This window comes from Chelonia mydas, chromosome 6 (assembly GCF_015237465.2).
Source record: "Chelonia mydas isolate rCheMyd1 chromosome 6, rCheMyd1.pri.v2, whole genome shotgun sequence".
NCBI lineage: Eukaryota > Metazoa > Chordata > Testudines > Cheloniidae > Chelonia > Chelonia mydas.
In genome coordinates, this window is record NC_051246.2 from 13,648,028 (window position 1) to 13,782,398 (window position 134,371).

Consider the following 134,371-nt stretch of genomic DNA (forward strand, 5'->3'; position numbering starts at 1 on the left):
TCAGGAGGTCAAGGATCCCCTGTGGCTGTCTCCCATAAAGTAGCTTGAAAGGTGAGAAGGCTGTGGAGGCTGGGGACCTCCCGTACGGCAAACAATAAGGTTGGTAGTAGCTTGTCCCAGTGTCACGGGTCGTCATCTATGAACTTCCTTAGCATGGATTTCAGTGTCCTGTTAAACCTTTCCACCAAGCCATCTGCCTGTGGATGGTGTACGGAGGTCTTAAGTGCTCAGATATTCAACAACCAGCACAACTCCGACATCAGTTTGGACGAGACGTTGGTTCCTTGGTTGGTCAGAATCTCCCTGGGTATCCCCATGTGGGAGAAGATTTTTAGAAGCTCAGCTGCTGTGGTAGGGGCTGAGCCATTCCATAACAGGACAGCTTCAGGATACCTAGTGTCATGGAGTCCCCGGGCGATGCTCTGGAACTGCTCCCTACGAAGCCAGGCAGGACTCTGGTGAAGTCTCCTGTCTGTGAGCAGACTGTCTGCAGGGCAAAAAGCTCATACAGCTTCCACCTTCCTGGGTCTGACCTCGGAGCATTCAGCATCCTCTGCCCCTCCATGCGCTTCCCACAGCGAGTCCGCCCAGGCGGGGTCCTGGGGAAGCCAGAGGGTCCTGCACCCCAACTTCACAGTCAGATGTGACTCTTAGCCAGCCAGTAAAACAGAGTTATATTAGATGACACAAACATGGTCTAAAACAGAGCTTGTAGGTACAGAGAACAGGACCCCTCAGCCAGGTCCATGGGGGGGTGGGGAGGAGTGAGCCAGACAACCACGTCTGCACTTCACTCCTCGTCCCCAGCCAGTCCCAAACTGAAACTCTCTCCAGCCCCTCCTCCTCTGGGCTTTGTCCCTTTCCCGGGCCAGGAGGTCACCTGATCTCTTTGTCTTCAACCCTTTAGTTATCACCTTGCAGGGGGGAAGGGCCAGGCCACCAGTTGCCAGGAAACAGGGTGTCGGCCATTCTCTGTGTCCAGACCCCTGCACACACCTGCCCTCTTGCGCTGCAACGATCATACACCCTTATCCCACCACCTAGATACTTAAGAACTGCATAGGGGAAACTGAGGCACCCCCACAATATTCAGAGAAAACATTAAGAACAGTCCCACTTCGTCACACCTAGTCATGTAATCCACCACCACCAGTATATACTGACACCCGGAACCACTTTTTCCCAAGTGTCCTACGAGATCTAGACCAATTTGTTCAAATGGCACCCCAACCACAGGGAGTGCTATCAAGGGGGCCTTCGGTACCCTTTTTGGCCTGGTGCATTGACACTCCAGGCAGACCTCGCCACAGTTCCGTACCTCGTGGTGATGCCGGGCCAGACGAACCACTGTGCCACCCGCTGTAGGGTCTTCTCCCTGCCTAGGTGCCCTGCCCAGGGCACTGAGTGGGCTAATCGTAGCAGGCCTCTCCTGTACTTCCAAGGAACCAGCAACTGCCACAGCTCTTCTTGGCTCTGAGGCTCCCTGACCACGCAGTACAGGCCGTCCTCACATACCTCAAACCTGTGGCCTTTGTTGTTCGGCCTCACTGTCTGGGTCAGGTGCCATCACTCGTTCCCAGATGCAGCTTAGGGTCTGGTCCTCTTGCTGCTCCCTCATAAAATCCCCTTCTGTGTCTAGCCAGTTGGGGTCAGTCAGTACTAAGTGTAGAAGATCTTTTTATACACACAAAGCATGAAAAAATACCTCCCCCCACCCCACTCTCCTGCTGGTAATAGCTTATCTAAAGTGATCACTCTCCTTACAATGTGTATGATAATCAAGGTGGGCCATTTCCAGCACAAATCCAGGGTTTAACAAGAACGTCTGGGGGGGTGGGGGGGGTAGGAAAAAACAAGGGGAAATAGGCTACCTTGCATAATGACTTAGCCACTCCCAGTCTCTATTCAAGCCTAAGTTAATTGTATCCAATTTGCAAATGAATTCCAATTCAGCAGTCTCTCGCTGGAGTCTGGATTTGAAGTTTTTCTGTTGTAATATCGCAACTTTCATGTCTGTAATCGCGTGACCAGAGAGATTGAAGTGTTCTCCGACTGGTTTATGAATGTTATAATTCTTGACATCTGATTTGTGTCCATTTATTCTTTTATGTAGAGACTGTCCAGTTTGACCAATGTAAATGGCAGAGGGGCATTGCTGGCACATGATGGCATATATCACATTGGTGGATGTGCAGGTGAACGAGCCTCTGATAGTGTGGCTGATGTTATTAGGCCCTGTGATGGTGTCCCCTGAATAGATATGTGGGCACAGTTGGCAACGGGCTTTGTTGCGAGAATAGGTTCCTGGGTTAGTGGTTCTGTTGTGTGGTATGTGGTTGCTGGTGAGTATTCGCTTCAGGTTGGGGGGCTGTCTGTAGGCAAGGACTGGCCTGTCTCCCAAGATTTGTGAGAGTGTTGGGTCATCCTTCAGGATAGGTTGTAGATCCTTAATAATGTGTTGGAGGGGTTTTAGTTGGGGGCTGAAGGTGACGGCTAGTGGCGTTCTGTTATTTTCTTTGTTAGGCCTGTCCTGTAGTAGGTGACTTCTGGGAACTCTTCTGGCTCTATCAATCTGTTTCTTCACTTCCGCAGGTGGGTATTGTAGTTGTAAGAATGCTTGATAGAGATCTTGTAGGTGTTTGTCTCTGTCTGAGGGGTTGGAGCAAATGTGGTTGTATCACAGAGCTTGGCTGTAGACGATGGATCGTGTGGTGTGGTCAGGGTGAAAGCTGGAGGCATGTAGGTAGGAATAGCGATCAGTAGGTTTCCGGTATAGGGTGGTGTTTATGTGACGATCATTTATTAGCACTGTAGTGTCCAGGAAGTGGATCTCTTGTGTGGACTGGACCAAGCTGAGGTTGATGGTGGGATGGAAATTGTTGAAATCATGGTGGAATTCCTCAAGGGCTTCTTTTCCATGGGTCCAGATGATGAAGATGTCATCAATATAGCGCAAGTAGAGTAGGGGCGTTAGGGGACGAGAGCTGAGGAAGCATTGTTCTAAGTCAGCCATAAAAATGTTGGCATACTATAGGGCCATGTGGGTACCCATAGCAGTGCCACTGATCTGAAGGTATACATTGTCCCCAAATGTAAATAGTCAAGGGTAAGGACAAAGTCACAAAGTTCAGCCACCAGGTTAGCCGTGACATTATCGGGGATAGTGTTCTTGATGGCTTGTAGTCCATCTTTGTGTGGAATGTTGGTGTAGAGGGCTTCTACATCCATAGTGGCCAGGATGGTGTTATCAGGAAGATCACCGATGGATTGTAGTTTCCTCAGGAAGTCAGTGATGTCTCGAAGGTAGCTGGGAGTGCTGGTAGTGTAGGGCCTGAGGAGGGACTCTACATAGCCAGACAATCCTGCTGTCAGGGTGGCAATGCCTGAGATGATGGGGCGTCCAGGATTTCCAGGTTTATGGATCTTGGGTAGCAGACAGAATACCCCAGGTCGGGGTTCCAGGGGTGTGTCTGTGCGGATTTGATCTTGTGCTTTTTCAGGGAGTTTCTTGAGCAAATGCTGTAGTTTCTTTTGGTAACTCTCAGTGGGATCAGAGGGTAATGGCTTGTAGAAAGTGGTGTTGGAGAGCTGCCGAGCAGCCTCTTGTTCATATTCCGACCTATTCATGATGACAACAGCACCTCCTTTGTCAGCCTTTTTGATTATGATGTCGGAGTTGTTTCTGAGGCTGTGGATGGCATTGTGTTCTGCACGGCTGAGGTTATGGGGCAAGTGATGCTGCTTTTCCACAATTTCAGCCCGTGCACGTCGGCGGAAGCACTCTATGTAGAAGTCCAGTCTGCTGTCTCGACCTTCAGGAGGAGTCCACCTAGAATCCTTCTTTTTGTAGTGTTGGTAGGGAGTCTCTGTGGATTAGTATGTTGTTCAGAGATGTGTTGGAAATATTCCTTGAGTCAGAGACGTCGAAAATAGGATTCTAGGTCACCACAGAACTGTATCATGTTCGTGGGGGTGGAGGGGCAGAAGGAGAGGCCCCGAGATAGCCCAGCAGAAGCAGCTGTCCTAAGAGTATAGTTGGATAGGTTAACAATATTGCTGGGTGGGTTGAGGGAAGCATTGCCGTGGCCCCTTGTGGCATGTAGTAGTTTAGAAAGTTTAGTGTCCTTTTTCTTTTGTAGAGAAGCAAAGTGTGTGTTGTAAATGGCTTGTCTAGTTTTAGTAAAGTCCAGCCACGAGGAAGTTTGTGTGGAAGGTTGGTTTTTTATGAGAGTATCCAGTTTTGAGAGCTCATTCTTTATCTTCCCCTGTTTGCTGTAGAGGATGTTGATCAGGTGGTTCCGCAGTTTCTTTGAGAGCGTGTGGCACAAGCTGTCAGCATAGTCTGTGTGGTATGTAGATCGTAATGGATTTTTTAGTAACCTATTTCCCCTTGTTTTTTCCTACCCCCCCCCCCCTCAGACATTCTTGTTAAACCCTGGATTTGTGCTGGAAATGGCCCACCTTGATTATCATACACATTGTAAGGAGAGTGGTCACTTTAGATAAGCTGTTACCAGCAGGAGAGTGGGGTGGGGGGAGGTATTTTTTCATGCTTTGTGTGTATAAAAAGATCTTCTACACTTTCCACAGTATGTATCCGATGAAGTGAGCTGTAGCTCACGAAAGCTTATGCTCAAATAAATTGGTTAGTCTCTAAGGTGCCCCAAGTACTCCTTTTCTTTTCAATAAAATAAAAACCAGCAGGATCTTATTAAAGGGGAAAAGGCAAAATACCACATTTATTGTGAATACAGAATCATAATAAGCAGTTAGTTATAGCTGTAACATTCCATTCAATCTCATATTTATTCACACATTCATTCATACACACACACACACAGGTTCTGCAAGGTTGTTATCATAGTTACCAGCCTTAGAGTTGCTCATGCCAAGCCACTGGCCAGGTGGCCTGGACATGAGGAGGGAGCAGGGCCTAGTCAGATGCTCATCTGATGCTCCTGGAAGTTGGTTTGCAGAATCAGACCCCAAAGTTCTCACTTTCTAGAGTCCATTTTTATAGGAATTTCTTCCTATGCCAGTCTATGGGAATTGCTTCATCATGCTGTTGCTGAATCAATCAGCAGATGACACATTCCTGATGGCTCCGTGCTGCCAGATGTTATCTTGTTCTTTGGTTCTCCCATTCTTGAGGCTGTTGGGTGGATTCCAGTCTGCCCTCTGGGGGTCCTCTGGTTATTTCCACTTGACGCCTTCTTCAGCCGATGGACGCTGGATTCTTAGGCTGGCACCTCCCTGATCATTCAGTTATTATCCACACCAAGTATCCATCCACATACATCCTCTATCTCTATTTTAATCACAATTGTTAACAAAGCAAGATGAATACAACAAAAGGGCGGGGAGTCTCTGGGTGCTGTTTCTGTTGTTACAGAGTATTGCTTGGAGTCTCTCTCTGTGTGAGTAGTTGTTGTTACAAAGAATTGCTTTGAGAACAGACTCTCTTAGAATGTACTAACACAATTAGCAGCTTGCAAGTTTCACACATAGAGGGAGAGAAACAGTACCAAAAACCAAGAGACTTCTTAGTTTAAATTCCAGGGTATTACTAATTATGGGGAATCAAACTCATTTGTGATTTTAATACAGAACTTCTTTAATATGATCCAACATACAATGGCTTCTCCATTGTCATCTGCTTTTAACCTCCTTATCAGGAGGAACCTTGATGCGGGACTTTTGTGCATTCTAGGTAACATCAGTGACTCTTTCCACAGCCTTCCTGCCTGGGTTCTGTATTTTGCACCTTTCTACAGGGAGTAACACCAGCTCCAAGCCCCTTGCATCAAGTGATCGTTCACACATATTGTGACCACACCAGGCTATCTGAGCAGTTTGGCTCTTTGTGAGGATTTCCTGAACTATTCCCATCATAGTCTTTAAACCTTCCCCAAACTTTTGCACAAGTTCAGCCATCAGCTCCCACTCTGCCTCAGAGCCACCCTCCAGGGACTCTCCAGTAAGATCCAGGGGCCCTCTGACTTTTCCCCCATCCAGGAGATGAAATGGGGCACTCCATGTGGCCTCTAGGGGCACTCCAGGGTAAGCAAATAGACAAGGTAACATTACATCCCAGTCACTCACCCTCTTGTTTGCATATGTTCCTGTTGAACATGGATTTTAGAGTCCTGTTGAACCCCTCAACTAAACTGCTGATCTCTGCATGGTATGGGGCAAATTTCAATTGCTTTACCCTGCACATCTTCCAGAACTCACAAAATAGCTGCCCCTCTTCTCAGAGTTTGCCTCCGGGAATTCAGAGGCATCTTCCCTTTTCATACAGGTTGTCACAATATTTACAGTTTTGGGCAGTGATATCTTATTTCCCACCAACCCATCAGCTGAGAAATTCTTAAGAACTCCCACACTGAAAGTAGCCCGTAAACCTTCCCACTCTCATTCACTGTCAGCTAAAGCAGTGGTTTTCAAACTGTGGGTCGCAACCCACTACTGGGTCGCAGAATGTGAGGCAGTGGGTCGTGACGGCTCTGGACAGCTCCACCGACCGGGCCATTAAAAGTCCCGTCGGTGGTGCTGCCCGGCTAAGGCAGGCTAGTCCCTACCTGTTCTGACACCATGCTGTGCCCCAGAAGCGGCCAGCAGCTGGTTCAGCTCCTAGACGGGGGATCCACCGGGCTCCACACGCTGCCCCTGCCTCGAGCACCAGCTCTGCACTCCCATTGGCTGGCTCCTAGCTCATGGGAGCTGAGGCGCGGTGCCTGCGGGCACGAGCCGCGGGGAGCTGCTTGCACCTAGGAGCCGGACCTGCTGCTGGCCGCTTCTGGGGAGCCACCTGAGGTAAGCCTGTGCCCCAATTCCCTGCCCCAGCTTGAGCCCCCCCAAACCTAGAGCCCCTTCCTGTACCCCAAAGCCCTCATCCCCAGCCCCATCCTAGAGCCTGCACCCCCAGCCAAGAGCTCTGACCCCCTCCCACACCTCTGCTCCAGTCCAGAGCCCCCGCCCCCTCCCACATCCTGAACCCCTCATTCCTGGCCCCACCCTGCAGCTCTCACCCCTGCACCCCAGCCCTGTGCCCCTCCCACACCCCAAACCCCTCATCTCCAGCTCCGTTCGGTTGTGGGCATCAACAATTTTCTTCACCCAGGCCACCAGAAAAAAAGTTTGAAAACCACTGAGCTAAAGGCTCCATGGTTTTCAGCTGCCCCCAAACCTGCTTTACCTCCTCCCCTAGGAGATCACCCTCTTTAGTCACCTCTTTCCTGACTAGAGACATAGAATCATAGAATCATAGAATATCAGGGTTGGAAGGGACCTCAGGAGGTCATCTAGTCCAACCCCCTGCTCAAAGCAGGACCAATCCCCAATCAAATCATCCCAGCCAAGGCTTTGTCAAGCCTGACCTTAAAAACTTCCAAGGAAGGAGATTCTACCACCTCCCTAGGTAACGCAGTCCAGTGTTTCACCACCCTCTTAGTGAAAAAGTTTTTCCTAATATCCAACCTAAACCTCCCCCACTGCAACTTGAGACCATTACTCCTTGTCCTGTCCTCTTCTACCACTGAGAATAGTCTAGAACCATCCTCTCTGGAACCACCTCTCAGGTAGTTGAAAGCAGCTATCAAATCCCCCCTCATTCTTCTCTTCCGCAGACTAAACAATCCCAGTTCCCTCAGCCTCTCCTCATAAGTCATGTGTTCCAGACCCCTAATCATTTTTGTTGCCCTTCGCTGGACTCTCTCCAATTGATCCACGTCCGTCTTGTAGTGTGGGGCCCAAAACTGGACACAGTTCTCCAGATGAGGCCTCACCAATGTCGAATAGAGGGGAACGATCACATCCCTCGATCTGCTCGCTATGCCCCTACTTATACATCCCAAAATGCCATTGGCCTTCTTGGCAACAAGGGCACACTGCTGACTCACTATCCAGCTTCTCGTCCACTGTAACCCCTAGGTCCTTTTCCGCAGAACTGCTGCCTAGCCATTCGGTCCCTAGTCTGTAGCTGTGCATTGGGTTCTTCCGTCCTAAGTGCAGGACCCTGCACTTATCCTTATTGAACCGCATCAGGTTTCTTTTGGCCCAATCTTCCAATTTGTCTAGGTCCCTCTGTATCCTATCCCTGCCCTCCAGCGTATCTACCACTCCTCCCAGTTTAGTATCATCTGCAAATTTGCTGAGGGTGCAATCCACACCATCCTCCAGATCATTTATGAAGATATTGAACAAAACCGGCCCCAGGACCGACCCCTGGGGCACTCCACTTGACACCGGCTGCCAACTAGACATGGAGCCATTGATCACTACCCGTTGAGCCCGACAATCTAGCCAACTTTCTACCCACCTTATAGTGCATTCATCCAGCCCATACTTCTTTAACTTGCTGACAAGAATACTGTGGGAGACCGTGTCAAAAGCTTTGCTAAAGTCAAGAAACATCTGTGCTCCAAAAAGAAAAGGAGGACTTGTTGCACCTTAAAGACTAACACATTTATTTGAGCATAAGCTTTCATGAGCTACAGCTCACTTCAGTGTCTCCCCAGCCCTGACACGCTACCGTTGACCTCGGCCTTTTTAATAAACTCTTGGTCTGGGTCCAGGAGATCAGACCTGCCGAAATTAACTCGAGCTCGGGCTGCCACCACTGAAGTCTCTGCCTGGGGGGCAGCGGCTTTCACCTGGACAGCTCAGGGCGGGGATCTGGATCCCCCAGACATGGGGCATCACTTTGTCACGTAAGTGACACTTCCTTGGGCCCTCGGTGGGTTTCGTCCCCTCTGCCCCTTCCTCTTGCCCAGGAACAAGCCGCGGGCCCCCTTCTACTCCAGGCTCTCGCCCTTCCCCGTGGGCCCCGCACTCCAGGAGGGGCAGCACGGGCGGTCCCAGTGAACTCCCACCGCAGCTGCCCCTGCTGGGGACCTCTCCCCTGCCGCAGCCCGCGCCTTCTGCGAACCGCCCGCGAAGAGCCGCTCGTGATCGACCCACGAGGGATGAGTCCCAGCGCCCGGACTTGGGACCCCGGTTTGCAAGTATCCGCCACTTTATGCCCCTGTCCCGGGGCCCGGGCCAGGGCAGCGGCTTGTCTCCAGCAGCCTCGGGCCGGGCCTCGCCCCGTGTTCCCCCGCCCCGCGGCAGAGGCTCCCAGCCGGGCCGCACGTGGGGGGCGGGGCCGGAAGGTCCCTGCGCGGGGGCCTCCCCCGGCGGCTGGAGCGGGAGGCGCAGGCGTGGGAGCTGGGGGCGGGCAGCGCAGCAGGGCTGGAGCCGGCGCCTCCCGCAGCGCCCAGCGAGCGGAGCCTTCCCTGGCCGGCCCGTGCGCAGCCCCTGGTCGGGGAGCGGGCGCGGTGGAGACGCGGCGGGAGGTGGCCCCGGGGAGGGAGGCACCAGCCGCGGGGCGGGAAGTCGCTACCGGGGCGGAGGAAGCGGCCGGGGCCGTAGCCGAGCCCGGCGATGGCTGCAGCGGGGCCGGCGCAGGTAGGACGCGGGGTGGGGACTCCCCGGCCGGGCACTGGCTGGTCCCGGCTGGGGCCGAGGGGGGCCGGGACCGGGTCTCTCCCGCGCTAGTGACCCTGGGGCTGGGAGCGGCTCAGCGCGGCCAGGCAGGGTCCGGGGTCCCGCTTTGCACCAGCGCAGCCCGGGGGTCAGGGGCTGCAGCAGCTGGGGCCGGGGAGCGGCTTTGGGGCCCCGGGACCCGCCCACAAAGCCGGGCGGACATGCGGAGCCAGGCGCCATCCCTTTACCCCGAGTCCCTGGGGGGCTGTGCGAGGGGGTGGGGGGCCTGCCTGGGTCACAGCTGCAGCGGCCGGAGCGGTGGGTGAGAGAGGGCTTCACTTTTTCAACTGTTGAGTCTTTCACTCTTACACCACATGCGTCTAGCCAGTCAGCTGAGTTTCTTGCAGACAGGTGGGGAGCATTTGCTGGTCTTGTTCCAAACCAGTGTGCAACTTCGGGATGAACAAGTGACAATGCCCTGAACATTGGCCTCCAGTTTCTGTAGCGTCTGGTATCTCTTGCTTAAGTGGAAAGTAGGATGCCACAGCTGTGTTGGTTCACAGAAACTGAGTTGTGTCTCCAGCATTCTTAACAGCCGCATTCAGTTCTTCTAAAATTGGCTTTGACAGTGGCGGGCTGATAAGGCTTTTTGCATGTCCGTGCAGTCCAGAGGCCAGGTGTTTTGCAGCCTTTTCATATAGGTTGTCAGTATTGGCTTAGCTGATCAGTCTGGCAAACCCAGCTCCTCCACTTTTACTATATAAATCCATGGGACGCCCACATCTTGAACGCTGCGTGCAGTTCTGGTCATTCCCTCTGAAGCACCTGGAATAATTCCTGTTGGAAGACAGGATATTGGGATAGATGGACCATTGGTCTGACCCAATAATGTCCTTCTTACATAAAAATAATTATAATAGTAAAAGTTCAGTACAGAAATTCCCTGAGATAATGACCTCTTCAGATAGCGATGATGTGAGATAATGACCTTGGGAAATAATGCATGTTTAAAATATTGGCCTACTGTGAAACATATATTTATATAAGTTTCCCAGTCACAAATCTAGCATTCTGCAGCGAAGTCACTAAAACGTAGTCCAATGCCCTGGCTGCTGTTTGTCGTTCCACCGTTCACTCTACCGCTCCATCCCCAATGGCCCTGCACTGTCACCTTCTGCTGCCACTGTGACCTCTGTGAGTCTGTCTCTTGAGGTTCCACCCAGCTCTCAGTGATTTCAGCTCTCAGTGGGGGAACCTCACAGCTAGTGCAGGCTGGGCCGTCTCTTCCACAGAAACACTCCCACAGCAGGTTTAAGCGCTTAGACCTATTTATCAGTGTTTTTAGCTCTTGTGGTCACTTATGAAGCCTAATCGACTCTCTCTGTAAACAGGAGAAAGGGGCGGGTCAAATAATGCGTGTGACCTACACCACCAAGCAAAACACCTGTGCCCCACCCTTTCTCTCTGTGCACTAGGATATGGCATCCAAACCTCCTGCTTAGGGAGTGCAGTTCAGTTGAAGATGACCAGTGCTTAATTTGTAAGGAAAGAGGTGCTGGGGCTCAAGTAAGTTTGTTACTTTAATAACTGATGTGACAAGTCCAGAGGTCCCAAAGCTATGAACTGCCCAGCCTAGAGGTGCCGGGGCTCAGCCCTGGCACAAATTAAGCACTGAGGGAGACCTCCTCGTTCAGTCAGGCTAAGTACAGTTCTGTTGCCTTTTACTCATACAATACGGATAACAACATTTCATAACCTCCACAGTTAATACTTAAAAATAAAACGAGTACTTGTGGCACCTTAGAGACCAACAAATTTATTTGAGCATAAGCTTTCATAGAATCATAGAATATCAGGGTTGGAAGGGACCTCAGGAGGTCATCTAGTCCAACCCCCTGCTCAAAGCAGGACCAATCCCCAATTAAATCATCCCAGCCAGGGCTTTGTCAAGCCTGACCTTTCATGAGCTACAGCTGACTTCATCGGATGCATTCAGTGGAAAATACAGGGGAGAGATTTATATACGTAGAGAACATGAAACAATGGGTGTTATCATACACACTGTAAGGAGAGTGATCACTTAAGGTGAGCTATTACCAGCAGGAGAGTGGGGGGGGAAATACCTTTTGTAGTGATAATCAAGGTGGGTCATTTCCAGCAGTTGACAAAAAAGTCTGAGGAACAGTGGGGGGTGAGAGGGGGGAATAAACATGGGGAAATAGCTTTACTTTGTGTAATGACCCATCCACTCCCAGTCTTTATTCAAGCCTAAGTTAATTGTATCCAGTTTGCAAATGAATTCCAATTCAGCAGTCTCTCGTTGGAGTCTGTTTTTGAAGTTTTTTTGTTGAAGAATTGCAAGTTTTAGGTCTGTAATCAAGTGACCAAAGAGATTGAAGTGTTCTCTGACTGGTTTTTGAATGTTATAGTTCTTGACGTCTGATTTGTGTCCATTTATTCTTTTACGTAGAGACTGTCCAGTTTGACCAATGTACATGGCAGAGGGGCATTGCTGGCACATGATAGCATATATCACATTGGTAGATGTGCAGGTGAACGAGCCTCTGATAGCGTGGCTGATGTGATTAGGCCCTATGATGGTGTCCCCTGAATAGATATGTGGACACAGTTGGCAACGGGCTTTGTTGCAAGGATAGGTTCCAGGGTTAGTGGTTCTGTTGTGTGGTGGGTGGTTGCTGGTGAGTATTTGCTTCAGGTTGGGAGGCTGTGTGTAAGCAAGGTCTGGCCTGTCTCCCAAGATCTGTGAGAGTGAAGGACGACCCATCACTCTCCTGCTGGTAATAGCTCACCTTAAGTGATCACTCTCCTTACAGTGTGTATGGTAACACGCATTGTTTCATGTTCTCTATGTATATAAATCTCCCCACTGTATTTTCCACTGAATGCATCTGATGAAGTGAGCTGTAGCTCACGAAAGCTTATGCTCAAATAAATTGGTTAGTCTCTAAGGTGCCACAAGTCCTCCTTTTCTTTTTGCGAAGACAGACTAACACGGCTGCTACTCTGAAACCAGTTAATTCTTAAGTGATTTGTAACCAACACCTGCCAAAATTGATCCCTTGGGCAGCACAGCTCTGTTTGCTGGATACCTAGGCAGAGTAGGTGAGTTCATGTATATACAGTCTGGTCCTGAAGCTTTTCCACCCAACTGGGTCATCACTAGCTGTCAGGGGAGAGCTCATTCAGACCTTGCTTACAAACCATCATTTGAAATTATTAGGTTGGCCAATATAGCTGAAACAAATGTGCCAACATTGTCATAAATAACAACTGTGTGAGGAAGCTAGTCTTGGTTCATACTTTTCAAACCCATTATGCTTTCTCAGGTACAAGTATTTTCTCATACACTGTATATGCATTTAAAGTGTGTATTAATGTTTCAATTTCAATTCAGATTTCCAACCAACAACTAAACTGCCAACACTGCATGTAACTGGGGGGGGGGGGGTGTTGGGGAAATTCAGGGGGGGCTTAGGGAAATCCCTGCCCTGAGGTCCCTGGGGGAGCTGAGTGGGGTGGTAGAGTCTCCCTCGTTCACAGCTGGTGGGCTGGGTGTTATCCCTGTGAGTCGCTCCCCTAGAAACCGCGTCCCCTGCAGAGACTCCAGGCTTGGGGGGCTGGAGTGGAAGGTGCTGAGTGTGTAACGCTTCTGACAGCAGCTCCAGGTGGCGTTTGAGGACATCGCTCTGTATTTCACCCGGGAGGAGTGGGAGCTCTTATCCAAGCAAGAGAAGCAGCTGTACCGGGACCAGATGCTGAGGAATAACCAGGCCCTCGTTTCCCTGGGTAAGGACCTATTTATCTTTACTCGTAGCTGCGAAATGTGTGGGTTCCCTTGACACCTCAGCTGCCATGTGCCACCCAGCAGCCAAGTGGTGGCAAATGTCAGCAACTTTCAGAGCCTCAGGCTAATGTTAATGTAACCTGTTTACTTGCATTATGTACCTCAGTCCTGGCACAGAGGTGGTTGGAAACAGCCCATGAGCAACAACCTCTTCCAGGAATCCCAGCCCAGACACCAATGGCAGTAACTCTGCCTCAAGAACTGACTCTAGTTAGATAAATAAGGCAGGGAGAAAATCCTCCTGCAGCAGCTCCCCACCTCTCCAAAAAAGAATGAACATCGTAAGTTTAACAGCCACACAATTGAACAAATCTTGCACCCTAAGCAAAAGAACTGGTAGGTCTGTGTAACGGTGACACCTGCCATGACTCAGCCCCCACAGCAAATTGAGAAGGGTCATGGACGTTGCTGCTTCAGAGCGTGAACTGAACTTGCCTGGTGGTAGATGGGAAGAAATCTTTTCTAAGGAAGGCTTATTTCATTATTCTCCTGCTTGGGATCTCCTGCGCTTTCCTCTCAAGCAGTGTCTGATATTGGGGCCTTGTCGTTCCAGGAGCTGCGCAGACAAACACTGACCGAGGTCAGGGCCCTGTTGTGCTGGGCTGCACTGACATAAATGAGTCCCTACCCCCAAAACTTTAGTAATAAAATTGATTAATTCCCCCGCAACAGGCTATTCAGGTTCCACACCGGACTTAATCCACCGGATTGAGCTAGGGGAGGCAGAGCTCTGGATTCAGGATGTCGAGGACTCTAAAGAAAGCTCGGGATCTGAGAGCCCCTCCTCAGGTGAGTCCTAATAATCCGATCCCTTCTGATTTACACACCTGCTAGTGGAGGGCTCCTTAATGTAAAAGGCAAAGGCAGAAAGAGATCCACTGGCTGGGAGCAGAAGCAAGACAAATTGACGATGGGAATTAGGGGCCAGTGTTTATCTGGGAGAGGAATGATCCATTGGGAGAGCTTCCCTCTGGAGAGGGTGGATTCTCCATTACTGGGAGTCTGTCAGTGGAGATGGGGCATCTCTTTCTCCAAGCCCTGCTCTAACTCAGCCAGGAGTTACTGGGATGGAGTCAGGAATGGCTGGGGGAGATTCTCTGGCTCAGATAGGCAGGAAGCCAGGCTGGATGCTCTCAATGCGCCTGTCTGGCCTTGATATCAATGAATCACAGATATCATAGTAATGTAGGACTAGACGGGACCTCGGTAGGTCATCTAGTTCAGTCCCCTGCACTGAGGCACGACTAAGTATTATGAAGTCCATCCCTGACAGGTGTCTGTGTAAACTGTTCTTAGAAACCTCCAATGATGGAGATTCCACACCTCCCGAGGTAATTTTTTCCAGTGCTTAACTACCCTTTCAGTTTGGAAGTCTTTCCTAATGTCTAACCTAAATCTCCCTTCCTGCAATTTAAGCTTATTACTTCTTGTCCTGGCCTCAGTGGATAAGTAGAACAATTTATCTTTCTAACAACCTTTTAGGTACTTCAAGACTGTTATCAGGTGTCCACCAGCCCCCTCTTTGCCCCTTCTTCCCCCCCCCCCCCCCCCCCCCCCCACACACAGTCTTTTCTTCTCCAGGCTAAACAAATGCAATTTTTTCAATCTTTCCTTTGGGTCATGTTTTCTAGACCTTTAATCATTCTTGTTGCTCTTGTCTGACCCTCTCCAATTTGTCCACATCCTTTCTGAAGTATGGGGCCCAGAACTGGACACAATTCTCCGGTTGAGGCCTTACCAGTGCTGAGCAGAGTAGAAGAATTACTTCTCACATCTTGCTTGCAACACTCCTGCTAATACATCCCAGAATGATATTTGCTTTTTTTTTTTTTTCAACAGAATTCCATTGTTGACTCATATTTAGTTTGTGATCCACTATAACCCCAGATGGTTTTCTGCAGTACTCTTTCCTAGGCAGTCATTTCCCATTCTGTATTTGTGTGATTTATTATTCCAACTTAAGTGTAGTACTTTGCATATGGTCTTATTGAATTTCATCCTATTTAATTCCAACCATTTCTCCAGTTTGTCAAGATCCTTTTGAATTCTAATCCTGTCCTCTAAAGCACTTGCAACCCCTCCCAGCTTGGAATCGTCCATAAACTTTGAGTGTATTCTCTGTGCCACTGTCCAAATCATTTATGAAGATATGGAATAGGACAGATCCCAGTGGGATCCCACTCGATATGCCTTTCAGCTTGTTTTTGAGCCATAATAACTATTCTCTGAGTACAGTTTTCTAACCAGTTGTGCACCCACCTTATTTGCCTAGGCTGTGTTTCTCTAATTTGTTCACGAGAAGATCATGTAAGACAGTATCAGAAGTCTCACTAAAGTTGAGCTGTGACATGTACTGCTTCTCCCCTATCCACGAGTCTTATTACCTGTCAAAGAAGGATATTAGGTTGGTTTGACATAATTTGTTCCTGACAAATCCATGTTTTCTGTTACCTAGAAGGAAATAAACTAATAAGTGCTTACAAATAGAATGTTTGCTTATCCATTATCTTTCCAGGTACTGAAGTTAAGATGACTGGTCTGTAATTCCTTGGCTTGTCCTTATTCCCCTTTCTATAACTGGTTACTATATTTGCCCTTTTCCAGTCCTTGGGTCTCTCTACCATCCTCAGCGATTATCTCTAAGAACATGTGAATGGCTCAGAGATCATTTCAGCCAGTTCCTTAAGTATTCTAGGATGTAGTTCATCAGGCCGTGCCTACTTGAAGACCTCTAACTTGTCTAAGTAATTCATAACTATTTCTTTTCCTATTTTAGGCTCAGATCCTACCCCATTGACACTGATGTTCACTATGTTAGTCGACCAATCACAGCTAACTTTTTTGGTGAAAACTGAAACAAAAGAGGCATTTAACAGTTTGGCCATTGCTGCATTTTCTCTTATTGTCTTTCCCTCCTCGTTTAGTAATGGGCCTAGCCTGTCCTTGGTCTTCCCTTTCCTTCCCATGTATTTGTAAAATGCTTTCTTGTTGTCCTTTATATCCCTAGTTAGTTTAGTTTTGTTTTTTGCCTCGGCCTTTCTAATTTTGTCCCTACATGCTTGTGGGGTTTTTTTTTAATATTCATCCTTTATAATTTGACTTAGTTTCCACTTCTTGTATGACTCTTTTTTGAGTTTCAGGTCACTGGCAATCTCCTGGTTAAGGCGGGGAGTCCTCTTATCATACTTCCCATCTTTCCTACTCATTGGATATCTGTGACCTAGGATGGGACCTAAACATTATGGGGCCTCAAAGCTGTGAAAGAGAAATGGATCAGAGATGGGGAGATGATAAACTTGAAAGAGGGGTAGGATAGTGATATGGGATAATGTAGGGAGGGGGAAGATTTCAGGGGATGCTGAGGGAAAGAGAGAGGTTTCCGTGGTGGGGCCAGGGAGCATATGAGGGCTGCATTTACCTAGGGGGTAGGACAGTGCAGTAGGATTCAAAAGATCTTGATTCAGTTCTAGAAGCGAATCGCTACAGCTCCACCATGCCTCAGTTACCCCACCTGTGTAATGGAGAGGGCATTGAGGCTGTGAGGATAAAATCCATCTGTGTGTGTGTCAGTGGATCTGGCACTGGGGCTCAGACAAGCACCTGGCTGGAAAGACACGCCTGTCGTTCTATAGACTACATCACCTTCTTCAGGCTTCCCACACCTCAGAAAATCATACTAAGGCAGGGGTGCCCTAGAGATTTTTCAAATGGGCTTCATGCCTCTGCCCCTCCTGACTCAAGCTGTTGTACTGGTGTCGCATGGCCCTGGGATATCTGGATCCAGACATAGCTCAGCCAGAGGCAAAAACCTGCTCGCAGCCTGGGAGAGCATCCCTTGGATATCTGGGGTATCTGGCCCTTGGCAGAGAAGGTGCTGCCCTGTCAAGGTTCCCACCCCACCCTCTCTCTGCTACTTCACTTCACACATGAGCTCTCAGACTGGAGAAACCTGCCCCCAGTGAGCAAAGAGAAAGCTGGGAATGACGCAGGGCAGGATCAGTCACGTATGAAGAGCGCAGGTCATGCCAAGCGGAGGACGCCATTTTGTAGAGTAGGTCTCAGGAACTTGCAGCGTTTCACTGTAATGCCCTAAAACTGCCCCGTGTTCCAGGCAGCTGTTGCTGGGGGAGAATGAACACGTTTAGGTGCCCAGACAAAATCGTCCTGTGGGCCAGGATTTGGGAGTATCCTGGTGTATGGGCTGGGTGTGAGGGAGAGGGGGTGGAATGGTCTTTGTCACATCCCCTCTCCTCCTGCTTTCTCAGTGGCACAAAATCTTTGTCATGTACGTTGCTTCAGTGTCAATGCTTAGCACAGCCCTCAGCCTTAACATGGTCTGTGACTGTCTGTAGACCAAAGGTTGGGTGGCAGCCGTTCACCCCTTCCAGCTCAGCAGTGTCACTGATTGGGTTGTAAAACGAGACAAACATGTTTTTCAGGTTATATCACACAAACCCCGAGTGACTTGTCATCCCATCAAACCCCCACCCTCTTAAGGATTTTAGTTCAGTTTTAGTTTTGCACGAAGAATGAAACATGAGGCTGAAGCTAAATGACTTCTTTAGGAGGAATTCCTTGAAAAGGAATCACTCCCCCGCAGGAATAAGCTACATTGTTCTAAGTGGCTTTATACCGGTCTCACTGGGTCCACATGAGGGGATTGTAGCTGGTTTCAAACCAATATAGTTTAAACAGCGCAAATACTGGGGAACAGGCCTTATGCTATAAAACAGGAGACAGTGCAGAACCACCAACATGTAAATAAAAACCTCTGATGGAAATAAAACCAAAATCAGTGTGAAAACAAAACCCAGACCCTGTTTGTTAGCACTTTGAGGCCCTAGTTCTGGCTGAGGGCCTTGTTGTGCCAGGCGCTGCCTGTATCCTGGGCGAGCTACAATTTAAGCATAAAACGAGACCCAAGATGCATGGCACACATGGGAGCAGGCGGTGGCCGTTGCACAAACAACATAGAGTAGAACCACCCTGAGTCAGGCTGCAGATTTGTGTCAGCATTTCGTATCAGAAATTAGAGAGCAGTTACAGTAAATTTAGTAAAAGTCACAGGTCACTAAATTTACTGTGACAGCTCCATGATTTTTAACACAACCTGCCCTCCTCCTTGCCCTGCCCATGGAGCACCAACCGCCCAAGGAAGCACCTTCCCCCTAGTGCTGCAACCCTAACCCCGGCCTGGTGCAGAGGGGTTGGTGTGGGCTAGAGAAGATCTGGGTGGCAAGGCCATTCACTGAAGTTTGGCTCGCTTCCCCCACCTTTCTGACTGGGCGGGGGCAAATCTGAGTGGCACTGTAACCCCGCAGGCCAGGTCTCAATTCCCAGAGCGAGGTGTTGGGTCCAGCCCTGTGGGACAGGAGCCGCCATTGCAGGCAGAGGCACCCATCCAAAAAACAGTCACTGAGAAATGCGGAAATCGCTCCATCCGTGACATTTTCCCATCTTTGACAAACCAGTAGACTTTACTGTGCACTAACACCAGGATTGCCTCTGCTCTCTCCAGCAGGGCACGGGATCCCGGGAGGAACGAGGGCATGGGCTGAATGTGGGGAGAGCATGGCAGGAACACAGGATCCCACATCACACAGGGGGATCCATGCACAGGACTCAGTCCATCCCTGGGGTAAACTCAGCCAGAGACCGGATCTGGCTACACACCAGAGACTCTCCATCGGCCAGTGTCCTGACTGCCGCATCAATTGCGGCAAGAGGTTCAGCAACCCGTCCGCGCTGACCCAGCACCAGCGCTGGCATATCGGGGAGAGGCCGTACCACTGCGCTGACTGTGGCAGGAGCTTCAGGCAGTCCTCAATCCTGAGAATACACCGGCACACGCACACCAGGGAGCGGCCGCACCACTGCTCTGACTGCGGCAAGGTCTTTGCACACAGCTCAAGCCTGAGAAGACACCAGCGCGCACACACCGGGGAGCGGCCGCACCGCTGTCCTGACTGCGGCGAGGGCTTTGTACAGAGCTCAAGCCTGAGAAGACACCAGCGCACGCACACTGGGGAGCGGCCGCACCACTGTGTTGACTGTGGCAAGGGCTTTGCACGCAGCTCAAGCCTCAGCAGACACCAGCGCACACACACTGGGGAGCGGCCGCACCGCTGTGCTGACTGCAGCAAGGTCTTTGCACACAGCTCAATCCTGAAAAGACACCAGCTCACACACACCGGGGAGCGGCCGCACCGCTGTGCTGACTGCAGCAAGGGCTTTGTACAGATTTCAAACCTGAGAGTCCATCAGCGTACGCACACCGGCGAGCGGCCACATCGCTGTGCTGAGTGTGGCAAAGGCTTTGTACAGATTTCACACCTGAGAGTCCATCAACACACGCACGCCGTGGAGGGGCCGCACCGCTGTGCTGACTGTGGCAAGCGCTTTGCTAGGTTGGCCAATCTCATCCGGCACCAAATCACACACAGCAGTGCCCCTCTGCCAATGCCACAGCCGAAGGGGCTTCTGGCAGCCAGTGGGCCTGGCACAGCGCCAGCAGGTGTGAACCAGGGCGTGGTCCTGTTCCCATGATGCCTGACAGAGAGACTGTGTGGGGCAGGGAAGGGGACTTGGCTGAGCAATGTGGGGAAGAGCAAACAGGTGGAGGGAATTTAGAGCAGATGGTCACAGCCTACTCTATTTGGGAGCATCCCCACCCCCACCCCCTGTAGGTGGGATCCAGCCAGGCCTTTCTCTTTCTGTCCCACACTCATGCATCTCGCTGGGATGCAGCCAGGACACCCCCCACCCCCCTCTAGGTGGGACCCAGCCAGGAAATTCCCCACACACCTACCTCAGTTCCAGTCAGCGAGTGACTCTTGGGTGACATCTAGAGGTGGGATTTGCAGTCCTGTCTCAGCATGGATTGGGCTGAGAGCGAGACAGCCCGGTGCATGTGATTGAAAGATGACGCAGGAACTACTCATGCTATCTTTTTAAATACAAACGCGATGAAGAACTATGTACTTAATGTGTTACAAAGGTCTGTCTAACCAGGGTGGATTTGATTTAAATCACGAGTCAGGAAGATTCGATTTATGTAGAAATCCGTGATTAAAAGTGCATTCTTGTTGGTTGTTATAACCTTAATACATATTCTTCACAACTAAGAGGTAGATGTAGGTTTCATTTTTAAAAGGTTACACACTATACATTTTTAAGTGATTTATTTTGGAAACTTTTCAGATCAGTTTTACAGCTATATCAAAAAATGAATGATTGTTTGGTTATTTCATTTACCAAAGGTAATTGAAGCAGACATTTATGAAGTCATTGGGAGGTGAACTATCTCCAAATCAACAGGTTAATCGTTAATATTTGGAGGATTTTCTTGCCATGCTGTGTTAGGAGGAGAACATCACCAGACAGACATTTAAATAGTTTTATTTAACTAAAGCAACAACGTTATGTATTCTGGATTTTTTTTCTTCAACAGCAAATGTATAATATTTTTACAAAACAAGCATATGAATTTTTGAATTTAGTTAAACATTCAAGTTTTTTAAAATCAGGTTTGTTTTTGTTAAAATTTTTTTAACTAAAATAGTTAAATGAAATATTTTTAAAAAAAATTAAATCGACGATGTCCGCCAGGTTAACATGAGAAACTTAAAATATTGGCTTCTGGAGCTAACTCAGTCGCCTTCGCCTTCATTTTCTTGTTTGTTCATAATCTGGAAAAGAAAAACAAGCTTTCCTGCTTTTTCAGGTCCCAAATGATTTCTCAATTTGGAATGAATTATTCCAAAGGAAGAAAATATTCTTTCTACTCTGGCAGAAGAAGCTACTCCTCTTAAGTGAGATTATCACTTCAACAGTCTCTGAATCCAAGTGCTTAAGTGACTTCTACCAGTTCCATCAATGTGACTTTCTTTAAAACATCATCAGCGAGCACATATTTCTTGTATGGTTCTTATTCCCAAACTGGGTCTCTTATGGCCGGCTGCCATTTTAGGTTTTCCCTTCTAGAGATAGAATGGTATGGTAGATCTTAAATCAATGAAGGCTACACTCAGAAAGACCTCAAGCCTTCTGGAATATGTTGCTCAAACAGTTTCACTTTTGTTTCTACTGCCTGCCCCTCCTGTGATGGGTTCGGTCACAGAGACCCCCTTGGGACTGCCACCTGATGTGCTGAAACTACCTCTGAACCCATTTTCCCTGATGGCTTGGGACTCCAGAACCCTGCCTTGTTGAGCCAGACATGCAAGCCTGCTGCAACACAGACCCAGGATCTGAACCACGCCCCCAAAGCTGCAGGCTTTAACTGAAAACTACTCAGCAGGTAACCAGTTTCCAGCATCCAGACACCCAGCTCCCAATGGGATCCAAACCCCAAATAAATCTGTTTTCCTGTGTATAAAGCTTATACAGGGTAAACTCAAATTGTCCGCCCTCTATAACACTGATAGAGAGATATGCACAGCTGTTTGCTCCCCCAGGTATTAATCACTTTATGTTAATGAATAAACAAAAGTGATTTTATTAAGTATAAAAAGTAGGATTTAAGTGGTTCCAAGTAATAACAGACACAACAAAGTAAGTTACCAAGCAAAATATAACAAAACAGGCAAGTCTAAGCCTAATACATTAAGAAACTGAATACGGGTAAATGTAACCCTTAGAGATGTTCCAATAAGCTTCTTTCACAGACTAGACTCCTTCCTAGTCTGGGCCCAGGCCTTTCCCTTGTTACAGACCTTGTTAGTTCCAGCAGGCATCTTAGATGAAAAGCAGGGGATTCCACGAGTGGGGACCCCTTTGTTCTGTTCCATGCCCTTTTATATCTTTGGCACAAGGTGGGAATCCTTTTCTCTCTGGGTTCCCACCCCTTCTTCTAAATGGAAAAGCACCAGGTTTAAGATGGATTCCAGTATCATGTGACCAGGTCACATGTCCTGTGAGACCTCATTCTTCATTACCCATCTCATGTATACAGGAAGGCTTGCAGGTAAACAGAGCCACTTACAGCCAATTGTCCTAGTCAATGGGAGCCATCTAAACCACCATTAATAGCCCACGCTTTGCATAATTACAATAGGACCTCAGAGTTAACTTCATATTTCTAATTTTAGATACAAGAATGATACATACATACAAATAGGATGACCACACTCAGTAGATTATAAGCTTTGTAATGATACCTTACAAGAGACCTTTTGCATAAAGCATATTCCAGTTACATCATATTCACATTCATAAGCATTATTTCCATAAACAGATGAAGTGCAATGTCACACCTCCCTTCTCACATTTATCTCCAGACTTCTTCTCCTTGTCCAGATCTATTCCGCCCCCAACAATCTTCTATTTATTGAACTTTTTGAAACTTTGCACTTCTAGAGAGAGGTAAGGGATTGACTCTGTGTACACAAATTTGCAGAGGGACAATAGAGTTGAGGTCTGTTATTTCTCACGTCTATATATTATTTATTTAAAAACATTTTTGCTGTTAACAAGCATGTTATCTCTGGAGCCACAAATCCACAGTCTGAGAACTGCAAAACTAAGCATCTCTCATGGTATCTTCTAGACTGAGCACTGAGTCCCATTGGGTAGATACAAAGATTAACCTAAATAATCTATACAGAAGCCCCTGGAACCCCATAAGATTGGGTCCCTAATCCATGAACTATTGGAACTCATTTACAAAACTTTTCTTAAACATTACATGAATATATTGTCTCATACTATAGAATTAGAATTTATAATCCCTATTCCATTATGAGATATCTTTGAGCTATAATGGATCTTAATTAAAACTATCTCTAGATAGGTTTTTTCCTCAAAAAGCATTTTGTCAAAAAAATCAGATTTTTTTTTTTAAATCACTGATTTTTATCCACCCTGTGTCTAACTAGGTGTCTCTTTGCTATTAAAGAAGCTGATGCATTCGGATGGCATGTGGAAAAGCCAGTGTGAAGTGTAAATCTTTAAGGTGAACCAATCAGTGTGTTCTAAGGCCTAACTGACCATGAGGCCTGATGAACTGTGTGACTGGCAGGTGCACAGAGAGAGTTTCCCATTACTCCTGGGGGAATTCGGTGCGTAAAAATTCTGCGAACAATATTTTAAATTTGTGCATAGTTAATTTCTCAAAATAACATAATAATCACACTAGTTTCAATTATTTTGTTAATTTATTTCAAAATACCTGTCAGCAAGTATGTCTAACAATACAGACAACAAAAAAGATTCAAGAAGTGTTTTTTGACAAATAGATTCCTTATTAGGCATATTAATCCAGAATTTTGAGTAATAATTCATGTAAACTACCATTCAAAAACGTATTTCCCGCACCCCTCAGAAAGAGTGCAAAGGCTTGGGGGAGTCAGGGGTAACAGAGGAGCTGAGGGAGAGGGAAGTAATTGCTGGAAGTAGCCTGGGAGTGAAGCAGGAGGGCTGTTGGGTGCGGGTGGGAGAAGTATAGAAAGGATTTGCGGGGGAGGAGGAGTGGAGATTCCTAGAGCAGATCTTTTAACAAAACATCCCATCTTGAGAATCCACCATGACCCTTGGTAAATTGTTCCAAAATGGTTAATTACCTTTGCGATCAGAAATGTATGCTTTATTTCGAGGGCTGTTGATTAATTGCAGTAAACTCATGCGATTAACTCAAAAAAAATTAACTGAAATTTAATAAATTAATCGCACTGTTAAACAATAGAATACCAATTGAAATTTATTAAATATTTTGGATGTTTTTTTACATTTTCAAATATATTGATTTCTAGTACAACACAGACTACAAAGTGTACAGTTGCCCACTTATTTTTATTACAAATATTTGCACTGTAAAATTGATAAAAGAAATAGTACTTTTCAATACACCTCAGACAAGTACCATAGTGCAATCTCTTTATCGTGAAAGTGTAATGTACAGATGTAGATTTTTTTTTATTACATAACTGCACTCAAAAACAAAACAGTGTAAAACTTTAGAGCCTACAAGTCCATTTCACCCCAAGGAGCCAGCAGCTCTGCAGTGGGGATCTGTCCCCAAGAGCAGCATGTGCTGGAACTTGTGGCATGGAGCTACATCTGCTCCCCCCAGTTGGGCTCTGGGTGTCAATCTGAAGGCCCATCCAGAACATACCCCTCTGGGTGTCAAGCTGAAGGCCACCTTAGGGTGCACATGGAGCTGCATTAAGCCAGAGATGGGAGGTCCCAGACATGAGGCTGGGGAAGCAGGGGCATGAAATACGTGGGTGGAATAACGGGGGTGTAATACAGGGCATATGGACACAGGGTGGGGATGGGGTCGGGGTCAGGACACAAGGGACTGATGGGGTGGGGTTCGGAACGCAGTGGGAGAGAAATGGGATGAGGGGACGAGGACACTGTGGGCAAAGGGGATGGGCTAGGGAAACAGTAGGCAAAGAGCAGATGGTGAGTGGGGATAGAACATGGGGGGCAGGATGTTAGAGAAGGAGGCCCATGGTATGGGGGGGCAGGATACTGTGGGGCAGATTGCCATAGAATGGGGCTGGACAAGTGGGGCAGATAGGCTAGGACACGGGAGGTGGGGGAGATGTGGCTAGGAAGGCTAGGGCAGTGGTGTTAGGATATAGGGGACAGGAGCCCAGGGGACAAGCACAGACGGGGTGGGGCTGGGTAGGACACAGGGAGCGGAGAGGGGCAGGAGGACTAGAGCAGGTGGCAGATGGGAAGGAGGAGGAACCACTTACCTGGTTACACCCACCCTGGGGGCCCCTTGTCCTTCTGCTCAACCAGGGAGAGGCTGCCAGGGGCTGGGCTCTGGGTGTCAGTTCAGAGCAACTGCACCTGTATTTGCCCTCAGTGGGCCCCACTGTCAGGCTTCCAGCTCCCCAGTTGTTCCCTCTCTCAGCTGAAGACATTCACCCCTCTCCCTTCTGACCGGGGTATTTGCAGGTTGCATCGTTCCCTCCCTCACTGTGTTATCCCAGCACGGACAGGCTGCCCAAGGACACCTCCTGGCTTTCTCTTTAGAGGTGATTAATAGGTGCAGTGCTACAGGTATAAAATACCACCCAGCATTTCCTAGCAAGTCTGCTTTCTTCTTAAGGTACAAAGCATTACAGAGAAAACATCATAAAAACAATTAAAAACCTACACACATGCTATCAAGACCAGGATTATCCCAACCCTGCCATGGATTCTGGCAGAAGCAGTCCTTCCAACCCCTGCCCAGTTGGGTTCCTTGTGGTCACCAGCTCATCTGAGTTTCAGCTCAGAACTAGCACCCAGTCCTTCCAGCCCTCCCCTAAGGCCTGAGGTTCTGCGTGGGTCAGGGGTCCTGTCCATTTGATGGATCAGGATGAAGGCCCTGAGCCTGTTTGAAACCAGGCTATTTATCCACAAACCCCTTCTTTGTCCTTTGGTCCCTAGAGAATCCAGCTGCTTTCCCGATATCCACAGAGCCAGTTATCTCATCATAGAAGACAATCAGGTTGATCAGGCATGACTGCCCTTGGCGAATCCATGTTGACTGTTCCTGATCACATTCCTCTCCTCCAAGTGCTTCAGAATGGATTCCTTGAGTAACTGCTCCCTGATTCTGCTGGGGATTGAAGTGAGGCTGACCGGTCTGTAGTTCCCTGGGTTCTCTTTCTTCCCTTTTTTAAATATGGGTACTATATTTTCCTTTTTCCAATCGTCTGGGACCTTCCCCGATCGCCACAAATTTTCAAAGATAATGGCCAATGGCTCTGCAGTCACATCAACCAACTCCCTCAGCATCCTTGGATCCATTAGATCTGGACCCATGGACTTGTGCGTGTCCAGCTTTTCTAAATAGTCCTTCACCACTGAGGGCTGCTCACGTTCTCTCCATACTGTGTTGCCCAGTGCAACAGTCTGGGAGCTGAGCTTGTCTGTGAAGACCAAGGCAAAAAAAGCATTGAGTACTTCAGCTTTTTCCATATCATCTGTCACTAGGTTGCCTCCCCCATTCAGTAACGGTCTCACACTTTCCCTGACCTTCTTCTTGTTGCTAACATACCTGTAGAAACCCTTCTTGTTACCCTTCACATCCCTTGCTAGCTGAAACTTCAGTTGTGTTTTGGCCTTCCTGATTACACCCCTGCATGCTCGAGCAATATTTTTATACTCCTCCCTAGTCATCTGTCCAAATTTCCACTTCTTGGAAGCTTCCTTTTTGAGTTTAAGCTCAAGGAAGATTTCACTCTTAAGCCAAGCTGGTTGCCTGCCATATTTGCTATTCCTTCTGCACTTCGGGATGGTTTGTTCGTGCGCCCTCAATAAGGCTTCTTTAAAATACAGCCAGCTCTCCTGGACTCCTTGCACAGGCGCCGACTTCCCCTCTCGTCGGGGGGTGCTCGACCTCCCCTCCGCCCCAGGCTCTGCCCCAACTCCACCCATTCCTCCAAGCCCCTGCCCCTGCTCCGCCCCCTTCCCCACCTCCTCCCCCGAGTAGGCCCCATCCCTGCTTCTCCCCCTCCCTCACGGAGCTTCCTATATGCTGCAGAACAGCTGTTCGCAGTGGGTAGGAAGTGCTGGGAGGGAGAGGGAGGAGTTGGTCAGTGGGGCCACAGGAAGGTGAGAGGCACTGGGGGACGGGGGGAGCTTGGCTGCCAGTGGGCGCTGACACCCGCTAATTTTTCTCAGTAGGTGCTCCAGCCCTGGAGCACCCATGGACTTGGCGCCTATGCATCTATGTGTCTGATGATTCTGTTTTTATTATAGTTTCAACCAGTTTGCCCAGTACTGAAGTCAGACTTACGGGCCTGTAATTGCCAGGATCACCTCTGGAGTCCTTTTTAAAAATTGGCATCACATTAACTATCCTCCGGTCATCTAATACAGAAGCTGATTTAAATGATAGGTTACACTACAGGTCATCAGGTACAGACTACAGGTCTACAGACTGGTACAGACTACAGGTAATCTGGTACAGAGTCGATTTAAATGATATGTTACAGACGACAGTTAGTGGTCCTGCAATTTCACATTTGACTTCCTTCAGAACTCTTGGGTGAATGGCATCTCGTCCTGGTCACTTATTACTATTTAGTTTATTAATTTGTTCCAAAACCTCCTCTAATGACCCCTCAATCGGGGACAGTTCCTCAGATTTGTCACCTAAAAAGAATGGCTCAGGCATGGGTATCTCCCTCACATCCTCAGCCATGAAGACTAATGCAAAGAATTCACTTAGTTTCTCCGCAATGGTCTTCTCATCCTGGAGTGCTCCTTTAGCATCTCAATCATCCAGTGGCCCCACTGGTTGTTTAGCAGGCTTCCTGCTGCTGAGGTAAAAAACGAAATTTGCTGTTACTTTTTGAGTCTTTGGCTCGCTGTTCTTCCAATTCTTTTTTGTCCGTCCTAATTATATTTTTACAATTCATTTGCCAGAGGTTATGCTCCTTTCTATTTTCCTCAATAGGATTTGACTTCCACTTTTTAAAGGATGCCTTTTTGCCTCTCACTGCTTCTTTTACTTTGTTGTTTAGCCACGGTGACACTTTTTCGGTTCTCTTACTATGTTTTTTAATTTGGGGTATATACTTAAGTTGAGCCTCTATTATGGTGTCTTTCAAAAGGTTCCATGCATCTGGCAGGGATTTCACTTTTGCCACTGTACCTTTTAATTTCTGTTTAACTAACTTCCTCACTTTTGTGTAGATCCCATTTCTGAAATTAAATGCTATGGTGTTGGGCTGCTGTGGTGTTTTCCCTGCCACAGGGATGTTAAATCTAATTATATTATGGTCACTATTACCAAGCAGTTCAGCTATAGTCACCTCTTGGACCAGATCCTGTGTTCCACTTAGAACTAAATCAAGAATTGCCTCTCTCCCCTTGTGGGTTCCAGGACTCCAAGAAGCAGCCATTTAAGGTGTCAAGAAGCTGTCTCTGTACCCCATCCTGAGGTGACATGTACCCAGTCAATATGGGGATAGTTGAAATCCCCCATTATTCATGAGTTTTTTAATTTTTATAGCCTCTCTAATCTCCCTGAGCATTTCACAGTCACTTATCACCATCCTGGTCAGGTGGTCACTTTGCTTCTCTACAAAAGAAAAAGGACACTAAACTTTCTAAACTACTACATGCCACAAGGGGCCACAGCAATGGTTCCCTCAACCCACCCAGCAATATTGTTAATCTATCCAACTATACTCTCAGCCCAGCAGAAGCAGCTGTCCTATCTCGGGGCCTCTCCTTCTGCCCCTCCACCCCCACGAACATGATACAGTTCTGTGGTGACCTAGAATCCTATTTTCGACGTCTCCGACTCAAGGAATATTTCCAAAATACCTCTGAACAACATACTAATCCACAGAGGCCTCCCTACCAACGTTATAAAAAGAAGGATTCTAGGTTGGCTCCTCCTGAAGGTCGAAACAAGTCGAAGGACTTCTACATAGAGTGCTTCCACCGACATGCACGGGCTGAAATTGTGGAAAAGCAGCATCACTTGCCCATAACCTCAGCCGTGCGGAACACAATGCCATCCACAGCCTCAGAAACAACTCTGACATCATAATCAAAAAGGCTGACAAAGGAGGTGCTGTTGTCATCATGAATAGGTTGGAATATGAACAAGAGGCTGCTCGGCAGCTCTCCAACACCACTTTCTACAAGCCATTACCCTCTGATCCCACTGAGAGTTACCAAAAGAAACTACAGCATTTGCTCAAGAAACTTCCTGAAAAAGCACAAGATCAAATCCGCACAGACACGCCCCTGGAACCCCGACCTGGGATATTCTATCTACTACCCAAGATCCATAAACCTGGAAATCCTGGATGCCCCATCATCTCAGGCATTGGCACCCTGACAGCAGGATTGTCTGGCTATGTAGAGTCCCTCCTCAGGCCCTACGCTACCAGCACTCCCAGCTACCTTCGAGACACCACTGACTTCCTGAGGAAACTACAATCCATCGGTGATCTTCCTGATAACACCATCCTGGCCACTATGGATGTAGAAGCCCTCTACACCAACATTCCACACAAAGATGGACTACAAGCCGTCAAGAACACTATCCCCGATAATGTCACGGCTAACCTGGTGGCTGAACTTTGTGACTTTGTCCTTACCTATAACTATTTTACATTTGGGGACAATGTATACCTTCAGATCAGCTGCACTGCTATGGGTACCCGCATGGCCCCACAGTATGCCAACATTTTTATGGCTGACTTAGAACAACGCTTCCTCAGCTCTCGTCCCCTAACGCCTCTACTCTACTTGCGCTATATTGATGACATCTTCATCATCTGGACCCATGGAAAAGAAGCCCTTGAGGAATTCCACCATGATTTCAACAATTTCCATCCCACCATCAACCTCAGCCTGGTCCAGTCCACACAAGAGATCCACTTCCTGGACACTACAGTGCTAATAAATGATGGTCACATAAACACCACCCTATACTGGAAACCTACTGACCGCTATTCCTACCTATATGCCTCCAGCTTTCACCCTGACCACACCACACGATCCATCGTCTACAGCCAAGCTCTGTGATACAACCGCATTTGCTCCAACCCCTCAGACAGAGACAAACACCTACAAGATCTCTATCAAGCATTCTTACAACTACAATACCCACCTGCGGAAGTGAAGAAACAGATTGATAGAGCCAGAAGAGTTCCCAGAAGTCACCTACTACAGGACAGGCCTAACAAAGAAAATAACAGAACGCCACTAGCCGTCACCTTCAGCCCCCAACTAAAACCCCTCCAACGCATTATTAAGGATCTACAACCGATCCTGAAGAATGACCCAACACTCTCACAAATCTTGGGAGACAGGCCAGTCCTTGCCTACAGACAGCCCCCCAACCTGAAGCAAATACTCACCAACAACCACATATCACACAACAGAACCACTAACCCAGGAACCTATCCTTGCAACAAAGCCCGTTGCCAACTGTGCCCACATATCTATTCAGGGGACACCATCACAGGGCCTAATAACATCAGCCACACTATCAGAGGCTCGTTCACCTGCACATCCACCAATGTGATATATGCCATCATGTGCCAGCAATGCCCCTCTGCCATGTACATTGGTCAAACTGGACAGTCTCTACGTAAAAGAATAAATGGACACAAATCAGATGTCAAGAATTATAACATTCATAAACCAGTCGGAGAACACTTCAATCTCTCTGGTCACGCAATCACAGACATGAAGGTCGCTATCTTACAACAAAAAAACTTCAAATCCAGACTCCAGCGAGAAACTGCTGAATTGGAATTCATTTGCAAATTGAATACTATTAATTTAGGCTTAAATAGAGACTGGGAGTGGCTAAGTCATTATGCAAGGTAGCCTATTTCCCCTTGTTTTTTCCTACCCCCCCCCCAGACGTTCTGGTTAAACTTGGATTTATGCTGGAAATGGCCCACCTTGATTGTCATGCACATTGTGGGGAGAGTGGTCAGTTTGGATGAGCTATTGCCAGCAGGAGAGTGAGTTTGTGTGTGTATGGGGGTGGGGGGGTGAGAAAACCTGGATTTGTGCTGGAAATGGCCCACCTTGATTATCATGCACATTGTAGGGAGAGTGGTCACTTTGGATAAGCTATTACCAGCAGGAGAGTGAGTTTGTGTGTGTGTGGTTTTTTTGGAAAAAAGGGGGGGGGGTGAGAAAACCTGTATTTGTGCTGGAAATAGCCCACCTTGATTTTCATGCACGTTGTAAGGAGAGTGGTCACTTTGGATAGGCTATTACCAGGAGGAGAGTGAGTTTGTGTGTGTGGTTTTTGGAGGGGGGTGAGGGGGTGAGAGAACCTGGATTTGTGCAGGAAATGGTCCACCTTAATTATCATACACATTGTGAAGAGAGTGGTCACTTTGGATGGGCTATTACCAGCAGGAGAGTGAGTTTGTGGGGGGGGCGGGGGCAGAGGGTGAGAAAACCTGGATTTGTGCTGGAAATGGCCCAACTTGATGACCACTTTAGATAAGCTATTACCAGCAGGAGAGTGGGGTGGGAGGAGGTATTGTTTCATGGTCTCTGTGCATATAATGTCTTCTGCAGTTTCCACAGTATGCATCCGATGAAGTGAGCTGTAGCTCACGAAAGCTCATGCTCAAATAAATTGGTTAGTCTCTAAGGTGCCACAAGTACTCCTTTTCTTTTTGCGAATATATCCCTACTGCTATCTTCTTATTATTCAAGCATGGAATTACTATCCATAGAGATTCTATGGTTCAGTTTGGTTCAGATGTGGATTGGCGTCTCCAAGTTCATTGTTAGCTTAAGTGTTTCTTGATTGGGCACTTACTGAAAATAGGCTTTTCTCAGGCAGCTGACCAACTGCTTCCCTGAGGCTACTTAAAATCGAACAAGTACACAGCCAATATTCATAACTTTGAACACAAACATGACTCATGCATACAAATAGGATGAATATAGTCAGTAGATCATACCCTTTACAGAGATATGTTACATGGCATATGTAGCATAAAACATATTCCAGTTATGTCATATATACATTCATAAGCAGATTCCCATAAAGCATTATGGGGTCCAACGTCACACCTATATCTAAATGTAAGTTGTGCAGATGCACTGCCAGAGCTCCCACTCAGACTATAGGTGGTTGAGAAGGATTGAGGGGGGGTTGATCGCATAGCGCTAGTTAATGGCCCCTGCCAGCACGAGACAGGGAGAGCACACGTGTGACCCCACCGGGCACTGCTGTTGAAATTCTCTGGCTAGAGGTGCAGGGGTGCACAATCACCTGGAGTGGAGCCCCCACAGGGACATCCCTGGAAGAAGAACCTGTAGTTATTAGATACTAGAGAATTGGCTACCAGCCCGATTTTGGGGTAAGATCTAATTTATATATTGACCTGGCTAAGTGGCTGGTCCCTTGGGATTGCAAGGACTTTATGTATGATGAATAGGGCCCTACCAAATTCACAGCCCTGAAGCCTGGTCTCCCCCACAATGATCTCTGGCTATTGTAGGGGGGTTTCGGTATCGCCACCCTCACCGCTGCGTGGCCGGGGAGCGGTAGCTGGCAGCTGGGAATCCAGCTTTGAAGGCAGCACCACCGCCGGCAGCAGCGCGGAAGTGAGGCTGGCATGGTCTGATATTGCCACCCTTCTGCGCTGCCACTGAGGAGCTGTTGGGGCAGCCACTAGCCGTTTACCCCAGCGAGATGAGTGACAACCCTGGAACCCAGGTACCCCCTGATTGGGAGTGTAGGAAGGAGCCCAGGGAAGCTGAATAGGGTTCGGCTGTGTGACTGACTGCAAGCCGGCCAGCATGCTGCAGCCAGATTTCCCCGCTGACCCAGTTGCAGACCACTCCACCACCGTTAGGGCCTTGGGCTGGGATGCAGTGGAGTGGGTGGGCCTGCGTTCCTCCTACCCCCTGCCACTCCATCCCTGGGGCTTGCAGCCTCCCCACTTTCAGGCCAAGAAGCCTGCATTGGTCTATCGCCCGCTCGAACTAGGACACCAGATGGTTTTGCTGACTGTTCTGCCAGGGAGCTGATCCTGCTACACTGTTGTATTGCTTTGCCTCACTGCAGACCAGGGCCATGAACTGTTTACTGTCCCGCCCTGATTCTCTGGGCCTATAGACCCTCTGCTGCTAGGTCTGCCAGCCAGCCAGAGTCATTAAGGCTATGTCCACACTACCAATTTGTGTTGACAAAAGTGATGTCAACACCCAAAAGTTGACGTAATAAAAATCGCAACTGCATGTTCACATTGCTCCCTCTGTTGGCAGATCACGTCCACAGTAGGGGCACCATCATTGACAGTGTGAGCAAAGCACTGTCAGTACCAGTCCAGCTCAACACCTTCTGTTACTAGGTGTTGTGGGACAACGGAGCAGATCACAGCACATCTTGGGACAGGGCTAAATGTCCTGTGATGCATTGCTTTCTGTCCCAGCACTCTATGGGCTTCCGGCTTTCTTTTGTGGCATTTTTGCAATGGCCCTTCTTTGCTGTGCACCCTGGCATCTTTGTGAGAAGGGATGGATCCTGCAGTGCTTTCCTATGTTGTTAACTGTCATGAAGACATCACGGATGGCAGTGCAGTTAATCGTGAAGTTCCTAACTGAGGAGGTCTTGCAGGTGCCCGACATTCTGTGTGATAGGGATAGGAGCAACTTTAGATTGCTTTTGGCATTCACAGAGCAGGTGTATAGGGTAGGCCGTCGCTTTTGGGCTCGGGAAACAAGCACTGAATGGTGGGATCGTATTGTCATGCAGGTGTGGGATGATGACCAGTGGGTACAGAAATTTCGGATGTGGAAAGCCACCTTCCTGGAACTGCGTGCGGAGCTCGCCCCAGCCCTGCAGCGCAAGGACACCAGAATGAGAACTGCCCTCTCAGTAGAGAAGCGTGTGACAATCAGTGTGTGGAAGCTGGTGACTCCAGATTGCTACCGGTCAGTCGTGAATCAATTCGGAGTGGGGAAGTCGACCGTTGGGGCTGCATTAATGAAAGTGTGCAGGGCAATAAATCGCAGCCTGCTATGAAGGACCGTGACTCTGGGAAATGTGCGTGAAATAGTGGACGGCTTTGCAAAAATGGGTTTCTCAAACTGTGGAGGGGCAATAGCACACATATTCCAATTTTGGCACCAGACCACCTTGCAACAGAGTACATCAATAGGAAGGGGTACTTCCCCATGCTGTTGCAGGTACTTGTGGATCACCGTGGGCGTTTCACTGACATCAACATGGGGTAGTCCGGGAAGATGCATGACGCACACATCTTCAGAACACCAGCCTATACAGAAAGTTGCAGGCAGGGACTTTCTTTCCTAACCAGAAGATCACAGTGGGGGATGTTGAAATGCCCACAGTGATCCCGGGGGACCCTGCCTACCCCTTACAGCCATGGTTCATGAAACCTTATACGGGACACCTGGACAGCAGTAAGGAGCGGTTCAACAACAGGCTCAGTAGGTGCCAGATGACAGTGGAATGTGCCTTTGGCAGATTAAAGGCACGCTGGCGATGCCTTTATAGCAGGTTAGAGCTCACTTAGGATAATATTCCCATGGTCATAGCCACATGCTGTATGTTGCACAATCTCTGAAGCGAAGGGTGAAAAGTTTGCTCAGGGGTGGAGTGCTGAGGCAGACCACTTGGCTGCTGATTTTGAGCAGCCAGATACCAGGGCTGTTAGAGGAGCCCAGAGGGGAGCTATTTGAATCAGGGAGGGTTTGAGACAGCACTTGGACAATGAGCACCAGTAACATATCTCTGTCAGAGGTACTCCAATGTTACATTACATGTAGTTTTCCTAGGGGGAAATGGTGACATTTGGGGCCTTATAATCCAGTAAGAAAGTGATTAAAATGCCTGTGCATGTATTGGCAGTGCCTGCAATCTCACCTTGTAGAAAGAAAAAATAAAGATGATTTACCATTATAAAGCTTGGCTTTTACTGCACAAGGAACAGCGCGCACACAAACACACAGATGCTTGGCAGGAAAGGAGGAACCAGGGAAAGGCAGACTTTCACAGCTGTGTGTAGGTCCAGTTGTCATTGTGAAAGTTGTCCGAGGGGGTGGAGTGAAGGGGAAACCGAGAAGTCCCGGAAAGTGGAAAGGAATTTGTGGGCGCAGTTTAAGGGGCAGGGGCATGGGAAAGAGTTCTGAATGTGCTGCAGTGACAGAGGAGCACTGATCTGCTCGGGGCTTGTCTACACTTCCCGGGGGATCCATGAATGGCGATCAATGCATCGGCGGTTAATTTAGTGGCTTGAGTGAAGACCTGCTAAATCGACCGCAGATCGCTCTCCCATCGACTCCTGTACTCCACCAGCTCGAGAAGAGTAGCAGGAATCGACAGGAGAGTGTCTCCCGTCAACATCACATAGTGTGGACCCCGTGGTAAGTAGATCTAAGCTATGTTGATTTGAGTTACGCTATTCACGTAACTCAAATTGTGTAGCTTAGATCGAATTTCCCCTCTAGCATAGGCAAGGCCTCAGTCTGCAGCATTATTAAGGACTTCAGCATCTGTGTTTGCTTCTCCATTACTTTAATCAGCCGCTCAGTTGTGTCCTTAACAAACGTGTGATTCTCTTTTCTGTCCTGCTATTCAGCTTCCCAGCACTCCTTGTGTTCCCTTTTTTTCTGCATTAGAGCACTGCCGGACCTCCCAGAACATGTCTTCTTTGCTGCATCTTGGGCGCTTTCTTATCTGGCGGAGATGCTTGGCCAGCATGCGTGAGGTGTTCCTGAAGGCCACATCTGGTGAAGCACAGGGGACAATGCACAGAAGCAGGATTGTTAAATTCATGCACAACGTTAAAACATTTCAATTAAATACACCTTTTGCAACATTGCCGTCACTTTCTCACCGACCCTAGCCAGGCACACATTTCTGTGAACACCTAAAGCATGGGGAGTGTTGGGAAGGGGGACTGACTCCACACTGAGAAAAGAGCACACACTCTTTGCAAGTGTCGTAGTGCAGCATTCTAGGGGACAAATTCTAAAATTCTCCCACACTTTTCTACAGGTGGGGGTCGTTCTAGTGGACATCTCACTGCTAAGGGTAAGCAGGGGAAAAGGGTACAGCTACTCCACGCTTGTGGTTTCTGCCCTGCTCCATATGCTGCTCGCCTGTGTGCCACTTTGGTCCCTGCACAAGTGATTGCCGAATGGCGCGGGAAAGTTTCCTACAATGGGGGAAGGAACAAAGCTGCTCTACCACAGAACCTTCAGCAGAGGATTGGCAAGTACCTCCAGGAAACTTTCCTGGAGATCTCCCTGCAGGATTTCTGTGAGATCTCGACGTGCATCAACACCCTACCACCGTACCAATTAGCTACACAGGGAATCTTCCAGCTCACAGAAACACAGCCAGCCTCCCACATTTCTATACCCTGAACCCACCTCCACACTACACAAGCCAGAGCCACTTACCAGGCATCTCATCTCCTGCTTCTTGCTCCCTGAAGAGCAACTGCTGAGTCTGGCTAGACAGCTCTGGAGTGGAGAACAGTTCCTGGCTGCCTGGCCTACTGGATGACCCTGCCAGGAGCTGCACATCCTCATCTAACTCCACCTCTTCATCAATAACTTCAGCCTCTGGGTTAGGTCCTCTTTCCGCTGCCTCTGTGCCCTCTGAAGTATCCATGCGGCTCTTGGCAGTGGAGGTGGGGTTTCCAGAGGATAGCATCCAGCTCCTTATAGAACCAGAAGGCCTTAGGTGAAGCACCTGAGCGACAGTCCGCCTCCCTCGCCTTATGGTCCGCCTGCCTCAGCTCCTTTACCTTCGCTCTGCACCGTGTCCCGATCACAGCCCTTTTCGCACAAGCCTTGAGAAATCTGCCCGTGGGTATCCCAATTCCTACAGCTCAAGCGCAGCTGGGACTGCACAGCCTCCTGACGCACGGGGAGAGAGCCACGGTTGCCTTACAGACAGTGAGGACTTAGAACATTTTCATTGGCTCACCTTAAAGATTTACACTGTTTACACTGGCTTCTCCACATGCCGTCTGAACCCATCAGCTTCTTTAATAGTAAAGAAACATCTGGTTAGACAGACCTTTGTTACACATTAGGGACGTAGTTCTTCTTCATCACATTTCTATTTAAAGTAGACGGCATGAGCAGGTCCTGAGTATTCTTTCAATTACATGGACCAGGCAGTTCTGCCCCGCCCCACAGGACTGCAAATCCCACCTCTAGATGTCACCCAAGAGTCACACCGGTTGGAACCGAGATAGATGTGGGGAGAAGTTCCTGGCGGGGTCCCATCAGGGGGGAGGTGGGGGGGAGGGGGTTGTCCTGGCTGCATCCCCTCTAGATGCATGAGTGTGTGTAGGACAGAGAGACGTAGTTGGATCCCACCTACATGGAGGGCAGGACCGAGTTCCCTAATGGAGTAGGCTGTGACCATCTTCTCTAAATTACTACCACCGGTCTGCTCTTCCCCACACTGCTCAACCAAGTTCCCTTCCCTGCCCCACACAATCACTGCTGGTCATCAGGGGGACAGGACCACTCACTGGTCTACATCTGCTGATGCCATGGCAGGCCCACTGGCTGCAAGAAGCCCCTCAGGCCCTGGCGATGGCAGAGGGGTGTTGGTGTGAGTGACCTGGTGCCGGTTGAGGTTGGCCAATCTACCAAACCGCTTGCCACAGTCAGCACAGCTGTACGGCCGCTCCCCGGTGTGTGTGCGCTGATGTCTTCTCAGGCTTGAGCTCTCTGCAAAGCTCTTGCTGCAGTCAGTGCATTGGAAAGGCCTCTCCCCTGTGTGTGTGCGCTGGTGCTTGGTCAGTGCATTGGTGTTGCTGAAGTTCTTGCCGCAAACATCACAGCAGTGCAGCAGCTCCCCGCTATGTGTGTGTTGGTGTGTTCTCAAGTTTGAGCTTTCTGCAAAACTCTTGCCGCAATCAGCACAGCTGTACGGCCGCTCCCCAGTGTGTGTGCGCTGGTGTCTTCTCAGGCTTGTACTCTGTGCAAAACCCTTGCCGCAGTCAGCACAGTGGTACGGCCGCTCCCCGGTGTGTGTGCGTCGGTGTCTTCTCAGGATTGAGCTCTGTGCAAAGCACTTGCCACAGTCAGCACAGTGGTAGGGCCGCTCCCCAGTGTGCGTGCGCTGGTGTCTTCTCAGGCTTGAGCTCTCTGCAAAGCCCTTTCCGCAGTCAGCACAGTGGTACGGCCGCTCCCCCGTGTGTGTGCGCTGGTGTATTCTCAGGTGTGACCTCTCTGCAAAGCCCTTGCTGCAGTCAGCACAGCAGTGCGGACGCTCCCCAGTGTGTGTGCGGTGGTGTGTTCTCAGGAGTGAGCTCTCTGCAAAGTCCTTGCTGCAGTCAGCACAGTGGTGTGGTCGCTCCCCAGTGCGTGTGCGCTGGTGTATTCTCACGTTTGAGCTCCGTGCAAAGCCCTTCCCGCAGTCAGCACAGTGGTACAGCTGCTCTCTGGTGTGCATATGCAGGTGTATTTTCAGGACTGAGGACTGGCTGAAGCTTCTCCTCGTTCCTCCCAGGATCTCGTGCCCTGGTGGAGAGAGCAGAGACAATCCCGGTGTTAGCTCATGGTTAAGGATAGAGGTTTGTCAAGGATGGAAAATGTCACGGGTGGAGCGATTTCCCCATTTCTCTGTCTGATTTTTTGGATGTGCGCCTCACTCTGCAATGGCAGCTCCTATCTGACAGGGCTGGACTGAACACCTCGCTCTGGACATTAAGACCTGGCCTGCGGGGTTACAGTGCCACTCAGATTTGCCCCCGCCCACAGTCATAATGGTGGGTGAGGCGGGCCAAATTTCAGTGAATGGCCTTGCCACCCATTTCGTCTCTAGCCTGCACCTATCCCTCTGCACCAGGCTGGGGTTAGGGTTGCAGTGCTGGGGGGGCGGGGGGAGTGCTTCTTTGGGCAGTTAGTGCCCCTTTGGCAGGGCGAGGTTGAGGGCACATTTTGTTAAACATCATGGAGCCATCACAGGAAGTTTAATGACCTGTGACTTTTACTAAATTTACTGTAACTGCTCTGTAATTTTTTATATGAAATGCCATGACAAATCTGCAGCCTGACTCAGGGTGCACCTTGGGAGAAGGGATAGCTCAGTGGTTTGAGCATTAGCCTGCTAAACCCAGGCTTGTGAGTTCAATCCTTGAGGGGGCCATTTAGGGATCTGGGGCAAAAATTGGGGATTGGCCCTGCTTTGAGCAGGGGGTTGGACTAGATGATCTCCTGAGGTCCCTTTCAACCCTGATATTCTATGATTCTACCCTATGTTATTTATGCAGTGCTTACTCCCACATATGCCATGCACCTATTGGGTCTCATTTTATGCTTAAATTGTAGCTTGCCCAGACAACAGGCAGCAGCTTGTACAAAGGGGCCCTGATCCAGAAGTAGGGGCTTTAAGTGCTAACAAACAGGGTCTGGGGTTTGTTTTCACACTGATTTTGGCTTTATTTAAGTCAGAGGTTTTTATTTATGTTGCTGGTTCTGCACTGTCTCCTGTTTTATGGCACAAGGCCTGTTCCCCAGTGTTTGTGCTGTTTAAACTATACTGGTTTGAAACGAGTTGAGGGGCTACAATCCCCTCATGTAGATGCAGTTAGACCGGTATAAAGCTGTGTAGCATAAGGTAACTTCCTGCAGGGGAGTCAGTCCCTTTCAACGAATTCCTTCTAAAGAAGTCATTCAGCCTTGGCCTGATGTTTCATTCTTTGCACAAAACTAAAACTAAACTAAAATCCTCGGGGTGAGGAGGGGCTGAGGAGATGACAAGTCACCTAGAGACACTGCTGACCTGGAAGGAATTAATGGTTGCCACACAGCAGGCCTTTGATCTACAGACAGTGTTAAGGCTGAGGGGTGTCTAAGCATGGACACTGAAGCAATTGTAAGTGACTAAGATTTTGTGCCACTGAGAGAGCAGGAGAGGAGATGTGACAAAGGCCACACATGAAAGGCCTCTCCCTCGCACCCAGCCCATACACCAGGATACTCCAAGTCATGGCCCACAGGAGCCTTTCATCTGGCCCCCAAACATGTCCGCTCCCCCAGCAGCAGCTGCCTGGAACGCGGGGCAGTTTTAGAGCATTACAATGAAACGCTGCAAGTGCCAGAGACCTGCTCTACAAAATGGCGTCCTCTGCGTGGCGTGACCTCGCACTCATGGTACATGACCCACTCGGGGGGGGGGGGGGGGGATTCTGTGTGACTGCACACACGCATGTTTAATGAGCCCCGCAGATTTCTAATTTTTCATGCAGAAAAAAGCTTCTGCCAAAATGTTGCTGTAGTTCCACCTTTTGCCCACCAAGGGGTGCTGTGGTGATAGAACAAAGTTGCAGCTCCCTGCAGTGAGGGAGTCAGGGGCTGTGGGGTGGCTGGCTGGGGTGGAGGGTTGGGTCAGACAGGGGCTCATAAGGGCTAGTGGGGGAGGACAGACTGGGGCAGGGGCTGAATGGGAGTGGAGGCACAGGGCCACGGGGGGGAGGGAGGTGCAGAGACACACAGTGATGAGGGAGGTTTGCAGAGCTACATAGGGAGAGGGGACTGGCTGGGTGGGGGCACAGATACACATGGTGATGGGGGCAGATGTGCCTAACTGAATGGGAGAGATTAAGGGTTGGTCAGGGTTTGCATGGGGGAAACTCCCTAACAATCTCTCCCTGCCCCCCCACCCCAAAAGCCTGTTCCATACTTTTCCCACCCATACACAACAACCCTCCAAGTTCACACCCAGGCTCCTTCTCAGCAATTACTTCCCACTCCCTCAGCTCCTCCGTTACCCCTGGCTCCCCCAAGCCTTTGCACTGCTTCTGAGGGGTGCGGGAAATACGATTCTGTATTGTAGTTTAAATGAATTATTACTCAGAGTTCTGTTTTAACACGCCTAGTAAGGAATCTATTTGTCAAAAAACATTTCTTGAATCTTTTTTGTTGTTATAGACATACTTGCTGACAGGTATTTTGAAATAAATGACCAAAAATAATTGAAACTGGTGTGATAATATTGTGTTATTTTGACAAATAAAATATGCAGAATTTTAAAATATTGTCCGCAGAACTTTGAATTTTTTGGCAGAAGTAATGACGGATCCTGTTCTGTCCTGAGTCATTCCCAGCTTTCTCCTTGCTTGCTGGGGGCAGGTTTCTCCAGTCTGAGAGGTCACGTGCGAAGTGAAGCGGCAGAGAGGGGGTGGGATGGGAACCTTGACAGGGCAGCACCTTCTCTGCCAAGGGCCAGTGACTCGGGGATGCTCTCCCAGGCTGCGAGCAGGTTTTTGCCCCTCTCTGAGCTATGTCTGGATCCAGGTGCCCCAGGGCCATAGGACACCAGCGCACAAAGCTTGAATCAGGTTTTTCAGGCAGGAAACCAATTTGAAAAATCTCTAGGGCACCCCTGCCTTGGTATGATTTTCTGAGGTGTGCAAAGCCTAGAAGAAGGTGTTGTGGTCTATGGACCAATAGCCGTGTCTTTCTACCCAGGTGCTTCTCTGACTCCCAAGTGCCAGTGTCTGATCCACTGACACACACAGATGAAGTTTATCCTCAGAGCCGCAATACCTTTTCCATTACACACTTGAGGAAGTTGAGGCATGGGGGAACTGTGGTGACTCGCTTCTAGAAATGAACCAAGATGTTTTCAAATCCTACTGCAATGTCCTACCCACTTGGTAAATGCAGCTCCCATATTCTCCTCCCACCACGGAGACCTCTCTCTTTCCCACAGCATCCCCTGAAATCTCCCACCTCCCCACATTGTCCTATATCACTATCCCACCCCTTTTCCAAGTTCATCACCTCCCCCTCTCCAATCCATTTCTCTTTCGCAGCTTTAGGGCCCTATCGTTTTTAGGTCCCATCGTAGGTCACAGATATCCAATGAGTAGGAAAGATAGGAAGTATGATAGTAAGACCCCCTGGCTTAACCAGATCTTCAATGACCTGAAACTCAGAAAACAGTCATACAAGAAGTGGAAACTAGGTCAAGTTACAAAGGATGAATATCAAAAAAACAAAACCCCACAAGCATGTTGGGACAAAATTAGAAAGGCCAAGGCAAAAAAACAAATTAAACTAGCTAGGGATATAAAAGGGAATAAGAAATCCTTTTACAAATATGTGGGAAGCAAGAGGAAGACCAAGGACAGGCAAGTCTTACTAAATGGAGGGAAAGACAATAAGAGAAAACGCAGCAGTGGCCGAACTACCATTAAATGCATCTTTTGTTTAAGTTTTCACCAAAAAAGTTAGCTGTGATCGGTCGACTAACATAGTGAACACCAGTGTCAGTGGGGTAGAATCTGAGCCTAAATAGGAAAAGAAATAGTTATGAATTACTTAGACAAGTTAGAGGTCTTCAAGTAGGCAGGGCCTGATGAAATACATCCTAGAGTACTTACGGAACTGGCTGAAATGATCTCTGAGCCATTCACATGTTCTTAGAGATAATCGCTGAGGATGGTAGAGAGACCCAAGGAGTGGAAGAGGGCAAATATAGTAACCAGTTATAGAAAGGGGAATAAGGACAACTCAGGGAATTATAGACCAGTCATCTTAACTTCAAAACCTGGAAAAATAATGGAGCAACACAATTTCTCCAGTTTATCAACAACCTTTTGAATTCTAATCTTGTCCTCTAAAGCACTTGCAACCACTCCCACCTTAGACTCGTCTGTAAACTTTATGAGTGTATTTTCTGTGCCACTGTCCAAATCATGTATGAAGATATGGAATAGAGCTGAACCCAGGACAGATCCCTGCCGGATCCCACTCGAGATGCCCTTTCAGTTTATTTGTGAACCATAATAACTACTCTCAGAGTGCGGTTTTCCAAGTGTTGCAAGCAAGATGCGAGAAGTAATTCTTCCACTCTACTCAGCACAGGTAAGACCTCAACTGGAGTACTGTGTCCAGTTCTAGGGCCCACACTTCAGAAAGGATGTGGACAAATTGGAAAGTATCAGACGAGATCAACAAGAAGGTCTAGAAAACATGACGACCAATGACAAAAGATTGAAAAAATTGGGTTTGTTTAGTCTGGAGAAGAGACGACTGTGGGGGACTTGATAAAAGTCTTCAAGTACATAAAAGATTGTTACAAAGAGGTGGGTGATAAATTGTTCTCCTTATTCACTGAGGCCAGGACAAGATGTAATGGCTTAAATTGCAGCAAGGGGATTTAGGTTAGACATTAGGAAAAACTTTGAAACGCTAAGGATAGTTAAGCACTGGAACAAAATTATCTAGTGAGGCTGTGGAATCTCCATCATTGGAGATTTTTAAGAACAGGTTAGAAACATGCCTGTCAGGGATGGTCTTGAAAATACTTAGTCCTGTCAGTGCAGGAGACTGGATGAGATGATCTACGGAGGTCCCGTCCAGTCCCACATTTTTATGATTTCTAGGATTCATAGATATCAAGGCCAGACAGGCTCATTGTACCCATCCAGCCTGGCTTCCTGCCTATCCCAGCCCGAGAATCTCCCCCAGCAATTCCTGCCTCCAGCCCAGTAACTCCTGGCTGAGTTAGAGCAGGGCTTTGAGAAAGAGATGCTCCATCTCCACTGACAGATTCCCAGTAATGGAGAATCCATCTTGTCCTGAGGGGAGCTCTCCCAATGGTTCCTTCCCCTCCCAGATAAACACTGACCCCTAATTCCCAGCCTCAATTTGTCTCCCTTCTGCTCCCCACTAGTCGATCTCACTCTGCCTTCTACATTAAGCATCCCTCCGCTAGCAGCTGGGTAAATCAGAAGGAATTGGATTATGATGACTCACCTGAGGAGGGGCTCTCAGGTCTTGAGTTTTCCCTGGAGTCCTCGGCATCCCGGATCCAGAGCTCTGCCTCCCCTAGCTCGATCCGGTGGATTAAGTCCGGTGTGGAACCTGAACAGCCTGTTTGGGGAGAAAGAATCAGTTCCGGGGACAGGGACTCATTTATATGTTTCAGAGTAGCAGCCGTGTTAGTCTGTATCCACAAAAAGAACAGGAGTACTTGTGGCACCTTAGAGACTCACAAATTTATTAGAGCATAAGCTTTCGTGGGCTACAGCTCACTTCATCGGATGCATAGAATGGAACATATAGTAAGATAGATCATAGAATCATAGAATATCAGGGTTGGAAGGGACCTCAGGAGGTCATCTAGTCCAACCCCCTGCTCAAAGCAGGACCAATCCCCAATTAAATCATCCCAGCCAGGGCTTTGTCAAGCCTGACCTTAAAAACTTCTAAGGAAGGAGATTCTACCACCTCCCTAGGTAACGTATTCCAGTGTTTCACCACCCTCCTAGTGAAAAAGTTTTTCCTAATATCCAACCTAAACCTCCCCCACTGCAACTTGAGACCATTACTCCTTGTCCTGTCCTCTTCTACCACTGAGAATAGTCTAGAACCATCCTCTTTGGAACCACCTCTCAGGTAGTTGAAAGCAGCTATCAAGTCCCCCCTCATTCTTCTCTTCTGCAGACTAAACAATCCCAGATCCCTCAGCCTCTCCTCATAAGTCATGTGTTCCAGACCCCTAATCATTTTTGTTGCCCTCTGCTGGACTCTCTCCAATTTATCACATCCTTCTTGTAGTGTGGGGCTCAAAACTGGACACAGTTCTCCAGATGAGGCCTCACCAATGTCGAATAGAGGGGAACGATCACGTCCCTCGATCTGCTGGCTATGCCCCTACTTATACAACCCAAAATGCCACTGGCTTTCTTGGCAACAAGGGCATGCTGCTGACTCATATCCAGCTTCTCATCCACTGTCACCCCTAGGTCCTTTTCCGCAGAACTGCTGCCTAGCCATTCGGTCCCTAGTCTGTAACGGTGCATTCGGTTCTTCCATCCTAAGTGCAGGACCCTGCACTTATCCTTGTTGAACCTCATCAGATTTCTTTTGGCCCAATCCTCCAATTTGTCTAGGTCCCTCTGTATCCTATCCCTGCCCTCCAGCGTATCTACCACTCCTCATACTTTAGTATCATCTGCAAATCTGCTGAGAGTGCAATCCACACCATCCTCCAGATCATTTATGAAGATATTGAACAAAACCGGCCCCAGGACCGACCCTTACATAGATACACATACAGATAAGTTGAAAGTTACCATACAAACTGTGAGAGGCTAATTAGTTATCAGCAGGAGAAAAAAACTTTTGTGGTGATAATCAAGATGGCCCATTTAGACAGTTGACAAGAAGGTGTGAGGATACTTAATTTAAGGAAATAGATTCAATATGTGTAATGACCCAGCCACTCCCAGTCTCTATTCAAACCCAAGTTAATGGTATCTAATTTGCATATTAATTCAAGCTCAGCAGTTTCTCATTGGAGTCTGTTTTTGAAGCTTTTCTGTTGCAAAATTGCCACCCTTAAATCTTTTACTGAGTGGCCAGAGAGGTTGAAGTGTTCTCCTATCGGTTTTTGAATGTTATGATTCCTGATGTCAGATTTGTGTCCATTTATTTTTTTGCGTAGATATATGATATGTGATATATGCCATCATGTGCCAGCAATGCCCCTCTGCCATGTACATTGGCCAAACCGGACAGTCTCTACGCAAAACTGTCCTCACACCTTCTTGTCAACTGTCTAAATGGACCATCTTGATTATCAATACAAAAGTTTTTTTCTCCTGCTGATTATAGCTCATCTTAACTAATTAGCCTCTCACAGTTTGTATGGTAACTTCCAACTTATCTGTACGTGTATATGTTCCACTCTATGCATCTGATGAAGTGGGCTGTAGCCCACGAAAGCTTATGCTCTAATAAATTTGTTAGTCTCTAAGGTGCCACAAGTACTCCTGTTCTATTTATATGTTTGTGAAGCCCAGCACAACAGAACCCTGATCTCGGTCAGGGTGCGTCTGCGCGGCAACTGGCACGATGAGGCCCTAGTCTTGGACGCTGCTTAAGAGGAAAGCGCAAGAAATCCCAAGCAGGAGAATAATGAAATAAACCTTCCTTAGAGATTTCTTCCCATCTCCCGCCAGGCAAGTTCAGTTCGTACTCTGAAGCAGCAATGTCTATGACCCGTCTCAATTTGCTTTGGGGGCTGAGTCACGGCAGGTGGCATCAGGTGGCACCATTACACAGACCTGCCAGTTGTTTTGCTTAGGATGTAGCATTGTTCAACTGTGCGGTTGTTAAATTTATGATGTTCCTTCTTTTTGGTGAGGTGGGGAGCTAAATTCCCACTAAGCTGTGCAGCCGTGCAGCAAACTATCAAGGGTTGCACAGGCGCACAGCCACAGGGGTCTGGACTGGAGAGGTGCCACAGCCAGGTAAAGACGCTTCTCCCCTGGCCCCAGCCCCAGAGTTGCCACAACCAGGGAGAGGCGCCTGTCCCTCAGCCCTGGGCTGCTACAGCAAGAGAGGGCTGGGGGGAGTCCTCTCTCTCCGCCACAGCCCTGGGCAGCCTGCACCCCAAACCCCTCATCCCCGGCCCCACTCCAGAGCCCTCACCCTCTGCACGCCAACCTGCTGTGCCAGCCCTGAAACCCCTCCTGCACCCTGAACCCCCTCATCCCCGGACCCACCCCAGAGCCCTCACCCCCAGCCAGAGTCCTAACCCCCCCCCACCCTTAGCCCCAGCCCTGAGCCACCTCCCACACTCCGAACCCCTCAGCCCCACCCCCACCACACATCACCTCCATAATGGTGCACAGAACAAAATTCATTCCACACATGGATGTAAAATCTGAGAGGGAACATTGGTGGGGAGCTGTTCCAAGCAGCAGGAGACTTTTCTCTCTGCCTTATTTGTCTAACTAGAGTCAGTTCTTGAGGTAGAGTTCCTGCGCTCCGTGTCTGGGCTGGGATTCCTGGAAGAGGTGGTTACAACCACCTCTGTGCCAGGACTGAGGTATAATGCAAGTAAACCAGTTACATTAACATTACCCTGAGGCTCTGTAGCCCTGATTTCTCCTTTAACAAGAAACCGACCTGAAAGGGGCTGACATTTGCCACCACTTGGCCACTCGGTGGCACATGGCAGCTGAGGCGTCGAGGGAGCCCATTGCAGTGAATAAATGAAGGGAAATTGGTCCTTACCCAAGGAAACGAGGGTCCGGTAATTCCTCAGCATCTGGTCCCGGTACAGCTGCTTCTCTGGCCGGGATAAGAGCTCCCACTCCTCCCGGGTGAAATACAGAGCCACGTCCTCAAACGCCACCCGCAGCTGCTGGCACAAGCGTTACACACTCAGCACCCTCCGCTCCAGCCCCAGCCCGGGCTCTCAGCAGGGGACGCGGGTTCTAGGGCAGCGGCTCCCGGGGAACCCCCAGCCCAGCAGCTGTGACCCAGGGAGACCCCCCCGCACAGCCCCCCGGGGACTCGGGCCCTGCTGGCCGGGGACAGGAGTCGCCCTCGGCTCCGCACGGGGCTCTGGGGCGGGGCGCTGGGAAGGGCCCGAATCCCAGGGCAGGGACCAGGCTCCTTCCCCGGCCGGAGTCCCCGCCTCCGCCCCAGGCCTGTGCTCGGCCCCGCTCCCGGCTCGGCCGCCTCGGGGCTCCTCGGCCCGGCTCCGCGTGTCCGCCCGGCCCGGGGCCCCAGCGCCGCTCCCCGGCCCCAGCGCTCCGGCTGCGGCAGCCCCCAGCCCCGGGGTCACTAGCGCGGGAGGGACCCGGCCCCGGCCCCCCTCGGCCCCAGCCGGGACCAGCCAGTGCCCGGCCGGGGAGTCCCCGCCCCGCGTCCTACCTGCGCCGGCCCCGCTGCAGCCATCGCCGGGCTCGGCTCCGGCCCCGGCCGCTTCCTCCACCCCTCGACTTCCTCGACTTCCTGCCCCGCGGCTGATGCCTCCCCGGGGCCGCCTCCCGCCCGCTCCCCGCCCGGCCCCGCGCCTGCGCCGCCAGCTCCAGCAGCCGGGGGAGGCCCCAACGCGGCGACCCTCCGGCCCAGCCCCCCGCCGGACGCCTGGGTCCCGAGTCCGGCCGCCGGGGGCGCTCGCGGCACCTGGTCCCCGGGCGGCAGGAGCCCGTTACAGGGCAGCCCCCTGGGGTGGGGGCTGGGATCCCGGACTCCTGGGTTCTCTCCCGGCTCTGGGAGGGGGGCGGGGACTAGTGAGTACAAGAGGGCTCAGGCCCCGCTGTGGAGTGTGTCAGTGTCACAGTAAGGGACGGGTCGGGCTGTGTTTGTTGCTCGGTTGTGTGATGTTGGTGTGTGTGTTACAGGAGATCACACCCCAGGCTGTGTATGGTGTGCAGGTATGGGTGCCGCAGGAAGACTGTGTGATGTGAGGGTTTTACAGATCACACCCTGGCTGTGTAGTGTGCATGTCTTATTGGAGTTCACCCCTGGCTGTAGTGTGTGTGTGTCAGTGTCAGGAGCGGTGTGTCTGTGTGTGTTACAGGAGCTCAGTCACACCTGGCTGTACTGTGTGCTACATGTAGGTTTCAGGAGGGTGGTGCAGTGTGTGTGTTACAGGATCCATCACCCATCTGTGTAATGTGTGTGTGTGTGTCTGTGTGGTGCTGAAGGAGCTGGTGCCCAGGCTGGCTGCCCCACCCGCCGCCCTGCACACCTCATGTACTGCTCCCGCTGGCCACAACAAATGGTCCAAGGTCAAACTTATCAAGGGCCCATGGGAAGCCCACCGCAGCTGGCTCTTCCAGAAGCTCGCCATGCCGCTGTGCTTGCTGTGAAAGGTATGGGGGGGACGGAAGGGATGGATCCTGTATGTGACACAGCTCCAGCCAGAGGCTGTGGCTACAGAGCCCGTGGCTACAGAGCCCTGCCAGCCCAGCCTTGACCAGTAGCACTGACCCTGGTGCCCCTAAGCCCAGCACCTCTGTTAGCCCAAGGCCTACATCCCCCCTGGCTGCTGGAGAAGAGGATGCTGGTCTGTGGGGAAGTGTCTCCCCTTCCCATCCTTCCTCCACTGGACCTTTCCTCTGTCCCACAACACCTCCCCTAAGGTGCCTGGGTCTTTGCCCCATTCTAGCAGCTGTTCTGCATAAGTGGTGGGAAGTCCAGTCCCTGTGTTCCAGGTGGCCTAAGGTAACAGCTAACGGTGGCTGAAAAGGGGAAGGGCATTGGGACAGGTGGTGTGGGGCAAGGAGGGTCACCAGGGGTCTCAGGACTCCTGGGTCCCATCCCCAGCTTTGCAAGGGGGATATTCAGAGTCAGGACGCTTGGGTTCTATCCAGGGCTCTGGGGGAGGAGTGGAGGCTGGTAGGTTAAAGTAGTCGGGGCTGGGAGCCTGGACTGCCTTCGAATGGGATCCCGGCCACGTCTCCCTTGTGACACTTCCTGCAGACCCAACCCTGATCTCAACCCTAAGGTGCCCAACATCATCGAGCAGTGCTAGAGCAAACGCATGCCCAAAGCAGCCATTGAGTCGGCTATCAAGGGAAGGGTACGGAGCCAGGTCCAGGAGCCCAGCTCACAGGGCAGAGCGGCTCATGAGCTGCAGCCTTACTGCATTCTCTGGGCCATGCTGAGGGGCATTGGGAGCCTTGAATGAGGAAGCGAGGCTGGGCTTGTGGCTACGGTGCTGGGCTGGGATACAGGACTCCTGGTGTCTATTCTTAGCTCTGCCACTTGCTGCCTCTGTGATCTTGGGAAAATCACTTAAGTCATAGGGAATTGCCAGATGGGATCAGAGCAGAGGTGTGTCCACTCCAGTGTCCTGTTTCCAGCACCAGAGGCTGCAGAGGTTGGTGTAAGAATCCCGCAGTAGCAGATGTGGGGATAATTTCATGTGCTCGTGTCACTCAGTGGGTCACACCGGAGAATACCCGATTCAGGACAAACTGCTGAGAAATAGGGCAGACACACGCCAAAATTGCTAGTTATTCTTCCAGAAGATATACCAAACCAGCAACAAAAGTAAACTCCTGTCTCACCACAGTGGCTAATAGTCAGAAATGCAGCCGCCTTAGGTATCCCAGGCCTTGTTTCATCACCCACACACTAGACTTAATGATGAGTGGTTATTGAAAACCAACTTCATCGAACAAGGAGTTCTTCTGATCCCAAAGGACCAGCCACATACCCACGTTAATATACAGCTCAGATCTTGCCCAATAATCGCTGTTGCCAATCCTTTGGTATCTAATATCTAAAAGTTTATGTATAAGCGAAAAGAAAGAGGTGAGGGTAAAAACGGTTAAAGGAATCAAATACATACACACATTGCAAAGTGCTTGTGTCCAGTTTGAAGCAGTGATGGAATAAACTGCTGGCTTGTTAAGTCTCTGATGGCATCCAAAAGAATGGAAGGTCCCGAGTCCATTGGTTAGAACGCTCCTTTTATTGTAAGTCCATAGTCCAGAGATCAGTGCAGGAAAGAGGCAAAATGCAGATGTTTCTAGGGCTTTTTAAAGCTTCTGCCAGGCCTAAGTGTTTCATGATTTTCTCATTTCTTTTTTAGTATTTTGCTAAATGTGCCAAATAAGTCAATAATCAGCTCTGCATTTTGTCTCATACATGGGTGTATTGTCCAACTTTACATTGTTAGATTTACCTGACATTAGGCTCTGTGTGTTTTGTATAAAATACTGCTGAAAACAAGTATGATGGTCTGTGAGACTTAACTGTCAATAAAACTAACTTGAACATATGCTTAAAGTAGTTTATCTATAAAATAATATGCAGTTTGGTTTGAGTGTATGCTTAATTGTTTTGAGAAAGAGGAGGTAAGGGAGGATGTTAAAGTGTTATGTGTCTGTATGTATGTAGAGAGGTCAGAAAACAACATTTATAGCTCTGGTAAAAAGTGCAATCAACTCTTAACATAAAATAGTTTAAACTAGCCCTACATTTTGTCTACGTGGGGTGTACTGAACAATTGAACACCGTTAGATTTCTTTTAAACTAAGCTGTGTGCGTATTCTATATAAAATAATGCTGAAAAACAAGTATGAATGTGTATGTGAGTGGGTGACATCTATAAAACTAGTTTGAATGTATGCTTATGGTGGTTTATAAGTTGGCTTGAATGAATGCTTATTCGTTTTGGGAAGTAGCGCTGGGAGGGGTTTGTGACTGGGGCTGTGTGTGCAGGCTTTTGGGGTTGGTCTTTTTTTTTTTTTCTTTTTCTTTTTAATTTCTCTATCTCTTCACCCACTGCCACAATATACACAGGAAAGAACAGGTCTACCTCATATAACTGAGCAGCATGAGCTCCAAAATGAACATTTACTACGGTTCTCCTGTCCCATGTCATGTGGGCCACAAACAGACCGCTGAGACCGGCTAGACCCCTCCGGAGTGGAGAATTCCTGACTCGCTGTGCCACCGGATGACCCTACCACCGACTCCACAACGTTCTCCAGCTTGACCTTTGTCCAGGACTTCGTTCTCGGGCTTGAGCCCCCTGTCCACCGCCTGCAGCCCCGCCAAAGTATCCACAGGGCTCTTGGCGGTGGAGGTGAGGTCACCACCAAGGGTGGCATCCAGCTCCTGATAGAAGGGGTAGGTCTTCAGCACAGGACCAGAGTGACAGTTTGCCTCCCTTGCCTTCTGGTACGCCTGCCTCAGCTCCTTTCTCTTCGCTCAGCACTGCTGCCTCCTCCCGCCCCGTAACCGGACTTTTGGTTCGGGCACCATTTAGGGTTGCCAGATCCCAAAAGCCAGACACCCAGAAACCCTAAACGGCACCCGGACACAAAAGCCAAAACCTGGACAGGTGGCAACCCTACCAGTCATACAATAAGTACACACTGTGGAACAGGCCTCTCCTTTCATCTCATTAAAAGCTGGGGCATTCCTGTGCGCTCAGACTTCTCCTTGCCCAGTGTGGCAGTGACATTGGGGAGGTTGTGGGGGGCTGTTACTCTTTCATGCTGTCCAAAGGGGTGTGTGAAGCCCAGCGTTTTCATTTAAAGGCACGGCAAGACATTACGCACGGAAGAGCTGGGGAAATTGTGCACCACTGCACAGGCACAGAATTCATGTCCCCAGCAGATTTTTTCTTCCTTGGCAGAAAATACATTTTGCCAGCGAGGCGCTGCAGTTACACCTTTCTCCCACCAGGAGCTGTTATGGCGCCAGAACAGAGGGCAGCCAGCTCAGAGCTGTAGCAGAAGTGGCATTCCTCACAGCAAACTGCCCAAAAGGGCCAGGTGAGGAAGCAGGCAATATGGGGGGGGGGGGGTGCCAGACAGAGCAGGGCACATAGGGCTGCTGCGGGGATCATATAGGCTGGGGTTCAGAAGGGCTGGTGGGTGGGAAGACTGGGGTGGGGGTCTGAGTGGGAGTGGGGGTGCAGGACCACACAGGGACAGGGGGGTGCATGGGAGCAGGGGTGGCTGAGTGGCAGTGCAGGGTCACACAGGGATGGGGGGAGGAGAGTGCAGAAACACACAGGGACAGGGCAGATGTGCCTAACTGAATGGGAGAGGCTAGGGAGTCCTCCAGAGAAGCATGTGGGAGGCTCCACAACGCTCTAACAATTCCCCCCCCCCCCCAAAAAAAAAAATCTGTTACATACTTCTCCAACCCACACCCAACAACCCTCCTGCTTCACTCCCAGGCTACTTCCAGCAATTACTTCCCTCTCCCTCAGCTCCTGTGTTACCCCTGACTCCCGCAAGCCTTTGTACTGCTCCTGAGGGGTACAGGAAATAGGTTTCTGTATTATAGTTTACATGAATTCTTATAAAAAGTTTTGTATTAATATGCCTAGTAAAGAATCTATTTGTCAAAATACACTTTCTGAATCTTCGTTGTCTGCATTGCTACAGACATACTTGCTGACAGGAATTTTGAAATAAATTACCAAAATAACTGAAACTAGTGTGATTATATTGTGTTATTCTGACAAATGAAATATGTAGAATTTTAAAATATTGTTTGCAGAATTTTTAGGCGCAGAATTCCCCCAAGAGTAATGGGAAACTCTCTCTGTGCACCTGCCAGTCACACAGTTCATCAGGCCTCATGGTCAGTTAGGCCCTAGAACACTTTGATTGGTTGCACTTCACATTGGCTTCTCCACCTGCCGTGTGAATGCATCAGCTTTTTTAATAGCAAAGAAACACCTGGTTAGACAGACCTTTGTTACACATTAGGGACGTAGTTCTTCTTCATCACATTTCTATTTAAAGTAGACGGCATGAGCAGTTCCTGAGTCGTCTTTCAATCTCACACACTGGGCTCTCCTACCCTGCCCCTCAGCCCAATTCATGCTGAGAGAGGACTGCAAATCCCACCTCTAGATGTCACCCAAGAGTCACCCCATCAGGCTTCCCTCCCCACTCTGAACTCTAGGGACTTGGAACAATGGAAAAATCAGTCATGTTCTTAAAAGAAAGATTTTATTAAAAAAAAAAAAGGAAAAATCATCTCTGTAAAATCAGGATGGAAAATACTTTACAGGGTATTGAGATTCAAAACACAGAGGATTCCCCTGTGGGCAAAACCTTAAAGTTACCGAAAACGGGAATAAACCTCCCTCTTAACAAAGGGAAAATTCACAAGCAAAACAAAAGATAAACTAATCCGCCTTGCCTGGTTTACCTATACTGGTTGCAATATTGGAGACTTGGATTAGGATGGGTTGGAGAAGATGGATTTCTGTCTGGCCCCTCTCAGTCCCAAGAGAGAACGGCCACAGAAACAAAGAACGAAAAACAAACCCTTCCCCCCCACACCCAGATTTGAAAGTATATTTTGTCCCCATTGGTTCCTTTGGTCAGGTGCCAACCAGGTTATTTGAGCTTCTTAACCCCTTACACGTAAGGAGGAATTTTAGGCTACCCTTATGGTTATGACACACCCGCTGGCTGGAACGGAGTTAGGTGTGGGGGGAAGTTCCTGGCTGGGTCCCGTCTAGATGGGAGGAGGGAGAAGGGGTTATCCTGGCTGCATTCCAGTGAAGTGAGTGAGTGTGGGACAGAAAGAGAGACATGTCTGGATCCCACCTACATGAGGGGGAGGGCTCCCTAATGCAGTAGGCTATGATCATCTGCTCTAAATTATTCTTGTCAGCAAGTTAAAGAAGTATGGGCTGGACGAATGCACTATAAGGTGGGTAGAAAGTTGGCTAGATTGTCGGGCTCAACGGGTAGTGATCAATGGCTCCATGTCAAGTTGGCAGCCGGTATCAAGTGGAGTGCCCCAAGGGTCGGTCCTGGGGCCGGTTTTGTTCAATATCTTCATAAATGATCTGGAGGATGGTGTGGATTGCACTCTCAGCAAATTTGTGGTAGATACAGTGGCAGGTAGGGTTAAGATACAGAGGGACCTAGACAAATTGGAGGATTGGGCCAAAAGAAATCTGATGAGGTTCAACAAGGACAAGTGCAGAGTCCTGCACTTAGGACGGAAGAATCCCATGCACCGCTACAGACTAGGGACCGAATGGCTAGGCAGCAGTTCTGCGGAAAAGGACCTAGGGGTTACAGTGGACGAGAAGTTGGATATGAGTCAGCAGTGTGCCCTTGTTGCCAAGAAGGCCAATAGCATTTTGGGATGTATAAGTAGGGGCATAGCGAGCAGATCGAGGGACGTGATTGGGAAGTAGGGCTGGGAGGGGTTTGTGACTGGGGCTGTGTGTGCAGGCTTTTGGGGTTGTTGTTTTTTTCTATCTCTTCACCCACTATACATAGGAAAGAACAGGTCTACCTCATATAACTGAGCAGCATGAGCTCCAAAATGAACATTTACTACGGTTCTCCTGTCCCATGTCATGTGGGCCACAGATTGCTGAAACCGGCTAGACCCCTCCGGAGTGGAGAATTCCTGACTCGCTGCGCCACCAGCAGATGCTACCACCAACTCCACAACGTTCTCCAACTTGACCTTTGTCCAGGACTTTGTTCTCGGGCATGAGCCCCCTGTCCACCGCCTGCAGCCCCGCCAAAGTATCCACAGGGCTCTTGGCGGTGGAGGTGAGGTCACCACCAAGGGTGGCATCCAGCTCCTGATAGAAGGGGTAGGTCTTTAGCGCAGGACCAGAGTGACGGTTTGCCTCCCTTGCCTTCTGGTACGCCTGCCTCAGCTCCTTTCTCTTCGCTCAGCACTGCTGCCTCCTCCCGCCCCGTAACCGGATTTTTGGTTCGGGCACCATTTAGGGTTGCCAGATCCCAAAAGCCAGACACCCAGAAACCCTAAATGGCACCCGGACACAAAAGCCAAAACCTGGACAGGTGGCAACCCTACCAGTCATACAATAAGTACACACTGTGGAACAGGCCCCTCCTTTCATCTCATTAAAAGCTGGGGCATTCCTGGGTGGTCAGATCACTCCTTGCCCAGTTTGGCAGTGTGAAGCCCAGTGTTTTCATTTAAAGGCACAGCAAGACATTACACACTGAAGAGCTGTTTTTAAAGGCAGTGTGGTTCAGTGGGCTGAGCTATGGGCCGGGATCCGGGAGACCAGAGTTCCATTCCCAGCTCTGCCACTGGCCTGTTGACTGAGGCTCTCTGTGCCTTAGTTTCCCCAGCTGAAAAATGGGGATTGAGGCACTAAGTGGCTTTGTAAAGCACTTTGAAATGTACAGCTGGCCCCTATCTTTAAGTATTTCAATAGAATAATATATTTCAAGTACAACCAAATCAAATATCCCTCCTACGCAAAGTGTTGTGAGGGATTTTTTCCTTCTCCAGCCCCAAAGCACAGGTCAGAGTGGGCTGTGTCAATCCAATCAAGGTGCTATTGTGTAAGCGGTGGGACGATCAAAGCATCAGACAGACTTTCATGGAAGGGAAAAAGCAGCCGGTGCCCTAGGGGGATGAAGCCCACACTGTGCAGCCGGCTACTGCTGCCTTCAGCCCACCTTTGCACATCTGGCGCAACGGCTGCTCCCCTGCAAGAGGCATTGTGCTGTTTGACTCTCCTCTGGGAACATCGACAACCATTTCGCCATGTGCATAAGCTTTTTTTACAACAGAGAATTCATCTCTTCACTGCACTGTGAGCTGTGGGTGTGTGGGTGTGGGTGTGTGTGTGTGTGGGCGGGAGAGATGGCAACTTAAAGCTCTCCTTTACAGGCACAAGTCCCCTTCCCTGTCCTCCAGAGTCTCTCTGCTGGGCATCATGGGGACAGAACCACTCCCTGGTCTGCATCTGCTGGCGCTGTGTCAGGCCCACGGGCTGCAGAAGCCCCTCAGGCCCTGGCGGTGGCAGAGGGGCACCGGTGTGCGTGACCTGGTACCGGGTGAGGTTGGCCAATCAAGCAAAGTGCTTGGCCCAGTCAGCACAGCTGTACTGCTGCTCTCGGCTGTGAATGAACCGATGTGATTGCAAGGAGGAGGCCTGTGCAAAGCTCTTGCTGCAGCCAGCGTGTCGGAATATCCTCCCCCCAGTGTGCGTGCACTGGTGCTGGGTGGGTGGATTGGTTTTTTTCACGTTCTTACCAGAATCATCACAGTGGTGCAGCTGCTCCCCGGTGCATGCGCTGGTGTGTTCTCAGCTCTGAGCGCCGTGCAAAGCCCTTGTCGCAGTCAGCACAGCGATGCTGCTACTCCTCAGTGCGTGCGCTGGTGCAGTGTCAGTGTGGAGGCACGGCAGAATCCCTTACCACAGTGGGCACAACGGTGCGGCTGCTCCCGGAGTGCGTGCGCTGGTGTGTTCTCAGGCTTGAGCCGTCTGCAAAGCCCTTGCCACAGTCAGCACAGCGGTGCGGTCGCTCCCCAGTGTGTGTGCGCTGGTGTCTTCTCATGGCTGAGCTCTGTGCAAAGCCCTTGCCGCAGTGAGCACAGCGGTACGGCCGCTCCCCAGTGTGCGTGGGCTGGTGTCTTCTCAGCTCTGAGCGCCATGCAAAGCCTTTCCCGCAGTCAGCACAGCGATGCGGCCACTCCCCAGTGTGCGTGCGTTGGTGCACTGTCAGTGTGGTGGCACTGCAGAATCCCTTACCACAGTGGGCACAACGGTGCAGCCGCTCCCCAGTGTGTGTGTGCTGGTGTATTTTCATGGCTGAGATCTGTGCAAAGCCCTTGTTGCAGTGGGCACAACGGTGCGGCCGCTCCCCGGTGTGCGTGCGCTGGTGCAGTGTCAGTGTGGAGGCACTGCAGAATCCCTTACCACAGTGGGCACAACGGTGCGGCCGCTCCCCAGAGTGCGTGCGCTGGTGTCTTCTCAGCTTTGAGCTCTCTGCAAAGGCTTTGCCGCAGTCAGCACAGCGATGCGGCCGCTCCCCAGTGTGTGCGCGCTGGTGTCTTCTCAGGTGTGAGCTCCGTGCAAAGGCCTTGCCGCAGTCAGAGCAGCGGTGCAGCCACTCCCTGGTGTGCGTGCACTGGTGCTGGTTCAGCGCGGAGGGGTTGCTGAACCTCTTGGCGCAGTCGATGCAGTGGTGGGGACGCTGGCCCATGGGGAGTCTCTGGTGTGTAGCAAGGTCTGGTCTCTGGCTGAGTTTACCCCGGGGATGGACTGTGTCCTGTGCATGGATCCCTCTGTGGGATGTGGAATCCTGCTTCCCTGCCGCGCTTTCCCCACATTCAGACTGTGTCCGCGTTCCCCCCAGGATTCCGAGCCCTGCTGGAGAGAGCTCACGGTTAAGGCTACAGGTTTGTCAAGGATGGAAAATGTCACAGATGGAGCGATTTCACCATTTGTCTGTGACTGTTTTTTGGATGGGTGCCTCACCCTGCAATGGTGGCTCCTGTCTCACAGAACGCCTCTCTCTGGGTACTGAGACCTGGTCTGCAGGGTTACAGCACCACTCAGATTTGCCCCCGCCCCCCAGTGATAATGGTACGGGAGGCAAGCCAAACTACAGTGAATGGCCTTGCCACCCAGATCCTCCCTAGCCCGCAGCAACCCCTCTACACCAAGCTGCGATCAGGCTTTCAGCACTGGGGGAAGTGCTGGGCGCGTGCCCCATGGCGAGGAGGGCAGGTTTTTTTAAAAATCAGGGTGCAGTCACAGGAAGTTTAGTGACCTGTGACTTTTACTAAATTTTCTGTAATTTTTTATACAAAATGCCATGACAAATCTGCAGCCTGACTCAGGGTGGTTCTACCCTATGTTGTTTGTGCAGAGCCTAGCACCTGCTCCCACTCCGACGTGCGCCATGCACCTCTTGGGTTTTCTTTGATGATTAAACTGTAGCTTGCCCAGGATACAGGCAGTGCCTGGCACAACAGGGCCTCTAAGTGCTAACAAATAGGGTCCGGGGTTTGTTTCAAATTGACTTTGGTTATATTTCAATCAGAGGTTTCTATTTACATGTGGCTGGTTCTTCACATTCTCCTGTTTTATACCATGAGGCCTGTTCCACAGTGTTTGCGCGCTTTTAATCATATTGGTTCGAAACTAGCTCATGTGGATGCAGTGAGACCGGTCTAAAGCTGCATACCGTAATTGTAGCTTTACCAAAGTTTTCTATTTTTCTCTGTGAGGTCCTACCTCCCAGAGGTCAGGGAGCTTAGGTACCAATCTCTTATAGAGCTCCAGGAGGTTGGTACCTAAGCTCCCTGACCTCCGGGAGGTAGGAGCTCTACAAGAGATTGGTACCTAAGCTCCCTGACCTCCGGGAGGTAGGAGCTCTATAAGAGATTGGTACCTCAGCTCCCTGACCTCCGGGAGGTAGGAGCTCTATAAGAGATTGGTACCTCAGCTCCCTGACCTCGGGGAGGTAGGAGCTCACAGAGAAAAATAGAAAACTTTGGTAAAGCTACAATTACGGTATCCAAGCCAAATTACTCGCTGAACGAGATCAGGAGTAATAAAGAGCCGAAAGGCCCGGCACTAACTCGCTGAACGATATCGGGGTAACAAAAAGGAAACAAAAGTAGGCTTGTAAAAATGTTTAAGGAAAGGCAGGGGAAGCCAATAACAGAGGGAGGAATGGAATTAACAGAAGCTCCAGCCACCCCCTTTGTAAAAGAAGTTACATCTTTTAAACAAATCCTTCAAAAATTTGGGCACAGTCCTTGGACTAAACAAGCCCTAGCTGATGTCTGCACTATTTCGGACCTAGAGGATAGATTGGCTCAGTATAGCCTCATATACAAACCTTCTAGTAGTGCCAAAAGAGATGCAGCAGCAATTTGGTTGTTGTGGGAGGAATGTAAGGATTCTTCCCTCCGCTTGTCTTCTCGTAAAGAGGAAAAGGCACAAACGGAAAAGGGAGCAGACAATTGGATACCCAAAGTCAGCTGAAAATAGTGAAAGAGGCACTCCAGGAATGCAAAAAGAGAGAAAGATTCCTGGCAGACCAAGCTAAAGCCTCTGAGAAAATTGAAAGAGAGAATCATGTGCTCCAAGGTATGGTAAAGAAATTAACCTTGAAGCAGGGCAGAGCACCTGCAAATCATAGTCGTTGTGAATCACTAATTAAGAGTTTGAGACAAAAACTGGGCTTTGCCTCTAAACAGGTAGCAGCCCTTACAGCAGGTGAAAGGGGGAGAAGGTCCTATGCACGGCACCCCCAGGCAGAATTACAAAGAGAAAAGAGAGTGAAAAGTTAACTCTGCAGAGGCTGGAGGGAATTAAGCAGCTAAACTTTGTGAAAATGTTAAAAAGAAAAAGTGTTAGAGAAAAATAATTCTTGGTGTCTTTGCAGCCATTCTGAAGGAAAAATGGGCCTTTTTCCAAAGGAATGTCTGTAAATTAGCCAGGCAAAAATAAACTATCGATTAAAATCATTTGACTGGACAATTTAGTCAAATTTGCTAAAAGAACATAAGGGGGTTCTATTGGAACTTAACTGCCTCAAATGTATAAAGGGAATGTAAGATGTAAAAAAAACAGAGCAGTGTGGAAGGGATGTTAAGAAAAGGAAAATGTGTATGTATCGATCTCTGTGTGTGTAAATATGTAAAGTTCTAAGGACCAATTGGTTTTGATTTTGTTTTAAATAATGCCACTAAAAATCCATTTGACTCTTTAATTCAAAGTTGCAAAACTGACAGTTGCAAAGTTGCAAAACTTTTTGCTAGACACAGGTGATTAGTGTTGTTTAGCTTTGGGATTTGGCATTTTACCCTTAAAAGGTAACTCAGTGCTTTACAAAATTTAAAATGTTTTTAAGTTGTGGCTGCAGCAGGGCAGTCAAAATCAGGAGAATAGAAAAAAAAATTCTGGATTATTTTTGGTTGGTTGATTTTTGTTTGTTTGTTTGCTTTTGTAACAAAATAGCAGATGAGAGCTGGGGGCGGGGAATAAATAAATAATAAGAAATTTAAAAAGACAGTGCCCCTCTGAAGCAACAGCAGGGGTGAGGTGCACAAAACAAAAAGAAGCAATGTTAGAAACACTGAGCCTTAAAATGGCTCTGAGTAATCAGACTGTCACTTTGATAAAGGTACATGAAAACTCTGTAAGCAAAAAAACAAGGAAATAGTTACACCTTATGTAAAAATGGATCTGGATAATGTTATAGAAGTTAAACTATGGAAGGAATGTGCATTTGCCCCAGAACATGTGCAGGGTATATTGTAGAAGGGGCAAAAGAAATGCAAACATACCATGCTACTTAATTAAAATGCTATTAGGGCTCCAAAGGGAGCCACCATAGGTTGGGTTTTCTTTTTCAGATTGCTGTGTGTTTTGGAAGTAGAAGTTAAAAGTAATCAAAACTCTGGTGAAAGTTGATTGTGTCCCTTTTAAGATAGAGTCTCTGAGCTGCTGAGGGCTTTAAATCGAAAAGCAGGAAGCGTCTGTGAAAATGCAAATTACCTAAATGATAAAGGAAGGAAAGAACTAGCAGCACAAAGGAGCTGCAGATAAAGGACACACCTGGTCAGCAAACAAATTGTCTAAATAAATAATCCAAGGTATAACAAGATAACTTTAATAAATCTAATGATAATAAGTACCCCTGTAACAATGTATAGTGTGTATGATTTTTGGAAAAATCCTTTAAGGTCGTATGGTAATGATGCTTCTCAGCTATTACCTGTAAATAAACTTAAAGCTTAACACAGCAGGAAAAACGTTATAAACTTGGTCTGCTGTATACAAAGGAAAACTGAGGTACCCCACCTAATGAATTTAATGACTAAACAGTGGGATAATTTCCCCACAAAGATAGAAGCCATTGAAACCTGGCCTGCCTATAGAACACAGGAAAATATGGGGGCAATTCCTCTGTTTTGCCTGCAATCAGCAAGGGTATTTGTAAAAGAAATATTTTAAGCAATAATCTGCCACCCCAAAAGGGGTAGAAACATGTTCTTTTTGTCTTTCAGAAAATCAGGAAAAGCTGATGCCAGCTGAAAAGCAATCCAATACCATGAATTTACTGTCACAATAGAAATTGTGTTTTGTGTTCTGTTTTGTCTTGTTGCTAGCACTATTGTGTGTTTAAAAAAAATATTTTTATTTATATATATATATATATATATATATATATACACACACACACACACACACACACACACGCACACACACACATACTGCAGACCTTCAGGTAATTAAGAATAAATTAAGCTCTCTGTCCCAACTACAAGATAGCCTAATTCAGAAACAAGTTCACGCAAACGTAGACCTGGTTCAAACAGGCATTGGCAATCTAAAAGCTAGATGGAATCTTTGGCAATGGCTTAATGCCACTACCTGGATGTTGCATAAACAACAATTACAGCTAGAGAACCGCACAGCCATAGCTATGGGGTGTACAGAGATGCAAATTATGGCACTCTCCACATTAGAACCGGAAACGTTCTGGGTTATATCGGGGAATACTAAGGTCTTGCGACACCTGCTAAAACAACGAAGAAGATCACTGTCTGACACATACCGGTACGAATGGGTGCAGTATGTGTCCAGTAATGTAAGACTAGAACTACTGCTTGGAGAAATTATTATTAAAATAGCACATCAACGAGGACAGGAGACTCGGATATGGAAAGTTAGCCCACTTCCTACAATGCATGTGGGATCATACTGGCTACCTCGGACCTCAAGCCAGTGGGCTGGGGAGGACGGAAAACTATTGGATATTAGAGGATGTACCGAATGGACACCTCAAAAGTGGGTGTGCTTATCCCTGCCTGAAGCCTCAGAACCTTGCAGTACGGATATGTCCACGGGATCCTGTGTATGGGATGAGTTAAGTAATGAAACCAGGGTACTGTATAATGGGCAATGCGTTTGTATTACCTCATGGGAAATTGTATAGTGGGAGGATGGGAGGACCAGCAATCCACCGGTCGATGAATGTAAATGTAATGTAAGCACTATTTTCACTAAAAATCATACTTACTATTTGCCACAGCCAAAAAGATCTCAATTTACAATGGAGGCAGGACGACCAGAGTTCTCCGTTCACCTCGATCTTGACTGGCAAGAGTTAGCACTAGAGTTAACTATTAGAACAAACAAGTGAGGCCGTAGGGAACAGAACTATCCACATTAATTGGGATGCGTGGAGTGCGTTGTTGGATAAAAAGAATGTACGTGAGGCTACAACCACAAGCCCAGCTCGCCTCTCAATATATGCTTTCTCCAAGATTATACAGAAAATGACACTATTGACTGGATTATTATAGTGTCAAAAGAGGAATAATGCTGGGTCGCCCTCAAAGTTATATAAGTAGGATAGAATTATAATTATGTAGCAGTAGAAATAACAATAGACAAAAGAGTATATAGGTGTGACGAAGTGGGACTGTTCTTGATGTTTCCTCTGGATAGTGTGGGGGTGCCTCAGTTTCCCCTATGCAGTTCTTAAGTATCTAGGTGGTGGGATAAGGGTGTATGATCGTTGCAGAGCCCTAGAGGGCAGGTGTGTGCAGGGGTCTGGACACAGAGAATGGCCGACACCCTGTTTCCTGGCACCTGGTGGCCTGGGCCCTTCCCCCCTGCAAGGTGAGAGCTAAAGGGTTGGAGAACAAAGGAATCAGGTGACCTCCTGGCCCAGGAAAGGGGAAAGTCAGGAGGAGGAGGGGCTGGAGAGAGTTTCAGTTTGGGGCTGGCTGGGACACGGAGTGAAGTGCAGACGTGGTTGTCTGGCTCACTGGCCCCAAAATGGACCCAGCTGAGGGGTCCAGTTCTCTGCACCTACAAGCTCTGTGTTAGACCATGTTCCTGTCGTCTAATAAACCTCTGTTTTACTGGCTGGCTGAGGGTCACGTCTGACTGCGAAGTTGGGGTGCAGGACCCTCGGGCTTCCCCAGGAGCCCCGCCTGAGCGGACTTGCTGTGGGAAGCACACGGAGGGGCAGAGGATGCTGAATCCTCCGAGGTCAGACCCAGGAAGGTGGAAGCTGTGTGAGCTTTGTGTCCTGAAGACAGGCTGCTCACAGAAAGGAGACTTCCCCAGAGTCCTGACTGGCTTCATGGGGAGCAGTTCCAGAGCATCGCCCAGGGACTCCGTGACAATAGGTATTGTAAAAAGGTATGAACATCAGTTCCATGCTGTTGAATTTCACTCTGTAACAAATGCAAGGCCAAAGTGCTAATTATTTCAGGACGGTACAGGACAAAGAGTCTGTGCTGGAAAGTGATAAGAACTTTGAGGAAACAATGCTGTTCCTTAAAACAACACCATGATGCTCTTCCCCCGCGGGGGGCCTATGTAAATCTTGGTATCCAAAGAGGGAAACAGATAGTGGGATAAAACTGGTTAAATGAATCAAGAGTCATCGATTGTGTTGTTAAGTAAAAGAATGAATGATGAGTGCATGGAATTGAGAGCCTGAAGCAGGGAAATAATTGGTTAGTAAATGGTGCCAGCCTAATCCTAAGAATTTCAACCTTGATATCGATGGGCCAAAGAATATGCAAAGTGGAGATAACCGGATGACCCCCGGAGGGCGAACCGGAATCCACCCAAAACGCATCAAGGAAGAACAAGAAAACACCTAGCCATCATGGAGCCGTCATGGATGTACCACCTGCTGCTGATTGAGGTGATCGATGGTCATCTCAATTGTAAATTCAGCATGATGAAGCAACTTCCATAGACTTGTACTGAACCAGAGACCTATTAAAAATTGGGTCCAGGGACTGTGTTCTTTGAGTCTGGTTCTACGACCACCCTCCAGGAGCATCGGATGCACATCTGACAACGACTCAGCTCCACTCTCATGTCCAGGCCACCTGGCCAGTGACTTGGCACGAGTAACATCTAGGCTGGTAACTATAACAACCTTTATATAGAACCTGTGTGTGAATGTCTGTGTGTGTGAAGAAAAGGAGGACTTGTGGCACCTTAGAGACTAACAAATTTATTTGAGCATAAGCTTTCGGGAGCTACAGCTCACTTCGTCGGATGCATTCAGTGGAAAATGGATCTATACATAAATTGCATAAAGGAATATTTTCTTGTATTTACAATAAACGTGGCAATTTGCCTTGTCCCTCTTACAAGATCCTGTTGGTATCATTTTTATTAGTATAACCCTACGCAGTTTATTCCTGCGGGGGAGTGAGTCCTTTTCAAAGAATTCCTTCTAAAGAAATCATTTACCCTCGGCCTGATGTTTCACTTTTTGTGCAAAACTAAAACTAAAACCCTCAAGAGGGTAGGAGGTTTTTTGGGGGTGGGAAGTGGGTTGAGGGGATGACAAGTCACTCAGGGTTTGTGTGATGCAATCAGAAAACCATGTCTTGTTTTACAACCCAATCAGTTACACTGCTGAGCTGGAAGGGGTAAATGGCTGCTACCCAGCAGGACTCTGATCTACAGACAGTCACAGACCGCGTTCGGGCTGAGGGCTGTGCTAAGCATTGACACTGAAGCAATGTAAGTGACAACAATTTCATGCCACTGAGAGAGCAGGAGGAGAGGGGATGTGACAAAGGCCATTCCACCCCCTCTCCCTCACACCCAGCCCATACACCAGGGTACTCCAAGCTGTGGCCCGAAGGACGATTTCGTCTGGCTCCCAAATATGTCCGCTCTCCCAGCAGCAGCTGCCTGGAACGTGGGGCAGTTTTTGAGCATTACAGTGAAGCGCTGGAAGTGCCGGAGACCTTTTCTACAAAATGGCATCCTCCGCGTGGTGTAACCTTGCACTCATCACTTATCATACGTGACTGATCCTGCCCTGCCCTGCGTCATTCCCAGCTTTCTCCTTGCTCGCCAGGGACAGGTTTCTCCAGTCTGAGATGTCATGTGCGAAATGAAGTGGCAGAGAGGGGGTGGGGTGGGAACCTTGAGAGGACAGCGCTTTCTCTGCCAAAGGCCAGTGACTCTGGGATGCTCTCTCAGGCTGCAAGCAGGTTTTTGTCCCTATGTGAACTATTTCTAGATCCAGGTGCCAAGGGCCATAGGACACCAGCTGTCATAAATATAAAGGGAAGGGTAAACCCCTTTAAAATCCCTCCTGGCCAGAGGAAAAATCCTCTCACCTGTAAAGGGTTAAGAAGCTAAAGGTAACCTCGCTGGCACCTGACCAAAATGACTAGTGAGGAGACAAGATACTTTCAAAAGCTGGGAGGAGCGAGAGAAACAAAGGGTCTGTGTCTGTCTGTAGGCTGCTTTTGCCAGGGACAGAACAGGAATGGAGTCTTAGAACTTTTAGTAAGTAATCTAGCTAGGTATTGTTAGATTATGATTTCTTTAAATGGCTGAGAAAAGAACTGTGCTGAATAGAATGACTATCCCTGTCTGTGTGTCTTTTTTGTAACTTAAGGTTTTGCCTAGAGGGATTCTCTATGTTTTGAATCTAATTACCCTGTAAGGTATCTACCATCCTGATTTTACAGAGGTGATTCCTTTACTTCTATTAAAAGTCTTCTTGTAAGAAAACTGAATGCTTTTTCATTGTTCTAAGATTCAAGGGTCTGGGTCTGTGGTCACCTATGCAAATTGGTGAGGATTTTTACCAAACCTTCCCCAGGAAATGGGGTGCAAGGGTTGGGAGGATTTTGTGGGGAAAGACGTGTCCAAACTACGTTTCCCAGTAAACCCAGTTAAAATTTGGTGGTGGCAGTGGAAATTCCAAGGGCAAAGGGTAAAATTAATTTGTACCTTGGGGAAGTTTTAACCTAAGCTGGTAAAAGTAAGCTTAGGAGGTTTTCATGGAGGTCCCCACATCTGTACCCTAGAGTTCAGAGTGGGGGAGGAACCTTGACACCAGCATACACAGCTTGAATCAGGAGGGCAGCGGCATGAAGCACACTTGAAAAATCTCTAGGGCACCCCGGCTTGGTATGATTTTCTGAGATATGGGAAGCCTAGAAGGTGGTGTTGTGGTCTATGGACCGGCAGGCGTGTCTTTCTAGCCAGGTGCTTGTCTGACCTCCCAGTGCCAGACCCACTGACACACAGAGATGGATTTTATCCTCACAGCCCCAGTGCCCTCTCCATTACACAGGTGGGGTTATTTAGGCATGGTGGAGCTGTAGTGACTCGCTTCTAGAACTGAACCAAGATCTTTTGAATCCTACTGCAATGTCCTACCCACTAGGTAAATGCAGCCTCCATATGCTCCCCCACCACAGAGACCTCTCTCTTTCCCTCAAATCTTCCCCGTCCCCACATTGTCCCATATCACTATCCCACCCCTCTTCCAACTTCATCACCTCCTGTCATAACCATAGGGGTAGCCTAAATTCCTCCTTACCTGTAAGGTGTTAAGAAGCTCAAGTAACCTGGTTAGCACCTGGCCAAAGGAACCAATGGGGACAAAAGATATTTTCAAATGGGGGGGAGAGGGGAGGGGAAGGTTTTGTTTTGGGTTCTTTGTTTGTGTGGCCATTCGCTCTTGGGACTAAGAGGGACCGGACATCCATCCATGTTCTCCAAATCTTTCTGAACAAGTCTCTCTTATTTCCAACTTGTAAGTAACAGCCAGGCAAGGCATATTACTTTATCTTTGTTTTCTCAATTTGTGAATTTTCCCTTTGATAGAGGGAGGTTTATCTCTGTTTTGCTGTAACTTTGAAACTAAGGCTAGAGGGGGTTCCTCTGTGCTCTTTGAATTTTCTGCTACTGTGTAAGGTTAACTACCAGCCTAAGTACAGAGGGGATTCTTTTACATTTTTCTCTTTAAATAAAATCCTTCTTTTTTAAGAACCTGACTGATTTTTTCCCATTGTTCTAAGACCCAGGGGTTTCGGTCTGTAGTCCCTTTGTAACCAATTGATGAGGATATATGCTCAAACCTTCCCCAGGAAAGGGGGTGTAGGCTTGGGGGAATAGGACTCCAAGTGGTCCTTTCCCTGATTATTTGTTAAATCACTTGGTGGTGGCAGCAATCCCAAGGCAAGAAAGGAATCTGTGTCTTGGGGAAGTTTTAACCTAAGCTGGTAAGAATAAGCGTAGGGGGTCTTTCATGCAGGTCCCCACATCTGTACCCCAGAGTTCAGAGTGGGGAAGGAACCCTGACACCTCCCCATCTCCGATCCATTTCTCTTTCACAGCTTTGAGGCCCCATCATTTTTAAGTCCCATCCTAGGTCACAGATATCCAATGAGTAGGAAAGAGAGGAAGTATGATAATAAGACTCCCTGGCATAACCAGGAGATCTTCAATGACCTGAAACGCAAAAAAGAGTCATACAAGTGGAAACTAAGTCAAGTTACAAAGGATGAATATTTAAAAAACACCCACAAGCATGTAGGGACAAAATCAGAAAGGCCAAGGCAAAAAACCAAAACTAAACTAGCTAGGGATATAAAGGAGAACAAGAAAGCATTTTATAAATACATGGGAAGCAAGAGGAAGACGAAGGACAGGATAAGCCCATAACTAAATGAAAAGGGAGAGACAATAAGAGAAAAAGCAGCAATGGCCGAACTGTTAAATGCCTCTTTTGTTTCAGTTTTCACTAAAAAAGTTAGCAGTAATCAGTCAACTAACATAGTGAACACCAGTGTCAGTGGGGTAGGATCTGAGCCTAAAATAGGAAAGGAAATAGTTATGAATTACTTAGACAAGTTAAAGGTCTTCAAGTTGATAGGGCCTGATGAAATACATCCTAGACTACTTAAGGAACTGAATGAAGAGATCTCTGAGAACTTATGGGGGATGGTAGAGAGAACCAAGGACTGGAAAAGGGCAAATATAGTACCTAGCTATAGAAAGGGGACACAGACGACTCAGGGAATTATAGACCAATCAGCTTAACTTCAGTACCCAGAAAGATAACGGAACAAGTAACCAAACATTGTATTTGTGAGCACCTAGAACAGAGTCTCAAACTCAGTTTACCTTAGGGCCAGTGCCAGTCCTCAAATCCTCCCAGCGGGCCAATAATGTCACTCATGCCGCCCAGAACCTGTCCCACAAAGGCTCTGGGAGAGAGTTTGGGTGGGGGAAGGAGGTCTGGGGTAGGGGATTGGGGTGCAGGCTCTGGGATGGAGTTTGGGTGCTGGGTGCAGGCTCTGGGCTGGGGCAGGGGGTGAGTGTACAGGAGGAGCGGGAGGGGTGCAGGCTCTGGGACAGAGGTCGGGGGAGGGATGCAGGCTCTGGGAGGGGCCATTGTAAGTCGCCTGGGGAAGCGGGGGGAAGCACCTGGGGGCGGCAGGTGGGGCTAAGGGAGAGACCTTGCCCCAAAACTGCTGGAGCCTCGCAGGACACATTGGGGAGGTTCACGGGCGCAGAGTTTGAGACCCCTGACAGTCAGCATGGATTTGTCAAGAACAAATTATATCTAACCAACCTAATATTCTTATGGACGATTCAAAGCTGGGTGGGGCTGCAAGCATGTTAGAGGACAGGATTAGAATTTAAAGTGATCTTGACAAACTGGAGAAATGGTCAGAATTGAAATGATAGCTTAGGAAGGAGTACTGCAGAAAATCATCTGGGGTTATAGTGGATCACAAATTAAATATGAGTCAATGTAATACTGTTGAAAAGAAAAAAAGTAAATATTCTGGGATGTATGAGCAGGAGTTTTGCAAGCAAGATGTGAGAAGTAATTCTTCTACTCCTCTCAGCACGGGTAAGGTCTCAACTGGACTACTGTGTCCAGTTCTGGGTCCCGCACTTCAGAAAGGATGTAGACAAACTGGACAGGGTCAGAGGAGAGCAATGAGAATTATTAAAGATCTAGAAAACATGACCTACGAGGAAAGATTGAAAAAATTGGATTTGTTTAGTCTGACGAAGGAAAGACTGAGGGGGGCTTAACAAGAGTCTTCAAGTACATAAAAGGCTGTTACAAAGTAGAGGGTGATAAATTGTTTTCCTTATCCACTGAGGCCAGGACAAGAAGTAATGGGCTTAAATTGCAGCAAGGTAGGTTTAGGGTAGATATTAGGAAAAACTTCCAAACTCTAAGTGTAGTTAAGCACTGGAACAAATTACCTATGATGATTGTGGAATCTCCATCATGGGAGGCTTTTAAGAACAGGTTAGACAAACACCTGTCAGTCATGGACTAGATAATACATAGCCTTGTCTCAGTAGAGGGGACTGGACTAGATGACCTACTGAGGTCCCTTCTAGTCCTACATTTCTATGATTTCTAGGATTCACGGATATTAAGGCCAGACAGGCTCATTGTGCCCATCCAGCCTGGCTTCCTGCCTATCCCAGCCAGGGAAACTCCCCCAGTGATTCCTGCCTCCAGCCCAGTAATTCCTTCCCCTCCAAAATAAATACTGGCCCCTAATTCCCAGCCTCCATTTGTCCCCTTCAGTTCTTCGGCAGTGGATTTCACTCTGCCTTTGCCTTCTAGATTAAGGAGCAATCCACTAGCAGGTGCGTAAATCAGAAGGGATTGGATTATTACGACTCACCTCGGAATGGGCTCTCTGGCCCAGAGTTTTCCCTGGAGTCCTCGACATCCTGAATCCAGAGCTCTGCCTCCCCTACCTCAATCCGGTGGATTAAGTCCGGTGTGGAACCTGAATAGCCTGTTTGGGGGGAATTAATCAGTTTTATTACTAAAGTTTTGGGGGTAGGGACTCATTTATATGTCGGTGCAGCCAAGCACAACAGGGCCCCAATCTCGGTCAGTGTTTGTCTGCACAGCACTGGTCGCGACGAGGTCTCAATCTCGGACACTGCTTGAAAGGAAAGCGCAGGAGATCCCAAGCAGGAGAATAAAGAAATAAAACTTCCATAGAGGAGATTTTGTCCTGTCTCCCACCAGGCAAGTTCAGTTCGTACTCTGAAGCAGTAACGTCTATGACCCTTCTCAATTTGCTCTGAGGCTGAATCATGGCAGGTGTCACTGTTATACAGACCTACCATTTTTTTGCTTAGCGTGCAAGAATTGTTCAAATGTACGGTTAAGATTATGATGTTCATTCTTTCTGGGGAGGTGGGGAGCTGTTTTCTTCCTGCCTTATTAGCTCATGTGCTGTTTGCAACCAGCCCTGTGCCAGGACTGAGGTAGGTAAACAAGATACACTAAGACTAGCCCCAGGCTCTGCAGCCTTGATTTCTTCTTCAACAGGAAGCCGAACTGAAAGAGGCTGACATTTGCAACTGCTTGGGCACATAGCAGGGGAGACGACAAGGGAGCCCAGACATTTCACAGCTTTGAGTAAAGATAAATTGGTCCTTACCCAAGGAAACAAGGGCCCGGTAATTCCTCAGCATCTGGTCCCGGTACAGCTGTTTCTCTGGCCGGGACAAGAGCTCCCACTCCTCCCGGCTGAAATACAGAGCCACGTCCTCAAACGCCACCCGCAGCTGCTGGCACAAGCGTTACACACTCAGCACCCTCCGCTCCAGCCCCAGCCCGGGCTCTCAGCAGGGGACGCGGGTTCTAGGGCAGCGGCTCCCGGGGAACCCCCAGCCCAGCAGCTGTGACCCAGGGAGACCCCCCCGCACAGCCCCCCGGGGACTCGGGCCCTGCTGGCCGGGGACAGGAGTCGCCCTCGGCTCCCCACGGGGCTCTGGGGCGGGGCGCTGGGAAGGGCCCGAATCCCAGGGCAGGGACCAGGCTCCTCCCCCGGCCGGAGTCCCCGCCTCCGCCCCAGGCCTGTGCTCGGCCCCGCTCCCGGCCCCGGCTCGGCCGCCTCGGGGCTCCTCGGCCCGGCTCCGCGTGTCCGCCCGGCCCGGGGCCCCCAGCGCCGCTCCCCGGCCCCAGCGCTCCGGCTGCGGCAGCCCCCAGCCCCGGGGTCACTAGCGCGGGAGGGACCCGGCCCCGGCCCCCCTCGGCCCCAGCCGGGACCAGCCAGTGCCCGGCCGGGGAGTCCCCGCCCCGCGTCCTACCTGCGCCGGCCCCGCTACAGCCATCGCCGGGCTCGGCTCCGGCCCCGGCCGCTTCCTCCGCCCGGGCAGCGACCTCCCGCCCCGCGGCTGGTGCCTCCCTCTCCGGGGCCGCAGCCCGCTGCAGTCCTGCTGCGCTCCCCGCCCGCCTCCCTGCGGCTGCAAGGATCCCGCGCCTGCTCCAGCAGCCGAGGGAGACCCCAGCGCAGGGACCTTCCGGTGTGGTGTGTCTATTACTGCTCCCCCTGGGAATGTGCGACTGGCGGCAGTTACTGACACGTAGCAGATTGTAAGAAACTGCTGTGGAATAAAACAGCTCCCTGATGCAGCAAATGCCTACAGGTAACAGCTTCTTGCACTGTCCTGTGTGACATTGCTACACGTAGAAATGTGCTATGTGTAGAAAGCTTATGCTCAAATAAATTGGTTAGTCTCTAAGGTGCCACAAGTCCTTATTTTCTATGTGTAGCAGTTATTGATAGGTGTAGGTTGTAAGAAACTGCTATTTGATGCAGCAACCTAAATCTCCCTTGGTGGAATTTAAGCCCATTACTTCTTGTCCTATCCTCAGAGGGTAAGGAGAACTATTCTTCTCCCTCTTCCTTGTCACAACCTTTTACGTACTTGAAAACTGTTCTCATGTTTCAGTCTTCCCTCATAGGTCATGTTTTCTAGACCTTTAATTTTTCCACAGTACTCCAGTTGAGGCCTGATCAGCACAGAGTAGAGCAGAAGAATTACATCTGGTGTCTTGCTCACAACACTCCGGCTAATACATCCCAGAAGGATGTTCAGTTTTTTTTGCAGCAGCGTTACACTGTTCACTCATATTCAGCTTGTGGTGCACTGTGACCCCTAGGTCCCTTTCCACAGTACTCCTCCCTCGGAAATCATTTCCTATTTTCAAAAAGAAAAGGAGGACTTGTGGCACCTTCGAGACTAACAAAGAAAGCTTATGCTCAAATAAATTGGTTAGTCTCTAAGGTGCCACAAGTACTCCTTTTCTTTTTGCGAATACAGACGAACACGGCTGCTACTCTGAAACATTTCCTATTTTGTATGTGTGCAGCTGATTGTCCCTTCCTAAGTGGAGTACTTTGCATTTGTCCTTTCTGAATTGTATCCTGTTTACTTCAGACTATTTCTCCAGTTTGTCCAGATCATTTTGAATTTTCATCCTATCCTCCCAAGTACTTGCAACTCCTCCCAGCTTGGTATCATCTGCAAACTTTATAAGTGTACTCTCTATGGCATTATCTAAATCATTGATTAAGATTTTGAATAGAAACATATCCAGAACTGGTCCCTGCAGAACCTCACTCGTTATGCCCTTTCAGCCTGACTGTGAACCACTGGTAACTACTCTCTGGGGACTGTTTTCCAATCAGTTTTGCACCCACCTTATTGTAGCTCCATCTAGGTTGTATTTCCCTAGTTTGTTTATGAGGTCATGGGAGACAGTATCAAAAACTTTACTAACAGCAAGATAGACCATGTTGACCACTTCCCCATGTCCACAAGGCTTGTTACCCTGTCAAAGAAAGCTAGCAGGTTGGTTTGACACTACGTGTTCTTGACAAATCCATGCTGACTGTTATTTATCACCTTATTATCTTCTAGATGTTTGCAAATTGATTACTTAATTATTTGCTCCATTATCTTTCCAGGTACACAAGTTAAGTTGACTGGTCTATAATTCCATAGGTTGTCCTTATTTCCCTTTTTATAGATGGGCACTATATTTGCCCTTTTCCAGTCTTCTGGAATCTCTCCCGTCTTCCTTGACTTTTCAAAGGTAATCGCTAATGGCTCAGATATCTCCTCAGTCAGCTCCTTGAGTATTCTAGGACACAGTTCATCAGGCCTTGGTGACTTGAAGACATCTGATTTGTCTAAGTAATTTTTAACTTGTTTTTCTCCTATTTTGCTTCTAGTCCTACCTCATTTTCACTGGCATTCACTATGTTAGGCGTCCAGTCGCCACCAACCTTCTTGGAGAAAACAGAAACAAAGAAGTCATTAAGCACCTCTGCCATTTCCACATTTTCTGTTATTGTTTATCCCCCCCATTGAGTAACGGGCTTACCCTGTCCTTGGTCTTCCTCTTGCTTCTAATGTATTTGCAGAATGTTTTCTTGTTACCCTTTATGTCTCTAGCTAGTTTGATCTCGTTTTGTGACTTGGCCTTTCTAATTTTGTCCCTACATACTTGTGTTATTTGTTTATATTAATCCTTTGGAATTTGACCTAATTTCCACTTTTTGTAGGACTCTTTTGATTTTTAGATCATTGAAGATCTCCTGGGTGGTCTCTTGCCATACTTTCTATCTTTCCCACACAGTGGTATACCTTGCTCTTGTGCCCTTATAATGTCTCTTTGAAAAACTGTCAATAGTCTTCAGTTGCTTTTCCCTTTAGACTTGCTTCCCATGGGATCTTATCTTCCAACTCCCTGAGTTTGCTAAAATCTTCCTTCTTGAAATCCATTGTCTTTATTGTGCTGTTCTCCCTCCTACCATTCCCTAGAATCATGAACTCTATCATTTCATGATCACCTTCACTCAAGCTGCCCTCCACTTTCAAATTCTCAACCAGTTCCTCCCTATTTGTCAAAATCAAATCTAGAACAGCCTGTCCCCTAGTAGCTTTCTCAACCTTCTGAAATAAAAAAATTGTCTCCAATACATTCCAAAAACTTGTTGGATAATCTGTGCCCTGCTGTGTTATTTTCCCAACAGATGTCTGGGTAGTTGAAGTCCCTCATCACCACCAAGAACATAAGGTTGTTCTTATTTGCTGACTTGTCCTAATTTGTTAAAAACTACTAATTACGGCAAAGAGCAGTTTCACACAGCCTACAGTGTAAGAAACTGCTCTCCGTAGGAATTTGCTACCTGAAGCAGCTACAGGTTCTGCTTTGCTAAAAACTGGCTGATGTAGCTAATTCCTATTATTTTTTTTTGGGGGGGGGTGTCATAGTTTGGATTGGATCACTGCTTGCAACTTCTGCCAAAAAACACTCCTCTTCATCCCTGTCTGTCACCTCCACCTTTATCACTTGGCTGTTGTGAGGCTTGTGAGATACATCACCTCCCATTTCGCCTATCTCTTCTGAGGTGACTTTTTTCATAGTGTCATTCACAGCAGTTTCCAGTTCCATGTTTTCCTGCAATCTGTTTTCAGCAGCTAATGTTGGAGGCTCTTTAAATAGTTTTCAGTGGGAGATACTGTACATAGATCCTAAAAGTTTTCCTGAGATGGTTTCTAATTTAACTCTTTTACACTCTACAGCAGTGGCTTTGTATGGTCCACAGTAGGAAGGTTGCAGTGGCCCTCCCTTTCTTGTTTTCCTTCTTGCATTCAGTAACATGACACTCTCCCCAAGTGCGAATGTTGTTTTCCCATGTTTATGAGTCTTAGTTTGGCGTACTGTATCTGTTGCTTTTAATGAGCTTTAGAAATATTAGTAAGAGCAAGTTGAATGTCAGCAGCACGTCTAGATTCCATATTTCTGGTGTACTCTTTGTAGAATTGTTCCTCAAGTTCCTCAAAATCTGTTGGCTTTGTAAACAAATGGAGAAGGAGTTGTGTGTGTAAAATGAACAATCACAGAATAACACATGCACCTGAAAGCTGTTGGTTCTTAAAGACACCGACCATGTAATTTTCTGAGACTTGGTCTGGGAATGTTGCTTCAAAGCCATACAGTAGTCGAAAGGGTGACATTTTGGTTGTTGTGTTTGGTTTTGATCGCAAAGAAAATAAAATGTCACCAAGAAATTTGTCCCAATTATTCCTAGTGTCATCAACCAACTTCCGCAATGCTCTATAACAAATGGTGATGGATTCTTTGGGCGGGGGAGGGGAGAGAAATTGTACGCAATTCAAAAGGCGTAAAGAGGCCATCCTAGTTTATTGGTACGATTACTTTTTCTTGAAATAAAAGATAAGTGGACTTGCAATGTACTAAAATTTTGAAGCAGTTTGTACCTTCTGTCATAGTGCATTCTCGTTGCTATTAATACTGTAATTTTCCCAGCTGTAAAATGACCTTTTGATGGATTTGTTTGTGTTTTCAGCCAATCCAGTGGTTCGTGGGTGGTATGGGCTGGTGAAACTACACTGTAGTCCCAATTTTTTGTAAATGTCTAGGTTAAACTGAAAGAAAAAAAGTTAGGCCATAAACTTTCCTTTGGACAGGTTTGGTGGGTAAAAAGAGACCAAAGAATAAAATGTTATAGCAACCCTGATGGGGTGACCAGCCGTAATCCTTACCAAAGTTGAGTGGGAGTTCATAGAAACTTGCCAGCAAAAATGCACATGAAGAAAAACTCACCAGGGCAATGAAGCCCATGTTCTCTCTGTGATCTGAAAGTGTGGTTGAAGACATAGTCAAAAACAACCTTAGAAAAAAGTATTTACCCCATCATTGAATTCTGGCCCATGACCTGTTAGTATACTGTCACAACCCAATGGCCCCCTCCCTCCGGGGGTCCCCGGGGGGAGGCTAATTAGCCTTGTATAGTGCTAACACTGTTGCAAGTATCGCAGAGTATTTTGGGAAGGGTCAAAGGTGTGAGTGGGGAATGGAAGACTTCTTTGCAGGCTGTGAGAGGCCAAAAGGGGAAGGAGGAAGAGAGCAGAGAACGGGTTACCTCAACACTTCAGCTAGCTCAGTCCGAAAATAAGATGCTGGCCCCAGTCCAAGGCCACGGCGTTCAGCGAGAAAAAGTCTACAACTGTGTGTTATCTCACCCAGCCCCAGCCAGCCATGAGATAAAGAAAAAGTGAACTGAACCAAGGCTGCAGAGATTAAAAACACAGGCGAGACAACAGGGGGAGAAAAGCGGAGCTTCGCGTATGTTCTGGAAACGTTAAGGAGGCCACAGTGAGAACGGAGGATCCAATTAAACAGACCTGTAGAGGCAGCCCAAAACAAGCAAAACAGCGAAGACCAACACGGAGAAAAACAAAGTCTAGCCGGTGTGTTTTGGGAAAGCAGAGGGGACCACAGAAAGCCAGTTTGGACTGGTACAAAAAGCACCAAAAGCAGAGGTCACGGAACAGAACAGCCCCAAAGAAACCCAGGACTTAAAAACCCTCCTGAGAGCTGAAGCAATTTGGAGATTTACAGCGAACCCTGGACGACCTGGGCCCAGGACAGCACTCCCGTCCACCCTTCCCCCCTTCTTCTTCTTAAATTACACCCAGGCTTGGCCAGCCTCAGGTAGTGCGTGTGTGAGTATGAAAGTGGGTTAGGGCTTGGGGCACTAATGCTTTCTTCCTTCCTCTGAGTAACGTAGGGTACCCCCTCCACTCTTCACTGTTATTTTATTATTTTATTAATAAAGCTTTAAAACTTAGACACTTGATATGTTCCGTCATCTCCTCCCTTAACGATCCTGTGGCCTCAGCCTAATCACCTGACGCGTCAGGCAGATTGGTAACTGAAATTTGTCACAATACGCTGTGGACATCCAAGTTGCTGTATAATTTCATACATTTTTTTTGGCACCTCAGATGCCAGTGTATTTTGAAGTGGAAATGCTTCAACCAATCTTGTAAGATAGTCTGTGGCTGTCAGGATATACCGGTATCCCTCCTTTGTTGCCAGTAATGGCCGTATTAAATCCATTCCCACCCATTCAAAGGGCCAACTGACCTGTATGCAAGGGAATTGGTTGGAGTCATACTCTGGATTTCTCTTATTTCATATTCTTAATAAGCCCAGGAAAAGTATGAGGGTAGACTAAGATTCATTCAGGTGTTTAGGCTCCAGCTTTGGTGGAACTGACCATACTGCACCCTAAAGGCTCAGGAACAAAGAGGTGCATAAGAACAAAATATCATTTATTTATTAAAATATCTTGACTTCAGGGTGTATAACTCGTGTTTTTAGAATTCTTGTGGTTGTCAAGGTATCCTGGGGTTGTAGATGTGTGTTCATTATGTTCTGAAGGCCAAAACTATGAATGGGGTCAACAAAGAATTAGATCAGTCCCTCAGGATAGGTGCATTAGCTATTAGCCAAAATAATCAGGGATGCAGCTCCATGCTCTGCGTGTCCCTAAACTGTCCTCTGATGGCCAGATGCTGGGAGTAGACAATGGGATGGTTCACTCAGTGATTGCCTGGTCTGTTTATTCCCTTAGAAGCACCTAGCACTGGCCGCTGTCAGAAGACAGGATACGGGACTAGACAGACTATTTGTCTGATCCACTATGGCAGTTCTAATGTTCAGCAAAAATTACAATAGATTTTTGCCTTTGAGAAAGATGTTACAGGAGATAGTAATCGGCCTTTATTGAATATTTGAGAATCCAGTTGTACACACAAGCAATGGCATGCGGAAGAACACTAAGGGCTGGATTGAGAAGCAAAATAACAGTTGCAAAATGCAATCACTGTTGGTAGATTGAATGAAAACAAAGTTTTGAGACCAGTCCATAAATTTAGTGAGCGGGAACTCAGATGACCCAACAGAATAAATCTTCTGCTCTAAAAATAAGGGGAAAAAAGTTAGAATTAAAAATTTCAAATTAGAAATCACAGTAAAAAACAGCAAGGGCAACACTAGAAACACAGCTCTCATTCCTAAAACTACTAGCATGAACTTACTTATATATATTTTCAATGAGTATTTGCTGTTAAAATATAAATTAAATAGCACAATGACATGCATCTGCACAATAACAAAGCTAAATGATGAAATCCTAAGAGTAATTCAGGGAATCCCAGCAGCAGATAAGACAAACTGGTGAACTGCTAGGAGACTCTATGCAGTCAGATACACTAATTAGGGATTCTTTGTTTCTGAGGGGGGTATATGTAAAATATTTCACTGAATTAAGTCTCCTGCAGCACCTCAGTCGGTTACATCAGACAAAGAGAGCTACTGTGAGGAGGCAGTGGGATGCCTGTGCCTTTAAGAACCCAGCCCTGGGAAACCCATGCTGAGAGGTGCTGTCTGTGAGAGAGGAAATAAAAAAGCCCCTCTGCCCCCTCCCCATTTTTGCAAACACTGGTGTCTCAGTCCACCAAGGTAACTGTTACCCCCTCTGCTCCTGCCTGTGCCGGGGTTTTGCCCTCTGGCATCCTCTGGCAGCGCCTCACCTCTGGGCTTAACCTTGGCTCCTTCTTCCCCTCCCCCAATTTTGCCCCTCAGTCCCTCTCCTAACCCTGCCTCCAGCTGCTTGACTCCCCAGACCAGCTGATTTTCGCCCCCTGCTCATACCCTGACCACCCGCCTCCTCCGATTTGCCCCCTTTCCCCTTTTTAACCCCTGTAAAAAGCAGTCAGCAGAATCTTACGTCTCGAAAGGGCAGGCTGAAGGGCAGTGGCTTCAGCAGATATTACTGAGCATGCTCAGTTCGTGTAACATGCAAAAAAAGCAGTCAGCAGAATCTTACGTCACCCCCCCTTGCATTCAGCCTCTCGCTCAGTGTCACCCTGCTAGCTCCTCTGACCCCACCAGCAGCCCTGGGTGCCCCATTCTGTCCATCCCCCTCCCCCATCCATTGCCTTCAGACCTCGGCCCACAGGCAGGGGGCTGTGAAGAAAGCAGCCCCTAACCCCCTCCCTCCCTGTGACTGGCTGCTCCAGCCGTAAGCCAGCAGCTCTCTGTTCTGGTGTCCCAGGAGCCCCTTGTGGGGAAAAGGTGCAATTACAGGGCTTCCCCATCAAAATAAATTATTCTGCAATGGAAAAAACCATGGGGTGCATGAATTCTGCGCTTGCGCAGCAGCACGGAATTTCTCCGTGAGTATTGCATATGAAGCGTCAGTACTGATATTATCATTGAAGCGTAGGGAATAATCAAGTCCTGGTACAGAGGTGTGTAGAGCTGTTAGTGTTCTTTCATTAACTGTTCTCCCCTGTTGGCCGCGGATAAGGTTGCTAACTTACATACCAACATACCAGCATTATAGTTGGTATGGCAACAACGATTTCTTCATGTTCTCTGTGTATAAATCTTCCTACTGTATTTTCCACTGCATGCATCCGATGAAGTGGGTTTTAGTCCACGAAAGCTTATGCCCAAATCAATTTGTTAGTCTCTAAGGTGCCATAAGTACTCCTCATTCTTTTTGCTGATACAGATTAACACGGCTACCACTCTGAAACCTGTTGCTAACTTTCTAATTTCTGAAAACAGGACAATACAGCAGGAGCATTGCAACCCTGCCCCACCTATTCCCCCTGAGGCCCTGCCCCCTGCTCTGCCTCTTCCCTTGATGCTCCGCCCCTTCTCCATCTCTTCCCACGGCCCCCCACTCACTCCTCTCCCCCCCCACTGCATTTCTTGTCGCTCAATCCTCTCGAACTTCCCCATCTCCCCAGCTGGGCCCCCTTTCCTTCGGGGATGGGAGCTACAGCCCCTGACGCAGAGACTGTCTGCCCATGAGTTGCAGATAGGAGCAGGGGCTGGCACAGATTGATGACCCTCTCCCACCTACCCCCACCCCCTCCCACAGTAATCAGACTTTTGGTATGTGTTCAGCACATCTGACAAGATGCTGTACTGGTCCCCTTTTGACTAGACTTTGCAGCTGAAATGGGACACCTGGCAACTGTAGCACGGACCACACAAATGAGTCAAACCACTGTATGTGACTGTGATGAACTATTATCCAAGGACAGGGCCATCCAGATGTGGGAAGAAACTTTCCATAGAGACTCTGTTCTAACTTCCAGATGGACATTTCTGCAGACAGCTGTGAGTGCTGATGGAAAGAGCGTGGAGTCATGCACAGCTGGACAGATGAGCACACAGCAGAGAGCTCATGGAAAGTAGCTTGTTGATGTAGATTACTAACCAGATCTGTGCCTTTAAATGTTCAGTGCATGACCCCACAGGTCTGACACCAGCTGGGACAGCACAAAATGTTTTACACAGGGATACTGGAGTTTTCCAAAGTTGTAAGAGGTCACTGTGATGGAATACACCACTATACACACCCTACCCACTACCATAATAATCTCTGTACAAAATGTGCCTCATAAGTTATAATTTCCAAACCAATATCTTGCTGGCCAGTATTGTCATGGTGAAACGTATGCAGCAACTTTGTATATACAATTATGAACATAAGCTGAAATCACGACTGAAGTGTGTTTACCGGACACACCTGAGGAGTGAGTAAAACTCTCAAAAACAAAGGAGAAGTGAAAAGAAAAGGAGGACTTGTGGCACCTTAGAGACTAACCAATTTATTAGAGCATAAGCTTTTGTGAGCTACAGCTCGCTTCATCGGATGCATAAAGTGGAAAATACAGTGAGGAGATGTATATACACACAGACCATGAAAAAATAGGTGTTTATCATACACATTGTAAGGAGAGTGATCACTTAAGATGAGCTATTACCAGCAGGAGAGTGGGGTGGGGGGAGAGAAAACCTTTTGAAGTGATAATCAAGGTGGGCCATTTCCAGCACATTTCCAGGAGTTAACAAGAACGTCTGAGGAACAGTGGGGAGGGGGGCGGGGGAGGAATAAACAAGGGGAAATAGTTTTACTTTGTATAATGATTCAACCACTCCCAGTCTCTATTCAAGCCTAAGTTAATTGTATCCAATTTGCAAATTAATTCCAATTCAGCAGTCTCTCGTTGGAGTCTGTTTTCTAAGTTTTTTTGGTGAAGAATAGTCACTTTTAGATCAGAAATCGAGTGACCAGAGAGACTGAAGTGTTCTCCGACTGGTTTATGAATGTTATAATTCTTGACATCTGATTTGTGTCCATTTATTCTTTTACGTAGAGACTGTCCAGTTTGACCAATGTACATGGCAGAGGGGCATTGCTGGCACATGATGGCATATATCACATTGGTAGATGTGCAGGTGAATGAGCCTCTGATAGTGTGGCTGATGTGATTTGGCCCTATGATGGTGTCCCCTGAATAGATATGTGGGCACAGTTGGCAACGGGCTTTGTTGCAAGGACAGGTTTATCCAATAGGTGTATCCAAATTGGATACAATTAACTTAGGCTTGAATAGAGACTGTGAGTGGTTGAGTCATTATACAAAGTAAAACTATTTCCCCTTGTTTATTCCTCCCCCCACCCCCACCCCACTGTTCCTCAGACGTTCTTGTTAACTCCTGGAAATGTGCTGGAAATGGCCCACCTTGATTATCACTTCAAAAGGTTTTCTCTCCCCCCACCCCACTCTCTTGCTGGTAATAGCTCATCTTAAGTGATCACTCTCCTTACAATATGTATGATAAACACCCATTTTTTCATGGTCTGTGTGTATATAAATCTCCTCACTGTATTTTCCACTTTATGCATCCGATGAAGCGAGCTGTAGCTCACGAAAGCTTATGCTCAAATAAATTGGTTAGTCTCGAAGGTGCCACAAGTACTCCTTTTCTTTTTGCGAATACAGACTAACACAGCTGCTGCTCTGAAAGGAGAAGTGAACGCCTCTCGCCAGGGTGCCATCAAAGCTGATGGGCCATCAATTGTCAAGTAGCCATTCTTTGGAAAGGAATTTGAGCAGGAACAAAAAGATCTGCATCTTAGCAAACAACAGCATGAAAACCCTTCTGGCCAAAGTTCATGTCTCCCCACTCAGCTGAGGAGAATTTTGTCAAGGAGTCACTCTGAAAAAAATCCATTTCACAGGTGATTGAACTATAAAAGAAAGGGCCCAAAACACACCTTTTTATCTCTCCCTGTCCATCTCTCTTTTTCACCTGAGAGAGAATGAAAGAAAAAAGACAAGAAAAGACAAGAAAAGAAAAGAAAACCAGCTCATGGACCTCAGGAAATGATCCTGAGCTGAAAACTTCGTTAACAATGGGCTTGTCTACACTAGCAATTTACAGCACTGAAACTTTCTGGCTCAGCGGTGTGAAAAAACACCCTCCCCCCAAGTGCAGCAAGTTTCAGCGGTGTAAAGCGCCAGTGTAGACAGTTCATCAGTGCTGGTAGCTCTGCCCCTCGCGGAAGTGGGCTTTTAGAGCACTGGGAGAGCTTTAGCGTTGTGTAGTTGCCAGTGTAGACTAGCCCGATGATACTGGAAACCTGTGGCAAGGGACTTCACTTTGCACCACGTCTAGTTTGTTCAGTTTAGTTTATATTTCTTTTTCTTGTAACCATTTCTCACTTTGATGACTCATCTCTTGTACTCACTTGAAATCTACCTTTGTGGTTAAATAAATTTGTTTTCTTCCTTAATTGAAACGAATCCAGTGTTATCACCTGTGTGGGTAACTCCATTTGGGGTGACAAAATGTTGCATATTGATCTCCTTGGAGGGGCAATGGTCTTATTGTATCAGGACTGTCCAGGAGAAGGCTGGACAATACAGGCCACACATTTTGGGGGGGAAATCTGAGACTGGGAGTGGGTTGGGATCACCCTGCAGTAATAACGAAGGCTGTGAAAGCCAGAGCGTGAGCTGAGCATGGCTGGCAGGCAGCAGCTACACACAGACACTTGGGGTACGACCGGAATGCTGGAGGCTGTTTGTGAGTGGGCCGGGTTGGGAGTGACAGCAGCAAAGCGTTACTGGGTCCCCCTGGTTACAGGGCAGCCGGTGACACTGCCCTGCACTGGTCTGGATTACGCTCTGGATTGTGATTGCCTCATTGGACAATGAGAGTGGAGACAACTCATATCCTGGTTGGATGTTCCAAGATTTTGCCATGACCACGGGTCATTTCCTCATTGGTCCACACCAGTTTTGCCCAGCAGAGTGACCAGGCTGCGCCACCCAGCACAAACACGAGGAAGATCAGATCTAGGTGCAGATTTCAACTGAACAGCTCATGTTTATTTTTATGATGGGCCCACTTCAGAACTCAAATCCAACACTCTTGTGAAGTGACTTGGGTTTGGAGCTGAAGTTTAGGAACTTGCATTTGGATCAAAGTTTCACAACTGACCCACTTGTGCTATTAACATTACAGAGTTTAATAGTGGGACTTCCAGTTCTTAGTTATTACTCATTATAATATATTCTGACGTTAAGGCCCCAATCCAGCAAAATCTAAAACTTATGCTCAATTATAAGCATGTGAGTGGTCCCACTGAAATCAATGGAACTGCTCAAGTGCTTAGATTTAAGACACTGAAGTACTCTGCCGGGTGAGGGCCTTAAGAAAAAATGAAATAAAATATTGTCAGTTTCAGGGGAACTGCACTTATATTCCCCTCACCTTCCCATTTCCACAGGCTCCCACTGCCTCCCCTGGCTCCTCACCCACCTCCCCATTGCCTTGGCCCCACTGCCTCCACACAGAGCCCAGCAATCTCCCCTTAGCCTTCTGCCCTCCCCAGGCTCCCCATGCACATCCCCATCATCCTGGTTCCCCGCTGCCTCCCCAAGTCTACCCAGCCATCCCCCCGATCCCTAATGACTCCCCCAGGCTTTCCAGCCATCCCCGCATTGCCCCTGGCCTGTCCAGCTTCCCGTGGGCTCCCCGAGTCCCTCTGTTAACCCCCTCTTCCTGAACTGCCCTGAGCTTCCTTCTGCAGTCCGCCAGCCACACCTTGCTTTTCTCTCCAGCCTGGATTATTGCAGAGTGACCCCAACATACTCCCAATCCCAGATTTTCCCTCAGAAATGTATGTTCTGTCATGTCCAACCCTCTCCCGGATAGTCCAGAAATACTAAATTAGTTATTCCTTTAAAGGGAATAATGTACACCAGCTCATTTCCATAAATTAAGTTACTCCAACACTTTTCTTAAATTTTCTTTCCACTAAAAATTCAGAAGTGTCAGAATTTCCCACAGGATGGACACTGTATTTCCCAATCATCTCTATTCATAACACAAGGCCTAGAGGATGTTCAGTGATGTATAAGGTGGGAAATTCAAAGCTGATGATAGGAAATACTTTTTCACACAATGGATGATTATCCAGTGGAACTCACTGACACAGGATGTTACAGAGGGCAAAAACTTAGCAAGATTCAAAGAAGGACTGGATATTTCTATGGACCACAAGAACTTCCAAAGCTGGAATAGTTAATGCATACAACCACTGGCAGGGATATTTAACCTCCTGCTCCAAGACTTGAGCTGACTGTAACTATTACAGACCAAGATCAGACCTAGCACAGGATGATTATCCCCAAATCTGTTACTGCAGGGTTCTTACACCTCCTCTGCAGCCTCTGATGCTGGAAACAGGGCACTGGAGTGGACAGGCTGCCGGTCTGATCCAGTGTCCCTACTTCCTATGACCGAAGTCAGAGGCTTTCAACCTTCCCAGACTACTGTACCCCTTTCAGAACTCTGATTTCTCTTGCGTATGCCCAAGTTTCACCTCACTTAAAAACGATATGCTTAGAAAATCAGACATAAAAATACAAAAATGTCCCAGCACACAAGTACTGAGAAAATACTTACTTCCTCATTTTTGTCATATAATTATAAACTAAATCAACTGCACTATAAATTGCACTTATATTTCAGTGTATAGCATATAGAGTGGTATAAACAAGTCATTGTCAGTATGAAAGTTTAGTTTATACTGACTTTGCAAGTGCTCTCTATGTAGCCTGTTGTAAAAGTAGGCCTCTATCTAGATGAGATGGTGTACCCCCTGGAAGACTTCTGCGTACCCCCCAGGATACTCCTGGTTGAGAACCACTGACCTAAGTGATTTGCCCAAGGTCACACAGGGAGCAAGTGGCAGAGCTAGCAATAGAAACCAGGAGTCCTGTAGCCCAGCCCAGCCCCGTAGCCACAAGCCCAGCCTCGCTCCCTCATTCAAGGCTCTGAAGCTCCTCCACATGGCCTGTCCTGGCCCAGAGAATGCAGCAAGGCTGCTGTCCATGAGCCCCCCTGTCCCCTGAGCTGACCCAGCTACGTACCCCTCCCTTGATGGCCATCACAGTGGATGCTTTGGGCATGCTCTTGCTCCAGCACTGCTCAATAATGCTGGCCTGGTTGGTGTTCAGATCAGGGTTGGGTACCTCCTTAGAAATAGCACAGAGAGGGGGAGACACGGCTGGGATCCCATTCCAGGGCAGTCCCGGCTCCCAGCCCCTACTGCTATAACCCACCAGCCTCCCCTGCCCTCTGAGAGACAGGGATAGAACCCAGGCATCCTGAGGCCCGTGGTGACCCTCCCTGCCCCAAGCCACCTGCTCCTCTTCGGCCACCGTTAGCTGTTACCTCCGGCCGTATGAACCACAGGGACTGGACTTCCTCCCTCTTATGTGAGGCAGTTGCTAGAGGGGGACAGAGACCCAGCCACCTTAGGGGAGGTGCTGTGGGACAGAGAAAATATCCAGTGGAGAAAGGATAAGAATGGGAGAGACACTACCCCACAGACCAGCATCCCCTTCTCCAGCAGCCAGGGATGGTGCTGGCCTTGGGCTCACAGAGGTTAGGGGGTGCTGGGGTTAGGGGCAACAGGGTCAGTGGTAGTGATCAAGGCTGGGCTCTGCGGCGCCTCCTCTGGCTGGGGCTGTGTCACACTGCAGCTGCCTTCCCCATGGTGCTGGGCAGGGACATGGGCGTGAGCTCCGGAAACACACACACTACAGCCATGTGAGAGCTCTTGGAACCACAGGGGCTAGAATTAGGGGTGCTATGACACCCCCTGGTTTGAAGTGGTTTCCAATACATACAGGGGTTACGGTTTGGCTCACTGGCTCTCAGCAGCCCCCCAATACAAACTGCTCCAGTCCCGCCCCTTGCCTGTATCGCGCATGGACACAGAGCGAGCGCTGCTCACACACCCACCACACACAGCCTGGGGTGTGAGCTCCTGTGACACACGCACCAACACCGCACAGCCGAGCAACACACACGACACAGCCCAACCCGTGTGTTACTGCGACACTCCCACCCTGCACAGCCTGGCCGAGGCCCTCTTGTACCCACTAGTCCCCGCCCCCCTCCCAAAGCCGGGAGAGGACCCAGGAGTCCGGGCTCCCAGTCCCCCGCAGCCAGCTCCCCACGGCACAGCGGGGCCCCACTCCCAGCTCCCCACGACCACGCTGGGGTCTCCCTCGGCTGCTGGAGCTGGGGGCGCAGGCGCTGGGCCCTTGCAGCCGGGGCGGGCGGGCAGCAAATCACAGCTGGAGACTGCGCGTCCCACAGCGCCCAGCGAGGGGGGCGGGGCCAACCGGGACACCTGGGTCCTAGCCGGGCCAGTGCGCAGGGCGGGTCACAGCTGCAGCCCCAGGTCGCTGGGGAGGGAGGCACCAGCCGCGGAGCGGGAAGTCGCTGCCCGGGCGGAGGAAGCGGCCGGGGCCGGAGCCGAGCCCGGCGATGGCTGCAGCGGGGCCGGCGCAGGTAGGACGCGGGGCGGGGACTCCCCGGCCGGGCACTGGCTGGTCCCGGCTGGGGCCGAGGGGGGCCGGGGCCGGGTCCCTCCCGCGCTAGTGACCCCGGGGCTGGGGGCTGCCGCAGCCGGAGCGCTGGGGCCGGGGAGCGGCGCTGGGGGCCCCGGGCCGGGCGGACACGCGGAGCCGGGCCGAGGAGCCCCGAGGCGGCCGAGCCGGGGCCGGGAGCGGGGCCGAGCACAGGCCGGGGGCGGAGGCGGGGACTCCGGCCGGGGGAGGAGCCTGGTCCCTGCCCTGGGATTCGGGCCCTTCCCAGCGCCCCGCCCCAGAGCCCCGTGGGGAGCCGAGGGCGACTCCTGTCCCCGGCCAGCAGGGCCCGAGTCCCCGGGGGGCTGTGCGGGGGGGTCTCCCTGGGTCACAGCTGCTGGGCTGGGGGTTCCCCGGGAGCCGCTGCCCTAGAACCCGCGTCCCCTGCTGAGAGCCCGGGCTGGGGCTGGAGCGGAGGGTGCTGAGTGTGTAACGCTTGTGCCAGCAGCTGCGGGTGGCGTTTGAGGACGTGGCTCTGTATTTCACGCGGGAGGAGTGGGAGCTCTTATCCCCGCCAGAGAAGCAGCTGTACCGGGACCAGATGCTGAGGAATTACCGGACCCTTGTTTTCCTTGGTAAGGACCAATTTTCCTTCTTTTAGGGTATGTCTACACTACGAAATTAGGTCGAATGTATAGAAGTCATTTTTTTAGAAATCGTTTTTATATAGTCGATTGTGTGTGTCCCCACACAAAATGCTCTAAGTGAATTAACTCGGCAGAGTGTTTCCACAGTACCGAGGCTAGCGTCGACTTCCGGAGCGTTGCACTGTGGGTAACTATCCCACAGTTCCCGCAGTCTCTGCTGCCCATTGGAATTCTGTGTTGAGATCCCAGTGCCTGATGGGACAAAAAACATTGTTGCAGGTGGTTCTGGGTACATGTCGTCAGGCCCTCCTTCTCTCTATGAAAGCAACGGCAGACAATCGTTTTGCACCTTTTTTCCTGAGTTACCTGTGCAGACGCCATACCACTGCAAGCATGGAGCCTGATCAGCTCACGGTCACCGTATGTCTCCTGGGTGCTGGCAGACGTGGTATTGCATTGCTACACAGCAGCAGCAACCCATTGCTTTGCGGCAGCAGACGGTGCAATAGGCCTGAAAACCATCCTCATCATGTCCGAGGTGCTCCTGGCCGCCTCGGTAAGGTCGGTTAGGAGCGCCTGGGTAGACATGGGTGCAGGGACTAAATTAGGAGTGACTCGACCAGGTCATTCTCTTTAGTCCTGCAGGCAGTCCTATTGCACCATCTTCTGCCGAGCAGCCAGGAGATGTGGATGGCTTGCAGTCCTACTGCACCATCTGCTGCCAGCCAAAGATGTAAAAGATAGACGGAGTGGATCAAACAAAACAAGAAATAGACCAGATTTGTTTTGTATTCATTTGCTCCCCTCTCCCTCCGCGAAATCAATGGCCAACAAACATTTTGGTGAGGGCTGTCAGGGGCACCTTGAAAACTTTAATGGAGATTCAGTCCTGCCTGAAATACCAGAGGGAGGGATAGCTTAGTGGGTTGAGCATTGGCCTGCTAAACCCAAGGTTTTTAGTTCAATCCTTGAGGGGGCCATTCTGTGTGACAGTTGTTTTTGTTTCTCCTTGATGTAAAGCCACCCCCTTGGTTGATTTTAATTCCCTGTAAGCCGTGTCGTCAGTCGCCCCTCCCTCCGTCAGAGCAACGGCAGACAATCGTTCCGCGTCTTTTTTCTGTGCAGACGCCAAACCACGGCAAGCATGGAGCCCACTCAGATCACTCTGGCAATTAGGAGCACATTAAACACCACACGCATTATCCAGCAGTATATGCAGCACCAGAACCTGGCAAAGCGAAACTGGGCGAGTAGGCGATGTCAGCACAGTGATGAGGACGTGGACACAGACTTCTCTCAAAGCACGGGCCCTGACAATGTGGGCATCATGGTGCTAATGGGGCAGGTTCATGCCGTGGAACGCCGATTCTGGGCCCAGGAAACAAGCACAGACTGGTGGGACCGCATAGTGTTGCAGGTCTGGGACGATTCCCAGTGGCTGCGAAACTTTCAGATGCGTAAGGGCACTTTCATGGAACTTTGTGACTTGCTTTCCCCTGGCCTGAGGCGCAAGAATACCAAGATGAGAGTAGCCCTCACAGTTGAGAAGTGAGTAGAAATAACCCTGTGGAAGCTTGCAACGCCAGACAGCTACCGGTCAGTTGGGAATCAATTTTGGAGTGGGCAAATCTACTGTGGGGGGCTGCTGTGATGCAAGTAGACAACACAATCAAAGATCTGCTGATATCGAGGGTAGTGATCCTGGGAAATGTGCAGGTCATAGTGGATGGCTTTGCTGCAATGGGATTCCCGAACTGTGGTGGGGCCATAGACGGAACCCATATCCCTATCTTGGCACCGGAGCACCAAGCCGGCGAGTATATAAACCGCAAGGGGTACTTTTCAATAGTGCTGCAAGCTCTGGTGGGTCACAAGGGACGTTTCACCAACATCAACGTGGGATGGCCGGGAAAGGTACATGACGCTCGCATCTTCAGGAACTCTGGTCTGTTTCAAAAGCTGCAGGAAGGGACTTTCTTCCCAGACCAGAAAATAACCGTTGGGGATGTTGAAATGCCTATAGTTATCCTTGGGGACTCAGCCTACCCCTTAATGCCATGGCTCATGAAGCCGTACACAGGCAGCCTGGACAGTAGTCAGGAGCTGTTCAACTACAGGCTGAGCAAGTGCCGAATGTGGATTTGGACATTTAAAAGCGCGCTGGTGCAGTTTACTGACTCGGTTAGACCTCAGCGAAACCAATATTCCCACTGTTATTACTGCTTGCTGTGCGCTCTACAATATCTGTGAGAGTAAGGGGGAGACGTTTATGGCGGGGTGGGAGGTTGAGGCAAATCGCCTGGCCGCTGGTTACACGCAGCCAGACACCAGGGTGGTTAGAAGAGCACAGGAGGGTGCGGTGTGCATCAGGGAAGCTTTGAAAACCAGTTTCATGACTGGCCAGGCTAAGGTGTGAAAGTTCTGTTTGTTTCTCCTTGATGAAACCCCCCACCCCTTGATTCACTCTACTTCCCTGTAAGCTAACCACCCTCCCCTACTCCCCTCGATCACCGCTTGCAGAGGCAATAAAGTCATTGTTGCTTCACATTCATGCATTCTTTATTAATATCTGCCAAGGTAGCCCGGGAGGGGTGGTGGAGGAGAGAAGCACCGGGAGGGGTGGTGGAGGTGGGAAGGACAAGGCCACACAGCACTTTAAAAGTTTAAAACTTATTGAATGCCAGTCTTCTGTTGCTTGGGCAATCCTCTGGCGTGGAGTGGCTGGAGGCCCCCACACCGCATTCTTGGGCGTCTGGGTGAGTAGGCTATGGAACTTGGGGAAGAGGGTGGTTGGTTACACAGGGGCTGTAGCAGCGGTCTGTGCTCCAGCTGCCTTTCCTGCAGCTCAACCATATGCTGGAGCATATTAGTTTGATCCTCCAGCAGCCTCAGCATTGAATCCTGCCTCCTCTTATCACGCTGCCGCCACCTTTCAGCTTCAGCCCTCTCTTCAGCCCGCCACCTCTCCTCCCAGTCATTTTGTGCTTTCCTGCACTCTGACATCGTCTGCCTCCATGCATTCGTTTGTGCCTTGTCAGTGTAGGAGGACAGCATGAGCTCAGGGAACATTTCATCGCGAGTGCGGTTTTTTTCACCTTCTAATCTTCACTAGCCTCTGGGAAGGAGAAGATCCTGTGATCCTTGAAACACATGCAGCTGGTGGAGGGGGAAAAAAAAGGGACAGTGGTATTTAAAAAGGCACATTTTATAGAACAATGGGTACGCTCTTTCATGGTAAACCTTGCTGTTAACATTACACACATAGTACATGTGCTTTCGTTCCAAGGTCGCATTTTGCCTCCCCCGACCACGTGGCTAGCCCCTCCCCATGGCTAAGAGCAGGGAACATTTCTGTTCAGCCAAAGGCAAACAGCCCAGCAGGAACGGGCACCTCTGAATGTCCCCTTAAGAAAAGCACCCTATTTCAACCAGGTGACCATGAATGATTTCACTCTCCTGAGGATAACACAGAGAGATAAAGAACGGATGTTGTTTGAACGCCAGCAAACATACACTGCAATGCTTTGTTCTACAATGATTCCCGAGTACGTGTTACTGGCCTGGTGTGGTAAAGTGTCCTACCATGGTGGACGGAATAAGGCTGCCCTCCCCAGAAACCTTTTGCAAAGGCTTTGGGAGTTCATCCAGGAGAGCCGCGAATGCCAGGGCAAATTAATCATTAAACATGCTTGCTTTTAAACCATGTATAGTATTTTAAAAGGTACACTCACCAGAGGTCCCTTCTCCGGCTGGCGGTTCCGGGAGGCAGCCTTGGGTGGGTTCGGGGGATACTGGCTCCAGGTTCAGGGTGAGATACAGTTCCTGGCTGTCAGGAAAACCAGTGTCTCCGCTTGCTTGTTGTGAGCTATCTACAACCTCATCATCATCATCATCTTCCTCATCCCCAAAACCTGCTTCCGTGTTGCCTCCATCTCCACTGAAGGAGTCAAACAACATGGCTGGGGTAGTGGTGGCTGAACCCCCTAAAATGGCATGCAGCTCATCATAGAAGCGGCATGTTTGGGGCTCTGACCCGGAGCGGCCGTTTGCCTCTCTGGTTTTCTGGTAGGCTTGCCTCAGGTCATTAAGTTTCACGCGGCACTGCTTCGGGTCCCTGTTATGGCCTCTGTCCTTCATGCCCTGGGAGATTTTGACAAATGTTTTGGTATTTCGAAAACTGGAACATAGTTCTGATAGCACGGATTCTTCTCCCCACACAGCGATCAGATCCCGTACCTCCCGTTCGGTCCATGCTGGAGCTCTTTTGCGATTCTGGGACTCCATCATGGTCACCTCTGCTGATGAGCTCTGCACTCACCTGCAGCTTGCCACGCTGGCCAAACAGGAAATTGAAATTCAAAAGTTCGCGGGCCTTTTCCTGTCTACCTGGCCAGTGCATCTGAGTTGAGAGTGCTGTCCAGCGCGGTCACAACGGAGCACTCTGGGATAGCTCCCGGAGGCCAATACCGTCTAATTGCATCCACAGTACCCCAAATTCGACCCCGCAAGGCCAATTTCAGCCCTAATCCCCTTGTCGGGGGTGGAGTAAAGAAATCGATTTTAAGAGCCCTTTAAGTTGAAAAAAGGGCTTCGTCGTGTGGACGGGTGCAGGGTTAAATAGATTTAACGCTGCTAAATTCAACTTCAACTTCTAGTGTAGATCAGGGCTTAGTCACAGCTGTGAAATGTCGGGTTCCTTCAAGGTCTCTGCTGTCATGTGCTACCTAGCAGCGAAATGGTGGTAAATATCAGCCCATTTCAGGCCGGCTTCCTGTTGAAGGACAACTCAGGGGTACAGAGCCTGGGGCTAATCTCTGCGTAACTTGTTTATTACGTACCTCAGTCCTGGCACAGCGGTGGTAGCAAACAGCACATGAGCAAAAGCCTCTTCCAGGAATCCCAGCCCAGCCACTGAGGGCAGCAACTCTGCCTTAAGAACTGACTCTAGTTAGACGAATAAGGCAGGGAGAAAACTCTCCTGCTGCTTGTAACAGCTCCCCGTCTCCTCCAAAAGAATGAACAGCGTAGTAAATTTAACAACCTTAGAGTTGAACAACGCTGCATCCTTAGCAAAAGAACTGATAGGTCTGTGTAATGGCACCACATGTCGACACCTGCCATGACTCAGCCCCCTCAAAATATGGAGAAGGATCATAGACGTTGCTGCTTCAGAGTACAAACTGAACTTGCCTGGTGGGAGACGGGAAGAAGTCTCTTCTAAGGAAGTTTCAGTGGGGTAGCTGTGTTAGTCTGTTTCAGCAAAAACAACGAGAAGTCCTGTGGCAACTTAAAGACTAACACATTTATCTGGGCATGAGCTATTGTGGGCTGGAACCATTTCATCAGATGCATGAAGTGGAAACTTAAGTGGGCAGATATATATACACTTGGAAAGATGGGTGTGTTACGTCACTATGCTTATGCCCAAATAAATGTGTTAATCTTTAAGGTGCCACTGGACTCCTTGTTGTTTCTTCTAGGGAAGGTTATTTCATTATTCTCCTGCCTGGGAGCTCTTCCACTTTCGTCTGAAGCAGCGACCGAGAGCAGTGTCCCGTCGTGCTGCGCAGCCATACGCCGACCGAGATCGGGGCCCTGTTGTGCTGGGCTGCACCAACGTATCACTGAGTCACTGCCTCCAACACTTCAGTAATAAAACTGATTCTTTCCTCCCAAACAGGCTCTTCAGGTTCCACACCGGACTTAATCCACCGGATCGAGGTAGGGGAGGCAGAGCTGTGGATCGGTGGTGCCAAGGACTCCAGGGAAAGCTCCAGGCCTGAGAGCCCCTCCCCAGGTGCGTCATAGAAGATTAGGGTTGGAAGGGACCTCAGGAGGTCATCTAGTTCAATCCCCTGCTCAAAGCAGGACCAACCCCAACTAAACCAACTTTGTCAGGCCGGGCCTTAAAAACCCCTAAGGATGGAGATTCCACCACCTCCCTAGGTAACCCATTCCAGTGCTTCACCACCCTCCTAGTGAAATAGTGTTTCCTAATATCCAACCTAGACCTCCCCCACTGCAACTTGAGACCATTGCTCCTTGTTCTGTCATCTGCCACCACTGAGAACAGCTGAGCTCCATCCTCTCTGGAACCCCCCTTCAGGTAGCAAATCCCCCCTCACTCTTCTCTTCTGCAGAATAAACAAGCCCAGTCCCCTCAGCCTCTCCTCGTAAGTCATGTGCCCCAGCTCCCTGATCATTTTTGTTGCCTTCCTCTAGACGCTCTCCAGTTTGTCTCAAGACAGGATCAATCACGTAGGAAGAGTGCGAGGTCACGTCTAGGCGGAGGACGCCATTTTGTAGAGCAGGTCTCCGGCTCTTGTAGCGCTTCACTCTAATGCTCTAAAACTGCCCCGAGTTCCAGGCAGCTGCTGCTGGGGGTGCGGAGGCACGTGGGGTCCAGAGGAAATCGTCCTGAGTGGCACAACTTGGAGTACACTGGTGTATGGGCTGGGTGTGAGGGAGAGGGGGTGGAATGTCCTTTGTCACATCCCCTCTCCTCCTGCTCTCTCAGTGGCACGAAATCGTTGTCACTTACGTTGCTTCAGTGTCAATGCTTAGCTCAGCCTGAACGCGTCTGTGATGGTCTGTAGCTCAAAGGCCTGCCGGGTAGCAGCCATTCACCACTTCCAGCTCAGCAGTGCCATGGATCAGGTTGTAAAACAAGACAAAAAATGTTTTTTTTGAGGTTACCTCACACAAACCCTGAGTAACTTGGCATCCCCTCAATCCCCTTCCCTCACCCCCCCCCCCCCCCAAAAAAAAAAAAAAAAAAAACCTCCCAATCTTCTTGAGTATTTTAGTTTAGGTTTAGTTTTGCACAATGAATGAAACAAACGTCAAGCCAAGGAATAAGCTACGTTGTGCTAAGCAGCTACCTGCGTCCACAAGAGGGGATTGTAGCCCCTCAACTGAACTATATTGAAACCAGTCTTGTTAAAACAGCACAAACACTGGGGAACAGGCCTCATGCTATAAATCAGGAGAAAGTGAAGAACCAGCACCGTGTAAATAAAAACCTCTGTTTGAAATGAAACCAAAATCAGATTGAAAACAAACCATGGACCCTGTTTCAACTGCATGAGCACTGAGGGGCCCTAGTCCTGGCTCAGGGCACTGCCTGGATCCTGGGCAGTTTACGCATAAAACAAGACCCAAGAGGCGCATGGCACACATGGGAGCAGGCGCTAGGCACTGCACAAACAACATAGGGTAGAACCAACATGAGTCAGGCTGCAGATTTTCACAGCATTTTGTCTCAAAAATTACGGAGCAGTTTGAATACATTTAGTTAAAGTCACAGGTCACAAAATTTACTGTGACTGCTTGAAGATTTTTAATAAAACCTGCCCCCCTCCTCACCCTGCCCAGAGGCACTTGCCACCCAAAGAAGCACTCTCTCCGGAGCACTGCAAGCCTAATCCTAGCCCGGGGCAGAGTGGTTGGTGTTAGAGAGCTTATTCCTTCACCCTCTCACTTCCCTGGTCCTTCTTGCATGAACAGAGAGCAACAATGTCCAAAGGTGCAAACAATTCGATGTTTACTGGGATGAACTTCCAGCAAGCTTAAATAGAAGTTCCTTCTTCCTTATTTTCGAATCCCAATTTACTTCCTCTTTGCCCCTAATTTATATAGTAATATTCTCAGCTATACCTTAACCAGTCATTTTACTGAAATCTTATCTAACCAATCCGAACATATTGTAACATAATTTTCTAACAAATTATATGTCACTACCCTAATTAACTTGCACCTAGCAAAATTAATTATACAGCAGACAGAAAGAATTAGAGAACCAGACAGATTAACAATAGAAAAATGGGGCCCTAAAGATAAAACATACAGAAATGAGGGTTTCACAACCACAATCATTGAGAAGTGATTTCTTGCCAGACAGGATGCTATCAAACTAAGTTTTCTTTAACCATCTTTCTCAGGTGGTGATAGGAATACAATCCTGTGCTAATAATGCCTAACAGCCCAATAGCACCTTCTTTCAATGTGACTAGTTTGGAATGGGAGGATGTGACCGGTCGCTTCCCAGCTTATGGCTGCCTCTGCTGCTTAGCCAAAGGCCTTAGCTTAAGAACAGGGCCTCAGACTGTCACATTAAGAGAAAAAAGAACAAGGAGGACTTGTGGCACCTTAGAGATTAACAAATTTATTTGAGCATAAGCTTTCGTGGGCTAAAACCCACTTCATCGGATGCATGCAGTGGAAAATACAGTAGGAAGATACATATACACACAGAGAACATGAAACACTGGGTGTTGCCATAGACACTATAACCAGAGTGATCAGTTAAGGTGAGCTATTGTCAGCAGGAGAAAAAAAACTTTTGTTGTGATAATCCGGATGGCCCATTTCCAACCGTTGACAAGAAGGTGTGAGTGACAGTAGGGGGGAAAATAAGCATGGGGAAATAGTGTTAGTTTGTGTAATGACCCATCCACTCCCAGTCTTTATTCAAGCCTAATTTAATGGTGTCTAGTTTGCAAATTAATTCCAATTCAGCGTCTCTCGTTGGAGTCTGTTTTTGAAGTTTTTTGTGAGAGAAGGCCCTTACACAGATTCTTTCTTTTATACCTCTATAGCTAAATGATAAACATATACCTAAATTCTTAAAGTATAGGCCTTTACAGGCAGGCCTGCGTATCTGTATCCTAACAGTTGGGGTAGGCTGGAGTGGATGTGGGTGGCAATGCCATTCACTGAAGTTTGGCCCTTTCCCCCACCATCATGACTGGGGTGGGGGGCAAATCTGAGTGGCACTGTAACCCCGCAGGCCAGGTCTCAATATCTGGAGCAAGGTGTTGGGTCCAGCCTTCTGGGAGAGGAACCGCCATTGCAGGCAGAGGTGCAAATCCCAAAAACAGTCACCTGGAAATGGGGAAATTGTTCCATCCGTGACATTTTTCCTTCCTTGGCAAACCTGCATCCCTAATGATGAGCTAACACCAGAATGGCCTCTGCTCTCTCCAGCAGGGCACGGGATCCCGGGAGCAATGAGGGGACAGTCTGAATGCGGGGAGAGCACAGAAGGAGAGCAGGATCCCACAGCCCACACGGGGATCAATATGCTGGATACAGTTCATCTCCTGGGTAGACTCAGCCAGAGACTCCCCATGGGCCGGTGTCCCCACCTCTGCATCGACTGCGGCAAGAGGTTCAGCAACTCCTCCGCGCTGAACCAGCACCAGCGCGTGCCCACTGGGGAGCAGCCGTATTGCTGCGCCAACTCTGGTCAGGGGCTCAGCAATGCCAGCACACTGACCCAGAATCGGCGCATGCACATCAGGGAGCAGTCGTATCGCTGTGCTGATTGTAACAAGAGCTTTGCACACAGCTCAAAGCTGAGAGTACATCAGCGCACGCACACGGGGGAGCGGCCGTATTGCTGTGCTGAGTGTGGCAAGGGCTTTGCACAGATCTCGGATCTGAGATCGCACCAGCACACGCACACTGGGGAGCGGCCGCACCGCTGTGCTGAGTGCGGCAAGGGCTTTGCGTCGAGCTCAAATCTGAGTAGACACCAGCGCACGCACACCGGGGAGCGGCCGCACCGCTGTGCTGACTGCGGCAAGGGCTTTGCGCAGCTTGCACACCTGAGAAGACACCAGCGTGCACACAGCGGGGAGCGGCCGCACCGCTGCACTGACTGTGGCAAGAGCTTTGCGGAGAGCTCAAAGCTGAGAACACACCAGCACACACACACCGGGGAGCGGCCGTATCGCTGTGCTGACTGTGGAAAGGGCTATGCACAGATTGCATACCTGAGAACACACCAGCGCATGCACACCGGGGAGCGGCCGTACTGCTGCACCGACTGTGGGAGGAGCTTTGCGACGAGCTCAACGCTGAGAATACACCAGCGTCTGCACACCGGGGAGCGGCCGCACCACTGCACCGACTGCGGCAAAGACTTTGCACAGAGCTCAACCCTGAGAATGCACCACCGCACGCACACCGGGGTGCGGCCGCATCACTGCACCGACTGTGGCAAGAGCTTTGCGGAGAGCTCAAAGCTGAAAATACACCAGCGCACGCACACTGGGGAGCGGCCATATCGCTGCATGGACTGCGGCAAGGGCTATGCACAGATTGCACACCTTAGAATACACCAGCGCACGCACACCGGGGAGCGGCCGTACCGCTGTGACGATTGCAGCAAAAGCTTTACCAATGCCAGTGCACTGACCAAACATCAGCGCACACACCCACACACACCGGGGAGCAGCTGCACCGCTGTGCCAACTGTGGTAAGAAGTTCAACAATGCCAACAAGCTGACCCAGCACCAGTGCACACCAGGGAACGGCCATTCCAATGCACTGTCTGCAGAAAGAACTTTGCACAGAGCTAATACCTGAGAATACACCAACACATTCACAGCGGGGAGCGGCTGTACAGGTGTGCTGACTGTGGCAAATGCTTTGCTCACTTGGGCAACCTCACCTGGCACCAGTTGACTCACCAGTTGACTCGCCCTTCTGCCACCACCAGAGCCCAAGGGGCTTCTGGCAGCTGGCAGGCCTGGCACAGTGCCAGCAGAATCAGACCAGGGAGTGGTCCTGTCCCCATGATGCCCAGCAGAGACTGTGTGGGGCAGGGAAGGGGACTTGACTAAGCAGCGTGGGGAAGAGCAGAGAGGTGGGGGGATTTTAGAGTAGATGGTCACAACCTACTCCATTAGGGGCCCCCTGCATCTAGGTGGGGTCCAGCCAGGGGTCTCTCTGTCAAACTCCCCACAACACATATAGCTGTGAGGCAGCCAGGACAATTCCCCCTCCCCCCATCTAGATGGGACTGAATCAGGAACTTCCCCCCACAGCTCCCTCGGTTTTAGCCAAGGGGTGACTCTTAGGTGACATCTGGAGCTGGGATTTGCTGTCCTGTCTCGGCATGGATTGGTCTGATCTAAGGCCTGACTGACCATGAGACCCGAAGAACCGTGTAACTGGCAGGTGCACAGAGAGAGTTTTGCATTACTCCTTGGGGAATTCTATGCCAAAAAAAATAAATAAATTCTGCACACCATATTTTAAAATTTTGCATATTTTATTTGTCAACATAACACAATATAATCACACTAGTTTCAATTATTTTGGTAATTTATTTCAAACTACCCATCAGCAACTATGTTTGCAACAGTACAAACAACAGACGATAAAAAAGATTCAGGAAGTGATTTTTCACAAATAGATTCCTTACTAGGCCTTTTAACACAGAACTTTGAGTATTAATTCATTTAAACTACACTATTGAAATGTATTTCCCGCACCCCTCAGAAGCACTGCAAAGGCTTGGGGGAGCCAGGAGTAATGGAGAAGCTGAGGGAGAGGGAAGTAATTGCTGGGAAGGAGCCTGGAGTGAACTTTGAGAGTTGTTGGGTGTGGGTGGGGGAAGTATGGAAGAGGGGGATTTGTAGGGAGAGGGGAAGAGTGATTGATAGAGACTGGGGAATCCTCCTGTATGGAACCCTGGCTCACCCTTGGCCTCTCCCATTGATTCATACACACCTTTCCGCTGTCCCTGTGTGTCCCTGCCTCCCCCCATCCCCGTGTATCCCTGCCCCCTCTTTCACCCCCACGTGTCCCTGCATCCCCACTTGCATTCTGCTCCTACCTCAGTGTTACCTCACTAGCTCCTGTGACCCCCCTCACCACCCCCAGGAGACCTGTATGCCCCATTCTGTCCATCTCCCCCATATTGCTTGCCTCCACACCTGATTCCACAGGCAGAGCACTGTGAAGTATCCTCTGACTCCCTCCCTCTCTGGCCGGCTGCTCCAGCCATAAACCAGCTGCCCTCTCTTCTGGTGCCACAGCAGCCCCCAGGGGGGAAAAGGTGTAATTGCAGCGCTGCTCCATCAAAATCAATTATTCTGGGGTGAAAAATAACTTGTGGGGCACATGAAGTTTGTGCTTGCGCAGTGGTGCAGAATTCCTCCGTGAGTATCGCATATGAAGTGACATCACACATGTAATCATTGACGTGTAGGGAAGTGTCAAGCCCTGGCACAGAGGTGCGTAGAGCTGTTCGTGTTCTTTCCTCAGCTGTTCTCTCCTGTTAGCCATGCCCACAGACTACGCAAATGAGTCAAATCACTGTATATGTCTCTGTGATGAACTACTCTCCAAGGAGCCACCCAGGAGTGGAAAGAGACTTTCCATCAGAGACGGATTTGCAGTGAAACACAGGGTGCCCTGGCACAGGGCCCCCCAACAACAGGGTACCCTAGGGCTGGGCAGTTGTGGGGGCAGAAGCTTGTCCTGCTGGCTCCTGCTGCAGGCTCCGCACCCACCGGCAGCCAAGCTCCCCTCTCCCCCGCCTCCTCCCCAGAGCATGCCGTGTTCCTGCCCCTCCCTCTCCCTCTTCCCTTCCCCTTCCCTCCCAATGCTTCCCCTGCCGCCGAACAGCTGTTTGCTGGCACTCAGGTCGCTCTGAGAAGGAGGGGGAGGAGTAGGGCTGCAGCGCGCTCGGGGAGGAGGCGGAGAAGAGGTGGGGGAGGGGCCTTAGGGAAAGGGGTGGAATTGGGACAGGGTGGGGCCCCCACACTCCCCCTACACATACCCCCCCAGCCCCCTGCTGTGAGCCGCTCAGGGGCAGGAGGCTGGGAGCACCCCTACGAGCCCAGCCCTAACTCTTGCACCCCCCCTCACAAACCCCCAGCCCTCCCTGACTCCTGCACCCCCCACACATACCTAGCACCCCCACACCCCATGCCCTGTCTCCTGCACCCCCCACCCCCACCCCCAGCACCAAATGGGAGCTCCTGCACACACACACCCACATTCCCACTTGCACTCCTCGCACCAAACGGGAGCTGCCCCAGGTCAGCGCTCCACACCCCAACCTCCTGCCCCAGCCCTGAGCCCCCTCCCACACCCTAAGTCCTGGCCAGACCCCCACCCCAATGGTTTTTTACATTTTTTTTTAATAAAGAGCTCTTAGCCAAAGCGCTCTACAATCATTAGCTAATGGTACAAACAATATTTGGAAAGATCATGAAGTGGTCCGCCGAGACCCTCCATGATCTTCAAGTGGTCTGTGGAAAAATAAATTAGACTACAAAAACAATCAAGGTACCTCCCTTTATTTTCATTTACTTCCTATGACTTATAGGAGGAGGATGAAGAAAAAAAGAATGAAGGGGGGGGAGATAAGAGAGAATGTTCTTTTTCTTGGTTGGGTCCCAAGGAGGGGCCCCAAAAATGAAGCTGAGCACAGGGCCCCACTAACTCTAAACCAGCACTGCTTTCCATAGAGATTGTTCGAATTTGTAGATGGAAATTTCTGTTAGGGGTGTAAATACTGTTTAAAAAGTTAACCATTTAAATGATTAAAATATGTCATTTAAACAGTTAACCGTTTACGCGGCTGGGGCCCATCTGGCTGGTGCGGGAGGGGCTCCGGCTGGGCCCACTTGGGCTGGTGCTGCAGCTGGGCCCGCTCCATCCCTAATTACATCCCTAATTTCTGCACACAGCTCAGAGTGCTGATGGAAGGAGCATGGAGTCATGCAAAGCTGGCCAAAGGAGCACAGGGCAGGGAGCCCGTGGAAAGTAGCTTGTGGAGGTAGGTTACTGACTGGAGCTGAGGTTCACTCCACGACCCCACAGGTCTCACACCAACTGGGACGGCACAAAGTGTTTTACATGGGGATACTGGAGTTTTCCAAAGTCTCAAGACGTCTCTGGGATGAAATACACCCCTGTATTTAAACCCTACACACTACTACAATCATCTAGGTACAAATTATGCCTTACAAGGTAGGTATCATTTGAAAACTAATAACTCACTGGCCAGCATGATCATAGTGAAATGTATGCAGCAACTTTGTATAAAAATCTATGAACAGAAGCTGAAATTGCAACTGAAGCGTGTTGACCAGACTCGTCTCCGGAGCGGGTAAAACTGTTTCTCAAAAACAAAGGAGATGTTAGCCGAGTTGTCATCAAAGCTGATGGGCCATCACCCATCAAGTAGCCATTCTTTGGAAAGGAAGGCAATCAGGAACAAACTGATCTGCATTTTAGCAAACAACAGCATGAAACCTCTTCTCCACCAAAGTTCATGTCTCCCCACATCTAGGGGTCACTGAGAAAATTCTGCATTTCAAAGGGTGATTGAACTATAAAAAAGAGGGGAAAAACACCTCGTGTTATTTTTCCTGTTCATCTCTTGTTATCACCTAAGAGGACCCCAAAAAAAAAACAACAAAAAAAACGCAGCCCTTGGACCTCAGGAACTGATCCTGAACTGGAAACTTGGTCAGCAATGCTCCTGGAAACCTGTGGTAAAGGACTTCACTTTGCACCACGTCTGGTTTGTTCACTTTAGTCCTGAGAAGTGTTTATATCTTTCTTTTTCTTGAAACCATTTCTGACTTTGATGCCTCATCACTTGAAATCTACCTTTGTGATTAAATAAATTTTTCTTCTTTAATTGAAATGAAATGGACTGTGTGGGCAACTCCATTTGGGGTGTGGAAAAATGTAGGTATATTGATCCCCTTAGAGGGGCAATGGACCTATTCTATCAGGATTGTCCAGGAGAAGGCTGGACAATACAAGCCACATATATTTGGGGGGAAATCTGGGACGGTGTGTGTATTGGGATCACCCTGCAGTAATAACCAAGGCTGTGAAAGCCAGAGTGTGAGCTGAGCATGGCTGGCAGGCAGCAGCTACAGACAGACACTCGGGGTACGACCGGAATGCTGGAGGCTGTTTGTGAGTGGGCCGGGTTGGGAGTGACAGCAGCAAAGCATTACTGGGCCCCCCAGGTTACAGGGCGGGCGTTGACACTGTCCCACCTCCCCACCGCATGTCTGGATTACACTCTGGATTGTGATACCCTCATTGTCTCATTGGACAATGAGAATGGACACAACTCATATCCTGGTTGGATGTTGCAAGATTCTGCCATGAGTACAGGTCGTTTCCTGATTGGCTCAGGCCAGCTTTGCCCAGCAGCGTGACCAAGCTGCACCATCCAGCAGAAATGGTATAAAATGTCCCATCTTGTTCAGCATGTTGCTTCCTCAAGTCAAAATGTCTGCACGAAGGAGACGTGAGTGGGACCAGCATCGCCTGGCCATAGAGAACACCGCCTGCTGGGTAACAACTTTAGTTGGGTTGCTGACAAGCACGCTATTAACTCTGGCTTTTAAAGTCCACTGAGAAATCCACCCAGAGAACAGGCATCTGGCTGGCACAGCACCTTTAGTGAATCACCAGAATGAACTCCCTCTCCGTCTCTAGAACCAGCCACTGCAACGGTGAAAGTGAGCCAGAGAAGTCACCTCCACGCCAGCTCGAACGGATATGTAGAAAAAAAAAGTCATTTTGCATATTTACACACTGGTTAATGAATTGACAGCGTGGTTGTGTTAAGCGAACTGCTTCATATCTGAGTTAACACCCTCTGGGCGACTAAAATGTCTGATGCGCAGAGGTGACTGGTAACGGCTGGCAGTGCGGGGGGGACAATGTAAAGGCTCTGGTGGTGTGCTGCAGGTTCAGGGCAGGTACTCAAGCGACAAAGGAGTTTTGATTCCTAGACCTACTTTTGATGTCGTGTTGGGTTCCCCCCTCCCCCCGGGGTGCCACCTGATGTACTGGGGAACCACTGAGCCCACCTGCTCCACCAGCCTGGGCTCCCTTACCCTGTCCTGCTGAGCCAGGCCCTCCAGCCTCCTTCAGCGCACACAGGTAGGGCCACACCCAACTGCAGAAAGACACCAACACTGAAATCAGCTCTGCGTGGGAAGGCTTCAAATAAGGAAATCCCCACATAGGGGCCGACTTCGTGGGTGCTCCGAGGCTGGAGCACACATGGGGAAAAATTAGCAGGTGCTCCGCACCCACCGGTAGCCAAGCTCCCCCGTCCTCACCTCCTTCTCCCACCCCGAGCAGGCCGAGTCCCTGCTCCTCCCCTTCCCTCCCAGTGCTTCTCCCCACCACCACCTAACAACTGTTTGGCGGCGCTTAGGATTTTCCGGGAGGGATGGGGAGGAACGGGGACACGGCACACTTGGGGGAGGAGGCAAGGAAGAGGCAGGGCAGGGGACTTGGGGGGAAGAGGGTGGGAAGGGGAGGCGGGGCTGGGGTGAGAAAAGACAGGGTGGGGTGGGGACTTTGGGAAAGGGGTGAAATGGGGGTGGGGTGAGGGCGATGCAGAGGCAAGGGGTCAAGCACCCACCAGGCAGAGAGGAAGTCGGCGCCTGTGATTGCCCAGCATATGATCACAACCCCTCTGGAGTGTAAACCCAAAATTATACTGTCTTGCACTGCATAGAGAACTATACAACATAAGCTCATGAAATTCGCCCCCTTCCTCAGTGTGGAGGAAGATACGCACAGCTTTTGCCCCCCAGTTATGAATTTCAGAAACTGGTTTTAGTGAAAACAAAACCAAGTTTATTAACTACAAAAGATCGATGTTAGTGATTAGAAGAGAGAGCAAACAGATCAAAACAGATTACCGATCAACTAAAACAAACATGCAAGCTAAACTCAATATGCTAAAGAAAGTGGTTGTAAGCATCAATTTCTCACCCTAAATGTTATTTTAGGCAGATTGCAGAGGATCTTGAAGGCAAACTGCTCTTGCTTGCAACTTAAAACTTCAGATGTTCCTTTCACAGGCTAGACGCTTTCCAGTTCTTCTCTCCCCCCAGCCCATGTCTTTGTTTCTTAAATGTTCACAGCAAACATCTTGGGCGGGGATTCAGTGAAAAACAAACACTGATTAGGTCGCTCCCCTGCCTTAAATAGGTTTCACATATGGCCGGAATCCCTTGATTTCCAGTGTGAGTCCATCCGCAGTCAGTGGAAAAGTACTAATTTTAACATGGAGTTCAGTATCTGGCGACGTGATCACATGACCCTGCAGCCACAACTCAAAGTCTGTTTGCTGGGTCCGCTGGAAGGCTTTCCAGGAAGGTGGGATACTGGAATCTTAAAAGACCTATTGTTTTTCCTCGTAGCCCATCCAGACTGATTGCATTGTCTGGTGGGCGTTCCCCAGGTGAAAACCCACTTGTAATTGATTCATAATCAGTATTCCTAACTTCAGATACCAAAATGAGACATGGTTACAAATAGAATAATCATCCAGTAATCATAACCTTTCCAGTGAGACCTCACATAACCCATCCTGCATAAAATACATCTCAGTTATGCTATAGTCATATAATAATATTTCTGTGAAGAATATGGGGCGTAGTGTCACAGTCATGTTTTACGAAGCTATGCAATAGCAGATGGAGACTGTTCTAAAGGAGAGCTACACATGAAGCAGCTCTGGGTTGCACCGATGTATTGTATCAATTTGAAGAACAGAGATATTTGCAAACTAAACCTTTGATATGATCTTTTGGGGCTCTTGTGATAATATCAGCACCCAATAATTATGTCAGGAATCAGTTCTAATTTAACCATATACAATTATTTCCCCTCTGCATTTGAATCCGCTCTCTCTGCTGGATTTACAAAGAAAACTTGGCACTCTTGGGCGTCACAAGTCTCAGAAATCTCATGCTAACCCTCCTGAGGACTATGATGTCTCTCTTCTGGTATCTATAGGTTCACAGAATGCTGAACATGGAGCATCAGTAGCAAAGCTGGAAAAACAGGTATCATGGCAGGAGGGGAGTGGTTTGAAAGAATTTTTGGAGCGTAAATTAAAACAGATTTCTGTGCTCAATCTCCTATGCCCAGCCCAGAGAGCAGGGATGTTCCAGTCACCTATCTGAGCTTGCCTACAATTCCATTTTCTCTTTACAGTTCACTTTTAACTAGAGATGGACCCCAAACTAGGACACAGAATCCAGACCACTCCGAAACATGAGGAAAGTCAGATCTAGGTGCAGATTTCAACTTCACAGCTCAGGTTTCTTTTTATGGTGGCCCATTTCAGAACCCAAATCCTAACACTCTTGTGAAGTGACTTGGGTTTGGATCTGAAGATTAGGAGCTTGAATTTGGATCAAAGCTTCACAACTGACCCACTTGTGCTATTAACGTTACAAAGTTTAATAGTGTGACTTTCCAGTTCTTAATTATTACTCATTATAATATATTATGACATTATCCAATCCAGCAAACTCCTAAATTTATGCTTAATTATAAGCATGTGAGTAGTCCCACTGAAATCAATGGACTTAAGCACACTGAAGTACTCTGGCAGGTAAGGGCCTTAAGAAAAAATGAAATAAAATATTGTCAGTTTCAGGAGAACTGCACTTGTATTCCCCTCATCTTCCCATTTCCCCCTGCCCCCGCTGCCTCCCCAGGCTCCCCACCAACCTCCCCATTGCCTTGGCCCCACTGCCTCCGCACAGAGCCCAGCAATCTCCCCCTTAGCCTTCTGCCTTCCCCAGGCTCCCTATGCACATCCCCATCATCCTGGTTCCCTGCTGTCTCCCCCGGTCTCCCCAGCCATCCCCTCTGGCCCCCAGTGACTCTTCCAGGCTCCCCAGCCATCCCCGCATTGCCCCTGGCCTGTCCAGCTTCCTGCAGGCTCCCTGAGCCCCTCTGCTAGGCCCTGATTCCTGAATTGCCCTGAGCTTCCTTCTGCAGTCAACCAGCCACACCTTGCTTTTCTCACCAGCCTGGATTATCACAGGGTGACCCCAACACACTCCCAGTCCCAGATTTTCCCACAGAAATATATGTTCCGTCATGTGCAACCCTCTCCCAGACAGTTCAGAAATACTAAATTAGTTATTCCTTTAAAGGGAATAATGTACACCAGCTCATTTCCATAAATTAAGTTACTCCAACATTTTTCTTAAATTTTCTTTCACTAAAAATTTTCAAATTTCAATTTCTCATCCGCTTCAGAATCAAAACAAATTTAGAAATGTCAGAATTTCCCATGGGATGGACACTGTATTTCCCAATGATCTCTATTCATAACACAAGACCTAGAGAATGTTCAGTGACATAAAAGGTGGGAAATTCAAAGCTGATGATAGGAAATACTTTTTCACACAATGGGTGATTATCCAGTGGAATTCTCTGTCACATGATGTTACAGACGGCAAGAACTTAGCAAGATTAAAAGAGGGACTGGATATTTCTATGGACCACAAGAACTTCCAGAGCTGGAATAGTTAATGCATACAACCATGGCAGGGATATTAAACTTCCTGCTCCAAGACTTGAACTGACTGTAACCATTACAGACCAAGATGAGACCTAGCACAGGAAGATTATCCCCAAATCTGTTACTGCGGGGTTCTTACACCTCCTCCGCAGACTCTGATGCTGGAAACAGGACACTGGAGTGGACAGGCCTCTGGTCTGATCCAATCTGCCTATTCCCTATAACCTAAGTCAGTGGCTCTCAACCTTTCCAGACTACTGTAACCCTTTCAGCACTCTGATTTCTCTTGCGTATGCTCAAGTTTCACCTCGCTTAAAAATGATATGCTTAGAAAATCAGACATAAAAACACAAAAGTGTCCCAGCACACAAGTACTGAGAAAATGCTTACTTCCTCATTTTTGTCATATAATTATAAACTAAATCTATTGCACTATAAGGATTGTACTTATATTCCAGTGTATAGTATATAGAGTGTTATAAACAAGTCATTGTCAGTATGAAAGTTTAGTTTGTACTGACTTTGGAAGTGCTTTTTATGTAGCCTGCTGTAAAACTAGGCTACTATCTAGATGAGATGGTGTACCCCCTGCAAGACTTCTGTGTACCCCCAGGGGTACCCCTAGTTGAGAACTACTGACCTAAGTGATTTGCCCAAGGTCACAAAGGGGGCAAGTGGCAGAGCTAACAATAGAAACCAGGAATCCTATAGCCCAGCCCAGCACTGTAGCCACAAGCCCAGCCTCACTCCCTCATTCAAGGCTCCCAACGCACCTCCGCATGGCCTGTCCTGGCCCAGAGAATGCAGCAAGGCTGCAGTCCATGAGCCCCTCTGCCCCATGAACTGGGCTGGCAGGACCCGGCTATGTTCCCCTCCCTTGATGGCCATCTCAGTGGATGATTTGGGCATGCTCTTGCTCCAGCACTGCTTGATGATGCTGGCCCGGTTGGTGTTCAGATCAGGGTTGGGTCCCTCCTTTGAAATAGCACAGAGAGGGGAAGACACGGCTGGGATCCCATTCCAGGGCAGTCCCGGCTCCCAGCCCCTACTGCTATAACCCACCAGCCTCCCCTGCCCTCTAAGAGACAGGGATAGAACCCAGGTGTCCTGAGGCCCGTGGTGACCCTCCCTGCCCCAAGCCACCTGCCCCACTTCAGCCACCGTTAGCTGTTACCTCCGGCCGTATGAACCATAGGGACTGGACTTACCCCCCTCTTATGTGAAGCAGTGGCGAGAGGGGGAAAAGAGACCCAGTCACCTTAGGGGAGGTGCTGTGGGACAGAGGAAATATCCAGTGGCGAAAGGATAAGAATGGGAGAGACATTACTTCACAGACCAGCATCCTCTTCTCCAGCAGCCAGGGATGGTGCTGGCCTTGGGCTCACAGAGGTTAGGGGGTGCTGGGGTTAGGGGCAACAGGGTCAGTGGTAGTGGTCAAGGCTGGGCTCTGCAGCGCCTCCTGTGGCTGGGGCTGTGTCACACACAGAATCCATCCCTTCTTTCCGCACTGTAGCTTTCACGGCAAAGCACAGCTTGGCGAACTTTTGGAAGACCCGGCTGTGCTGGGCGTCCCGCAGGTGCTTGATGTGTTTAACCTTGGACCATTTGTTGCAGCTGGTGTAGATGGCATCTGTGGTGTGCAGGGCTCGGCCCAATGGGCGAGGGCTAGGGGTAGCCAGCTGGGCCATGAGCACTGAGGCCAGAAGATGGCATGGGGCAGCGGCCCTCCCCCTGGCACTGGGCAGGGATATGGGTGTGAGCTCCTGAAACACACACGTTACACAGCTGGGTGAGAGCTCTTGTAACACACACAGCCCTCCGGAAACACGATGAAGTGAGCTGTAGCTCACGAAAGCTTATGCTCAAATAAATTGGTTAGTCTCTAAGGTGCCACAAGTACTCCTTTTCTTTTTGCAAATACAGACTGTTACTCTGAAACACACACTACAGCCATGTGAGAGCTCCTGGAACCACAGGGGCTATAATTAGGGGTGCTATGACACCCCCTGGTTTGAAGCGGTTTCCAGTACATACAGGGGTTACAGTTTGGTTCACTGGCTCTCAGCAGCCCCCCAATACAAACTGCTCCAGTCCCGCCCCTTGCCTGTATCGCGCATAGACACAGAGCGAGCGCTGCTCACACACCCACCACACACAGCCTGGGGTGTGAGCTCCTGTGACACACGCACCAACACCGCACAGCCGAGCAACACACACGACACAGCCTGACCCGTGTGTTACTGCGACACTCCCACCCTGCACAGCCTGGCCGGGGCCCTCTTGTACCCACTAGTCCCCGCTCCCCTCCCAGAGCTGGGAGAGGACCCAGGAGTCCGGGCTCCCAGCCCCCCGCAGCCAGCTCCCCACGGACTCGGGACCCAGGCGTCCCGGCTGCTGGAGCTGGCAGCGGAGGCGAGCGGCCCTTGGAGCGCGCGGGACACGCCGCAGGGCTGGAGCGGGGCGGGGCCAGACACCTGGGTCCCAGCCCAGCCCCTGCACAGGGCGGGTCCCGGCTGCAGCCGCAGAGCGAGGAGCTGGCGCGAGCGGGAGGCGGCCCGGGGAGGCACGAGCCGCGGGGCAGGAAGTCGCTGCCCGGGCGGAGGAAGCGGCCGGGGCCGGAGCCGAGCCCGGCTATGGCTGCAGCGGGGCCGGCGCAGGTAGGACGCGGGGCGGGGACTCCCCGGCCGGGCACTGGCTGGTCCCGGCTGGGGCCGAAGGGGGCCGGGACCGGGTCCCTCCCGCGCTAGTGACCCCAGGGCTGGGAGCGGCTCAGCGCGGCCAGGCAGGGTCCGGGGAGCGGCTTTGGGGCCCCGGGACCCGCCCACAAAGCCGGGCGGACATGCGGAGCCAGGCGCGACCCCTTTACCCGGAGTCCCCGGGGGGCTGTGCGGGGGGGTCTCCCTGGGTCACAGCTGCTGAGCTGGGGGTTCCCCGGGAGACGCTGCCCTAGAACCCGCGTCCCCTGCTGAGAGCCCGGGCTGGCGCTGGAGCGGAGGGTGCTGAGTGTGTAACAGAGAAGTGGGCAAACTACGGCCCGCGGGACCGTCCTGCCCGGCCCCTGAGCTCCCGGTGGGGAGGCTCGTCCGCGGCCCCTCCCCCGCTGTTTCCCTTCCCCGCGGCTACGCTGCCGCCCGGGCAGCGCTCTGGGCTGCGGGGTTGCGCGCTCTGGCGGGGCAGCGCGTCTTGCTCAGGCTTGGCAGTGCAACTCCAGACATGCTGCTCTGAGCGGCATGGTAAGGGGGCCGGGGCGGGGGTTGGATAGGGGGCAGAGGGTGCTGGGGGGCAGTCAGCGAGCAGGGGGCAGTTGGATAGGGCAGAGGTGCGGTGGGGGCAGGGGACAGGGGGGATTGGATTGGGGGTTGTGTCCTGGGGGTGTGAATGGGGGCAGGGCAGTCAGGGAGCGGGGGGATTGGATGGGGGGGTCCCGGGGGGCAGTTAGGGGCGGGGGTCCCGGGAGGTGGCAGTCAGGGGACAAGGAGCAGGGGGGGTTGGATGGGTTGGAGGTTCTGAGGGGGGCATTAAGGGGGCGGGAAATGGGAGGGGTCGGATAAGGGGCGGGGGCCAGGCTGTTTAGGGGGCACAGCCTTCCTTACCCAGTCCTCCATACAGTTTCACACCCCGATGTGGCCCTCGGGCCAAAATGTTTGCCCACCCTGCTGTAACGCTTGTGCCAGCAGCTCCAGGTGGCGTTTGAGGACGTGGCTCTGTATTTCAGCCGGAGGGAGTGGGAGCTCTTATCCCGGCCAGAGAAACAGCTGTACCGGAACCAGATGCTGAGAAATTACCAGGCCCTTGTTTTCCTGGGTAAGGACCCATTTCTCTTCTTTTAGTCACAGCTGTGAAATGTCTGGTTCCTTCAAAGCCTCTGCTGCCACGTGCCACTCAGCAGCCAAATGGTGGTAAATGTCAGCCCCTTTCAGGCCGGCTTCCTGTTGAAGGACAACTCAGGGCTACAGAGCCTGGGGCTAATCTCTGCGTAACTTGTTTATTACGTACCTCAGTCCTGGCACAGCGGTGGTAGCAAACAGCACATGAGCAAAAGCCTCTTCCAGGAATCCCAGCCCAGCCACTGAGGGCAGCAACTCTGCCTTAAGAACTGACTCTAGTTAGATGAATAAGGCAGGGAGAAAACTCTCCTGCTGCTTGTAACAGCTCCCCATCTCCTCCAAAAGAATGAACAGCGTAGTAAATTTAACAATCTTACAGTTGAACAATGCTGCATCCTTAGCAAAAGAACTGATAGGTCTGTTTAATCTTTAAGGTGCCACAGGACTCCTTGTTGTTTCTTCTAAGGAAGGTTTATTTCATTATTCTCCTGCCTGGGAGCTCTTGCACTCTCGTCTGAAGCAGCGACCGAGAGCAGTGTCCCGTCGTGCTGCGCAGCCACGCGCTGACCGAGACCGGGACCTTGTTGTGCTGGGCTGCACAAACGTATAACTGAGTCGCTTCCCCCAATGCTTCAGTAATAAAACTGATTCTTTCCCCCCAGACAGGCTCTTCAGGTTCCACACCGGACTTAATCCACTGGATCGAGGTAGGGGAGGCAGAGCTCTGGATCCGGGATGCCGAGGCGCCAGGGAAAGCTCCGGGCCAGAGAGCCCCTCCTCAGGTGAGTCATAATAATCCAGTCCCTTCTGATTTACACACCTGCTAGGAGAGGGCTTCTTCATGTAGAAGGCAAAGGCAGAGAGAGCTCCACTGTCTGGGAGCAGAAGGGAGACCAATGGAAGCTGGGAATTAGGGGCCAGTGTTTATCTCGGAGGGGAACGAGCCTCTGGGAGAGCTCCCCTCACAATGCAATGGATTCTCCCTCACTGGGAGTCTGTCAGTGGAGATGGGTGCATCTGCCTCATAAAGCCCTGCTCTAACTCAGCCACGAGTTACTGGGGTAGATAGTTCGGCAGGAAGCCTGGCTGGATAGTCGCAATGAGCTTGTCTGGCCTTGATATTGATGAATCATAGAAATGTAGAAGTAGAAGGGACCTCGGTAGGTCATCAAGTCCAGTTCCTGGCACTGCGGCAGGGCTAAATATTACCTGGAGACCATCCCTGTCTCGTATCTGTCTAACCTGTTCTTAGTAACCTCCAATGACGGGAGATTCCACAACCTGCCTAGGTAATTTGTTCTGGTGTTTAACTAACCTCAGAGTTTGGAAGTTTTTCTGAATGTCTAATCTAAATCTCCCTTGCTGCAATTTAAGCCCATTACTTCTTGTCCGGGCATCAGTGTTACCCACACAAAATTCTCTGTCACTCACACAGTCTATAGGTACCCACCCTTACCCGTTCCGTGGGCTCAGGTGTAACCTTACACTCTGCGGGTTTGCGGGATCTTTTACCAGCGAAAGAGCCTTACACAGCAATATCCTACTTAACCTCTATTTATTACCAATCACCACAAACAGAATGCACATGCTAAGCATAAAATGCTCACCACTCCCAATAAGACAGATGAACTTTTCTTGATGGCCAGTCAGGATCAGGTCCACCTGGGGGATTCCTGTTTCTGTACAGTGTCATTGGGAGAGGGTTGAGGTCTGGCAGCTCTGAGCTTGGGGCTGTGTCCTGGAGTTGGTTTCCAAAGAACTTCCTTTGGGACCCCAGTTTATATAGTGAAACTGGAGGCCTGCTTAGCTGTATCTTAACCAATCATTACGCTAAAATTTTACGAACCAATCCTAACATATTGTAACATAATTCTCTAACCAATTATATCCCAGCACCTTAATTGATTTACGCCTAGAAAAATTAATTATACAGTAGACAGAAACAATCAAAGAACCAGACAGAGATCATACAGACAAACAATAGGGTAGTGGGGACCATAATGACAAAACAATAAAGAAATGGGGCTTTCACAGCTACCAACTACTGAGAAGTAGTTTCTTGTTAGAGAGAGTGCCATCCAACCAAGTTTTCTGTAACCATCTTAAGATCTGTTTCTTTACCTGGTGATAGTGGGTGCCATTAGAACTGGGTCTCCTTAACAGCCCAGTATTACATTGTTTTAATGTAATTTAGACAGAATAAGAGGATGTGACTTTCTGCTACTCAGTTTATGGCTGCTGCTCTTTCAATCTGGCTGTAGACAAAGGCCATAGGCTTTTAGGCCTTACAAATATGGCTACAGGCCTTATAATATGGCTACAGGAAGAGGGCCTGATCCTTACATTAGTGGTTAAGGAGAACAATTTATCACCCTACTCTTTGTAGCAACCTTTTTTCTACACATGTAATCATTCTTCTTGCTCTCCTGTGTGACCCTCCCCAATTTGTCCACATCCTTCTTGAAGTGTGATGCCCAGAACTGGACACAGTATTCCAGTTGAGGTCTTATCAGTGCTGAGAAAGGTGGAAGAATTACTTCTCACAACTTGCTTGCAACACTCCTGCTAATACATCCCAGAATGATACTTGCTTTTTTGCAACAGTATTCTATTTTTGACTCATTTAGTTTGTGATCCAGTATAACCCCAGATGGTTTTCTGCAGTATCGTTTCTTGGCAGTCATTTCCCATTCTCTATTTGTGTAAGTGATCATTCCAACCTCAGTGTAGTACTTTGCATATGATCTCACTGAATGTCGTCCTATTTAATTCTGACCATTTCTCCATTTTGTTAAGGTTCTTTTGAATTGTAATCCTGTCCTCTAAAGTGCTTGCCACTCCTCCCAGCTTGGAATCATCTGTAAACTTCATGAGTGAATGCTCCACACCATTGTCCAAATAATGAATAAAGATACGGAATAAAACCGGACCCAGGACAGATCCCTGTGGGATCCCACTTGATATGTCCTTTCAGCTCAGTTGTGAACCATAATAACAACTCTGCACAAGTGGCTGGAAAAACCACACTCAGACTCACCTTATAGTAGGTTTCCCTAGGCTATATTTTTCTAGTTTGTTTATGGGAAGGTCATGCAAGATAGTATCAAAAGCCTTACTAAAGTCAAGATGTGACATCTACTGCTCCCCCATCCACAAGGTTTGTTTCTTGCCAAAGGAGTATATTAGGTTAGTTTGATTATAATTTGTTCTTGAGAAGTCCATGTTGACTCTTACCTGTTACTTTATTTCCATCTAGGTGTTTACAAATAGAAGGTTTGATTACTTATAAAATCATAGAAAATTAGGGTTTGAAGAAATCTCAGGAGGTCATCTTGTCCAACACCCCTGCTGAATGCAGAACCAATCCCAACTAAATCATCCCAGCCAGAGCTTTGTCAAGTTGGGCCCTAAAAACCTCTTATGGATGGAGATTCCACTACCTCCCTAGGTAACCCATTCCAGTGCTTCCCCACCCTCCTAGTGAAATAGTGTTTCCTAATATCCAACCTAGACGTTCCCCACTGCCACTTGAGACCACTGCTCCTTGTTCTGTCATCTGCCACCACTGAGAACAGCCGAGCTCCATCCTCTTTGGAACCCCCCCTTCAGGTAGTTGAAGGCTGCTATCAAATCCCCCGTCACTCTTCTCTTCTGCAGACTAAACAAGCCCAGTTCCCTCTGCCTCTCCTCGTAAGTCATGTGCCCCAGCTCCCATAATCATTTTCGTTGCCCTCCGCTGGACTCTCTCCAACTTGTCTCAGGGCAGGATCAGTCATGTAGGAAGAGTGCAAGGTCGTGCCCAGGCAGAGGACGCCATTTTGTAGAGCAGGTCTCAGGCACTTGCAGCGTTTCACTGTAATGCTCTAAAACTGCCCCGGGTTCCAGGCAGCTGCTGCTGCGGGAGCGGAGGCACGTGGGGGCCAGAGGAAATGGTCCTGTGGGCCACAACTTGGAGTATCCTGGTGTATGGGCTGGGTGTGAGGGAGAAGGGGTGGGATGGCCTTTGTCACATCCCCTCTCCTCCTGCTCTCTCAGTGGCGCGAAATCGTTGTCACTTACATTGCTTCAGTGTCAATGCTTAGCTCAGCCTGAACGCGTCTGTGACGGTCTGTAGCTCAAAGGCCTGCCGGGTGGTAGCCATTCACCCCTTCCAGCTCAGCAGTGCCATGGTTCAGGTTGTAAAACAAGACAAAAATGTTTTTGAGGTTATATCACACAAACCCTGAGTGACTTGTCATATACTCAACCCCTTCCCCCCCTCCCCTCACAAAAAAAAAATCCCAACCTTCTTGAGGATTTTAGTTTAGTTTTAGTTTTGCACAAAGAATGAAACAAACATCAAGCCGAGGAATAAGCTACGTTGTGCTAGGCAGCTACCTGCATCCACAAGAGGGGATTGTAGCCCTTCAACTGAACTATATTGAAACCAGTATTGTTAAAACAGCACAAAAAGTGGGGAACAGGCCTCGTGCTATAAAACAGGAGAAAGTGAAGAACCAGCACCATGTAAATAAAAACCTCTGTTTGAAATGAAACCAAAATCAGATTGAAAACAAACCATGGACCCTGTTTCAACTGCATGAGCACCGAGGGGCCCTAGTCCTGGGTCAGGGCACTGCCTGGATCCTGTGCAGTTTACACATAAAACAAGACCCAAGAGGCGCCTGGCACACATGGGAGCAGGCGCTAGGCGCTGCACAAACAACATAGGGTAGAACCAACATGAGTCAGGCTGCAGATTTTCACGGCATTGTGTGTCAAAAATTACAGAGCAGTTTCAGTACATTTAGAAAGTCACAGGTCACAAAATTTACTGTGGCTGCTTGAAGATTTTTAATAAAACCTGCCCCCCTCCTCGCCCTTCCCAGAGGCACTTGCCGCCCAAAGAAGCACGCTCTCCGCAGCACTGCAAGCCTAATCCTAGCCCGGGGCAGAGTGGTTGGGGTGGGCTAGAGTGGATGTGGGTGGCAACGCCCTTCACTGAAGTTTAGCCCTTTCCCCCACCATCATGACTGGGAGCGAGGCAAATCTGAGCGGCACTGTAACCCCGCAGGCCAGGTCTCAGTATCCGGATCGAGGCGTTGAGTCTAGCCCTGTGGGATACGAGCCGCCATTGTAGGCAGAGGTACACATCACAAAAACAGTCACTGAGAAATGGGGAAATGGCTCCGTCCGTGACATTTTTCCTTCCTTGACAAACCTGCATCCCTAATGATGAGCTAACACCGGAATGGCCTCTGCTCTCTCCAGCAGGGCCTGGGATCCCGGGAGAAACGAGGAGACAGAGTGAATGTGGGAGAGCACAGAAGGTGAGCAGGATCCCACAGCCCACACGAGGATCAATATGCTGGGTAGACTCAGTCAGAGACCAGACCTGGCTACGCACCAGACACTCCCCATGGGCCGGCGTCCCCACCACTGCATCGACTGTGGCAAGAGGTTTATCAACCCCTCTGCACTGACACAGCACCGGCGCACGCACACTGGGGAGCTGCCACATCGCTGTGCTGACTGCAACAAGGGCTTTGCAGACAGCTCAAAGCTGAGAATACACCAGCACACACACTGGGGAACGGCCGTACCGCTGTGCTGACTGCGGCAAGGACTTTGCATGCAGCTCAAGCCTGAGAGTGCACCATCGCAAACACTCCAGGGAGCGGCCGCACCATTGCACTGACTGTGGCAAGAGCTTTATGCAGCTCGGAAACCTGAGAAGACACCAGCGCACGCACACCGGGGAGCGGCCGTACCGGTGTGACGATTGCAGCAAGAGTTTCAGCAGTGCCAGTGCACTGACTGAGCATCAGTGCATGTATAGCAGGGAACAGCTATACCACTGTGCTGACTGCGGGAAGGGCTTTTCACAGATTTCAGGCCTGAGAAGACACCAGCGCACGCACACCGGGGAGCGGCCACACAGCTGTGCTGACTGTGGCAAACACTTTGCTCAGTTGGGCAGCCTCACCTGGCACCCGGTCACTCACACCAGTGCCAGGGCCCGAGGGGCTTCTGGCAGCCAGTGAGCCTGGCACAGCGCCTGCAGGTACCTACCAGGGAGTGGTCCTGTGTCCGTGATGCCCAGCAGAAACTGTATGGGGCAGGAACCCAGGTCAGAAAAGGCAACTGACCTGAGAAGGATTTTACTTGGAGTAACATCTAGGGTGAGAAGTTATCATTTGTAACCGATTTCCTCGTGTATTAAGCTTAGCCTTGCATATTTTGTTTTGTGACTTACTTTGTTCTGTCTGTTACTTGAAACCATTTAAATCCTACTGTTTATACTTAATAAAATCACTTTTGTTTATTAATAAACCCAGTGTAAGTAATTGTTACCTGGGGGGGCGGCAAACAGCTGTGCATCTCTTTCAGTGATACAGAAGGCAAAAACTTATGAGTTTACCCTGCATAAGCTTTATACAGAGTAAAATGGATTTATTTGGGGTTCAGGCTCCCAGAAAGGCAGTACACTGGGGGATGGGAAAGTCCCTGTTAACTGACAAGCCCCAGGGCTGAGTGAATCTCAGGTCTGTTTAACCAGGTGTTGCTATGCTATTAAACAAGCTGATGCTTCCAGATGTCCTAGGGGAAAGCCTGTGAGAAGTGTAAATCTTTAAGATGAACTAAGCAAAGTGTTCTAGGGCCTACCTGACCATCAGGCCTGATGAACAGTGTGACTGGGAGGTGCTAAGAGAGAGTTTCCCATTAGTCTGAGGGGAATTCTGTGCCTAAAAATTCTGCAAAAAATATTTTAAAATTCTGCATATTTTCTGAGTCAAAATACCACATTATAATCACGCTAGTTTCAATTATTTTGGTAATTTATTTCAAAATACCTATTAGGAACTATGTAACAATATGGACAACAAGAAAGTTTGAGGAAGTGATTTTTCACAAATAGATTCCTCACTAGACATATTAATACAGAACTTTGAGTAATAATTCATTTAAACTCCAACACAGAAATGTATTTCCCCCCGGAAGCAGTGCAAAGGCCTGGGGGAGCCAGGGGTAATGGAGGAGCTGAGGGAGAGGGAAGTAATTGATGGGAAGGAGCCTGGAGTGAACCTGGAGGGTTACTGGGTGTGGGTGAGAGAAGTATGGAACAGGGGTTTTTTGTGGGGGAGGGCAGTAATTATTAGAGAGTTGGGGAGGCTATGGAGACCGTGGCTCACCCCGGTCTCACATTCAATCAGGCTCTGTCCCGTCCCCGTGTCTCCCTGTACACTCGCCCCCCCATGTGCACCCCCCCTTGTATTCAGCCTCTGGCTCAATGTCACCCCACTAGCTCCTGTGACCCCACCAGCAGCCCTGTGTGCCCCATTCTGTCCATCCCCCCCCATCCATTGCCTTCAGACCTCAGCCCACAGGTAGGGGGCTGTGAAGAAAGCAGCCCCTAACCCCCTCCCTCCCTGTGACTGGCTGCTCCAGCTGTAAGCCAGCAGCTCTCTGTTCTGGTGTCCCAGCAGCCCCTTGTGGGGAAAAGATGCAATTACAGGGTTTCCCCATCAAAATAAATTGTTCTGCAATGGAAAAAACCATGGGGCGCATGAATTCTGCCTGCCCACCAGTTGCAGGTAGGAGGCCTCCCCAACTGTGCAGAGGCTGGCACAGATTGATGACCCTCTCCCACTTACCCCTACTCCCACCCCCTCCCACGGTAACTGGACTTTTGGTGTGTGGTCAGTTCATCTGACAAGATGCCGTACAGGTCCCCTTTTGACTCGACTTTGCAGTTGAAAATGGGACACCTGGCAACCCTAGTGCGGACCACACAAATGAGTCAAGTCACTGCACGTGACTCTGTAATGAACTGCTCTCCAAGGACAGGGCCATCCAGGAGTGGGAAGAAACTCTCCATAGAGACTCTGTTCTAACTTCCAGATGGACATTTCTGCAGACAGCTGTGAGTGCTGATGGAAAGAGCGTGGAGTCATGCACAGCAGGACAGATGAGCCCACGGCAGAGAGCCCACGGAAAGTAGCTTGTGGAGGCAGGTTACTGACCGGATCTGCCCCAGTAAATGTTCAGTGTGTGACCCCACAGGTGTGACACCAGCTGGGACAGCACAACGTGTTTTACACAGGGATATCGGAGTTTTCCAAAGTTGCAAGAGGTCACTGTGATAGAATACAGCACTACTCACACCCTACCCACTACCATAATAATCTCTGTACAAAATATGCCTCATAAGGTATAATTTCCAAACCAATATCTTGCAGGCCAGTATTGTCATGGTGAAACGTATGCAGCAACTTTGTATATACAATTATGAACATAAGCTGAAATCACGACTGAAGTGTGTTTACTGAAGTATGCCCTCACCCCTGCACTCCCACACACCCCAGCCTTGTGCCCTGACCCTGCACCGCCCCACACCCCCAGCCCTGACTCCTGCACCCCCCACACATACCCAGCCCCACCACACCCAATGCCCTGACTCTTGCATCCCCCACATCCCCACTCTCACCCTGAGCACCACCCCCCCATTCCCACCTGCACCCCTCGCACCAAATGGGAGCTGCCCAGGTAAGCGCTCCACACCCAAACCTCCTGCCCCAACCCTGAGCCCCCTCCCTCATTCTAGCTCCTGGCCAGACCCTACACCCCAACCCCCAGCCCTGTTCTCAGCATACTTCCACCCTCATCTCAGTGCAGAGAGAGGAAGAGAAGGGCTAGAACCAGGGAGAAGGTAGGTACCTACTCTACGTGGACAGGGCCGGGACTCCAGACCGGCAGCGGGCTGAGCAGGGCCAGCAGCCAGGACCCTGGCTGGCAGGAGCCGGCGGACGGAACCCCAGACCTACAGCAGGCTAAGCGGCAGCGGGCCTGCCTCACTCAGCCTGCTGCCGGTCTGGGGTCCCGGCCGCCGGCCACGCTCAGCCCACTGCCAGTCTGGGGTTCTGGCTGCCAGCCCCTTGCCAGCTGGGGTCCCGGCCACAGGCCCTGCTCAGCCTGCTGCCGGCCTAGGTGAACGGAACCCCAGGCCAGCAACGGGCTGAGCGGGCCGGCGGTGTGAGATCAGCATTTTAATTTAATTTTAAATGAAGCTTCTTAAACATTTTGAAAACCTTGTTTACATACAATAGTTTAGTTATATAATATATAGACTTATAGAGAGAGACCACCTAAAAAACGTTAAAATGTATTACTGGCACGCGAAACCTTAAATTAAAGTGAATAAATGAAGACTCAGCACAGCACTGCTGAAAGGTTGCTGACCCCTGATCTAGAGTTGCCCCACCAAGGCTTTAAACTCGGCCCCCACTGCAAAGTGAGAAGGGTTGTAGATGTTGCTGATTCAGAGTATGAGTGAGAGATGGGAAGAAATCTCTAAGGAAGGTTTATTTCATTATTCTCCTGCTTGGGAATCTCTTGTGCTTTCCTCTGAAGCAGAGACCGAGATTGGAGCCTTGTCACGCCCAGTGCTGCGCCGACACACCCTGACCGAGATCCGGACCCTGTTGTGCTGGGCTGCACCAACATATAAACGAGACCCTGCCCCCAAAACTTTAGGAATAAAACTTTCCCCCAAAACAGGCTCTTCAGGTTCCAAACCGGACTTAATCCACCGGATCGAGGTAGGGGAGGCAGAGCTCTGGATCCGGGATGCCGAGGGCTCCAGGGTACACTCTGGGCCTGAGAGCCTCTCCTCAGGTGAGTCCTAATAATCCAGTCCCTTCTGATTTACACACCTGCTAGCGGAGCGCTCCGTGATGTAGAAGGCAAAGGCAGAGCGAGAGCCAATAGCTGGGAGCTGAAGAGAGACAAATTGAAGCTGGGAATTAGGGGCCAGTGTTTATCTGGGAGGGGAATGAACCACTGGGAAAGCTCCCGTCAGCATGCAATGTGTTCTCCCTCACTGGGAGTCTGTCAGTGGAGATGGGGAGTCTCTCTCTCAAAGCCCTGCTCTAACTCAGCCAGGAGTTACTGGGCCAGAGCCAGGAATCTCTGGGGAGATTCTCGGGCTGGGATAGGCAGGAAGCCAGGCTGTCTGGGCACAATAAGCCTGTCTGGCCTTGATATCTATGAATCCTAGAAATCACAGACATGTAGGACTAGAAGAGACCATGGGACATGTAGGACTAGAAGAGACCAAGGTAGGTCATCTAGCCCAGTCCCCTGCACTGAGACAAGACAAGTATTACCTAGTCCATCCTTGACAGGTGTCTGTTTAATCTGTTCTTAGAAACCTCCAATGATGGGGATTCCACAACCTGCCTAGATAATTTTGTTCCAGTCTTACCTATCCTCAGAGTTTGGAAGTTTTTCCTAATCTCTAACCTCTATCTCCCTTGCTGCAATTGAAGCCCATTAAATCTTCTCTTGTCCTCAGTGGATAAGGAGAACAATTTATCACCCTCCACTTTGTAACAACCTTTTATGTCCACCAGGCCTGTTATCAGGGGTTCTCCCCTGCCCCACCACCTTCTCTTCTCCAGACTAAACAAACCCAATTTTTTCACTTTCTTCATACGTCTTGTTTTCTAGACATTTAATCAGTATTGTTCTCCTTAACCTCTGATGATAGGAGAAGCAGCAATGGACTTAAATTGCAGCAAGGGAGATTTAGGTTGGGCATTAGGAAAAACTTCGTAACTGTCAGGGTGGTTAGGCACTGGAAGAAATTGCCTAGGGAGGTTGTGGAATCTCCATCACTGGAGATTTTTAAGAGGAGGTTAGACAAACACCTGTCAGGGATGTCTAGATGGTGCTGGTTCTGCTGTGAATGCAGGGGACTGGACTTGATGGCCTCTCAAGGTCCCTTCCAGTTCTATGAATCTATGGTTGTTGCTCTCCCCAATTGGTCCTCATCCTTTCTGAACTGTGGGGCCCAGAACTGGACACAGTACTCCAGGTGAGGCCTTATGAGTGCTGAATAGAGTGGAAGAATTACTTCCTGTATCTTGCTTAAAACTCTCCTGCTAATACATCCCAGAATGATATTTCCTTTTTTTTGCAATAGTATTCCACTGTTCTACTCATAGTTAATTTGTGATCCACTATAATCACCTGATCCTTTTCTGCAGTAATCCTTCCTAGGCAGTCACTTCCCATTCTGTATTTGTGTGATTGATTATTCCTACTTAAATGTAGTACTTTGAATATGGTATTATAGAATTTCTTCCTTTTCTATTCACACCATTTCTCCAGTTTCTCGAAATCCTTTTGAATTTTAATCCTGTTTTTAAAGCACTTGCAACCCCTCCCCTCTTGGAATCATTTGTAAATATTATGAGGGTATTCTCTGTGCCACTGTCCAAATCATTTATGAAGATACGGAATAGAACTGGACCCAGGACAGATCCCTGCACGATCCCACTCGATATGCCCTTTCAGCTCATTTGTGAACGATAATACTCTAAGTACAGTTTTCCAACCAGTTGTGCAACCACCTTTTAGTAGCCTTGCCTAGCCTATACTGCTCTAGTTTGTTTGTGAGATGGTCATGTAAGACAGTATCAAAAGCTTTACTAAATTCAAGATATGTGACTAAACTAAACTTTACTAAATTCAAGATATGCTTCTCCCCTATCCCCAAGGCTTGTTACCTGTCAAAGAAGGATATTAGGTTGGTTTCACATAATTTGTTCTTGACAAATCCATGTTGACTCTTACTTATTACTTTATTTCCTTCTAGGGGCTTACAAATAGAATGTTAGATTACTTCCTCCATTATCTTTCCAGGTACTGAAGTTAAGCTGACTGGTCTGTAATTCCTTGGCTTGTCCTTATTCCCCTTTCTATAGCTAGGTATTATATTTGCCCAGTCCTCGGGTCTCTCTGCCATCCTTCATGAGTTCTGAGAGATGATCGCTATTGTCTCGGAGATCTCTTCAGCCAGTTCCTGAAGTAATCTAGGATGTATTTCATCAGGCCCTGCTGAGTTGAAGACATCTAACTTGTCTAAGTAACTCATAACTATTTCTTTTCCTGTTTTAGGCTCAGATCCTACCCCATTGACACTGATGTTCACTATGTTAGTCGACCGATCACAGCTAACTTTTTGGTGAAAACTGAAACAAAAGAGGCATTTACCAGTTCGGCCATTGCTGTGTTTTCTCTTATTGTCTTTCTCTCCTCATTTAGTAATGGGCTAGCCTGTCCTTGGTCTTCCTCTGCCTTTCCATGTATTTGTAAAGTGCTTTGTTTTTTCCCTTTATATCACTAGTTTTGTTTTGTTTTTTGCCTTGGCCTTTCTAATTTTGTCCCTATGTGCTTGTGTTTTTTTTTTTTTTTATAGTCTTTCTAATTTGACCTACTTTCCACTTCTTGTATAACTCTTTTTTGAATTTCAGGTCATTGAAAATCTCCTGATTAAGCCAGCGGGGCCTCTTACAATACTTCCTATTTCTCCTATGCATGGGTAATCTCTTACCTAGGATGAGACCTACATATGATGGGGCCTCCAAGCCACGACAAAGAAATGGATCAGAGATGGGGCTGTGATGAAATGAGAATAGGGGTGGAATTGTGATATGGGTCATTGGCGGGGTGGGAGGTTGGAGGGGTGCTGAGGGAATCAGAGAGATCTCCATGGTGGGGGGAAGTTTTCTGTGGCCTCATTTATCTAGTGGGTAGGACAGTGCCATAGGATTCGGAAGATCTCGCTTCAGTTCTAGAAGTGAGTCACTATAGCCTCACCATGCCTCAGCTTCCCCAGCTGTTTAATGGAAAGGGCACTGGGGCTGTGAGCAATGTTCCCTCTCATTTTTTCCATCCAGCTGCAGAATAAATGTTATGTGCACCGAGGCCTGTGCACCACCAGTAGAAACAAAAAGCCCTACATATAATATGTATTTCTAAAAGTTATCATAGGGATAATTACTCCAGCCAGGAGAGGTTAGACATTTTAGAACTCACTACTTAAAGAATTAAATTTAAGTGCAAGATAAATAAAAATCATGAAATGCATAGACCAGTCAAAACACTAAAATAACACACTTAGAAAGAATAAAATTGCAGAGAATATATGTGCATTGTAGGAAGTACCAAGAAGTAACAACAGTACTATAACTATGTGTTTGGAGGTGAGTGTAAAAGAGCCAGAGACTGTGTGTGTAACACAGAGTCAGTGTGTGTGCTAGCCGCTGGCGAAGTTTCTGAGAGATGCTGGGTGCTGTCTCCAAGACATTCATTGAAAGCTCTCCTGAGCCCTGTCTCCCTGCCCCTGCTCTGAGGAGATGGGGTACATGGACTGGAGAGTTGGGGGGAGGAGGGGAGAGAAAGGGAGAGACTGTGTGAGCTGGCTGCTGAGGGAGCAAACAAGCACCTGGGTAGAAAGACAAGCCTGTCCAGCCATAGACCACAACACCTAGGCTTCCCACACCTCAGAAAATCATACCAAGGAAGGGGTGCCCCAGAGATTTTTCAAATGAGTTTTCATGCCTCTGCCCCTCCTGACTCAAGGCATGTGTGTGCTGGTGTCCTGTGGCGCTGGGCACCTGGATCCAGACGTAGCTCAAAGAGGCAAAAACCTTCTCACAGCCTGTGAGAGCATCCCAGAGTCACTGGCCCTTGGCAGAGAAGGCGCTGTTCTCTCCAGGTTCCCACCCCAAACCCTCTCTGCCAGTTCACTTCACACATGACCTCTCCGACTGGAGAAACCTGTCCCCAGCGAGCAAGGAGAAAGCTGGGAATGACTCAGGGCAGGACCAGTCACATACAATGAGTGCGAGGTGACACCATTTTGTAGAGCAGATCTCTGTCATTTGCAGCGTTTCACTGTAATGCTCTAAAACTGCCCCACATGTCAGGCAGCTGCTGTGGGGAGAGTGGACACATTTGGGGGCCAGATGAAATTGTCCTGCAGGCCACAACTTTGAGTACCCTGGTGTATGGGCTGGGTGAGAGAGAGAGGGTGGTGGCAGGGCCTGTGTAACCACTAGGGGCCGCTTAGGGCACCAAGATTTGGGGGCACTAAAAAGCAAGCCTGGCGGCAGCAGGGCTTAACAAAGAAACAGGCGGCTGCCTTGGCTCAGCCCCAGTGGGGGGGCATGGAGAGCGCGTTCACCCACCCCACCCCCCGAGAACAAAAGAGCCTCACACGGCAGTACGGCGGAGGAAGAGGACGCTGGTGCGTTGGCCAAGGTAAGCGCTTCCCCACAGCTCGGGTCCCTGCTGGTCCGCGCTCCTCTCGTGCACGGGCGGCTAGAGAGGATGGCAGCCCGCAGAGCTGAGCTGCCCCGGTGCCCCTCTCCCTGCCCCAGCGTCTGTCAGTGGGGGAACGGTTGGAGCTGCCCTGGGCTGGGGCTTTCTGCAAACCGGGACCCAGGCGTCGAGAGAGGGACAAAGCCAGAGAGACACTGTGCCCCAAAGACAGATCAGGGCTAAAGGGAAATGTAGAGCTGCACTATTGGCTTCAAATGCAAATAGCGATTGATTGGCTCCAGCTATGCAGTATTGGAGAGGGAGAGGAGTGTAGGGCAAGCAAGGACCTGCAGTACTTCCTAGCTGAGTCTCTCCATCCATCCCAGGATGGTCCTGCCCAGACTGACAGTGCGAATACAGACACATCGAATTTGGTTGTTAATGATGCTGCAAAGTGTGGCTTGGAGGCAACCGCCTTCTTTGATTTAGTTCAGCGTGTTTATGTGTATTTCTCAGCTTCTACATGTCACTGGGAAGTATCTAATCTCACAGGTAAACCATGGAGAAAAACAAGATGGGAAAGTCCAATTGATGTCCAATCGATGCTTTGAAACCTCTTTGCTATCAGCTTGGTGACATCTATGATGCTCTGATAGAGATCTATGATGACACTACTCTAACAGGATCATCTGGCAATACGTCACGAGTTGATGCAAAGCATCTTGCAAAAGCCATTTCTAGTTTCAAGTTTTTCTTGTTGTGTGGTATGACATATTGAGATCAACATGACTAGCAAATAACTTCAGGCGAAAGAATTCGACATACGTGAGGCCATTAATCAACTTGGAGAAACCAAGAAGTTTTTTGTGGGCCACAGAAGTGACGCAGACTTTGAGAAAACATTGGTAGATGCAGGTGAATTTGTGGAAGAGTTGGATGTACCGGCACTTTTTGAACCAGATCCAATCCGTATTAGAAAAAAGAGGAAGCCATTCACATATGAAGCAGATGACGAACCTATTTATAATCCGAAAGAAAAATTCAAAGTGAACTTTTACTTTGCAGTCATCGACACAGAAATACATTCGGTTGAAGAAAGATTCACAGTGATGCGGCAAATTAGTTCAGTATTTGGCTTCCTATATGATTACAGTTTGCAAAATACAACACCAAAGCAAATTATGGAACATTGCTTGAATCTGGAGCACGCTTTGCAACATGGTGAATCCAAAGATATTGATGCCTTTGACTTGTGCAACAAATTGCAAGCTATTGCAAGACAAGTCCAAAAGAGTGCATCACCGCAAGATGTATTGAACTTCATATGGAAAAATAAGCTGACAGTCTCCCCAACAGTTATTGCTCTTCGCATCCTCTTGACTCTCCCAGTTTCTGTGGACAGGGGTGAGCAAAGCTTATCGAAGCTCAAGTTGATATAAACATACATGCGAATGTCAATGTTGAAACAAAGACTTGGGCTATCTACCTTGTCAATAGAACATGACATGGCTCGCAGCATTGACTTGGAGGAACTTGTTTCTAAATTTGCTAAACTGGAAGTGTGGAAAAATAAATTCTAAATTATAATGTGTTACATTATACACAATACACTGTCACAGAGTATGTGATTTATTTTAAGATCCATGCTATGTTGTACAAAGTGAAAACAATAACAATGTCAACGCTGTCAGGTTATTCATTTATTTTCATTAAATATGGAGCCTAAATAATGAAATTAATAAATTTTCACGCCAAACGTGTATTAATTCTAATGAACAATGCCACATTAGGCAGTATTCATTTTTGAAAGTTTATAAGCAGCGCCGGGGGGAGGGAAGGCACAAGGTGGAAGTTTTGCCTAGGGTGCAAAATATCCTTGCACCGGCCCTGGGTGGTGGTATGGCCTTTGTCCCATCCCCTCTCTTCCTGCTCTTTGAGGCATGAAATTGTTGTCACTTACAGTGCTTCAGTGTCAATGCTTAGCACACACCTCAGCCCTATCGTGTCTGTGACTGTCTGTAGATCAAAGGCTGGGTGGCAGCCGTTCACCCCTTCCAGCTCAGCAGTGCCAGGGAGCGGGTTGTGACACAATACGGACATGTTTTCCAGGTTACATCACACATCCCCTCAAAGCCTTCAGACACACCGCAACCCCCACCTTCTTGAGGATTTTAGTTTAGTTTTAGTTTCGCACAAAGACTGAAACCTCAGGCCGAGAGTAAATGATTTCTTCAAAAGGAATTCCTAGAAAAGGACTCGCTCTCCCACAGGAATAAGTTACATTGTTCTAAGCAGCTTTAAACTGGTCTCACTGCATCCACATGAAGGGACTGTAGCCCCTCAACTAAACTAGTTTCAAACCAATAGAATTATAACAGCAAAAATACTGAGGAACAGGCCTCATGCCATAAAACAGGAGAAAGTGAAGAACCAATACCACATAAATAAACCCCTCTGATTGAAATAAAGACAAAATCAGTTTGAAAACAAAACCAGGGTCCTGTTGTGCCAGGCGCTGCCTGTATCCTGGGCAGGCTACAACTGAAGCTTAAACCAAGACCCAAGACATGCATAGCCCCTGTGGGAGCAGGCGCTAGGTGCTGCACAAACAGCATACGATAGAAACACCCTGAGTCAGGCTGCAGATTTGTTACAGCGTTTTGTATCCAAAATTACGGAGCAGTTACAGTAACTTTAGTAACATCACAGGTCTGTAAATTTACTGTGACTGCTCCAGGATTTTTAATAAAACCTACTGTCAAGGCTGATTCCCTGCTCTGGTACTTCAAGTGCAGAAGGTGGGGGCCCGCAAGGATTTTAAACCTTAATACTTGCCACTCCAGGCTTGTATTAAACTCCCAAGGTTAGAGATCCCCCTGGACACAGTCTGAATGTCGAGAGAGCGCGGCAGGGAAGCAGAATCCCACGGCCCACAGGGGGTTCCATGCACAGGACGCAGTCCGTCCCCGGGGTAAACTCAGCCAGAGACCAGACCTGGTTACACACCAGAGACTCCCCATGGGCCAGTGTCCCCATCACTGCATCAACTGTGGCAAGAAGTTCAGCAACCCCTTCGCACTGGCCCGGCACACCGGGGCGCGGCCCTACTTCTGTGCTGATTGTGGCAGAAGATTCAGCTGGTCCTTGATCCTGAAAATACACCAGCGCACGCCCACTGGGGAGTGGCCGCACCGCTGCGCTGACTGTGGCAAGAGCTTTGCAGAGAGCTCAAAGCTGAGAATACATCAGCGCGCGCACACCGGGGAGCGGCCGTATCGCTGTGCTGACTGTGGAAAGGGCTTTGCACAGATCGCACACCTGAGAATACACCAGCGCGCACACACTGGGGAGCGGCCGCACCGCTGTGACGATTGCAGCAAAAGCAAAATCAGGAGGTCGTTCACCTGCACATCTACCAATGTGATATATGCCATTATGTGCCAGCAATGCCCCTCTGCCATGTACATTGGTCAAACTGGACAGTCTCTACGTAAAAGAATAAATGGACACAAATCAGACATCAAGAATTGTAACATTCAAAAACCAGTAGGAGAGCACTTCAGTCTCCCTGGATACTCAATAACAGACTTAAAAGTGACAGGTTTCAGAGTGACAGCCGTGTTAGTCTGTATTCGCAAAAAGAAAAGGAGTACTTGTGGCACCTTAGAGACTAACCAATTTATTTGAGCATGAGCTTTCGTGAGCTACAGCTCACTTCATCGGATGCATACTGTGGAAACTGAAGAAGACATTATATACACAGAGACCATGAAACAATACCTCCTCCCACCCCACTCTCCTGCTGGTAATAGCTTATCTAAAGTGATCAAGTTGGGCCATTTCCAGCACAAATCCAGGTTTTCTCACCCTCCGCCCCCCCCCCACAAACTCACTCTCCTGCTGGTAATAGCCCATCCAAAGTGACCACTCTCTTCACAATGTGTATGATAATCAAGGTGGGCCATTTCCTGCACAAATCCAGGTTCCCTCACCCCCCTCCAAAAACCACACACACAAACTCACTCTCCTGCTGGTAATAACCTATCCAAAGTGACCACTCTCCTTACAACGTGCATGAAAATCAAGGTGGGCCATTTCCAGCACAAATACAGGTTTTCTCACCGCCCCCCACCCCCATACACACACAAACTCACTCTCCTGCTGGTAATAGCTCATCCACTTAAAAGTGGCAATTCTTCAACAAAAACACTTCAAAAACAGACTTCAGCGAGAAACTGCAGAACTGGAATTAATTTGCAAACTGGATACCATCAAATTAAGCCTGAATAAAGACTGGGAGTGGCTGGGTCACTACAAAAAATAATTTTCCCTCTGTTGATACTCACACCTTCTTGTCAACTGTTGGGAGTGGGCGATGTCCACCACTTGGTAAGGCAACTCCCATCTTTTCATGTGCTGTAATATATATACTGCTTACTGTATTTTTAACTCCATGCATCTGATGAAGTGGGTTTTAGCCCACAAAAGCTTATGCCCAAATAAATTTGTTAGTCTCTAAGGTGCCTCTTAGATCTCTGTTCTTTGTTACTCCACTTCCCAAACAGTCTCAGTGCTGTGTGTTCAAGTGAGGTGTGAATCTCCAGCTAACCTAACAGGCTGAGGTGTGCCCTGTCTCTTTGGAGGTAGTAAGCCTAATCAATTCGGTGAGTGTCCAGTAAGGGGACTGGACACTGCAGGGGGACGTTTCTGGGTATCTGGGGTTCCCTGATTGTTACCTGCAAGGCAAGTTTTAGTCTGGCAGAGTCTTGAAGAGTTTGCTGGCAAGGCAGAGAGGCTGGTGTGTCTGGCAGCTGACACAGCTGGGCATCAGCAAAGCTCTCATCTGCTGAGGCAGCAGGGTAACAGAGTTCTGGGAGTCCTGAGCGGAACCTCGAAGATGGAGAAGAAGTTCCTGTTTGTTTCATATTCATAGACCCAAAGCAAAATAGCCAAGATGGGAGGGGAGAAGAGAGTGTACCAGGGGAAGTGCAGGGGTAGGACCCAGTCAAGTTCCCAGCTCTCTCCCAGGTATGTGGGTGAGACCTAGGACAGGTCCCTGTTGGACAAAGGACAAGCCCCTGCTCCTTACAATCCTTTGTGACCACGGGAGAGAAGGGCTCATTCCCTCCTTGGGAATCTCAGCAGCTCCCTAGGAATCAGCCACTGCTTTTCTCCGAGGACCTTCTCCTGGGCCACACCGGAGTCTGACACTCTCACTCCCCAAGCTGGCCTGGGAACTTGGAGTTAGTGCTCTAAAGAACCAGGCAGAGCCCTGTCTCAAAGCATCAGCACCTTCCCTGTGTCCCTGAAGGAGGCAGGGCCCCAACACTGCACTGCACTGACTGCCCTGACCAAGGGTGGCCCAATGGGCTCTCAAGTAGCCGGACACAATGGAAATGTGGATCATCCAGTCTCTCATTTCCAGGCCTCCCCAGGGCTGAGGTAAAATTCCTAGTGCCCCTCCCCATTATGCTCACCTCCAAGATGGGCTGGAGTTTGTGCTGGGGGTTGCTGCCAGCAGGCTCTTCAGCATAGCATCCAAGTTCTCTGTGCAGGCCTTGTTCAGAGCCTGCCCGCGGAGGGAGACCATGGGTCAGGGTTATAGAACCTGGGGCTACACCTGCCAGGGAGACAGCTGACTCTGCAGTCCTTGCCCAGAGCAGTTCTCTGAAGAGGGCCTGCTACACAGCAGGGTATGGAACAGCCAAGCTGCTAGGGATGGGATCTCCTGGCAGAGCCAAGGAACCAGAGCACAGCATCTGCAAGGAAGGGATTCCCCACAGAGGGGTAACAGAATCTCCCACAGAGAGGGAATCTCCCTCTGACACTTTGTTAATCCTGGGCCCTGTCCCCATCGCTGTGCACCCCACCCCTACTTCAGCAGCTCCAGCTGCTGAAGAGAACAAGGACCAGAGGCCTTCCTGCTCTTGGCATAGAGGAGTAGGTTGATGATCTACCCGGATATGGGTGTTGGCCTTCCCCATTCCCATGGTCAAGACTCCATGCAAGGCAGTACACAGGACCTGTGATTCCTGTTTTAGATCTAGTGGTGGCTTCAGTTTGCTGGCAGGAGACTGTGCATGAGACCTTGCAGTTGGGGGTGGGGGTGAGACAGGGACTAAACATGGGCATGGACGTTTGAGGAACAGGTCAGAGGGGCAAGGAGGGCAGGGATTTGCGAAGCAAGAACAGAGGATCACTTTCTAAATGTGGGTCAGGATTATCCCCACTTCAGAGATGGAGAAAGTGAGGCACCAGACATCTCCTGTGATGCCCAAAGAAACCAAAGGCACATGAGAGAGATTCAGACCCCACTGACCCACGGGCACTTCCCATAGAAGAGGCTACACAGTGCTCCAGACACAGCCAGCAGGGTCCCACCCCCAAGCTGGGCCCCCTCTCGAATCCCCTCCCAGCCTCACAGCTTCCTCCCCACCCTAGCCTCCGCAGCCCCTCCCATCTCCCTGTTCTCCCCACCACTCTCCAATACCAGGCTGGTTCCATAATGCAACCAGGCTTGTAAAAGAATTCACGCACCACTGGGTCCTGGCCAGGCCTGGTGTCACAGCTCTCTTGCTGGGCTGGCACCCCCACCAATATTTGCTATGGCAGTCTGCTGGCTGGGAACTCAGCCCTCCAGCCAGGTGACCGTCCTTTAGTCCACTCCTTCCTGGATCACACTCATTCCAAACTGAAAGTCCAAAAATGTCTTTAACAGAAACACTCACCCTCTGGGCTCTTCCCCAGCCTGGCTTTGGCTCGGCCTGCCCTTGCTGGGCTTGGTAGCCCTTTCTATGGCCTTGTATGACCCTTTCCTTGGGAACAGTGGGAGAACCCAGTCCTAGTCTGGACTCCGGTTCTGCCCCAAAGTCCCGTACCAAACAGCTAGGTCTGCTCCTGTATCTTTGCTGTGGTTTCCCATCAGGTGGGGCTCACTCTGTAGTTCATTTGGCCTCGCTCCAGGCTTTATCTCCCACAGGCCAAACCACCATGTTATATACCCTCCTCCATAGAACCCGGCCCACACCAGGGGCAAGTTCTGTTCTTGTCCAAGCTTCATCCCTCGCCCTCTCGTCACTGTCACCGGCTGTGCACTTGTACAGCCTGGATGCTCAGCGTCTCCAGCTCCCCTGCCAACTCGCTCACCAGAATGCAGAGGCATCCTCCTCTTCTGCAGTATCCCAACGCTCTTCCTGCAGCCACCCATTCTCATTAACAGCTGCTTGCAAAGCCTCTTCTGAAGCCTTTAGTTTCTCCTGGAAAACTTTCTGCTACTGCCCCTGAATCCCCCAAAGCCTTTTTTGTCAAGGTCTGAAGACCCACCAGGGACCGCTCCACCCTTGTTTGTCCCTCCTTCAGCCTGCTTCATCTCTGGGCCAACCATTTCGTCCTTCACCTCCCTGCAGTACCCAACAGGCTGTGTTGGTTGAGGCTCTGCAAGGCCCATGGCCATCCCTGCCACCTCCCCATTGCCTGCTTCATGTGTGTTTGTGCTGGAGGACACCTTCTCCTTTCCTTCTACCTTCTTGGGGGCAGGCCCTGGCCCCTCCTTGTGCCACTCAGCAATTTCCTAAGCAGGCCGTGTCTTTTGATATGGAGGAACTCTTGTCCCCATCTTGGCATTAGGCCACGCTTGTATACCTGCCCGTGCCCTGCTCTCCTGGGCTAACCTTCTCAGCACTGCCGCGGCATGCTCTCTGTCTCTGCTCTTTTTGTCCATGGGCATAGCACGGTTGATTTCCCTTTGCAGGATCTCTGACAGGAACTGCTGCTGCTCCATGAAGATAGCCAGCTGCCTCTCTAGCACTGCCTGTCCTTCGTACTGTTTCTGTTGGGTTTCTAGGAGTGGCTGGAGAAACCCCTAGCCCTGCTTTGGCTGCTTACCAGTCCCTGGAACTGAAGTGGGAAATCTAGTGACCGGCTCGGTCCCTCAACAGACCTTCCTTCAGCCACCAAGACTTCCATCAGTGCTTTCGGACGATGGGGTGAATTCAGTCCCCCCGGCTATGCCGATCCTAAATGAATCTCCTCATCCATACGTGCCCCCTGGTGGCCAGGCATGGAATCACAGCCCTCTCGCTGGGCTAGCGTCCCCCATCCATGGTCGCTCCAGCACCATGGCACTTTCTCAGCCTGGTAACTCAGCCTCCAGCCAGCCACTTCCATCAACACAAGTCTAACGGTCGACTTTCCCACTTTGAACTGGTTAGCGACTGATTGGTAGCAGTCTGGAGTAGCCAGTTTCCACAGTGCAATCGCCACGTGCTTCTCCATGGGCAGGGCAGCTCTCATTCTCATGTCCTTGCACTGCAGGGCTGGGGCGAGCTCATCACACAGACCCATGAAAGTGGCTTTCCTCATCTGAACGTTCTGCAGCCACTCCTTGTTATCCCATACATACATGACGATGTGATCCCACCACTCAGTGCTTGTTTCCCGAGCCCAAAAGCGGTGTTCCACGGTGGGCAGCCCCTCTGTGAATGCCATGAGCAATCTCGTGTTGTAGCTACTATGCGTGGTGAGATCAACGTCGAGCTCCTCTTCACTTCCCAAAACACTTAGCGGCAGAAGAGGAAGAGATGCTCCGTGGGATAGCTACCCAGAGTGCACTGCTCTGAATGCCGATGCAAGTGCCACAAGTGTGTTCACACTATTGCAGAGGCAGCTGACCGTGTGAACACACAACAGCGGTTTCCCTGCAGCGATCTCTGAGAGTTGCTGTAACTGCTGGCACTGTACATCTGCCAGCGTTGACAAAGCCTGGGGCTATTTCTACATGCGCAATTGAACAACAAAACTTTTGTAGTTCAGAGGTGTTAACTTCCCCCTCCCCACGAAAGAGAAAAGTTTTGTCGCAGCAAGTGCCAGTGTGAACGGCGTGTTGTTGGCAGAAGCACGCTCCTGAAGACAATGCGAACTCCGCTCGCTGGGCGTGGAAGTATTTTGTCGGCAAAAGAGCCGACAAACAGTGGCTATGCTGCCCGACTTTTAACGTCATGGCAGTGTCACCAAAACCTGTGTAGTGTACACATGGCCTTAGACCAGTGGTTCTTAACCTTTACTGCAGCCTGCACCCCTTTGGTTCTCAAAATAGGTTCTCGCACCCCTTATCAAAAATCGTTGAAGTACATCAATTCTTTAAACCTGTTTGTATATTACAGTAATCGTTAAAAATGTATAATATTAATAAATACCCTATAGGTTTGATGAAACAAAGTAGTTGTACTTACGTGTCTGTGCTTAATTTGTGTTTTTGATGATTTGCCTACTAAAAAAATCTGGCATGTCTCGCGCCCCCAGAAAGGGCATCTCGCACTCCCAGGGGGTGAGTGCACCCCAGGTTAAGAACCACTGCCTTAGATGTTTTAGCGTTTTGTTTGATTTGCTTGGTAATCTGCTTTGTTGCATTTGCTATCCCTTATAATCACTTAAAGCCTGCCTTTTATAGTTAACAAACTTGGGTTTTTTTTAATTATTAAATCCAGCTGTGCAATTCATAATGGGGGGGGGGGATTGTGCATATCTTCCTCCATATTGAGGGAGGGGGTGAATTTATGAGCTTATGTTGTACAGATTTCTTTACAGTGCCATACAGTATTATTTTGGGTGTACTTTCCAGAGGGGAGCTGCACTTGAGTGCTGGGCGATTTCCTAGCTGAGTCTTCTCACAGAGAGCTGTTCGCAGACTGTGTGATTCTACAGCTGTGTGCTCCCAGAGGCTGCAGAGCCTAATACAGCCAAACAGGGAGAGGGAACCCAGGTTCCTGGAGCAGGCAGGCTCAGTGAAATCCCAGTACACCAGGTGGCATCCCAGAAGGCAAGGGGGGGCGGGTTTACAACCTGTCACATCATCAACTGGCTCGTATCTGGTCAGTAACCTACCTCCACATGTTACTTTCCGTGGGCTCTCTGCCATGCACTTGTTTGTCCAACTTTGTATGACTCCACGCTTTTTTCATCAGACCCGTAGCTGTCTGCAGAAATGTCCATCTGGATGTTAGAACACTGGCTCTATAGAAAGTCTCTTCCCACGCCTGGATTGCTCTGTCCTTGGATAGTAATTCATCAGTCATATACAGTGATTTGACTCAATTGCGTGGTCCGTGGCTAGGGTTGCCAGGTGTCTCATTTTTTTACCAGAAAGTCCAGTCAAAAGGGGATCTGCCCAGTTTCTTGTCAGATCTACCGACCACACCCCAAAAGTCTGGTTACCATGAGTGGGGGTAGGCGGCAGAGGGTCATCAACCCATGCCAGCCCTTGCACTCTTGGGGCCACCTCCTATCTGTATCTTGTGGACAGAGAGCCTCCACGTCAGGGTTGCAGCTCCCATCCCATTCCCAGTGTAGAAAGAGTGCTGCTGGGGAAGGTAGAGTGAAGATTGAGTGATAAGAAATGCGGTGGGAGGGGAGAGGGGAATGCGGGGGGAAGGGTCGGGGATCAATGAAAGAGGCAGAGCAGGGGCCTCGGGGGAAGAGGTGGGACAGGGGGAACTTCCAGTGCTCTTGCTGTAGTGTCCTGTTTTCAGAAACTAGAAAGTTGGCAACTACATGGCCAACAGAAAGTTAGTGAAAGAACTAACAGTTCTATGCACCTCTGTACCAGGGCTTGATTATTCCCTACATCTGACTGAAACACCAGTAGCGTCACTTCATATGCGATATTTCTGGAGGAATTCTGCATTACTGTGCAAGCTCAGAATTCA

At 49.2% G+C, this 134,371-nt stretch overlaps 4 protein-coding genes and 1 long non-coding RNA gene across 11 annotated transcripts; 4 read left to right on the forward strand and 1 right to left on the reverse strand.

Annotated features, from left to right (window-relative positions):
- The first annotated feature begins 9,269 nt into the window (after nucleotides 1-9,269).
- Nucleotides 9,270-20,430, forward strand: LOC102940561 (zinc finger protein 239-like). 3 transcript variants are annotated; one of them, XM_037898669.2, is made up of 4 exons: nucleotides 9,270-9,447; nucleotides 13,143-13,272; nucleotides 14,003-14,119; nucleotides 18,852-20,430. In XM_037898669.2, the coding sequence occupies exons 1-4, from the start codon at nucleotides 9,424-9,426 to the stop codon at nucleotides 19,874-19,876; spliced, it is 1,296 nt and encodes a 431-aa protein (XP_037754597.1). In that variant the 5' UTR covers nucleotides 9,270-9,423; the 3' UTR covers nucleotides 19,877-20,430. The 3 variants fall into 3 exon arrangements, with proteins under 3 accessions (XP_037754597.1, XP_043405385.1, XP_043405386.1); XM_043549450.1 differs by having other exon boundaries at nucleotides 9,273-9,447; nucleotides 18,849-20,430; XM_043549451.1 differs by lacking the exon at nucleotides 9,270-9,447 and adding an exon at nucleotides 10,355-10,659 and having other exon boundaries at nucleotides 18,849-20,430.
- A 1,150-nt stretch (nucleotides 20,431-21,580) lies between these two features.
- On the forward strand, nucleotides 21,581-23,530 carry LOC122466329. Its single transcript, XR_006291746.1, has 2 exons — nucleotides 21,581-21,629; nucleotides 23,206-23,530. It is a non-coding gene; the product is annotated as an uncharacterized LOC122466329 (long non-coding RNA).
- An 11,166-nt stretch (nucleotides 23,531-34,696) lies between these two features.
- LOC102939687 (zinc finger protein 135) lies at nucleotides 34,697-70,867 on the reverse strand. Its single transcript, XM_043548413.1, has 11 exons — nucleotides 70,713-70,867; nucleotides 70,061-70,187; nucleotides 69,287-69,403; nucleotides 56,200-57,182; nucleotides 54,501-54,626; nucleotides 51,013-51,181; nucleotides 47,459-47,613; nucleotides 46,814-46,940; nucleotides 43,544-43,660; nucleotides 36,212-38,299; nucleotides 34,697-35,533 (listed from the first exon to the last, which is right to left on the reverse strand). The coding sequence occupies exons 1-10, from the start codon at nucleotides 70,734-70,736 to the stop codon at nucleotides 37,296-37,298; spliced, it is 2,949 nt and encodes a 982-aa protein (XP_043404348.1). The 5' UTR covers nucleotides 70,737-70,867; the 3' UTR covers nucleotides 34,697-35,533; nucleotides 36,212-37,295.
- A 55-nt stretch (nucleotides 70,868-70,922) lies between these two features.
- Nucleotides 70,923-100,842, forward strand: LOC114018223 (zinc finger protein 664). 5 transcript variants are annotated; one of them, XR_006291733.1, is made up of 5 exons: nucleotides 85,832-85,971; nucleotides 86,494-86,623; nucleotides 92,316-92,432; nucleotides 95,621-97,047; nucleotides 100,127-100,842. XR_006291733.1 is itself a non-coding variant. In XM_037899204.2 (4 exons), the coding sequence occupies exons 1-4, from the start codon at nucleotides 85,948-85,950 to the stop codon at nucleotides 96,925-96,927; spliced, it is 1,575 nt and encodes a 524-aa protein (XP_037755132.1). In that variant the 5' UTR covers nucleotides 85,826-85,947; the 3' UTR covers nucleotides 96,928-97,797. The 5 variants fall into 5 exon arrangements, 4 of the variants coding, with proteins under 4 accessions (XP_043405374.1, XP_037755132.1, XP_043405373.1 ...); XM_037899204.2 differs by lacking the exon at nucleotides 100,127-100,842 and having other exon boundaries at nucleotides 85,826-85,971; nucleotides 86,497-86,623; nucleotides 95,621-97,797; XM_043549438.1 differs by lacking the exon at nucleotides 100,127-100,842 and having other exon boundaries at nucleotides 85,830-85,971; nucleotides 95,624-97,797.
- Nucleotides 100,843-108,175: 7,333 nt separating this feature from the next.
- On the forward strand, nucleotides 108,176-115,286 carry LOC114022169 (zinc finger protein 425-like). Its single transcript, XM_043549462.1, has 4 exons — nucleotides 108,176-108,410; nucleotides 109,431-109,557; nucleotides 110,247-110,362; nucleotides 114,831-115,286. The coding sequence occupies exons 1-4, from the start codon at nucleotides 108,387-108,389 to the stop codon at nucleotides 114,891-114,893; spliced, it is 330 nt and encodes a 109-aa protein (XP_043405397.1). The 5' UTR covers nucleotides 108,176-108,386; the 3' UTR covers nucleotides 114,894-115,286.
- Nucleotides 115,287-134,371: the final 19,085 nt, after the last annotated feature.

Bases quoted from the DNA above. Each gene is read 5' to 3' on its own strand.
- LOC114018223 (XM_037899203.2), top strand. From the start codon at position 85,948: ATGGCTGCAGCGGGGCCGGCGCAG. The intron at 85,972-86,493 runs GTAGGACGCGGG...CGCTTGTGCCAG, and splicing joins CTGCAGCGGGGCCGGCGCAG to CAGCTGCGGGTGGCGTTTGA. The intron at 92,433-95,620 runs GTGCGTCATAGA...TGCTCTCTCCAG, and splicing joins GCCTGAGAGCCCCTCCCCAG to CAGGGCACGGGATCCCGGGA.
- LOC102940561 (XM_043549450.1), top strand. From the start codon at position 9,424: ATGGCTGCAGCGGGGCCGGCGCAG. The intron at 13,273-14,002 runs GTAAGGACCTAT...CCCCCGCAACAG, and splicing joins CCAGGCCCTCGTTTCCCTGG to GCTATTCAGGTTCCACACCG. The intron at 14,120-18,848 runs GTGAGTCCTAAT...TGCTCTCTCCAG, and splicing joins ATCTGAGAGCCCCTCCTCAG to CAGGGCACGGGATCCCGGGA.
- LOC114022169 (XM_043549462.1), top strand. From the start codon at position 108,387: ATGGCTGCAGCGGGGCCGGCGCAG. The intron at 108,411-109,430 runs GTAGGACGCGGG...TTGTGCCAGCAG, and splicing joins CTGCAGCGGGGCCGGCGCAG to CTCCAGGTGGCGTTTGAGGA. The intron at 109,558-110,246 runs GTAAGGACCCAT...CCCCCCAGACAG, and splicing joins CCAGGCCCTTGTTTTCCTGG to GCTCTTCAGGTTCCACACCG.
- LOC102939687 (XM_043548413.1), bottom strand. From the start codon at position 70,736: ATGGCTGTAGCGGGGCCGGCGCAG. The intron at 70,188-70,712 runs GTAGGACGCGGG...TTGTGCCAGCAG, and splicing joins CTGTAGCGGGGCCGGCGCAG to CTGCGGGTGGCGTTTGAGGA. The intron at 46,941-47,458 runs GTAGGACGCGGG...TTGTGCCAGCAG, and splicing joins CTGCAGCGGGGCCGGCGCAG to CTGCGGGTGGCGTTTGAGGA.